The sequence below is a fragment of the Oryza brachyantha genome, chromosome 3, assembly GCF_000231095.2.
Source record: "Oryza brachyantha chromosome 3, ObraRS2, whole genome shotgun sequence".
In the NCBI taxonomy this organism is placed as follows: Eukaryota; Viridiplantae; Streptophyta; class Magnoliopsida; order Poales; family Poaceae; genus Oryza; species Oryza brachyantha.
Window position 1 is genome coordinate 3,971,482 of NC_023165.2, and position 109,595 is coordinate 4,081,076.

At 41.9% G+C, this 109,595-nt stretch overlaps 14 protein-coding genes and 1 non-coding gene across 16 annotated transcripts; 4 read left to right on the plus strand and 11 right to left on the minus strand.

Moving 5' to 3' along the window:
* Nucleotides 1–1,452: 1,452 nt before the first annotated feature.
* LOC102719279 lies at nt 1,453–5,148 on the minus strand. Its single transcript, XM_006649471.3, has 8 exons — nt 4,844–5,148; nt 4,609–4,749; nt 3,986–4,213; nt 3,015–3,222; nt 2,632–2,768; nt 2,346–2,426; nt 2,179–2,245; nt 1,453–2,103 (listed from the first exon to the last, which is right to left on the minus strand). The coding sequence occupies exons 1-8, from the start codon at nt 5,098–5,100 to the stop codon at nt 1,777–1,779; spliced, it is 1,446 nt and encodes a 481-aa protein (XP_006649534.3). The 5' UTR covers nt 5,101–5,148; the 3' UTR covers nt 1,453–1,776.
* A 1,696-nt stretch (nt 5,149–6,844) lies between these two features.
* On the minus strand, nt 6,845–15,204 carry LOC102719565 (calmodulin-binding transcription activator 1-like). The gene is made up of 13 exons (XM_006649472.3): nt 14,965–15,204; nt 14,192–14,311; nt 13,631–13,746; nt 13,411–13,499; nt 12,928–12,970; nt 12,022–12,172; nt 11,790–11,909; nt 11,357–11,688; nt 9,629–10,051; nt 8,826–9,508; nt 8,176–8,752; nt 7,433–7,771; nt 6,845–7,303 (listed from the first exon to the last, which is right to left on the minus strand). The coding sequence occupies exons 1-13, from the start codon at nt 15,002–15,004 to the stop codon at nt 7,193–7,195; spliced, it is 3,144 nt and encodes a 1,047-aa protein (XP_006649535.1). The 5' UTR covers nt 15,005–15,204; the 3' UTR covers nt 6,845–7,192.
* Nucleotides 15,205–19,523: 4,319 nt separating this feature from the next.
* On the minus strand, nt 19,524–23,432 carry LOC102719844 (probable mitochondrial adenine nucleotide transporter BTL3). The gene is made up of 4 exons (XM_006649473.2): nt 22,538–23,432; nt 21,013–21,316; nt 20,451–20,918; nt 19,524–20,047 (listed from the first exon to the last, which is right to left on the minus strand). Exons 1-4 carry the CDS (start codon nt 22,954–22,956, stop codon nt 19,979–19,981), a joined length of 1,260 nt encoding a protein of 419 aa, XP_006649536.2. The 5' UTR covers nt 22,957–23,432; the 3' UTR covers nt 19,524–19,978.
* A 4,009-nt stretch (nt 23,433–27,441) lies between these two features.
* Nucleotides 27,442–29,034, minus strand: LOC102720124. Its single transcript, XM_006649474.3, has 2 exons — nt 28,724–29,034; nt 27,442–28,585 (listed from the first exon to the last, which is right to left on the minus strand). The coding sequence occupies exons 1-2, from the start codon at nt 28,943–28,945 to the stop codon at nt 28,073–28,075; spliced, it is 735 nt and encodes a 244-aa protein (XP_006649537.1). The 5' UTR covers nt 28,946–29,034; the 3' UTR covers nt 27,442–28,072.
* Nucleotides 29,035–42,411: 13,377 nt separating this feature from the next.
* LOC102720410 (ras-related protein RABH1e-like) lies at nt 42,412–45,633 on the plus strand. Its single transcript, XM_006649475.3, has 6 exons — nt 42,412–42,754; nt 42,885–42,955; nt 43,360–43,448; nt 44,405–44,516; nt 44,996–45,086; nt 45,344–45,633. Exons 1-6 carry the CDS (start codon nt 42,638–42,640, stop codon nt 45,506–45,508), a joined length of 645 nt encoding a protein of 214 aa, XP_006649538.1. The 5' UTR covers nt 42,412–42,637; the 3' UTR covers nt 45,509–45,633.
* A 118-nt stretch (nt 45,634–45,751) lies between these two features.
* TRNAD-GUC lies at nt 45,752–45,823 on the minus strand. Its single transcript has one exon. It is a non-coding gene; the product is annotated as a tRNA-Asp (tRNA).
* Nucleotides 45,824–47,616: 1,793 nt separating this feature from the next.
* On the plus strand, nt 47,617–48,800 carry LOC121053959 (NDR1/HIN1-like protein 13). Its single transcript, XM_040522661.1, has one exon. It carries the CDS (start codon nt 47,737–47,739, stop codon nt 48,553–48,555), a length of 819 nt encoding a protein of 272 aa, XP_040378595.1. The 5' UTR covers nt 47,617–47,736; the 3' UTR covers nt 48,556–48,800.
* A 3,387-nt stretch (nt 48,801–52,187) lies between these two features.
* On the minus strand, nt 52,188–53,526 carry LOC102711243 (ethylene-responsive transcription factor RAP2-13-like). Its single transcript, XM_040522362.1, has one exon. The coding sequence runs from the start codon at nt 53,397–53,399 to the stop codon at nt 52,518–52,520; it is 882 nt and encodes a 293-aa protein (XP_040378296.1). The 5' UTR covers nt 53,400–53,526; the 3' UTR covers nt 52,188–52,517.
* Nucleotides 53,527–57,289: 3,763 nt separating this feature from the next.
* Nucleotides 57,290–60,414, minus strand: LOC102720686 (5'-3' exoribonuclease). The gene is made up of 5 exons (XM_006649476.3): nt 60,021–60,414; nt 59,034–59,158; nt 58,096–58,410; nt 57,829–57,998; nt 57,290–57,703 (listed from the first exon to the last, which is right to left on the minus strand). The coding sequence occupies exons 1-5, from the start codon at nt 60,312–60,314 to the stop codon at nt 57,318–57,320; spliced, it is 1,290 nt and encodes a 429-aa protein (XP_006649539.1). The 5' UTR covers nt 60,315–60,414; the 3' UTR covers nt 57,290–57,317.
* A 742-nt stretch (nt 60,415–61,156) lies between these two features.
* LOC102711520 (serine carboxypeptidase 1-like) lies at nt 61,157–63,626 on the plus strand. Its single transcript, XM_040522612.1, has 7 exons — nt 61,157–61,568; nt 61,710–61,817; nt 61,925–62,205; nt 62,295–62,546; nt 62,650–62,762; nt 62,842–62,940; nt 63,010–63,626. Exons 1-7 carry the CDS (start codon nt 61,304–61,306, stop codon nt 63,278–63,280), a joined length of 1,389 nt encoding a protein of 462 aa, XP_040378546.1. The 5' UTR covers nt 61,157–61,303; the 3' UTR covers nt 63,281–63,626.
* A 728-nt stretch (nt 63,627–64,354) lies between these two features.
* On the minus strand, nt 64,355–68,117 carry LOC102711793 (protein SOSEKI 2-like). 2 transcript variants are annotated; one of them, XM_040522448.1, is made up of 5 exons: nt 67,830–68,117; nt 67,628–67,697; nt 67,412–67,527; nt 66,233–66,863; nt 64,355–64,706 (listed from the first exon to the last, which is right to left on the minus strand). In XM_040522448.1, the coding sequence occupies exons 1-5, from the start codon at nt 68,053–68,055 to the stop codon at nt 64,589–64,591; spliced, it is 1,161 nt and encodes a 386-aa protein (XP_040378382.1). In that variant the 5' UTR covers nt 68,056–68,117; the 3' UTR covers nt 64,355–64,588. The 2 variants fall into 2 exon arrangements, with proteins under 2 accessions (XP_040378382.1, XP_040378381.1); XM_040522447.1 differs by having other exon boundaries at nt 64,355–64,709.
* Nucleotides 68,118–78,278: 10,161 nt separating this feature from the next.
* LOC102720961 (NADH dehydrogenase [ubiquinone] 1 alpha subcomplex subunit 13-B-like) lies at nt 78,279–80,813 on the minus strand. Its single transcript, XM_006649477.3, has 3 exons — nt 80,431–80,813; nt 78,861–78,932; nt 78,279–78,773 (listed from the first exon to the last, which is right to left on the minus strand). The coding sequence occupies exons 1-3, from the start codon at nt 80,643–80,645 to the stop codon at nt 78,632–78,634; spliced, it is 429 nt and encodes a 142-aa protein (XP_006649540.1). The 5' UTR covers nt 80,646–80,813; the 3' UTR covers nt 78,279–78,631.
* Nucleotides 80,814–89,765: 8,952 nt separating this feature from the next.
* Nucleotides 89,766–94,441, plus strand: LOC102712068 (probable protein phosphatase 2C BIPP2C1). The gene is made up of 9 exons (XM_015835407.2): nt 89,766–89,904; nt 90,027–90,856; nt 91,357–91,418; nt 91,625–91,694; nt 92,221–92,308; nt 93,353–93,522; nt 93,613–93,756; nt 93,848–93,976; nt 94,091–94,441. Exons 1-9 carry the CDS (start codon nt 89,781–89,783, stop codon nt 94,256–94,258), a joined length of 1,785 nt encoding a protein of 594 aa, XP_015690893.2. The 5' UTR covers nt 89,766–89,780; the 3' UTR covers nt 94,259–94,441.
* Nucleotides 94,442–94,720: 279 nt separating this feature from the next.
* LOC102712345 (non-specific lipid transfer protein GPI-anchored 11-like) lies at nt 94,721–96,514 on the minus strand. The gene is made up of 3 exons (XM_040521903.1): nt 95,753–96,514; nt 95,405–95,437; nt 94,721–95,263 (listed from the first exon to the last, which is right to left on the minus strand). The coding sequence occupies exons 1-3, from the start codon at nt 96,141–96,143 to the stop codon at nt 95,058–95,060; spliced, it is 630 nt and encodes a 209-aa protein (XP_040377837.1). The 5' UTR covers nt 96,144–96,514; the 3' UTR covers nt 94,721–95,057.
* Nucleotides 96,515–99,100: 2,586 nt separating this feature from the next.
* On the minus strand, nt 99,101–103,080 carry LOC102712622 (inositol-3-phosphate synthase 1). The gene is made up of 10 exons (XM_006651061.3): nt 102,604–103,080; nt 102,005–102,073; nt 101,754–101,889; nt 101,083–101,330; nt 100,561–100,787; nt 100,370–100,485; nt 100,085–100,261; nt 99,800–99,988; nt 99,632–99,694; nt 99,101–99,533 (listed from the first exon to the last, which is right to left on the minus strand). Exons 1-10 carry the CDS (start codon nt 102,789–102,791, stop codon nt 99,414–99,416), a joined length of 1,533 nt encoding a protein of 510 aa, XP_006651124.1. The 5' UTR covers nt 102,792–103,080; the 3' UTR covers nt 99,101–99,413.
* Nucleotides 103,081–109,595: the final 6,515 nt, after the last annotated feature.

The window sequence follows — 109,595 nt, forward strand, 5'->3', positions numbered from 1 at the left end:
ATTAATAAGTCATATTTGTGTTTATATGGAGAAAAGAGAAAGAAAATAAAAGAATAGTGATTTACAGACTGAGTTTAATATATAATATATGTTTGTATGTAACTATTATTATAATATTGTATAAATTGGTTTTATATTAGTTTTTAATAACGTGAATAGATTTTAGAGCTAGTATTGGTTAGTCTTCTCATTGACCTGGAAGACACGAGAAATGTACGGATTTACAAGTTACAACGTCGACAAGATGTTATCGAAGACTCGAAGTTACGCCAGGTTCGTTAGAAAGACAAACAGAGAAGCCGTAAAACGCCAAAAAAACTACTTCCTAAACTATCACAGGCTGATTACTCCCGGTATGATTTCAGCACCCCAGCAATAGTCCAAAACAGTAACACCACCTCGTCAATTCGTCATGGAACACCGACCTACTATCACGTTTCCCATCATGTTTATCTCAATTTGACGGTAGTGACTAGTCATCGAATATTAGCTTTCTAAACGGGTAATATTTGAAGTTCAAGAAAATGCTTATGAGGCTTATAATATTCGATGGTTATTTGGTTGGCAGCTTCTCCCTCTCCGTTTTGGATGCTCGTATTCATATATAAATCAATGTATATTGTTTATATATATGTTTAGATTTATTAGCATTTATATATTAATAAAAATTTCTATATTCTGAAACAGAGGTAATACAACTTATTACCATGTATCAAATTAAAGGGTTAATTAGATCCATGCCATTATAAATTTGTTAGTTTTGAAATATGTCATTACTATTCGACTAATTGTAAGGGTATCATTATAATTTTAGAACTATTCAAAATATGCCACTCAATATCCTTTCAGTGTTTTTTTTAAAAAATTAGACCATATTGCCCCTCTGCTGTTCACTGCGCCCTTTATGTCCAAAGGGCAATTTGGTCCAAAATGACATATCTGAAATAGTTCTGAAATTATAATGGCGTTCTTATAATTAGTCGAATAGTAATGACATAATTCCAACTAACAAATTTATAGTGGCACGAATCTAATTAACCCATTAATAAAAAATGTTACCGAGTCTAAAAAAGATCCTGTTACAGTTTTTCAGTCATTAACATGTTGAACCTAGTAATTTGTTAAAAGAGAATTTTGCTATGGTTGTAGCTACAACAAACTAATTGTTCTATTAAGTTGATCGATTTTACCTAAACAACCTAAATGAAGTTGTTTCGGATTATTTCAGCTCTAAAGAACTCACACTTATACATGATACACTGGAACTGATAAGCAAACCACCCCTTGATCAGGAACGGAATCAGCGACGGATGGGTGCTAGATATCATCAAGAACATATTGTCAGAGTAATACGGAGTTGGCGCCATCTCCTTATTTCTCTTTTGTTCTTTCTTGTCAGTATGTCTGGCAACATTATCACGGTCGAAATGATGTGACAACATGGAAGCTCTTCTTGAGGACATACGCACCACTCATCAGAACTGAGTCGATTAGGGCTCCAGGCCTCCAACAATTCAGGCAACATATGTGAGTAAGATAAAACATCAAGAATGTAAAATCAATAAGTTACAACACATAAGTCATATGCCCCAGGCTGTGGTCCAGATCAATCAATTGAATAAATCTATACTGCTGTACCCACTAAATTCCGCTGGTTGGAATGAGCTTCCTGTTCAAGGCTCATCCTTCTAATGCGCCTATCTATCTTCGACTAAGATCACATTTTTCACGAACAGTGAAACATCTAGAGAACTCTCTACAGGCCAAATATGGCACTCAACAAATTTTCTTGGTTCCATCACTGGATGGAAAATCTTTATTGCTTTCATCATCAGATGGAGGCGGCACACCAAATACCCAGTCAAGGACATTCAGGTACTTGGACCGAAAAACTTCTCTTTCTTGAGCATAGCAGTGCATGATGATTGAAGTGGCCATACTGAATACCACTACATCGGCTCGCTTTATCTGCAGAATCGGAGGGCAGAGTCCTGCATCGGTCATGCATGTGAAAAAACTCTCAATAGCTCTGGCGAGGCAGTACAGGGCTATCTCAATTCGCCTGCTTTTCTTCTCAATTAGCAGCGCCAGACCCGTGGGGAACTGTTGCAAGATAAAAGTTCAGTATTCCAAAGTTGATTAGTTAAATACGGAACTCATTCATCTGGATTTGCTTACCGTGCCAAGTACAACGAGTGGAGTATTGCAGCTCTGGAAGATTCTAAAAAGAAGGCATGTCCATGCCCTGAAACAGAGAAGGAAACACCAAACATTGTCATCCCAAGAGAAATTGGCTATCCGTCTAGATGTCTACAACGAAACGAATAAATAAAGCACAAACTCACCATGCCGAGGCACAGTACACTGAGAGGAACAGGCTTGATCTTGCTGTTCCTAGAAGACTTTTCCCTAGTATTGTGTAAGGCCTGCATGTTATGAGGAATGTCCCACATTTAGCAAAAACCGGACTAGGCAGCAGGACAGCTTGCATAAATAGTTTACACTGTCAGGGGAACTCCTTTTTCAACCTAAACAGGTCACAATTATCTGACACTATTGTCCTTGTTTGCACCACAATTACTGTTGAGATATCAAGCTTAATCAATGCAGTTTACTTGCAATATCGAATACCTTTTCATGAGATCCTGTCGATGAACTACAAGTGCAGGAACTAAATAGACTGGAACATAAACAGGTACTGCTCTTCCATATCCTTGAAACAAGAATTTAATAAAATGCACTGCACATGATTGATTTCCATGCACAATCTGTATTAAAGAGAAAATACATTAGATCATGGACATTTTTCAGGTTAACAGACTGAATGGATGCCAACACACACACTTGAAAAAGGAATTTAGCTAGGAATGGTTATCTTGGGGCAGAATGCTATGCATAAAATTGATCATATGGATTACATGCTTGAATATTGATACTTTTAAATATGATATGAACATGATTCAACCATAAGGAATGATATGACACCAACACATTTGATTATTTGTAGTACTTACCGAACAAGGGACCTTCATATTTGGATCTAACTTTAGGTCAACACCAACAGATTTGTAGTACTTCTCAATACCCGCTAGATTAGAGAAAGCAGTGTGATTGACTACGTCTTTCACACCTTGCAAAATACTAAGATCCTTCCCACCATGCTTATTTAGAAATGCTTTATACGTTGATGGCAAACTTTCTTGCCTTAAAATATAGGCAGATCTGCACAAGAAAATTTTTTAGACAAAAGTTACTTTCTCACACACTACCAAATATGTACCATAAAATGGTGAAAAGTGTACATACATGGTACTGACCAAAACCCATTCATGATGCATGTTATATTTGATGATGTAACAGATAAATTAAGAATGTCATAACAAGATAACAAGGGAAATACTATTGCATATCAAACAAGTCCTTATGCATTCTTACATTAGATAACAGTCTAAAGTAATGCATTCTTTGCATCCATATTACAAAAAGATAGACTAAAGAATTTTAGGTCATTCTAAAAAATAAACTGCATTCTGTTATCACCTATCGCATTCTGTACAGATGCTACAGTACTTTCAAGCTTTCTATGTGTTATAATATGAGTATATGACTACAGCCGTGTTTGGCAGCACCGCTTCCCTAACCTGTATTTCCTTGTTTTGTGTGTACGCACTTCCCGAACTACTAATCGTACATTCTTTGCAAAAAAAAATTCTATAGAAAAGTTGTCTTATAAGATCATATCAATCTATTTTTGAAGTAATTTATAGCTAATAATTAATTAACCATATACTAATTGCTACTACATTTTCTACGCTGGTTACTTAACCAACTAACAAACGCGGCCTACCACATCCAAGCAACTCTGTCCTACTCCTATGCGTATCTGTGAGTATATTGATAACAGGTGCTAAGCCCCAAACATATAAAAAACTACTACAGTACAGTCCACATCCTAAAAATTTATATCAATTATAAGAGAACTTACAAAATTTGTGCAGATGAAAGGCACATAAGGAAGATGTCACCATGTGACCAAGTCAAAGGCTTGCAAATATTTCCAAATCTCCTGCTCTTTATTCCACAACGAGATGCAAGTACAGCTGCACGCATGAGAATGTATATTGCCAAGCTAGTATGTTGCGTGCCCGGCCCTGTCAAGAGCATCGAAGGACCAGCAATTAACCCAGCTAATAATGATCTCCACCTAGATGTTCTGAAGTAGCAAGAGTATTCAGTTATACATTTTTCAATAAAATACATAATGCAAAAACAGGGATAATATAATGAAACAGCACGCATTCTGAGATGTAATGTTGAATTAAGAAAACAAATACAGAGTGCCAAAACAGGGATGCTGTTCAGTGGAATATGTGTTCAGCAAAGTCTGACAGAACACCAATCAACAGTGGAACATTCAACCAAAGCCAATGCCACCTTACAGTCAATTTGCTCAAATTATCAGAAAATTTGTACCCATCTAGTAGAATTTTAGATGCAATCATGCAAATTTAGCAGCACGGTTCACCACCGACATCACCAAAGCTCTCGAGTTTCCTAATAACAAACAAAAAGGTGAGGCGTGAGGGTTTCAGTTTCAAGCCAACTGACCTCTTACGGCCCCAGATGGCAGCGATGCACTCGTCGACGGAGACGTAGCTTCCGGCGAAGGTCCCGAGGAACAAGCCGTACCTCACCGTCTCCTTCAACGCCAGCACCACCGCCTCCTCGTTGGTCATGGCCCCCACCTTCCTGCACGCACCACGCCACGGGAAGCCTTAGAGTCGCGACACCACACCAAGCAGCCACTTCAGCTTTTGGACGGGCAAAGCCAGAGAGAGCCGACCTCGATCTGGGGGAGCGGCGGCTGCGGAGGCGGACGAGGACGGAGAAGAGCGCGAGGCCGCCCTTCAGGCCGGCGCCGATGGCGAAGCCCTTCGCCGCCGCCTCCACGCACCGCCGGAGCCACCGGAGCTCGCCCTCCACCGCCGCCGGCACGGCGGCGGGGAGGCAGTAGCCGGCGGACGGGGGATCCCCCAGCGAGTCCGCGGCGCACCCGCCGTTGGCGGCGCATTTGAGCTCCTCCGGCGAGGCGGGGGCCATGAGCTCGCCGGAGATTGGGATCCCCCCGCGGAGTTAAGAGGAAGACGCCTGGGCGCAAGCGCAACGTGTGTTAAAAGGGGTACAGAACTCGCCCGAAGCGTAGGCTAGTAGCAGCTGCCTGCGGTGACCCCACCAAACTGGACGTTTACCTCCCAGAGTACGCTCCAGCCATGAGTCCATACTCATAGACACATGGACTGCCGTTTTGTTCAGCGCCTCAAGTGTTTCAGACTGATCTGCCAAAACTCAAAAACTGAAGTATATTGGTAGGTCGGGTTCTTTTGCCGGGTTAGTAAACGACGCATAAAATGTTTAGCATATGATTAATTTAATTATTAGCTATAAAAAACAAATAAATTTATATGATTTTTAAGTAATTCTCTTATAAAATAAAAAATATATTGTTTAACCGTTCGGAAAATATGCTTGTGAAATATGAGGAATATAGGTTAGTTAACTAGGCAAAAGAACACAATGGTAGTCATATTTTATATACCTATTTTGTTTTCAAAATACAGCTATCTCTATTTACAAATCTAAACATAAATAAAAATCTAATAATAGAATTAACTAGGGAACTGTACGAGATAAACACTGAGGTATGATTTTACTGCTACACATCTACAAACTTGTTTCTTGGCATTATTCATATTCAGTGTTAAGCGTTAACCGCTTTTATTTTAGGCAGCGGCTTACGAACGTTACTAGGTAGAACACAGTACAGTATTATTTGATAATTAAAAAACTATCAATAGTTAAAGTTAAAATGCATAAGATAAGTATAAATGCGAACGAAAAGAATATCTGAGAGAAGCTAGAAGTTATAGCTGGACTATTAAGAGAGTCAATGCGCAAGATGATTGCTGAACTCAAAAGTAACCCATTTTTAGTTGAAACAATTGTGTATTTATTATAGCCACAGCGCCATGTGCCCCATGCTGTCATCACCGAAAGATTGGTAGACGCGACTAGCAGGCGACACGCCTCTCGCGAATCAGTGCCTAGTTATACGTCCAGTCCATTAAAAGGTATTATTATGTAATACTTTGTGATCTTATTTAGATTAATAAGTATATTAATAACTTTAGACAAATCGATACATGAATGAATCTAAATAAAATCAAAAGATCTTATAATATAAAATGGTAGGAATAATAGCAGTAGCAAGAAAATGAGCAGATGTACGCGTGCCGATTCTTTCCCTGTAATGATCTGGGGAAAGAAAACTGACAAAGGTGTAGAATTCGTGCCATTCATTTGGCATTTCTCTACAAATCTGTGAGCTGCGAGTGATCATGATCGCTTTCGTTTCGCTGTTGTTTTCTCTGTGAGCTGGGAGTGATCAGAGACGTGAAAAACTATCCAAAGGACAGTGCTCTGTTGTTTTACTGTGCCGTTTGGTCGTTTGGACAGTTTGTTAGCTCAACTGCTTATCTACCACCAAGGTTTGTCATCTGCTTTTAATGCTTTTAAACAAACATTAAAAAGCATTTAAAGAAGGCACATAGACACAAAATTGATTGAGCGGCAGGCCGGCAGTGGCAGTTGGTTTTGGCCTCTTCAGGCACAGGACAGCTTTGGAAAATGATAAGTATTATAAAGCTGTCTTTTTCATCCCTACAAATATACCATGAGGTTGAGTTGAGGTAGACTGTTTTCTATGCAAAATTTTTAGAATCTTCTAATATCTAAGCTATCAAGTGGTACTAAATTTTACATAAAAAACAATAATATTTTCTGATACTTTCGTCATCCTCCTCAAGGATGGTAAAACTGTTCTTTCCAGAAACACCGCACGGTCCACACGGCAGTCAAAACATAGACAGGATTATACATTTTCCCTCACAAAACTCTGCACATTCTATCCTTAGCTTATCCAACAAATTGAAGCTTTCCACGACCTACATCATTTAAATACATTTTACAGAAGAATTACTGTACAAATGGCTATAGCTAAATAGCAAAACGGACGAACCAAACTAAAAACATACAAGTACGAGATTCAGCAGTGCAACCAAGGGGTATCTATTTGGTAACGCTATATACAAACACGGGAAGGTCGTTTACAAGCGCGCACACCAGTTGTTAGAACCTAGAAATATCCAGGCGTTGGCATGTCGTCATCCAACAGTTCTTGGAATTCGCTCATCAACAGGCCTTCATCCATCTCTGTCGACTCCTCGAGCATCTTCTCTTGCAGAGCCTGTCATATTAGCAGTAAAGATTTGAGCAATGTTTCCATGAACTGCATGTCTAATTTTAGTTCAGTAGTCACTCTAATATTTCAACACGGTGGTGTGGAAGAACTCCAAAACTAAAAGCATGATAGTACCTGAGATTCCTGCATTTTAGTAACCACCGTCAAAATCCTCTGGTACTGATCCCTAGCCTCTGGGTATTGAACCATGGATTTCACTCTGGCAAGAGCTTTCTGCAGCCTTTCTTCAGTCTGCTTCCGTCCTTCTTGCAAGAAATCATAGTCATTCTCAGCAGGTTTGTTTTGGGTTGCGTCGACACTGCTGCTGCTAGTACTGTCTGCATTTTCTGTGGGTCGAAATCCACGTAGCCCAGCACCTCGTCGCCTCCAGCGCAATATAATCTTCTCCACTATCCCAACAGACCAAACTATTTTGCGATAATGCTTTCTCACTTGGTGACCTCGCACATGAGCCTAGCAAGCAGACAATAAAAACGACGAAGAAATCATCGACTATACTTATAGCACTATGGACAAAACATACTACAGGTGCAAATCATGTCAGTGCCTGTTAAACACCATCATGTGATTCATATCCTATACATTTAAAGATGCTTCTCAATTAAAAAAAAATCTCACCTCCTATTTAATAACTACATATATTTTTATTTTGGCGGGCCTTCAAGCCGTCCCCGCCAAAAAAGTACATATATTTTTCAATGGTTCATCAAATCTAAAATATTTTAGCACTGTACTGTTTGAAAATTCAGTAGCAGAAGATCTTTAAAACGTTGGCAATCTTGTCTAATGTATTAATCTGGAGCATTCAGAATACTAAAAATCATTTTGGTGTACCATTCATATAATAACATCCAAACCTGGATCTTGACAATTCGCTGTCTAATAAGCAGAAATTCTTTTCTTCCCTTCCATCCACGAAACTTGTTTTGTATTCGAGTCGCAGCCACATGCAGAGGATCAAGCTGTGCAGGTTTGGATGGTTTAGCAGACAAGAGTGACATGGCACGTTCATCTGATATTGCACCATTGTCATCCTCATACTGAACTGCTTGTTTTCTCTGGAAGGACTGCATCCTGAAAACTTGATATATCCTGGCCGCAGCTTGGGCGGCATTACGAAAGGCACCTAATGAATCTCCCATTGATCCAGTATGAAGGCCTTCAACTGCCAATGGTGAGGTGCTTCTATTGGCAACATTCACAATGGCAGGTAGACCAGATATTTCTACTGCACTGCTACGCATGGCTTCCTTTAGATTGAGAGTCTGCAGATGACTTGTTAAAGAAGACTCTGCCAGGAAACCAGAGATCCCCTTGTGTCCATTGGCTGATGCAAGATCAGCTGGTGTGCTTCCTGAAGGGAAATTGGGAGTTGGGTCTGTTACAGCTCCAGGAGCTGCACCTAATGCTATAAGCGCAACGACTGTCCGCTCTCTGCGACAACAGGTCAAACAAGGTTAATACATGTAAAGCTTATAATTTTTTTTAAAAAAAACTGAGCACTTACCTGCCACAAAAAGCAGCCCAATGGAGCGCAGTCCATCCATGAGCATCTCTAAAGTTTATATTCACGCCAGCAGTTATTGTTGGTCTTATTGCCCAATCATACCCTAGGGCAGCTGCCAAATGAAGCACACCCTGCCCCTCCTCATCTAACACACTGGGACCTTTGCTTCCATCCCCTACTTTATGGAGAAGCCAGATATGCAATTTTTCCTTAATACACTTTTGAAGGAACTGATCCTGCTTATCATCTATGGCAGGCTCATTATCATCAGCCAACTTTAGCAACTCAGACCAATCATCATTGTTCATCATCAATAAACTTATCTTCTTGCTCAAATCAACAATCTCCTTTGTGGGGTTAGACAGAGTTGACTGGATCTCATCTTGTTCCAAAGACAATAGTTTATCAAGACGCATCTGGAGATATGTTTTGTTTGTAGAACCATGTGGACTTGGAGCATCCATGTACTGAGGTCGGAATTCAAACTCCCGTACTTCACTGCAGGCCAACCTATTGGAGCAAGTCACATAGAAAGGGACCCTGCCAGGCTTGTGTGAGGGAGAATAACATCCGAGAGTATCATCTGCAATAATCTCAGCCGGGACTTCGTCTTCTCCAAACATACATGACCAGTTGAATCTCTTAACTTCATCAGAACTTAAGAATTTACCTTTAATAAATACCTACAGAATACAAGAAATTTGTAAACAACAGTATTCACTCTTATCTACCGGATAATCCTATCACACTACCAAGACTTTCAATCTCAAAGGTATCAATGGTGAGTTTTCAGAAAGACATACTCTAGTCTTTGAACCTGCATGTGTCCAGATTGGAGAAAATTCAACTATACTAAACAGCTGATCTTGTGCAAGCACTGGGGCGAGAGTAAACTGATCACTGCTTGATGCTTCAATGATATTGTCAGCTTCTTCACTGTTCCAGTACACTCCAGAACTAGAAGTAATTTGGGAATCATCTACTTCAGAAAGCTCTTTGCTCATCCATCTAGTGAAACTGTCATTTTTCTTAAAACCATCCTTTAGGATATCAGAAAGACCAGATGATTGAGTTTTCAAGAGAGGGTAATTAATGGCTTCCTTTAGGATATCAGAAAGACCAGATGAGTGAGTTTTCAAGAGAGGGTAACTAATGGCTTCCTCCAAAGATTTATCATTTTGTTGAAAGTTGTCCACTGCAGCAAATGAGACACTTGCATTCGGAATCTGAAATTCAGTAGTTTCTCAGTTATGTATCAAAACCAAATAGAATCCTGACAAAATACTCTATTATATACATAGTACAATACCAGTAAGATGAAACTCATGTAGGTGCAATTAAATACAGTATGAAAAACAATCAAGAATATCAAACTTGAAAGATGTCAGGTGCTACCAAGACACAAAAGAGTAGTATTAACCACAAAAACCAAAACCAGGCACTCTTCTCTAAAAATATATACATATACATGTGAATTGGAAGACCCTAAGTTATGTGGTTATGACCTGTATAAACTGTACAATACCATAAGTCCATTATAGACTTTAAACCTGACCAAAAAAATGTCATGGACCTGGGCTACAGATCTAAAATTTGCTAGCTGTACAGTTTCTATTTCACGTTATAATTTCGCAAATTTTGTCTATACTTCCATCCAATTTTACTGTGTAGAATACACCACTTTTGTCTTAAAACCAATTAACGTTCAATGTAGAAATTTCAAGGAACAACAGTAGTGTTTAGATGATGGATAGAAATCTGGCCTCTATATCCACATGTGGATACATACAGTGACACAGCCAAGGAACAACAGTAGTTGATCACAATAGTAAAAAATATATATGTTAGATTTTGATGTTACTTAAACTTCGGTGGTGATCATGGAGTACAGGATTATGGGTTATTCGATTGTGTTCACTTGTAAAGTACTCCCTCCACTTATTTTTGTTTGATGCCGTTCACTTTTAGGTCTATGTTTGATCATTCGTCTTATTCAAAAAATTTACATAATTATTAATTATTTTGTTGTGATTTGATTTATTACTAAAGACATTTTAAGCATGACTTATAATTTTGCATATCTGCAATAAATTTTTGAATAAGACGATTGGTCAAACATATATCTAAAAGTTAACTGCATCAGATAAAAAAAAAGGAGGGGGTACATTAATTATAATGCATCCAGTTAATAATAAATCGCATTTCACAAATTTCTGGACCAATAAAGGTTCTCAAAACATAACTTGGCATAACCAAATAAACATATTTCAATACGCTCCGGCCATGCATATTTTTAATAAGAAAATCATTAAACTTTGGACAGCTATCTTTTTTCCCTTTAATGGCTATGGGAGTTTACCTACCAAAATGACAACAAATTTAAAAGGTTTGCCGCATTTTTGCTCTTACTGCATGGCAGCTTCCTACCATTGTCAATACTTGTATCTGTAAATAACATCTACCAATATGGCCATCCCTTTTTACCATAAGAGCGCATTTGTATTTGCCATAAAGAAATGCATGAACAATACCTGCCATGGAGTTTCTCCATCAGTATCATCACCACCTACATCCTTGATACTCAATCCATTGCTATATACTTCATCAAATGTGAAAGATTCAATTCCTGAGCCTTCTGTAAAAGGAGATTGTTCAGGGGGAACAAGAGGTTGGTAGAGGGGCATTTGATGGGTCCCTATGTCAGGTTTCATTGCTTCAGTCCATAATGATAGATCAAATTGACTATTAGGGCCATTAAATGCAGTCCCCAGGTCTGATTCTTTAAGCACCACAGGTAAGGTATCTTGACCATGAGAATAAAATCCCGTATTAGGTGCTGTAGCCTGTAATCCTTGATAACTGCCTGAACTTTTTTTTTTTGAAAAAATTATATAAAAGGTTACAAATCCATTCAACTTAACCACTTAGGTTCATAACAAGAAAATTATTCTTAATGCCACTTGCCTAGAGATGATGCAGGAGCATAAGAGCTGAATATAGAATGATCAATCACAGATCCACCTCCATTTTCATGCTGCTGCGTCCGAGAGAAAGGGTGGTGTCTGGCTCCTCCCGAATAAATATCTGCTGCACCGAATTTTGCTTTAGATATGCTGTGCATAGTTGGAATATGTATCAGTGAAACTATTTTAATGGACTTTACGCATAACAGAAGGAGATGGCTAAACAGCTCTACCTGATTCTGTTTCATCATATTCAGAGGCTTGCCCACTAACTGAGCTTTCTCCTTCAGTAGTCTGTGAAGGCAATTGACTTAAAGGGCTATCCACATGAGATGTTTGCAGTATGTCATCATGTCCCGTACTACGCGAGCTTAATTTTCCAGCCTAATGATCATACCCACATATGTGCAGGAAATAAAACTTTAGCTTGTAGATGGAAGAAAATAAATGGGAAGACAACAAAGAAATTAGGTAACCAAGGTAGAAAAAGGCAAGCATGAACACCAAATTTACCACTAAATACAACACAAACGAAGGGTTTCCATAATAGTTCTCCAATTGTAAATAATACATTTTTAATATAGAGTATTTAATATGTTTATCATAAGATATATTATACATATGATGCCCTCCTGAGACTAGTTAAAAATATACAACTCGATAATGTTCTTTAAAAGTTGATGATTCCATTCTAACATTATTAGTTAATTTACTAAAAGACTTGTTTTTATTTCAAAAAACTGCCAGTTTTCAATATTCATCGCACTATTAATAATATCAGAAGCGATAATCAAGGACTAATAACTTAGCAAATCACAGTGCTAAAGCAATTCTGTAACTGCCATATATGTTGCTTAATTACTGGTTCAGTATAAAAAAACATCAAACACATTGATCCAGTGAAATGTGGATCACTTAAATATTTTTATAGCATCAAAAGTAAGCTATCCAAAAACTCATAAGTAATAACCATGATATCAAAAGAGGTAGTTGAGAAAATCAACAATGTCATTGAACAGTTTTTATGTGAAGCTTCCCACTCCTATGAGAAATATATATAGAATTACCAAAACTCACATCCAAATATAAGATAAACACGTAGCTAAATACATTTTGATCATAGCAGGGTTAGGAGCAACCTTGATTTCCAGATAATGTACAAGTACGATGTGCATGTAATCCCTGTAAAACCAAACAAAAAAGCATATGTTTATATGAACTAATTGTACTTTTACATCATCATGAATGCACATAGGCTGTGTATGAACACATGCTATGAGTTCTTAAGTTACTCCCTCTATTTCATATTATAAGACCTTTTTGAATTTTCAAAGTCAAACTTCAAGTTTGACCAAGTTTATAAGAAAATATAGCAACATCTACGACACCAAATTAGTTTCATTAAATCTCATATTGAATATATTTCAATAGTATATGTTGTTTGTGTTGAAAATGTTTTTACATTTTTCCTATAAATATAATCAAACTTAAAGAAGTTTAACTTTTATAAAAGTCAAAACATCTCACAATATGAAATAGAGGGAGTACTTGTTAGTGTGCCTATGAGCAGCAGATGCACATGGTGCAAAAGTAAAATGATTGATCAACAATATTTCACTTACTCCTCCAACATCCAATAACTCCTCCTTTGGAAATTTATATTCTCCTCCCCATGAGCGTAGTAGCAGTGAAGCACATCAATGCTTCCAGACTAAATTTATAAATGAAAAAGTCATTATCTTAATATACAAAGAGTACTGGACTACCAGTGTAGAAACCCTTTAAAACAAATCCTGCGAGATATTATCACAGAAGAAATTTGTAATGCTAGTTTTCAATTACCTTTAACCTTTCATGGGCTTCTTTGACTGTCTTTCCATCTCTTTTCTTCCTCCAATTATGACCATCCTTCCTGAAATATCTCAAGACCTTCCGATCAAACAAGAAAAGTGAACCACCTAAAGCCAAGCATACAAAATATTAGTAAAATACAAAAATAAAACTTAAAACTGATTACTTAAAGAAACTTTATCGAATCATTTGCATACTTTATTCAGGCAATCACAGATGTCGATAGTGGAGATAGTAGTAAATCAAATATGAAAACCAAAAAATCAAAACTGATCAAGAGGGGATTGATAAAAGGACAAGAGCATAGTGTAAATGAAAGATTAAAGAATGGTAAGTTCATAACACAAGAGGCCGCGAAAACACAATTACAAAGTAGTGTCAGGAGTAAAATTTAAAAAATAAATGCCTAGTGCAGCTCAAAACAACATAGTTAGGTCAGTCGTATATGTCAGCTCCAAAGCTAAACCAACTGCTAAAAAATAATAAACATGCGAGTTTCGTAAGAAAAACAATCAGAAGACAGAAGTGTTCAATATAAAGCGGAGATCATACTTGGAGGCCTATTTGGTGGTTCAGGAGCAATACGGAAATTCCTGTAATTCTTAAGTATTTCACAAATCTCAGTAGGACGCAACCATCGGTGTTGAGCCTCCTTCAGTATCTGCTCAATATCTGTTTACAAGTCAATGAAATGCAGAGTTAGACAATCCAATATACTACTATTTGTAAATGACAAAGGTGATTAAGAATTGTGCCTTTTCTAAAAATTATTATGCATCAAACCAACTTTTAGGTCCAAGTCCATATCCAGAACACAAATACTACAATCCTTTCGATCAGCCGCAACAGCTTCCGATAAATCTAAAACGCTCAGAGTCTCACAGGTCTACCGGAATTGCATGATTGCATCATCACCTCCGCTCCAGCGGCCAGCGATAATCCGTACAATTCCAACAGAGGACGACGAAAAATTGTGACGAACGCCCAGCTTCCACCAACCAACGCCGGTCCGTAGACTCCGAAATTCCAAATCCCGCGCGAAACGAACAGGGCAACAACGCCGACAGCTACCAGCAGCGCCGCCACTCCCAGTTCTACCAGCTTCCGCGCCACAAACTCCACCACCCCAAGCGCAACGGAGTAGGAAACAAACCAAAACAAAGACCGAGGCGTTGACCAAAACCAGCCACCCATCCCAGCTTCGCAAAATCCCAACCAAAACCGCAGCACGCACCGCATACCAGCACAAGCCAGGGAACAACAAACAACAACAACAACAAAAAATAATCAGAGCCCACAAGAGAGCCGCGGGCCGGTGCCCTCACCTAGCTGCGGCGCGATCGCGTAGCGCCGCCCCTCCGCCATCGCGACGAACCCGCTGCCGCCGTAGCTACCAGTACACCCCCCGCCTCCCGCCGGCCCGGCGGATTCACCGCTCCTCCTGGATCGCGAGCAGGCCGCTCCGGCCACTCCCACTCGGAGGAGCGCGGCACGAGAGACGGTAGGTGGTGGTGTTGCTTTGGCCGAGGGAATTGGCGAGGGAGAGGGAGAGGGAGAGGGAAACAACTGGACGCCGCACGCATCGGCGGGGGGGCAAAGCGGCTACTAGAAGGAAAGGGGGGAAAGACACAGAGAGATCGAGCCATCGAGGGGGGGCGAAATGGCCGTTTCGCCCCCCGCCGCAAGTATGGGACGATCTCGGCCGTCCGTGCTGGTTGGTGAATGCGGCCTCGGGACGTGGACGGTTGGTGAAGGCGCCAAATCTTTCAACGGCGGGCGAGCTCTGCCAATGAAGCTCCTGTCTCCGTATATTTCGAAACTTTGTTACAGGGTGTATTCCTCCCAAAATATTACTTTTTTTATGGATATCGTTAACTTTAGAATCACGTTTGATCATTCATCTTATTCAAAATTTATATCCAAATATATAAAATTATAATGCATAATTAAAGTTTTTATAATAATAAATCATATTATAATAAAATAATTAATAATTATATAATTTTTTTGAATAAAATAAATGGTCAAACATGGACCTAAAAGTCAACGATGTCATATAAAAAATATAAAGGGAGTACTATCTCTATTCTAAGATATAAATAATTTTATTTATTTAGCATAGATTAATAAGAAGTCAAAAAATTGTTTTAATCACTTTAATGGTTAATTTTGAAATTTTAAATTGATTAGATTCTCTTTATAAAATTAAATTGATCTGATTGGCTCTGGAATCATTGAGATGATGAAAAATGAATTAGTGCACGAATGTTTATAAAATTTAAATTAAACTATGTTTATATTTTGAGGTAGAGAAAGCACTACTTATTTTAATTTATCTCATAATATTACTACTTACCCCATGTCCCTCCGTGTCAAACATCCATGACTCTTCCAAGTTAATTTTCTTTACTCATTTTCTCCTCTCAACCATTCATAATTCCTTCATGATTCGATATTAATCTCTTAAAAACGCATAGGTATTTTGAGACGGGGTATTAATTGCTTTCACCTGATATACGAAACGTTCCTCAAAAATACTAAATTCTCATGAAATTTAAGTGCGCTCCAAACAACGCCTAACTGTGTTTCATAACAATTGGTTCCAAATTTAACCTGTGATTCAAACAGTCTCCTGGAAATCTGAAGCACCGGGGCAGCAAGCCGGTCTGCTGGCTCATTCTTCGAATTTATATTGCGACTACTTGCTCATTCAATGCAGAAAAAACACATGAGTGAGTTCATTAAAAAGAAGATTAGCAGGGCCCAAGAAGGCATAATTCTCCGGAATCTGGATGGTCCAGGTCGCACGACGGGAGCGCTTCGTGCGGGCGCATATATGTACGTTGGGCCATTTTCCTCGGTCCTTCGACGCTGTCGCCGTCCGTCGGGCGTCGCCCCCACCCCGTGGGCGCTCGCCGCACGCAGGCTGCCGGCCTCGCCGTCTTGCTTACGCTTCGTTCAGCGCATGGCCTCATCGGCTCATCGCTAATCTGAATATCTGACTGAGAGCAATTTTATCGTTATTAAGTAGATACTAAAAAGGTACCACCTACTACCTAAATACTCAATACTCAGAGTACTCAGAGGTACCAAAATTTTACGCTGAAATTTTGATATCTCATATTACTTTCTCAATAACTATAAAATTACTTATGTGACTATACTTAGGACTGCGTTGCAAATTACTATTTAGGTTTTCTTTGCATGTACGTTCTTTTAACCACTAAATGTTGATTTTTTTTAAAAAAAATTTGATCATCTCATATTTACCGTAACCTTTTAACTTCGTATTAGTTAATTTTATTTTTTATATTATAAAATATATTAGATATTTTTATCAATCATCTTTTTCTAATCAAATAAGGCAGGCCGGTCCAATGCTTCCAACTTTAACTTTCGTAGCCGCACCTGTGATTAGTCGCCACTCACCATCACCACCCATCGATCCATCCATCATCTTAGGGTCGGGCTAATATTCTATTCTCACCCACCAGCAAACCAATCCACTATCTCCTTAGTCACTTACCGTCCCATCTTTTAGATGTTTAGTGTATAAGCAAAACTGACTATTAATAATTAAAAAATCCTTACAAGTAAAATTAGTAAAATTTTATATAAGTATTCTCAGTAATATAAATATAAAGACTAAAAAATAAATATAATGGATAAATCCTAAAAATTAAATTATAGCTTATAAATATAAACATGGACAAAAACAAGAGACCTTGCTGGTAATATTTCTCACTTTTTTATGTATCTTTCAGACCGCGAAAGTTGGAGAGGGGAGAAAGCGGTTGCTTGCGGATGGACTTAACTGGATGGGAGATGTGATCATCTCGTCCCAAGGATCAGTAATCAATCTACTGGTCGATTCTGAGTAGGTGGTTCGGCACTTGGATGATTGCAATTTGCAGTCACTAATAAGCAGCATCCAGCGGTCCAGCCTACAGCCTAATCCCTCTCTCCCAAAACAAACCAATCATTCGGTTTCCGTGTCCAACGTTTAATCATTCGTCTTATTAGAAAAAAATAAAAAAAATTAAAAAAATAGTCACACTTAAAGTAATTTATCAACTAATAAAAATAAAAATGTTAATCGTAAACAAAATTTGAATAAGACGTAGACTAAACGGAGGGAGTACTCGGTATCTTATAAAGATTAGAGGGAGGGAGCGAGGGATATATGTTGGGAGTTAAACATCATGCGGCAGTAGCCTGAGTGCAGAGCCTGCGAGTGCGACGACCCTGTCTGCGCCAGATATCCTCGGCGTTCTCCAGCTTTTTCGCTTGCCTAGCTTACCTCGGCAGTCGGCCAGTGTTCACAATTTCACTAAAGATTTGATTTTTATAGCTATTTAATAGTTTAAAGGGTAAAATTAGCTATTAAAAACTTTAAAAAGTAATTAGAATTATAAAACAATATATAGATATATATATAGTCTAGCTACGGTGAGTTACAACTCACGGGCTCCTCTGTGAGTCGGTGTCAAAAACATATCAAATCACCTCTAAATTTTGATTTATATGGCTCACTAGATTCTTCATATCAAAATCTGGTATCACGCAAAAAAAATTCATTTTTAAAGTTTTTTAAGTATTTTTTAAGATTTTTAAAAGTGATACATAACCCATTGATTATTTTGTTAATATAGTACAGTCAATTTTTAAAATCTTAAAAAAATACTTAAAAAACTCCAAAAATAATAATTTTTTGCGTGCTACCAGATTTTGATATGAAGAATCTAGTGAGCCATATAAATCGAAATTTAGAGATGATTTAATATATTTTTAGATCCCAACTCACGGAGGAGCCCTGAGTTGCAACTCACCGTGTATATATATATATGCAAAAGTAACAATGTTCAAAAGTGGTTACGAAAAAAACTTAGAATAATGAGAAAGAAAAAACACAGCCATAGGATGTGCTTTTTATGAAAGATTATCAATATTTATAGCTATTTAATAGTATAAATGATAAAATTAACTACTATAAAGCTAAAAAAACTACTTTTATATAGAAATATTTTTTTAATATATATTGTTTAACAATTAGGAATGCGTACAATAAAAACTGAAGAAAAATCTTAGGATGATTTGGTACATAGTACAGTAATATGTAATGCCTCAATGGGCACTGCTTTAAGGAAGGAGGGTTTTCATTACCACAGTTTAGAATTTCTTTTAGTTAAAGTTTATTTATTTTCGTATATGTATCATTCTTAAGCTAAATTCAGACATATGCAACAGTTTAAACTAGTTCAAAGCATTAAAAAGTAAATTACACATCCTTATAATTCCTTCGAGCTTCGCCCATGACTGCCTCACCATCCATGGACGTTGGAACAGAGAACCGGGTGAAGTTGCTGCAACAAATTCGTACTGCGGCAGTCAGAAGCAGCTTTTCGAGTGCTCGCCGACAGTCTTGGCAAATGGCAAAACCATATTACTCTGTACTACAGTACATGGATTGGTTCTGGCCTTCGTTGGATAGAAGCGACCATGGACATGCCGACGCTGCCCAACCGTCTGATTTGTGAAGGCCCGTCCATATCGCGAAAACTGCAGGTTATACCCTACGTGCATTAATGCACTTGTGCACGGTTACAATCATAACCCTGTTTACAGTTGAACACCCGATGTGACTTCAGCAAGTACAGATTCCCAAAACTGCCAACCTCAATAATCATGTCTACTCAATGTAACACTACAGTACTCCCAAAACTCCATGTAATACAACAGTACTATCAGTGGGCAGGTCACCAGAGCAAAACAAATTTGATGGGCAAGTGATAGATTGGTGGTAGCAAAACAAAGACAGTGAACTTCTGCAACTCCAACATCTCATATCGAGAATATGATTGACCAAAGCAAATACCGAAATGTAGATGCAAATCAATCATTCCGGAGAGCAAAATCAAACCAATCAATGTGTGATTGCACAGGGGAATGCACATGCCACTCTTGAGGTTTTAGCAACTAGCGCACTTTCCTTTCCAGTCGATGCATCAATACATCAAACATGAGAAGTTGAAAATTTGTTAATTGAAATTTGAAGGGCAAGAAGCCCAGATGTTTTTTGCTACAACAGATCAATCTGCTGTGAATAGGTGATTGAATCAGATGTCGAACTAGACCTCATCGTGTGTAAGGTAATCCTGTGGTGTAAAGCTTCAAGCCAACAATGATTTGGCCAAGATAAAGCTACTCCCACGGCCTCTGAAGCTTCCGTAAAGAAATGCTACAGGAACAGATCAAAATGTGTTCTTTTTTTTCATTTGTCAAAGTAATGTGAACTGGGCCTCTTAAACTTGATGTGCATGCTCAAGAATTAATTTGCATTCATTCCACTTTCAGGACTATCTTCATTAATTCGTATACGAAATAACTGATAGATGCTGATGGCAGAACCTGCAGAGGAGAAAGAAGACCAGTTACACCAGATAACCTGAAACAGTATTCAAAATTTCCTGTGACAATTGATATATACACATAGCTACAAGTTACCAGAAAACCAGGCAAGCAAAGCAAAATAGGGCAAAGCTTTATCGCAGAGAAGATTGAATGGATTGGTTCTTGACCTAACCTCGTTGCATCCTTAATAGAAACCATATAACCATTTTAAGCTTTAGCAATATCATGTAAACATTATCAATATTCAACTAAGTAATTTGACTAATTTACTGATTCCATGAGAGAACTCCTTGCTTTTAAATGGACGACCATGAGAAAAAGCACAGATCCATCTGTTGTATACTTTGTACGTGCACATCAATCAAAGGATGATTCATACATCAGACGAGATAAAATGTACCTGTAGCAAGCTGGGGATCAGGCCAGCATAGAGTGCCGGTACTCCACCTTGATCAACAATTTTAAGGCATGTTGCAAAAGCATTCATCCTCGTTGCTTTGACTTGCATCTGCAGCTGTCTCCTAACTACTTCAAATGGGTATGTGGCTGCTTCAGCACAGCAACCAGCAATAGCACCATAGAGTAAGGTCCTAAGCGTGCCCAACTCAAGTTGATCTAATGCATTTGCCTCTTGACCTTGTTGTTTCATCGTTGATGCCCTCCTCTTCCCTTCGGGAGAATGCAGGTAGGCCATCTTCAATATGTCATATACTCCATAGAATACAGCGCCAGATGGCGCCATGCTGATAAGTGAAGGTACCAATCCCTTGTATAGAGAGAAGAACCCTTCAGTCTGGATCATATGGCGGGCAACACCAATAACTCCTCCTAAGGCTTCACCACCAGGAGCTACCATCCTTGTCCTAATCTGAAATCATCAGCTCAATAACTTGTTGGAGAAAATGATACCAAGGGAAATTAAACGATATTCAGAATCCAAAGGGAATTTAAAATAAACATACCGTATCCATTGGTATACACAATATCGTTGCTGTAACACCAGCAGCAGCACCGGCGATGAACCTTTCAAAGTTTGTTATTTCATCATTGCCAGACCATTTGAGCAACTGCTTTCTGTAACTGTCATACGCATAGAAGTTGACTGCCTTGAATGGAGCAGTACGGAGAATGTTGACAAAGTTCCCTTTCCAAAAGCCTTTCAACCCTTGTGTTGTTGCAATGGCATGGATAAGCTCAAATAGATTTCTTTGCTCAGCACGAACTATGTACTCCAACTTCAGTCTCTCAAGGGGAGCAACAACTGTTCTGCAAGATATAGAAAAAATTAGGAAATTAATGCCTAAATAGCAGTAATGGCAACATTCATCCACTTCACACGTTACTTATTGTAATTTCAGCTCCTGGTAGCAGGCTGATTTGGCTAGAAACTGGCCAGATTCTGGAAAAATTTACAGGCAGCATTTTCCAGATTTGACTTTTATTTGTACTATGTTGATTTTTATGTGCTTGAGTGTCATTTAGCATGTTAGTTTCACAAATCATAAGCTATCAAGAATCCACCGCAATTTAGTAAAAAAATTCTAAACATCGACCAGGAATGAAATAACTAAAACCATTTGCTAGTAGCGAGCCAGTTTCTTACGGAACTAGACAACTAGCAAGCTCTATAGAAGCCAGACAGGGTAAGAACCAAATCAAATACATTCATTTGATCATTTACAAAGGCTGTAGCAGTTAGATGCAGTCAAGTTAAATTTGAAAATTGGATAGAGTTGTACAAAATTATTGATCCTCAAGGAGTATAGTACTCTATTATTCATGAGGTGAAAGTGCCAATTATATTTCCTGGCTAGACAACCAACTGAACCATGTAACTTTAATCTTAACCAAAACGGTTTGGGCTTTCTTGTTTCTGTGTTGATCATATTTTGGTCAGTGTCATGCAAGGATCTAGCTTCCCTGTGATAAAAGAAGGAACAGGACCATAATCTAAAACAGGATGGAGATATAGTTGAATAAAACTTTTTTTAAAAACAATTAAGTTGAATTCCAGCTCAAGCTCACAGAGAAAACGAAGTTCTGTGTACAGTTTGCATAAATAACGTTCCCTTTTGATTCATAGGATTGGGAAATAATTTTCATATGATTCAAATTCATTTGGATTTTTTTTTCATACATGTGAGTTTGGTTCATGGGAAAAGAAAAGGAAACTGTCCATATGATTGTAATCCTATACTTCACTATCAAAGGGCTGATATTATCTTATTCTCTGCCTTTGATTCATGTAGGATCAGAGAAGCATACCACTTCAATTTTGTGTTTTCTCTATCGTGTAAAACAAGAGGGCCTATCTTGCCTAGAGTATTACTAGTATACAGAGGCATCATAAGTTGAGCACATTTTCACAGACTTCTGCTCTTTAACTGGGAAAGTGTTTACTACACTTCTGTAGTTCTGTACCCATCCAAACAATGCAATTCTAAATGCAAGCATGCAATGAAGTTTCATCGAATACAAAGGCAATACCTGGATACCATAGCAGCGACGGCTCCAGACCATAAATGTTTCGTCATGTTCATGGCGCCCGCAGCAGTACGAGCCTCCTTCACCTCCTCGACCACCTTCCCCTCCTCCTCGGTTTCCCTCCTCCCCGCAACCAGCCCCTCCGCCTCCTCCGCCCGGGCGCCCTTCTCCTCCCCGCTCGCGAGCAGCCCCACCGGGCCACCCACGAACCCCCTGCCCCCCTTCACCGACATCGTCAGCGACACGAACCCCGGCCGCCGCCGCACCCCGAACGACGCGGAGCAGCCGGGCATCGCCGCGAGGAGCGCGCCGTGGGCCGCCTCGCCGTCGAGGAACAGCCCCGCCGCCACACCCTCTCCCCCTCCGCCACCGCCGGCGCCGTCCCAGCCCGCGGGAGGCAGCCACATCTCCAGCCACGGCATGGCGGCCGACCCTCCGACGCCGCTGCCGCCCCCCCCCCCCCCCCCCCCCCACTCACCACCACCACTACAAGCAACAGCTGCCGCCGCTGCCCGCTCTAGGGTTCGCGTGGCGACGCATCGGTTTTATCGGCAGCACAGCGCACGAACTGGATCGAAACAGGACGCAACGGAACAAAACAATTTGTGCACGATTCGATTCACAGAACCGCACCGCGGCTAATTGGATGGATGGGCAAGCAGATGCAGATTTGCGACCGTATTCTCCTCCTCGTTCTTGCGATCCGCGGTGATTTTTGTTGGCGGCTACGCTTGCTTGGATCCTGCCGCCCCGGGGGCAGGAGATGCCAGCCAACGAGGCGAGACGGTTGCACGAGGTGGGAAATTTTTTTTCCCCAAAAAAATAAAATTCTATTTTTCTCCTCTACTTCCTCCCCATCGACTTCTCCTCCTCTCGTTCACTCGTTTGTTTGTTCTTTCAAGTGGAGGGGAGAGTTCCATAAAAAGAATAGTGGATGATGGTATTTTCCTAGGCACGATGGGGTATTCGTGTACGTATCAAATGGAGAGAAAATTCCAGCTCGAAACGGATAAAAAGATGCAAAATCGCAGTGGACTCCCAACCAGCAGCAGTGAAACTTCCCCAAAAAAATGTAAAACCAAAAATGAGTGAGATCTCTACGCATAGAATAACGTAACTGGAGTAGTTTCCTGAAGCGTGCCGGACACCGTGCTGCTATGGCGCTGGGTTTGCTAGGGGTCTTTTTTTCTTCTCTTATGCTTATAGATTAAATTTTAAAATTTTAACTTTAAATTTAAAGTTATTTTTAGAATTTATATCCTATTTTATTTTTTATTTAGATCGCCGTATATAAAAGGTTTATGTATAATTTTTTTAATTATATAGTTTGTACTTTTAAAAAAATATGGCTAAAGATGACTCAGCGAATTATTTGTGGCGCACGCAGTCGTCGCCCGTCAGTTGCCAAGCAACGGGAATTTTGGCGAGAATCCCCCTCTTCGCGAACTCGTGATATGTGCCTGTATATTTCAACTTTTCAAGTGTTGGAACAGAGAACCTGATGCGGTTTAATCGAACAAAAACCAGTATCCTTTCGATCCTTCAGGCTTCAGCATCTGCTGGTCGTCAAATTGTTGGAACAATTACCATTCCCAGCTACTGTCATGCATGCTGTCACTCCTACTGGCGGAAACCCAAGATATTTCTTCTGACCGACAATAGCTGAAACCTGAAAAGAGTGAGGCTGAAACAAAAGGCGATTGCAGATGTGCACATCGCCGCACAGCGCCGGAGCGTTGCCCGGCGGGGAGGCGGCCAGCAATTTAATTCACTCCGCTAAAATTAATTAAGCAATAATATCAGTCACAAATGCTTGCTAGCTGCTCAAGTTAAGTTTACAATAAATATTTTTATCTACCTCACCTAGAACTATATAGAATGCTGGAGTAGTACTGTAGTAGTTAAGTATCTGCTTGGACCCCCACCCTCCTTATTAATTTGTTCGCTTCTCTCAGAATTAAGGCCCTAACTAGACCTCTTCATCGTTCATAATTGCCACTCTGATCATCTGATCCTCTCTGCTCCACATTCCTCAGAGGTGGAACACCAGCCACCTGAACAAGTCGTGTTCAATCATTCTGAGTGTATCGTAAAAGTTCCCTTCACATACCCGAAGATGATGACGACATGTATGGTTATAAACTTATTACTACTTGATGCCCGTTCTACTTGAAACGTATATTGAAGATCTTAGTTAAGAATCCATTTCAATGTCGAGCAGGTATATCCAGCACTAGATTAACTATTCATTTTTTTCTTGGTCCCAAAAAGGTCCCTTTCTGGTGCAGTATAATGGTAGTATCATACTGTATAACTAATCTTTGATTAAAAAAGGTATTTTTACTTTTTTAATTAATTGATTAGTAACATTTTGTAATTTTGTTTTTTTTAATAAAGATCATAATAAAAAGGGCGATATTATCCCTTCAAATTTCTACTATATCTAATATTGTTGGTAGTATAATTTAATCATAATCGTTTAATAATTCAAAGAATCAGCAATTCAATAGGAATCCTCCTCTCGCCACTTCAAAGGGAAAGTCGTCTGATAAAAATACATTAATGGTGTCAATTTAATTCCAATATCAGTAAAAGGCGTTGGAGATAGACCCTACAAAATGCATTTCTAGTGTTTAATTTTTCTAAAAAGAGAGTTCATTTATAAAGTACTATACTTTTAACTCTAACAACCCTCATTCAAATTTCTCCGTCCATATCATAGAAAATGTACTCTGACACTCAACTATATCTCATTTAATAAATGGCATAAAGACAATCTCTTTCTTAGCAAATTTGTATTTTTGAGTGCTCAAAAATACATTTATATTTCTAGATTGCGGTTGTATTAATCATACACGATGCTAGTTGTTCGTGGACCAGACAGATCGGAAGCTGAATAAATCTTTACTATACCATATACTATGCTTAGTTATAAACATTATACTTGGCATTTAGGACAAGATTAAAAAAACAAAAGATATTATACATAGTTTTGCCTAGAAAATTACTATCATAATAAAATTGTTCTAATATGAAATTAATCATCAAAACTTCAAACTTTTAACCAAACTTTATTCTAGTCATCAAAATTCATAATTAAAGGGGATATCTGATAATACTAATAACAGCTGATGATCCCCCCCCCCCCAAAAAAAAAAAAAGCTCCGATTGGGTGTTAAAGTTTATTTGGCCTACTCAAGTCCACTTGTGGTCATTATTCATCCCGTGTTTGTATCCCCGGTAACCCGAATTTGTACTCCAACTGGGTTGTATGTTTCGTTGGTTAGGATATACTAAGATGTCTAATATCTACCTGTACCCAACATATTTGCACCCTCTGCATGCCCGGCCCAAGTACAAGAAGGAAAGAAACAGATTTTGATGTTACAAGTTTGTCTTAAAAATTATTCAAGGAATCGGAATCATGCTTATATATGTGCAGGTACCGATAATATTTAATTGGCTAGTGCAAAAGAAAAGGCCGTCGGATACCATATAGAATAAGATAATAAATCTATTAATTAATAAGAAATAAACATCTAAAAGTTTTGAGTTGAAGATCAGAGGAGTTTCTGACTAGGATGACTGGGGTTAATAAAAATGTTGTGAACTTGTGATGCAGTAATTAGTCATTGTTGTTGTTCTGAAATCTTAAGTATTCTCTCCGTTCCATACTATAAGACTTTCTGCTCATGCCTAGATTTATATATATATACTAATGATTCTAGATATATATACAGGGATAAATCTAGACAAACTCAAAAAAATTTATAATATGGAGTGGAGGGAGCAGTAGTCTTCCATAGTTGTGTATCCCCACCCTAGATAAAAATCAGTTTTCGCTTATTCTAGTAATGATAAGTTAAATGATATATTTGTAAACAAAAAATATTTTATCAACAAGAATTTTTATATGTGTGTTCTTAGTGGCCTAAAGGCCAAGGCTAAAAAATAAAATACAATAAAAAATTTCAAAATCAACTCTAAATTTAAAGTTAAAAATTCAAACTTTGGTATATAGGAATAAACATAAATGAAAGAGCATTTTTACTATCCTTGAGAAGGTACTAAGAGATATCATTTTTTCTATATAAATTTTGGTACCTCTTGTTACTTAGGTACTAGAAGGTACCAAAATTTACATAGAAATAAGAGGTACCATGAGGTACCTACTCAAGGATGAAAAAAAAAACTCTAAATGAAAAGATCAGGGTATAAACGTACAGGACACATGAAACTGATGAAGAGGGGAAGGACTGAATGTGATATAATGATTTATATCAGTAAAGCAAATAGATTATGTATCTATGTGTACACTATTTATGACAATTCCTGTATATATATATAGAGTAGAATATTGCGTGTATCCATCTTGTTTATCTCGTGAAACCGCTTGGATAGATGCAATTAATTAGATTCATTGTCATGACAATGCAGAGATGGCAACAACATATATATTGCACTTCAATATATGATAGGACAGTTCGTTGCATCCGCCATCTAGCTAGTAAATGAGGCGCATTAAAACTCGTAGAAACCCAATTTGATCCATTGCCAGATTAGCTCATAACTTTATATACGCATATCTTAACATGCATGCCACCTTTTGGCTTGATATTAGAAAAGTACATATACAGCTATATTTGTACTACTGCACCTCCGAAGAACTTTTTTTTTTTGACAGAAAAGAAGACCTGAAAAATCCCCTGCCCAGACCATACGACTGAAACTGCAGCTCATGTCGAACTGAAGCTGCGTGATCGATCGGTCGCGTAGAGACGTTTGTGGTCGGAGTATTTTTGCATACGCCTATTAATTATTCAACCGTTTTTTCTTATGTGACATTTAAGTTGTTTTTTTCAATTCGCTAATGGCGGATGTCCTACAGGAACATAACATTATCTTGGGGGTGTCCATCAATGCAGCTCCATCGCAGAAACAGCATGCACTACTACACAAAACATAAGCACGCAGGCACCAATAAATTTCTGCTCACCAACAGCCAACCAACTTTCTACAATGCACACACACGCACATATAGTGGCGATGAGCAAGCAACTCGATCGAAATTCGCAATACACATGCACGGGCAAGTGAGCCTGGTGAGCTAGTGACGCATACCCACAAAGTTCCAGGCTACATTTATATTTGCACTTATATCTACACATCATCATCATCATCATATATTCATACCTCACCATCGCCCATCGGTCACCAGCTAGCTAGCTAGGAGTATTGATCATCACTTGCTCCTCTGCGAACAACTTAATTTCCTTGTTTGATTAAGCCGCCTAATAATCATCTACTTACGTACGTACACTAACAGTGGCCTTAATTACCACTGCTTGGTTATTGCACTTGTACGACGACGCAGCTACGTAGTGACAATATTTGTGTGTATAGATAGCTACGGCGTACATGCGCTCTATAACGACAGCCGTTGCACTGGTCGATCGAGGAGCTTGAGACGACGAGCGATCGATTGATCATGATCATGTGTTGGGGCATTGGATCAGATCAGGTGCTTGTTGTTGATGGCTAGTCCTTGCAGCAGAGGAGCTGGAGACCGAGCTTGAGCGGCACCGGCTCCGGCGGCGGCGGCGGCGGCGGTGGCGAGCTCTGGTTCGCTGTCGTTGGGTGCACGAACTTGCAGTTTGGGCAGGCCGGCCACTCGCGGCACATCATCACCAGCATGTGGCACCGCGTGCACACGGCGGCGACCATCTCCCTTGACGCGCCACCGGCCGGCAGCTCGAGCGGCGCCGCTACCTTCTCCTCGTCCACTGCAGCTGCTAACTTCGTGGTCGTCTCGGCGACCGGCCGCCTCGGCTTCTTGATCTCCTGGACGGGCACCCGGCGCGGCTCGAACGTGAGGTTGAGCTCCAGGTCCAGTCCCGGCGGTGGCGCGCAATAATTCGCGGCCTGCTCCTCCTCCTCCGCGGGCGAGGCGCGGTGGTGGTGCAACTCCGGCGCCGGCGCCGGCTCCTCCGCCCTCGGGTCCCTGGACGTCCTCTTGTGCGTCCTCGTGTTGTAGTAGTGAATCTGCCCCGACTGCACGACACCGCAAAATCAGAGGGAGTTAAGCATGGCGCTCACGAGCCCGATCGACGATCGGCTAGCTAGCTAGCTAGCATAGCTTCGTCAAAGCGCCGCGCCGCGGCGCATGGGCATGCATGGCGTACTACGTACCTTGATGTCGAGGCAGCGTTGCCACTCGAGAGGCAGCGGCGCGGCGTCGAAGCTGAGCTCGATCCCGACCTCGCCACGCTCACCGTCTCCGTCGTCCCCGCCGTCCCGCTTCCGCTTCTTGCTGGTGGCGGTGGAGGCGACGGCGACGGCATCGACGAGCGGGAGGCACGGCGGCCGCGGCCGCCTGGCCTCCGGCAGCAGCGCCGACTGCAACGACACCATCGATCCGCGCGCTAGAAGAAGAAGCAGCAGCTACGCGAACACGTACTTGGCTCCGGTCGGGCCCGTGCGCGAGCGAGCTAGTAATAGAGTGTTCGTCGATCGAGCTCGATCCGGGGAGGTGGGGGCTTATATAGTGGCGGGACGGGGGGGAGGTGGTAGGCTCGTCGGAAATTTAAGAGCACGGAAGTGGTAGCCAAGATCTTAAAGTCGACACTGCGACGGGGCCCACGAGATGTTCACACACTTTACTACTGGTCAGATCAGCCTGGTCAGTCCGCAGCTTGCAGCAGCCTGCATCAGCATCGCATTCCATCGATCGACTCCGGTCGCGTTTGCGTTCGCGACGACGCACGTTATCCACCACCGGCTTTTAATTTAACCCGTCACGGTGCAATAGTTATTACTGGTCCGTCGATTTTTTTTTAATTTGACATAGAACTTTTAGATTGTTTAGTCACTAATATTGTTTAAAAATTATATATATTTGTTAATTACTTTATTATAATTTGATTTAATACCAAATAAATTTTAAGAAAAAAATATAATTTTGTATATTTGTATAGAATCATTGAATAAAATAGATGATAAAAAATAATCAAAAAGTTGTCAGCTAACAAAGTAGTACGAAGCAGCTAGTAAAAGCTAGTAAAAAAGTGATATAAATGGATCCTAAAAGTTGCCATGTCATATTTATTTGGTGTGAAGGAGAGAGAAAAAACAGGCTATATAGTTTGTACATAACAAGTTATCTCTATATTAATTAATGACATAAAAAGATTTTAGAGTTAAGCGGTTACCTTGCTCTAATTTAGCTAGCAGCGCCGGCCGCGGGTGGCCATTACTCCGGCCAATCACGACGTACGAGCGCATCCATGATCTATCGTCCATGGACCGGCGGGTACGCGAACGAACGACGATCGATCGATCGGTCGCTCTCGCGGCTCACATGCAAAGGTTAACGCGCGCGCTGCATGGGGGGCGCTAAGCCTTTTCCAGTTACCCATCGTTTTTAACTTCGCCATCACCGCCATTAATCCTGCCACAGCATTGAATTGGAATCCCCGTCGATCGATCGATGGCTCGCATGCATCGATCAATTCAGCTCATCTCCTCCTACCATCGCGCGAGCTAGCTAGCCGATCGAGCCCCAGCTAGCCGATCGAGCAGGGCTAGTGTGTCGTGTGTTAATCGTGATGCTTCAGCCGAAAGCTTGTATCATTAATTATTGATTACGGGGGCAGGGCGCCAACTGAAAAAAAACCCCTTCATTTAAAGGAGGCGACTCAACTTTCCGTTGGGGCTGTGGACACGACACGGCGACCGCATTCATTGCCATGAAATGGATAGAATCATGTAGCGACCGAGCGATCGATCGATCGAGCAGAGCAGTGCAGCGGCTCGGCCGGCCGGGAAGATGCCAGGATCATCCAGATAGCTAGCTTTGCATGCAATTGCTAGCTACCACCTGAGCGATCGATTAATTGCCTTCGTCTTCGTGCGTGCAGGAGTCGTAGTAGCTAGCCAGCTCTTCTCTACAATCCGCATGCGCCTGCCGGCCGGCCGGCCAGCCTCCATCGATATCTCATCTTGCTTTTTAATCAACCTTTGATCTTTTCCCTACTATGAAGCAATCCAAGGTGGTTGTGTAATTAGTGGCCGCAATATGATCAGTAGGAGTAGGAGAAGCTTTTTTTCTTTTTGAAAACTGGAGTCGGAGAAGCTAGAAACATACAAGCAGTAGATAATATCTACAAAGATGCAGTCGAAATACTTCAATTAATATACCAGACGCCGGGCGGTGAGGGCAGCAGCTAGGATGGATCGATACACGTACTGTAGTGATAGCCAGAAGGTATGATCGATGGAGGGCGTAATTCGATCGAAATAAGTTTATTATTACTGGCGCCTACTGCACAGATTGACCTAGTACTACAAGCCAGTTGGGCCGCTTTAAAAGCTGTATCTAATTCTGCTCCTGGGAGAGCAGCAGTAAATGTGCAAACCAGTAGTTGTGTTTCATCATAGCAGGGGGAGTGCCACTCGATCGATGAGCAGTACGCCCGGCAGCAACAGAATTCAATTGTTCTCCTGACAAGCCATCCCCACTCCTTCCTTCCATCTCGGCACTGCTTGAATGCGCGCATAACCTAATAATCATCATCATTTCGATCTATTACGGCCAGGCTCCAGGTAAACACTGTTTAGTCCCTGACCGTTACAGGAGGGACACGTGTCACATAACCGAGGGCAGCAGGAGCAGGGACACAGAGTACAAAGATCAGGTCTCGGATTATATCCTCTACTCAAAACATATAGGACCCGTCATGAGATTTGTTTTTGATTTTCTGGGTTATCTAAACCTGCAATAGTTAATTGAGGTATTAAGCTAAAATTTAACTTTATAAGTTAGGCAATAAAATTAGTATAAAAACATGCCGTGAAAAATATAAAATCTTTGGTAGGAAATGAAAGGGATCAAAATAGAGCTTTTTTCCCATCCTTGAGGAGGTACCAACAAGTACCACTGTTTTCTATATAAAATTTGATATCTTATGTTACCTAGGTATCAACAGATACCAAAATTTAATACTAAAATTTTGGTATCACACTCGGTATGGACGGTAAAATTACTCATCAAAATATACTCTCCATAGTACAATTATTGTTATAATTGTGGGGCCGAATTATTTTAAGGAAGACATTGCGTTTGGCAGGGCCGTTCCCAACCAAAACTCTACTGTTTTCTCTACGCACGTTTTTTAAATCATTAAATGATGTGTTTTTTAAAAAAAATATGAAAAATTTACTTTCAAAATATTATGGATCCATTTTAAAAGCTTTTCTATATGTAGTAATATTTAATTAATTATGTGTTAATTCACCCCTCCGTTTTAGAAATTTTTATTTTTAAAACATTTTTAATAAATAATTTTATTACTAAACCCCCGAAGAAAATATTTTCATTCCACGAACCTTTTGACCACGCCAACAACATTAACATGGAGAAACGGCTTGCCACGCCATGCCATGCCGATGAGGTGGCGTGGCAGCGTTGTTTTGCCACGCCACCAACACTGGCTTGACTAAAAGGTTCAGTTTTGGAAAATTTTTGCCCGATGGTTTAGTAATAAATTACTTGCTAAAAATATTTATTTTAATTTCTCCGTTTTATGTTTATTAAAAGGAGCCCCGGTCTACCGATCGCCTGATAGCAAGAGTCGGCGGGAGGCACGCCGGGCGGGTAGCCGGAGCCGGAGCCAGAGACGGAGGCGGATACAGTTGAGTCCGGATTGAATGCGGGAGCTGCTTCTCATAACTCCGACTTCCGAATTTGGGTCGCGAGGAGAGACTCCAATTTAAAGCGGCCCAACACCCGCTTTTAACCCCAAATTTAAAACAAGGACGCATTGCTCGGAATAAATTTCGGCCAACCCCCCTCGTTCCGGCTCTTTAAACACACCCCCCTCGCACGCAATTTACCACCCTGCCCCTCCCTGCATCTTGCTCATCCCATCCATGTATCTATCTATCTATCTATCTATCTATCTATCTATCTATCTATCTATCTATCTGCCCTGCCTCGCCCATGAAACTAGCTGCGTGGCCTTTATGACCTCTGTTGGATTGCTATGATGGCTGACCGGCCGGTGCAAATGCAATTGCTACTCTATCTTCCCCTCTCCCTCTCTCTCGTCTGGTTTCTAGTCATAGCAAAACTGATGGTATGCCTGTCGAGAAAACCATAATTATCATGATTATCTTTTAAAAAATGGCAAAACCACAAAAAAATGTGATAGTCATGCTCCACGGACGACGGTTTCGGAGACCTTTGTAATAACCATAAACTATGATCACACTAAGTTGTGTGTTGTACTAGTGCATGCTAGTGGCAAAAAAAGCTCTCTGAACAATCAAATTGCAAGCTATACTTTATAGAGTGCTTAGTGCAACATGTAGTTATGCGATTAGTTAGTCGCCGCCCTAGCCTGGTGCCTCTCTAGCACGGCTAAGAGTCTGCAGAGCTGGAGCGATCGCCACTTCGGCAGTATTCGACTTCAGCTTATGTTGGCAAAGGAGATAGTCTTTCGCTTCGATGTGGCACAGGAGAACCGCAGACTCTCCCCTCTAGAAGCCTGGCTCAGGAGAGATTTGAAGCTTAAATGCCTCGGGCTCGCGTCACTTGAGCGTACCTTGGCTCGCCAGCGCTCGCGTCTGATCTAGCTCAAGGAAGGGGATGCCAACACCGAGCTCTTCGACCAGCACGCCAGAGCTAGGAGGAGGAAGAACTTTATCTCGCGTCTTCGCAAAGGTGCTCATTGCGCCGCCTCTCACGAGGAGCTGCAGGAGCTAGCCTCTTCTCACTTCCACAGCATCTTGGGATTGAGTGTCAACCGCGAGCTAGCGCTAGACTTGCAGTTTCTTGGTCTGCGGTCTGTACCTTTGGACGGGCTGGATGACCCCTTCACGGAAGAGGAGGTGTGGTCGGTGGTCAAATCCTCGCCATCTGACAAAGCACCCGGCCCAGATGGTTTCACAAGCCGTTTCTACAAGGCGTGTTGGCCTGTGATCAAGGCAGAGATCATGGCAACGCTCAATTCTCTCGCCTTGGCCAATGGTCAAGGGTTTGACCGTCTCAATGGTGCTCTTATTGCCCTTCTGCCTAAAAAGGAGGAGGCAATCGATGTGGTAGACTTTCGGCCGATCAGCATCATTCACAACTTTGGAAAACTTTTCTCCAAGATCCTCGCCACCCGGTTGTCCCCTCACCTCGATGCCCTAGTCGAGGTGAACCAGAGCGCTTTCATCAAAGGCCGCTCTATCCACGACAAATTTCGCTACGTTCAGCTCGCGGCCAGAGCCCTCTACGCCAAGTGTACCCCCAGGCTTCTCCTTAAGGTGGACATTCCGAAGGCCTTTGACACGGTCAGCTGGCCCTTCCTTTTGGAGGTGCTCACCCACCTAGGGTTCAGCCAACGGTGGCGCGACTGGATCTCTGTCATCCTCGGCGCCTCCTCTTCCTGTGTTCTGATCAACGGGGTTCCCGGCCCTCGTTTTCCTCACCAGAGGGGCCTCCGCCAAGGGGACCCCCTCTCCCCCATGCTTTTTATCTTGGTCATGGAGGTGCTCAATGCGTTGCTCTGCAAAGCTGCGGAGACAGGCGGTCTTCTCCCGCTCAATGACCGGGCAATCCGGCATCGGGCCTCCCTCTATGCAGATGACCTAGTCTTGTTTCTTTCCCCCGTTCGTCAGGACCTTGAGTTCGTTCAAGGCATTCTCTCCGTCTTCGGTTCTGCTTTGGGCCTCCGCACCAACTTCTCCAAGTGCTCGATCACTCCGATCCGTTGCTCGGCCAGTGAGCTTGAGCTGACCCGCTCCTCCTTCCCCTGTAGGATCTCCGAGTTTCCCTGCACCTACCTTGGCATTCCTCTCTTAGTCCGCAAGTTACCGAGGTCAGCCCTACAGCCATTGGTCGACAAGGTTACTCGCCGCCTTTCACCCTGGAAAGGTCGGCTCCTCTCCCTTGCTGGACGGACCGTTCTTGTCCACTCAGTGCTCTCTTCTATCCCGATCCATATGGCCATGGCAGTCGGCTTGCCCAGCTGGGTGGTGAAAGCCATCGACAGAAAGCGGCGCACCTTTCTTTGGACGGGTTCGGACTCAGTCCATGGTGGCCAATGCAGAGTGTCGTGGTCGAACGTCTGTCGCCCTAAGGTGTTTGGGGGATTGGGCATTCATAACCTGCGTACGGCCGGCTTTGCTCTACGCCTGCACTGGCTCTGGTTGCAGCACTCAAGGCACCCCTATTGGGCGGGCCTCAAAGCCCCCCTGAACGTTCTGTCTCTGACATGTTCGCTGCTTCCACTTGTTTCTCGCTTGGCGATGGGGAGACTGCTCTTTTCTGGTTAGACCGGTGGATTGGTGGTCGTTCGGTCGTCGCTTTGGCCCCGCTTCTGCTTTCCCTAGTCCCCCATCGAATCCGGACCCAACGTTCAGTCGCCGCGGGCCTCGCGAACAACGCTTGGATCTCTGACCTCCGCGGGGCACTTACTGTTCCGGTCATCAGCCAATTTCTCCTTCGCTGGGATGCGGTACATTAGATCCGGCTTTCGTCGGGGTCTCAGGACCGCCTCTACTGGCGGTGGACCAGTGACCAACGCTATTCGGCGCGCTCGGCCTACCAGGCCTTCTTCTTCGGCCAGCAGCTCCTCCCTTGCGCTGATCTGCTCTGGCATGCTAAAGGCCCAGCAAAGTGCAAGTTCTTCCTTTGGTTCGCCTTTCAGCGCCGTTGTTGGACAGCAGACCTGCTCCTTAGGCGCGGCTTTGATTCCCACTCCGCCTGCCCCTTTTGTGCCCAGGATTCTGAGACAGCGAACCACATCCTTATCGACTGTGTGTTCGCTAGACAGATCTGGCTCTTGGTTCTAACAATCGCGGGATGGGCTTCCATCTCTCCATCTAGGGGTGCATATCTTCAGGACTGGTGGCCTTCATCGAGAGCCCTCCTTCCGAAGCATCTGAAGGCCAGTTTTGACTCCCTTGTCATTCTCATCTCCTGGCAGCTCTGGTTGGAACGCAATCGTCGGGTTTTCGATCACGAGCTTTCTTCCCTCCAGGATGTGCTCCAAGCCATCCGTTCAGAGGGCCTGCTGTGGTCCTCCGCTGGGGTAGCATACCTTGGCACATTGTTAGGAGATTAGCGTACCGTAACAAGTGTGTTTCACTCGCTTGGGCGTTCTTTTGGGAGATTAGCTTGTAGCGTCTAGGCTCTTTCTCCTGCATTGTTTTCCTTGGGGGTCCCTGCTAGATGCCAGTCTGGCCATATGCGTCGTGTATCAACACTCTTTATCTTCTAATTTATTGACGTGCAATTTTTTTATGCGTTGGAGAAAAAGTCGTAGTGATGAGATTTAATTAGCTGTACCGATCTTTTGCTTTTAACAGTACGTTTCAGGTTCACCTAATTGTCCTTGAAATAGCACGTAAAAGAGACCTGACCGTCTAGTTTCTGAATTTGTTTCAGTGGCGCTCTCTCGTCATTTGTAAATCGGAACATTGATGACTTATATTGACTAGCAAGCCAGTGTGAGGCGTTAGACATATACTTTCACTTTAGATTCAGCACTTGTTCTTGCTAAGATAGGCCATGCAGATGTTCCTTCTACGCTCCAGTCGTTGTCGCCCATCGAGTCGAGATAGATATAGATATCATCAATATTTTACATGGATCTGTATGAAGGCCGGCCGGTGAATTCCGTCCATTGCGACGCTGGAATCGAAGTGAATGCTGGTGTGCAATGATATGATCACTCTGGTGTTCCCCTTTTGAAGATCCCCAGGATGCTTGAACGAGTAGTGTAGTGTGTGCCTCACTCACTCCTGGACCTGCTACCCAGCTTGAGGTAAATTTGGGAGCTGGACATGTGTCAGAGCCTCAGAGGTGTAATTGCTGGCAGATGGAGACGATCAGAAATAAACAAAATCGGTTGGGCAGAAATGAGAAAAAAGGCCGGTTTCTATATATTACGGAGGTTGCCATGATCAGAAGCTGCCGTGCATACACCCCCATGCTGCCAAATTAAAGGTGCTGTACATCGGCAAGGTTTTTTTTTTACCATAGGGGTACGCTCGCATTAACTGTAGCTCATTTTATTCCTAAAAAATCATTTAATTTGCTTGCCAGGAAAAAAACATCCACTTGGGTATGCATGCTAAACATCAGTACACATTAACCTTGGAATGCTGTATTTATCTCTCTCACACACATACATGTACTCACCATGTATGGCAGTTGTAAGTCTGATTTTTATTCAATCATCACTGTATTTCATTTAATAATACTCCGTATTTGTTAAACAAATTTTAGACCATAAGTTTTACCTCCTCTATCCCAAGATAACTTTATTTTTCACTTATCCTATACATACCATTGCGAAAGCAAAAAAGTAAAATAATCTTTAGTTTTATCAAATATATTTTATGATTGATCTAATTATATCATATGGTTCGTTATATTTTTACTACCATATCACTCAGGGACAAAGCTAGAGCGAAATAGAAGGGGTACCACGTGTATCTGAATTTGAATCGGAGGAATGAATATATAGTGAAAATTCATAAACTTTAGTTAAAATTTTTTCCAAAGGGGTGTTCCTGAGAACCCCCTTCCATACAAGCAGCTTCGCCACTGATATCACTTGACAGTAGTATAAACATGGATGGGAATAATGATCCAAAAATATGGGAGGATGGGTAAAATTGTACATTTTCTTCCACTAAAAAATATATTGTCAAATATATACTATGAAGCGATATGATTAAATGAATGGATTTGATAAAATCCTAAATACAAACAATGCCCCTAATCACTGACTTATTAGTAAAGTACTAATATACCCTTATAAATCAACGGTCCATAACTATTCTACTGGTAGAATTCAGAGAGTAATATGATGTTTCTCAATAACTTATATCTGATAATAAGAAACAAGGTAGGAGAGGAGAGGGTGGACGGCACGTATATACTGGGACTGTACATATGCATACTAGAGCACCTTAGATTTATGTAGAAGAGAGTCATTTTAAGCCTCTTGCATCTTTGGGAGAAAGAAAGTCTTTTGGTCCTGGAAATGGAAGAGGGGAGAATCAAGAAACCGACCCGAGTCTATCGATCGCACAACATTTAAGTGCTGGAAGTATGTGTAGGTCTATGCATATGCTGCTCGATCGCTTGATGACTAACCCACCGGCTCCCAATAACTCCCCTTCAATTCTCGCTTCAATGCTCGATCCGCGCACGCAACGTCGGCGCCCCCCATTCAAGCTGCCTGCCGCACGCCGCTCATGGCGACGATCCGATCGATCGCGCGCCACCCGCCACTACCTGCAGCAGAAACTTCAGGTCTCCCTGAACCGTCCGATCGATGCCCGCGCGGCCGTCTCGGATCATCGTCGTGCAGCGCGCCCATGCATGCGTGCATGCATGTCCGTGCACGATCGATTGCACGTGCGCCCGGCCGGCAGCCAGATCTGATCGATCGAGCGAGCTGCTGCATGCTCTCCTGATGCATGGCTGCTGTTCACGCATCTGCCCAACTGGTTAGAGGGCGTTGATTGCACCCTCAGTTTCCTGTTGTTGATGCGCGCATCTTTAAAAAAATACATGTTTTTTAATCCGTATATTCTATTGCAACGATGGATAGAAATAATGGGTTTTTGTTTGTTTATTCTATTGCAATGACGCAGTAAAAGTTATTAGTTTTTTTTGGATCTAGAATACTTTCACTGCATGTAGTTTTTGGATATGACGCGCTAGCTTGCCAACGGATGTGTTGATCTGAAAAAAAAATTCAATCTTAACTGCTTCACGACCTAGCGACAAAAACAATAAACAAAGCTCTATGCACACGGCACACAGTGGAAATTACAACATAAGAAATAACTGCTACGGAAATATTTCCTCATCAAAAAAACTTTATTTTTAACTTAGTTTACATACATATCCAAAGCAAACTTAGGGGTTATTTAGTTTGCAAAAAAAAATTTGCAAAAACATCACATCAAAACTTTAAACACACATTTGAAGTATTAAACTTAGTCTAATTATAAAACAAATTTTAGATTCCGCCTGGAAACCGCGAGACGAATCTTTTGAGTCTAATTAATCTGTCATTAGCATATATTAGTTACTGTAGCACTTATGGCTAATGACGTCCTAATTAGACTCAAAAGATTCGTCTCACTATTTCCTCCATAACTGTGTAATTAGTTTTAATGTTTATATATATTTAATACTTTATTTAGATGTCCAAAGATTCAATGTGATGTTTTTGGGAAAAAAATTTGGGAACTAAACAGCCCCTTAACAAAGAGTAGAATGTTCTTTACCTTTTCAAATATCAATATATTTGTCTTTTACTTATTCAAATCTCAGTATATTTATTCCTTACTTTATCAAACTCTAATATAATAGCTGCTAAAAATAAAATATCCGTAGACATATGGGGAGGTAAAAATATAGTTTCTTTTGGGATGAAGGAAGTATGTCGCAGATGCAAGCACCACTACTCCTGCTAGTTTTTTTTTTTAACAACTCATGTTTTACTACTCCTGCTAGTTACTATTCTCAATCAATGATATTCCCCTCGTTCCAAAGTGTAAACATATTTAGAATTTAAATTTATACTATTATATAAGTATTTTTGTATTGATTCATATAATAATCATTCTAGTAATTGTAGAGCTAATGATATGTTTAGAAAAATATAATTAATTGAAAAGTGAGAAAATTGACCACTAAAATAAGTAACAAAGAATCTTTTAACATCTTTGTCTATGCTAAATAAACTAAAAATGTTTATATTTAGAACAAAGTAATTACTCGTTAGGTGTAAATCCACTGTGTACACTGGCATGCATGCCCGCACAAGCCAAAATGAAGTTCTGTTAGGCAGTCGATCTGCTAGGTAGCATTGCATGAATGTACCGAGCATGATGAACGTGCCGAACTTAACCGTCCATTAATTAGGGGTTGGACTGTGGATCAATGACCTGCCGACGCATGCACATAGTTGAGTAGATGGCATGCATGAAACTGAACACGCGCGACGACGACTGAATCTGAAATTCTGAATACAATGCACATATACAGGAGAAGCGATACCGACTTCTCCGATCAGTTCCTCTCCAAATACAATAATTCCTCACGTACAACACTATTTACTCGATCAATTACTACTGCTGCTAACTCGATAGTACGTATGTACGGCGACTGGTGATGTGCAGTGCAGGAGTAGGAGGGCCTCAATTATACTCGAGACAATAAATTCGGGGGGGAGTGGCTAGTTACTAGTCGCCATTGCTGCACACTGCACAGCACAGCGGTAGCTAGCTACGCTAGATAGCGCGCGGCGAAGGGTGCGTGGCCGGCCGGACGCCTGCCCGCGACCGGGCTAAAGTTGGGTGCCGTATTTAAGGCGGCGATAACTACGGCCGCCCCGTACGCATGCGTGCACCGCTGCGCCAGCCCGCCCGGCCGGCCTCATCGGCGGCGACGGCGTAGTGACCCCGCCACCGGCGCGCGCCCGCCCTCTCGTCGGCGAACGGCCGGACCACGCGCGGCGGTTGATGCGTGGCGTGCGACGTGCGTGCGTGCGGGCGGGCGGTCGCAGGGGCACCAGGGCGCGCACACTGTTGATACGGACGCGACTTGTCCCTGCGAAATCAATCAAGTGCATGCAGCAGCTAGCGGATACATGGATGGACGCATCGATCACCCTCCCTCTGGCTCGGCTATATATGTCGTACGTCCTGGCGTATCAACATGCGTGGGCGTGCATGTCATGTTGCCGAGTGCCACAGTATGTATATGTATATGTGTACTACCAATCTAACACTGGACGAGACTGCGGCTATACTACTCTACTATGTCCTATTACTGCACAACCATTCACTTCGGGGTGAACGTATTTAAAAACGAAAAATATTTTGTGAATAAGGATTTTATATACATAATTTTAATAATCTAAAAGCTAAAACTAAAAAATAAATTTCGATAAAAAACTTTAAAATCAACTAAAAATTTAAGACTAAAATTTAAATTTTACTTTATAAACATAAACATAAATGAAAAGATATGTTCGCTCGAGTTGTCTACCCTCTTGCTGATCGAGGGCATGGCGAATGGCGACTGCTGACAATATATGTCATTATGCCCCCATGTTTGTAAAACTTTTTTCCTAAAAACATCACATCGAATCTTTGAACATATAAATGGAGCATTAAATATAAATGAAATAAAAAGCTAATTACGCAGTCACATGAGAAATTGTGAGACGAATCTTTTAAGCCTAATTAGGCCATAAATAGCCATAAGTGCTACAGTAACCAACACGTGCTAATAACAGATTAATTAGGCTCAAAAAATTCGTCCTGCAGTTTCTTGGTGAAATCTGTAATTTGTTTTTGTATTTGTCAAACGTGTGACGTGACATCTCTTGTAAAATTTTTTGCAATCTAAACGCTGCCTTACACTAACGAACAGTTTGGTCACTGTTTATCAGGCCCGGCCAGTTAAATGAGACGCACATATATGCGCATCTACTTTGGCGTGCCAATTAATCCCTCCGTGTCCCGTTTGTCCGCTCTTATACTGCACAGTTTATTTACTGTCACGCGTGTACTGTCCAGTCGTAGTGTAACTCTAGCTTATCCTAAATCCTAATACAGTTTCCCTACCAAATCAGTTAGGCAGGCGCGCGCAAGCACCTTCTCCTCACGGGCCGTACACGCTCGCTGACCGTCTCGTACTTCGGCTCGGCCTGTTTGACATCCACGGGCATTCTGCACGGGCCCCACTTCCCGGCCCAGCTAGGACGGGCATGCGTTGGACGGGCCAGGCTAACAGCTTGGGCTCGCCCGGTGCGCCTGCACGAATCGTGGTCCGTATCGACAGAGCTTGGACCACTTGTTTGTGCCGTAGTGCGTTTTGAGTTTTTTTTTGACGGTCACTTGACGAAGAATACTCCCATGTCCACCGTTTCAGGTGGGAAACTATTGTAAACTCTAAAACGGATATCCTCTCATCTATTATATGTCATTTAAATAGCTACTTCCTCCATATTATTTTATATGATACCGTTAACTTTTGAATACATGCTTGACCATTCGTCTTATTTAAAATTTATATCTAAATATGTAAAACTATAAAGCATACTTAAGATTCCTATAACAATAAATTATATTATAACAAAATAATTAATAATTATATGATTTTTTAATAAAATAAAAGGTTAAACGTGGACTAAAAGTCAATGGCGTATTTAAAATTATAATTTTTATAAATATAAATTAATACTAAATATATAACTCAACAAAAATACAATCTAAAATATGACTTCTACCATTTATACTACCTTCGTTTCATATTATAAGACTTTTGATCCTTGTCTAAATTTATTTATCGATGAATGTATATAATTTATATATGTGTCTAGATTCATTATCATTTATATGAACGTAGACAATACTAGAAAATGGTAACAAATATGACCGTAAAAATTATAGAACTCATATTTAATCTATCTTTATATTTTTTAAAATTTTCTATTTAGAGTGAGAGAATGTCCGCTCCAGATTTTAGAATCCACTCTCGGTGGTGGGTCCTCCAGCCATCGGAAGAAGAGATCAAATTGGTCGAGTAGGCCACTGCGTTTGTATTGTAGTACACGCAACTCGTGCCTCAGGAACGGAGAAACCGTCGCCGTGTACGAATTTACGCCGGTTACAGCTCAAAACCATCTGTTTTTGAACGAAATCGCAGCGAATTCAAACATGAGATACAGCGTTCCAGTTTCGTATAGCTCATTCATGGAAAGAGTCAACGCCCGAACTGCCCAAGGTTGAACGTATTCCCACTCTTACCAACTGCGTTGTTGTTGTTGTTGTTTTTTTTTTTTTGCCCTTCGAAACGCAAAAGTCGCCTCTCTCCTCCGTTCAAAGCAACCCATCTCCTCTTCCTTTTCACCTTCCTTTTCTCTTTCTTTTCTTTCCATCAGCTGCACGCGTCCATCCGAGCTCCAAAAACGAGAAAGCTCAACTCGAATCGAAAGCCCAAATTGTCCCCGGACACGCAACACGCAGGAACCGATCAGGGCGGGGCGGGGTGTAGCTCGACAGGGCTCTCGGCGTGCTGCGATGGCGGTGGTGTCGGCGCTGGCCAAGTACAAGCTGGTGTTCCTCGGCGACCAGGCGGTGGGGAAGACGGCCATCATCACCCGCTTCATGTACGACAAGTTCGACGCCACCTACCAGGTTGGTGATGTCGCGCTCGCGCCCCCGGATCGATCTTACGCTCGGGCGAATTCCGGTTTTGTTGTTTTTGGGGCATGGGTTTGATGGTGTTCCCGCCGCTGCGGCCTTGTTGCGGCGGCGGCGTGCGCAGGCGACGATCGGGATCGATTTCCTCTCCAAGACGATGTACCTCGAGGATCGCACCGTCCGGCTGCAGCTTTGGTATCTAAAAAGCTTTCCTGTTTCTGTTTCCTATCAAGACAATAGTACAGTCTGCTTATCAAGCTTGTCCTGCTTACGAAAATTCAGTTACTGCAGCTTAGCTGCTGTTACTTATCCGATCACAGATTTTACTCTGCATAACATGCTTTATTACCCTATAACTGTAGTGTCTATCTAGTTTCAAAGCCTTGGTTTTTCACTCTCTTGTTCCACCCACACTTGCGTTTGTTTTTTTTTTTTGTTTTTGTTTTTTGGAGGTAAATTATAATTCTCAATAGAAAGGAGATCAAAGGCGCTGTCTTTTATCTTTCCTGATGAACTGAAATCACCTGCACAGCACAATTGAGTTCGTGAAAACTGGGAGGTTTGGACAGGGAGAGTTTTATGATGGTGACAATGTGCAGGGATACAGCTGGGCAGGAGAGGTTCCGGAGCTTGATCCCAAGCTACATCAGGGATTCTTCTGTGGCAGTGATCGTTTATGATGTGACTGGCAAGTTAACTTCCACTGCAAATCTCCATCAGTAAAGCAGTAGATGTTTTGGTTGCCTCTATATTTACATGGATATTAATGAATCTAAAAACATATATAAAATATAAATCTAGGTACAGTTAAAACATCTTGTAATATAAAAGGTGTAGTAGGGAGAGTTTTTTTTTTCTGCAGTACAAAGTAGAAAGAACGTGTGATCCTTTGCCATCCAAAGCTCTCGGAAACTTGAATGCTTTTGCTCTGACAATAGGTCTGCACCAATTCTGAACATGTAATCCAATCAGACACGCCGATTCTTCCTACCTAGTGTTTTTTATTAGGGCTTTTTTTTTTAATCAGAGGGGTATGTTTCAGTCCAACAAAAAGTAACAAAAAGTATCTCGAGTTATCGGTACCTTGCGGTACCAAATCATTTCTGATCGTTGAATCTATACTTAGCTAGATTTAATGGTGAGAAATAATTTGGTACCTCGAGGTACTGGGTACTTTTTGTTGGACCGGAGCAAAACTCTTTCTATCATTATTAAAAAGTATCTCAAGGTAGCAAGAATTTTAGTATAAATATTAGGTAAAAAGTGTGTACCCTGAGGTTTTTTCAAAAATGATGAAAAAACTCTTTTTATTAGCCATCGTTTTGCTTTGTATAAATATAAGCGAAACCACTTATTAACTATACATAAATAATTTATGTATAAAATTTTCATATACGTGTTCTCAGCAATCAAAAAGTAAATGCTAACTAATAAACTACGATGAATAGATTTCTTATCAACTTCAAATTTAAATTTTGACCTATAATCATACGCAGAAGTGAAAAATAGTGTGAAATTAGTGCGACACATAGTAACACAAACTTCATCGGATAGTTTAATAAAATCACTGAACTACTAGTATTTTTTTTTGAAAATTAAACTAGTAGTATTTGATATGCAATCTCATATCGTCCTTGTTTTCAGACAGGCAGTCTTTTTTTAGTACATCGAAATGGATTGAGGAGGTAAACACGCAACGAGGTGGTGATGTGCTCATCGTCCTTGTTGGAAATAAAACAGACCTTGTTGACAAGAGGTTAGTGTGAGCCAAAAAGTTCTGTAATCGTCATTTCACTAAGGCTACATAATGGTAACAACCACACCCGAAGTTAAACTGAGGTAGTGTTCGATTCTGCTTATATGCTCATCCATTAGCTGCACCAGAACAAAATTGGTCATTAGCATATAATTAATTAAATATTAACTATAATAAACTTGAAAATGCCTTTTCTAATAAACTTCTATACGCAGTTTTTTTAAAAAAAAATATTTAGCAGTTCAGAAAGCAATAGTTGCACTGTTCAAATGAATTTGCAAGGAAACACTCTGTCCTGAATTTGACAATTTCAATTCAATCTGGCATTAATCATGTCCAGACAAGTGGTTAAGGCTCTCATTCCTGGAAAACTAAGTGTATAATATACAACGGGTAATCTGCAATTCTCATATGGCAATATTTGTTTTAAGACAAATCATCAGCTTACCTACTATTTTTGCCCGTTGGATTGTCACCAGGCAAGTATCCACTGACGAAGGAGAGGCCAAAGCGCAGGAGCAGGGCGCTATGTTCTTGGAAACCAGCGCAAGAGCTGGATACAACATCAAGGTCCAGCCTTTAGCTTGTACAGAATTTTGTTTTACACTTTGAATTGCAAATTGATGATTGCTATTGAAATAGTTTTACTCCCATTCTTCTTTTTTACCTCGAGATACCGGTACCTCGAGGTATCAAATCGTTTCTCACCATTAGATCTAGTTAAGTAACATGTGCACCGTTGGATCCAACGATCAGAAATGAAATGATGTGGTGCACTGTTGAAAACTTCGTTCATAAAGATAACTACTAAAAACTTGAATCCACAGCCGCTGTTCCGCAAGATCGCTGCATCGCTGCCTGGAATGGACGCGCTCTCATCGGCACGGCAGGAAGACATGGTGGACATAAACCTACGACCTGCTGCCTCCGGGCAAATACCTTCAGGGGCAGAAGCACAAGCAGAGCAGAAAGCTGGCGGTTGTTCCTGCTGAGAGTTTTGTATTCAGAGAAATCCTGGTTGCGCTTCAGACTTCAAATTAGTACATATTCAGACTCAGTGAATTCTCATGTTGTTTGGATTGTCAGTATCGAGTCGCGTATAGTGATTTTGTGTAATAGTGTATAGAGTGATTTTGTGTACTAGTTTCAGCGGCATCTAGTTTTGAAACAGGCAAAAATTTGTCTGAAGTTTGTACGCTGTGGCCAAAGCACAAACAGGCAAAAAAAAAAAGCATCGCCGTTGCCGGGGATCGAACCCGGGTCACCCGCGTGACAGGCGGGAATACTCACCACTATACTACAACGACCTTGTTGTGATGAAGTAAAATGCTCTATACTAACCAGAACACACTGTTACAGCGTTATCGGCGTCCTGCGAAAACTATAAGACGATTATACAGCCTGGTTATAACTTGTAACCATAACCACCACCTGAACCTGAAGCTTGTATGACATATACAATATAGTTTAACTGCTAGTTCACATAAATAACAATATAACAGTCTAGGTACCACATATTTTACACATCTCATCTCATGGAGAGGACACTATGGATTCTTTTCTAAACACCTCGCCTTGGTTGGTTCCACCGATTTACAAATCCCATCCCGTTCTTACCTCCAGGAGAGGGCCTTAAAGATTCTCTTTTTTGGATTCCTGGATTGGCCCGAACAGCTTCCTCACAAGGGAGGATTGTGTATCAACAAGAGCGTCGCGTAGATGGCCCTGTCAAGAATAGAAAGATACGAAAATGTCGACACAATGCAATGTCAAAATTCATAATAACGGTAATGCTTACCCTCGTCTGCACAAGAGTCGTCAAAATTCATAATAACAGTTGCTCAAAATGGGACGCTGAGGTTAATTCCAGTATTGTGGGAAAACCTTCAAGCATTTCTCCATCACATTGATGCCCACCTTTTGCTCCGAAAGATAAACATAACTTTCTTTAAATCCAGATGCCAAACGTGCATTTGCAAAAGGGTTTTTTCAGATCCAGGACATATGGGATCACACAATTCATAGAATAAGAGAAAACATGAAAAATGTTTAGTTTTGTGGATTTACATGTCAGCAGAGATAAATAAATATATCAATAATTAATCTCAAAGCATAAACATAAACACAATCCTTTATGTAGAATCATTGACTAGTGAGTACAAGATCCAAGGTTAGAAAATAAACTTTGGTGAAAAAACTCCTAAAATCAACTTCAAATTTAAGATTGAAAATTTAAATTTTAGCTTATAAGCACAAGAGGAAGCAAAAAGATGTGGGTGAGGAGCTTTTGCATCATCATCATCATGCATATAACTATAAAAAGCCTTTTTACTAACTTGAGGCTAGTTTAAATATTGGTTACTACATTTCTAGCCTTAGGAAGCTATTTAACTATAAAATACAATTTTACTACAATAAAACTGTTAAGAAAAAAATCACACATAACGATACGGTGAAAAAACAAACAAAACATGCATACCCACGAATATCCCTATTAAATCAAAAATCATAGATTGGTTAAACCTTTCTAAAATTTGACACTGCCAAATACAATTTGGGAAGCTTTAATTTGGCACCAAACCAAACGTACATGGTACAATAGACCTGAGATTCTCTATCTTCAAAGTGATCGCACCTCTGTCGCTGACATGTAAGCCTAGGGTTGTCAGGCCCACGTATTAGTGGTATGGTCGCTTGACTTTAAAGATAGAGTAACCTGATAATCACTTAAAAACTGATTCCTATTAAAGCCTAGCATTACGCTCGACAAACCTGTAGGCAGGTTGGCTCGGCCCAACTTTACGAAACTGCACGAAGTTGGGCTAATGGCTAGATTTCCAGCCCACAAACTCGGCTCCTCCAAGCAGGCTAATGGCTAGATTTTCTTGGCTGGGCCAGGCCACCACGTACGCCGCCGGCCGGGCGCCGCGTCCGGCGACATGCAATGCAACCGCGCCGGGCATGGCAGAAAGCCGGCGCGACCACCATGGCCGGAGGCCTTGACCAGGTCGTGCCATCCTCCAACAATAGGAGCAGGTCGCTAAAACCGTGTGCCGTTGGCGCGCACGGGCTCCTAGCTAGCTGCTCCTCCCTCCTCTTTTCCCTCCAAATCGCCCGCGCGGCACCCGCCCCCGCCTGATGCGACGTCCTCCGCCAGTTCGTCCGCCTCCGCCTCTCCCTGCGCTGCGCCTCCTCCCCTCCCCGCGTCGTCGTCTCTCGCATGGCGGAGAGGGCCCTCATGCCCGTGCCCCCCGCCTCGCCAGAGCCTGCCGCCTCCTCCGGCGCCGTCTCCACCGCCTTCGGCTCCCCTCTCGACCCCGTCGTCGCCGCCGTGCCCTCGGCCGCCGCGCGCCTGCACCCGCGCGACACCTACGTCGTCCAGGTCCAGAAGGACCAGATATACCGCGTCCCGCCCCCCGAGAACGCCTACCTCGCCGAGCGGTACCGGACGGAGCGAGGAGGAGGCGGCAAGGGCTCCCCGTGCTCGTCGGGCGCCGTCCGCACGCTCGGCGCGGTCCTCGCCGCCGGGCTGCTGCTGGGCGCCGTCGCCGCGCTCTCCTCCGTCGTGCTGCGGCCCGACGCGCCGAGCTTCGTCGTCGACAAGCTCTCCGTCCATAACGCGTCGCGAACGGACTACGACTTCTTTCTCACGGCGATCAACCCCAACAAGGTGACCGCGCTGTGGTACGGCGGCGGCAGCGGCGGCGCCACGGCGAAGCTGCTGCACAAGGGCACGACCCTAGCGAAGGGCGACGTCGGGGAGCCCGAGGACGGCGGGGAGGACGCCACGGACTTCAACGTGCTGCTCCACGGGCTGCAGCACGACGGCCGCGCGCCCAAGGCGGTGGAGAAGGGGCTCCGAGGCTCCAAGGGCGCCGTCGAGCTCGAGCTGTCCGTCGAGATGGCCGTGCAGGTGCACGTCGGCGCGCTCGGCTTCGCGCGGAGGACGTTGGCCGTGTCGTGCCACGTCACCGCGGCCGGGCTGAGGAAAGACGTGCACATCTCGTCGCAAACGTGCAAGAGCAGCTTTGGAAACTGACGGCGTGTACAAACCAAGCTTGGATAGAGTCATACGAATTCGTGTAAAATTTGTCAGACTCTCGATGAGATTTGTGTGTAACTTGTTTACGAACAGAATTCTCGGACCCTGGACTTTGGGTGAATTGTGGACAATGTTCGCGTTGGACGTCTTCGTTGGGCACAGGCTACACTGTACCGATTTTGGTGCAGGGCTGGAATCTTCTTTGGGCTTCTCGAAAAGAAAGACTACATTTGGGATTTTGGGCTGAACTTCTTCGTTGATTCGTTACTGGGCCCTTGGGCCTGAAATGCAAGTATATTCAAGTCCAACACGAAGCAACAAAATACCCTGCAATAGATCGATCTGCTTTGTCAGGAACCATGCTAGAGCATCGGCATGGTGGCTGACAGTGACAGTAAATTTATGCGCTGCCGACATGGATGGCTCTCGGTCGACGTTGATATCCGTGTAAGCTCAACCCGAGAAATGCATTCAGCCAGGACCATGATTGATCGTTAAGATCAGCAGCATGGCACGCACATGGTAGCAGGTTCACTGTTCCAATCTGCAGGTGCAGAGTTTATCATATCTAGGGTTGATGCATCATCATGGGCACTGCTTCACTTTCAGGTTCCATGCCATTTCATCAGACACCTGTCTCACTCTGAATCTTGAAGCAAACCCGACTATTGAATTAACCTTTTCCCCTTCGAAATGTAGGAGGAGAGACGGTCAGGACAACTCTGAAACCCCGTATAAACTGTCTCTCTCTTTTTTTCTCTCTGACTTTCAGAGTTCGGCGAGTGGCAACCAAGGCTAGTCGATCAGATCAACATTCTTCGGCTGGCGTTCCTCTCAGTCTCAGCCACAAGCCTGAGATCAAAATCCGCGGTTTGCTGCGCCGATCTCTCGTTGGTGATCTGGTCAACGAGGCAAATCAAATCCAAACAGCTTATGGAGTCCTAGCTTAACATTATGATTAAAAAATTGAAAAGAATGGACATCTCCTTTTTTCTTTTTCTTATATGGAGAGCTCGTTCACTAGAGTCAACGGCTACCAAGATGAGGTACACTGTGCCAGTGTTGCAGTGTTATGTCATGATCAGATAATATGTAATTAGATACATCATCCCTAAGATTAGCCTTTTTCTTTGTCAAGTGTCTTGTGTTGTCATGGCCAACTCATAGTCTGATGGATCATCCATAGCAGCTACTTTTTCAAGATATCATTTATTTAAGCGTTGAACTAATCCTTGCATTAGCTCATAAACCTTTCTCTTTTTTTTTCTGATTCTGCCCTTTGAAATCACCCAACAAGTCAACCCTAAGCTGTGCAATGGACCATCAGAGGATTGACATGGCAGGTGGCAACATAGTGGACTTCTCTGTCTAATGTCATTGAGTGCCTCTGCTGCTCTGCTAATAACAGCGTGTTGACTTTGGGCCATGGAGATTATGGGGGTTGACCTGACAACGGCTGAGCATTATTGCATTAATGCTTCTCTGCAATCTCTGGCTAGCGCCATGAGAGGATATGCATAGAAAAAACATGAAAGGTTCATACCATGATGGACTAAAGCATGAAAATGACCACCAAAAGAAAGACCATACTGATCTGTAAAGTGACACATACCAGCCGGAAAATGTAAGTTGAGCATTATTAGTAGTTTACAATTAAGAAAATATATCTTCACTCGTCATGGCCTTGATGCTGATGTTCACACCTTCTCAGTAGGGCTAGGATTTATGGCTGTAAAACAACATTTTCTTTTGTAGCCAAGGTTGTGATGAATGAAAGCAAACACAAGGTTGTTATGTAGATGTTTTTTTTTCTTAATTAAACAATTCTTTTGGAAGAAATTAAACTATCCTTTTGATACTACAGATAAGACAAGGCTGCTGGTTAAACTCATGTGAAGTCCTCTAATGCATCAAAGAAAGAGTTAGCTGCCATCTTCACTAATGCGTTTATCAAGGTTCATGCATCCTCCAAAAGCGAACAATTGTTTTGCAGGAACGACAAGGTTAAGCTGAACTCTGAACAGTGTACAATGAACTAGAAGAGGAACTGTGTCCGTTGTGGTTATTGGCAGCTAATGACAACTTAGCTTCTCTCTCCTGTTAGGGAATTGGATTAGCATTATATTAAGCCAAAGTAAAGTAGCAATAACGTGGAGTCCTGACTTCCCCACATGACTCGCTAGTCCTAGACAATCATAAGCAAAACAGAGATCCAGATGCTTGCATTCCCCTGCAGCTACAAATAAATATTTAGCTAGCACTGTTCATCGTATAGGTAAGTGCACATGAACACGCCAGCATTTATATTAGTTTTTCAATTTTGAATTGAGATTTTATAGGTAGGGATTTCTTCTTTGTTTCATCGAACAAATGTAAAGAAGCCGCAACACTGAAACTAGTCTATGGACTGGGTTTTAGATAGCACCATAGGAATTTGACATGCCATTGTTTTGGCACCATGCACTGGTGCACATCTTCAAGAGTAAAGAGTTAAAGATAATTGCCAAGTGGTATCTATGAAAAATGGAGTTCAATGGCAATGGCAAAGACAAAATAAAGTGGCCGACTCTGGTGCATTATACTGGTAGTAGAATCTAATCTATACTGTTGATTTATTTTTATCGGATGATTGTGATTAATAAATTATACTACCAACAATATTAGATGTAGTAGAAATTTAAAGGGGTAATATCATCCTTTTTATTGTGATTTTTATTGAAAAAAATAAAATTATAAAATATTGCTAATCAAGTAATTAACAAAATATAAAAATACTATTTTTCTACTGGTAGTATAATACTAACAATAAAATATACTGAAGAGTTACCCTAAAATAAAAATGATTTTGTGATAGTGTCTCATAGAACTTAAGTTCGTCGATGTCAATTCCTAGAACCTATCAGCAGATTTGCAATGGGGGTGGTGAGGGCTCGAGCCGCCATTACCCTTATTAGGACCATGAGACCCTCCTAAAATTTTATGTCAGAAATCAATGAAAAGGGAGACTAAATCTCTATTTAATTTACTCATACGCCCATAATATTGTTTACGGGGATCCATCACTGTGTAGAACTGATCACTTGTTGAAGCCAAAACTTACAATTTATCATATTTCAACCACAGCGCCGCATCATCTCCAGAGATAAAAGCAAGTTTTGTTACAGAAAAGTTCAGTTGACATATTCACAGTTGAGTGCTGCGACTTAACTTTCACCCTCATTTTTTTACTTCTGTTTAAGTCAAAATTTAAATTTTCAAACTTAAATTTCTAATTGAGTTTGAGTTTTTTTATTGTAGTTTATTTTTTAGCCTTGTCTTTTAAATTGTTAAGAACATATATATATAAAGTTTTATTCATAAAGTATTTTTCGTTTGCAAACATACCGTTTTGTCTTTTCCCCAAATGATTACCCCTTTTGTCATACCGAGAAACAATATGGAATTGGTTTGTTATTAGCTTCAAGTATGCTCTTTTTCTGTGTTAATATAACAATTGTCCTGCATATTCTTGTAAGAATACTTCATTTAAAATCATTTCTTATAAACTAGTATATCGCATTGGATTTCTCCATCTCATCGTTTGAACGGTAACATGTCTACAGAATATGATCCATTTAGACTTTTGAATGTGCCAAAGAAATTCTTTATTGGATATATGAACTACAATGTAGAGTTCAAATATCTGGTACTATATACATGAAGTGTTTGCATGCAGAGTTTCATGCTGACAACTCGCACCTTGCAGAAACCAAAGCACTGACTGAGACCTCCTTCCTGGCATTGCCATTGTAAAAACCAAGCAGACCAGGGGATGATGCTACACAAGTACAGATCGATGGCATGATCAAACCCAAAACCTAAACCAGCAAGTAGCTATGGAGATCATCACTCTGAGCTCTGAAAATGTTCAGGACACCAAGAGCTGTATCAAGAACGAGAGGAGGCAGGCAGTCACTGCATCAGGAAAGGATGGCGTCCCAGTCGATCTCCAGCGAGGGGTACTTGCGCAGCAGGAAGCTCTCGGACTCGTCCCATGGCGCCTCCGAGAAGTCGAGGAGCTGCATCTCCGGGACGACGTCGGAGGAACCCGTCGAGGACACGTCGCCGTCGGCCGAGGAAGAGCTCTCGGAGCCGGAGCAGACAGGCTCGCTCTTGATGTCCGGGCTCTCCGAGGATAAGAAGGAGCTTGGTGTGGTGGCCGTCGTCGGCGTCGTCGTCGTCGTCGTCGCATTGCTCTGGCTCTGGGGTAGGTCCATCCCGTGGCAGATGGCGTGGAGCTTGGCGTCGACCGCCGCGTGGAGCGGCGGGCCGAGGTGCGCGCCGCCAAGCCGGAGCTCGGGGAAGTTGAGCCTCGCGGACTCGCCGCGGAGGCGGAACGCGGCGCTGTCGTAGGCCAGCGCGGCCTCCTCGGCGGTGTCGAAGGTGCCGAGCCAGAGGCGGGTGCGGTTGCGCGGCAGGCGGATCTCCGCCACCCACTTGCCCCAATGCCGCTGCCGAACGCCGCGGTACAGCTTGGCCGGAGGCCGCGTCGGGATCGCCGCCGCCGCGCCATGCCTCTTCATCGCCTGCGGCGCCGCGCCGAGGCAGCCCGCCGCGGCCGGCCGGCGCAGGCGTTGCAGCTGCGACTGGACGTGGAACTGGAAGACCTGCGCAGGAGTCAGGTAATTGGCGCCAGCAAGAAGCGAGCTCCCGCTCTGCTCCACGTTGTCGGAACAGGGGTAGGAGAAGGACACCATGGACGGAGGAAGCGCGCCCACTAGCTCCTTGCTATCCACCATGTCATACAGCGCAGCAGGAAGATTGCTGCCGCGACCACACCAATCCACTGTACTCGTCGCCATGGATGGATCAACAAACCCAAGAAACAAAGCACCGACGACTTGGAGCGACCAGTGAGCAGACTCCTAAGCTGAATCGAGTTGGCAAAGACGAGCTGAACTCAAGCCGTCGCTGAAGAGGCAAATGCTATCTTCGTCGCGATGAGCAAGAGCAGCCATGGCGGGGGCTCTTTTATAAGCGCGGGAGAAGTAGGAATTAGCCAATGGCATCACGCCAGGTGTCCACGGTGAGTTGTTACCGCCACCTGCCCATCCCGCTCCACACTAGGACAATGCGCTCCAGGCAGGTGCCGGTAAAACCGGTGGACACCTGGCGGACGCCGATTGGTGGATAAGTGGGTTTGACCTGGTAAGTCCCCCCTGATCTAGCTGTCACATGGTTGTCTAGTGGCGCGTGAACTACCCGGCAGCAGCAAGCGTGCCACTTGTGAGGTCGCGAGGAGTATTAGATCTCGTCGCCGTGATCGAGCTAAAACAATCTTAGGTTTTGCGAGGCAAGTATAGGCGAGGTTCATCTGGTCACGCAATATCTAAGCTACAATGCTTTCTGCTAATAATATTCTACTATTAGTATTATTATCACTAGAAAAATCTTGATTATTAATTTAGAGTTATTTAATGAATAAAAACATTCTTTAATAATAGTTATGGTAAATAGATCTGATCAATTAGATTAGAAAAAATATATAATCTAGATTAGTTTTACTGATAGTAAGCAGAGAGCATTATATAACCCTATGAAATCATGGATGTGTTACTAATGAATAGTTAGTACTCTGTGTGTATTAATGAATAGTTAGTACTCTACTAGTCTACTGACTACTGGCTAGATACGATGGCGATGTTAAAGGCAGTTTGATTTGATCTAACAAAGTCATTATTTATGAGTGATGATGGTACCACACAGAAGATTGCACGTCTTGTTTACTATTCATTCATGACCAGTTTGTTTTTCCTTTCGAGTGGAGATGGAAAAAAAAGAAAAGGGATTGCATGCAAACGATTCTCTTCTCTCTTCCAGAAACGAAACTGTACACTTGCCAACAGTTGGATAGTAACGGCCTGGCAATTAGCATGCAGCTAATTGTGACCATGCAAACAAAAGCGATCGGCAACAGTGGCTCACTGTTCGTAGTCTCTTCTGCTTGGGCAAGCAAACAGTTCAGTGCAATCTAATCCAACAAAAAGAAAATATTAAAGCAAGCAAACATCAGTGCAGTTGCGTCGCTGCAGAAAGTGGCTTTGCAAAATGGTCATGGAGCTCCTGTTTGGGGCAAGATGACAGCACGCGTGTTCTGGCCGCTGCGAGAATGGTCGATCGGCGACGAGGGATCGGAGAAGAAAGGGGCTAGAGCAATCAGGAGCCACAGAATGTCTGAATTTTGTGAAGGAGAATATCCACGTGTCAGGGTTGCATCGGCAGGTTTCTGGCCTGAAAGAACGAGTCGTTAGTGGATTTTCAGATCCACGATCCCGGAAATTGCCTAACCACGAGGCATGTCTTGGGAGTATTGTCATCGTCTTTAGCTTAACTAAGATTTTTTGTTCGTTGTAAGGCTGGATATAAGCTTGTTGAATCCTCGAGAATTCTGGAGAAAATGCACCGTTCAGAAATGGCTTCATAAATCCAAGCAAAGAGGACGAACCTTTTTAGATGTTTTTTTTCTGATCTTCTCGCGATGAAGAAATGAAACCCAAACACTTTGACCATGCTCGTAGCCAATAGGCATCATCTCAAACATTGAGGCTGAAGAGAAAAAAACGAGAAAAAGGGAGGCAGTCAGGAAGGCAATACTTATCACTTATCAGTCTAGCGCAGTTGGTCCATCAGCGAGTGATGATAATGTTCTAAACTGGAAACCAAAAGGTATTACACGAAGATGATAATGTTTTAATATAACTGGTGGCTGTTGTTTCACGATGAGAGTAAAGTGGACAAGAATTAGTGGTCATTACGCTACCCTGGGGGAAAAAAATAAGCCTTAATGATGCAGCATATACCAAATTGGCAGCAGGCTAATCATTTAGTGCAACACGTCGTTAGGTCTTAATGCCCCCATCAGGAAACATGTGACAAATTTGATGATGGAATGCGGTTCAGCAACAGTTCAACAACATAACAACAAGGGATATTTTTAAAAAAGAAAAAAAAGGGAACAAGCAAAGCCATGGCCACAGCCCGCACAGAAGCGCATATGAAGATTGGATTTGGTACTCTACAGTAGACGGATTATAGGAGGTTTTCAAGATATGGTATTTTTAGAACAGTTCTTTTTTTAGATAATGACCTACAACCTAGCTGTATGTTTACATTTAGGGGCACTTTTGTTCTTACCCGTGTTTCGATCTCTAATATTGATTTTACCTCTCTTTTTTAGGTTTTCATTTTTACCCCTATTTATTTGAGCTTAATCAAAACTTTCCCCCTCTTTTGGATAGAGTGTACTAACGGTGTTAAGTCAGCCATTAAATTACCATTTTACCCTTAGTCGGAAATTTCATTTTTATCATTGTATCTTTATCATTTGCGGTTTTGCCCTCCGTTCTGAATCACATTAATATATATTCATAAACAGAAGCACTATTAAAAATACAAGAATAAAAATAAAATTCCCGATTAAGGGTAAAATGGTAATTTAACGATAGACTTTAACACCATTAGTACCTCCATTTAAAAGAGGGCAGACTTTTGATTGATTTAAAAAACAGGGGTAAAAATAAAAACCTAAAAAAGAGAGGTAAAATCAATATTAGAGATCAAAACAAAGGCAAAAACGACAGAACAGGAGCCCTTGCTGATATAAACGAAATACGAAATGCTCACATCTATAGGTTGGACCATGACAATGGCACGAAGAAGCCAAGATCACGCTGTCCTTTTTTTAGACAATGGGAGATTATACCCGGTCTGTGCATCAATGAGATGCACACAGCCTAGAAGAAGAAACCAAAACACACACACATGGACGCAAAAATAAATAGATAGATGAATCCACTTCAAGAATAATTTTTTTTACTCTAAAAGTACCATGGATTGCATCATCTCACAGAAAACTATGGCATATTCCTTTGGATTGCATATCATTGTTGATAAAGAAAAACATGTTCCTGTTAAAAAACAATCAAAATAACTGCAATATCATGACTGACGTGAGCTTAACCAAAGGAATTGAATATTACATGAACCATACAATTTCTGGTCAATGGACATTAATCAGGTTGAATTGGGTATCGATTGGGGCTTTGCAAATTTGCCATTGTTTTTTTCTAAATTACAAGGATGTCACTAGAATAATAGTTCTGGTAGCATTTTTGCAATAACGTTTCAAATCAATGACAAATTTGCAATTATCCCTTAATTATATGTTAGCTTTATGTTATATTGGTCATAAGTTTAAGTTGGATGTTATGAACAGGTTTGTTCCAATGGATAGGGGTATGGCCCTCACTCTCAGCTAACACTTGCACTCACAAACCCAGCATGGACCATATATGGGCTCAATTCTTAGGCTGGGCCTCGCAACTGACAACTCACAAGATGTACATAAACAATCAGCATAGTTCTGATTATAATTTAAAAGGACATATACACAGGAGAGTAGATGTATGCTTGATTAATACACCCATGTACAAATGTTTATTATCTGTTAAAGAATCCAGTAGCATACTCGCATGTTCTAATTATGTGTGGCTCTTGACTATAGTGAAGTTAAATAACCACCAAGGAATATTCAATCTTGATTAAAAGCCAAATGACTTATCAATTCAATATCATCTCTACTGTCAGCAACACCATCACTAACAGATAAAATATGTATTAGGTCTATGGACTGTTAAGAACATAGCAAAATATAAATGTGAGTAAAACACATTCTAAATAAAGGGAACATGAATTGTTCAAGATGGTCATGCATTTTGAGGTTATCTTTTACATACCCAATGGGCAAGCTTCAGTCTTACCTCCTCAAGTTCAACTTCTTCCATGCCATCATTACTTAACCAAGAAGATAAGCACAGATTAACAATATCCATACCAGCATCCATTGATGAAAAACCATCAAAATGAATGAGTTCTCCAAACTTAACTATCTTTCCCAGATTAACCGCAGATGGTTCCTCTGCGAACTTCAGTAGAATGTCTTTCATAGCACTACACCAGATAGGCCGAGCCATCTTCAAGAAGGAACACAAAGTAGTAATAGCAAGCTTAACTGTTCCAATATCAGATTCATCCTTCCCACCTCTTCCATGAAAATCTGAACCTCCGATCTTCAGTAGGCCATACTTCTCAGCTAATTCACTAAATCCTGTGGAATTAAGTTCATGCATGTTGACAAAGATCCTGTAATTACATATTAACTAACAAATAGCAAACATATGCTGCTTACACAATAAGATTTCAAATCATTTATGCGTGGTACAAGAGACATACCATCAACTTTTCCATCACTTCTGTAGACCTCCATGGCATCAAGACCAGCACCTTTCAATGCCCTGATTACTGCATCTGGGTTCTTCAATGCCCATGGGTGAGCTAATGCAGATATTCCCCCTGTACAATTAATCAACTGCACCACAGTCTCAGCAAATGGTTCACTTCCTCTGCATGAAACATGGGACCCATTATTCAGCAAAGATTTTCCTCAGCATCACGTGTTCACCCGGATGAATTTTTAGTACATTAACAGTAGGCACTTACGTGGCATATGCAGGGCCATCATCACCAATGTACTTGTTGAATGCTTGCCTAACATTCTCTACATGACCCATTTCAACCATAGCCCTCGCTATATGCAATCTGCCAGGTGCCACTCCCTCACCAGCAATTTTAGTAACATGTTCCCACTTTATTGGCACATTTAGTCTATTTAGTTTCGCCAGCATATTCCTTGCACGCAAGTACCTCCCATCTCGAATATTTGATAGCATCCGTTCCAGATCATCAAACCTTGAAGGTCCACACATACCATAGTATGCTAGAATATGAACATGCTCACCAGCACCAGCAATTTCCCTTTAGACAACAAAGATCAGGGAAAGCTATTTGACATTATGACCAGACAAGGATAAAATGCAATACATGTAATGCTAGGTTAAAGTGACCATTGATAACAGAACAGGATATTTAGTTTGTACTTTGTAGTTAACCGTCATTTCTATAGGGTGAATAGATGAGAGCTAGTATTCTTAAGAGCATTTTTATAAGGTGGTTAAATTTGATCTTCAAACTTTGGTTATCTTTTGCTCTGTTAAGCTGACATTTAAACACTTACAGAACTCTCTTGGTCTTTAAAATCAAGATATCTAAATGATATGTCAAAAAGATACTATACTAGTTACCACAGTTTTCTGACAGAAAAGACACGACAATGAAGTCGTGTTCACTGCCACTATCAGTAGCGGTACAGGAATCTCTGAACAAAACAACTTCCCAGGTATTGTGGTTACTTAAATGTTGTTTAAAACAAAGTAGCATAACAGAATATTATAAGATGGAACAGGCATATAGGGCGGTAACACTTGTGAGCTATGAAGGCACGTAGCAACTATGATGATTATTTGTTAATATTCCATTGAATTACTAATTTTTATTCAAAAGATGATGGAAATATCTTTTGAGAAAAAACCATATCTTACCTTGGAGAATATAATGCACTGATTTCTACTCCGGGGATTATTCTCATGCCAAATTTTTGAGCCGCTGACATGGCTTCAGGTATACCAGCCATGGTATCATGATCTGTCAGGGCAAGGACTTTCACCTGTAATATCAGTATATACTAGTACAATTTAGTCGTTATTTCTAATCATTCGAAAATGTGGCATCTATGCCATAGGATGTAACATCAAAACAGGCACTTCAGATTTGGGGACAGTAATATATGAACCTGAGGCAGATACAACTAGGCCAAAGTGCAATGACACGATGCACGTCGTGGTGGAAAAATCTGGGTGTGTATGTTTCCAGACAAACCAGTTACAATAAGACCCACAAAAACACATATGCGTTTGGTACAGAGTTGGTGCCTATATGTGGAGAGTAATACCGGAGGAGTCTGAAAGTTTAAATAGCATATTCTAGGAGACACTAACCTAGCTGTACGGCTTGAATTCAATCGTTCAGCTACTGTTGATAGAACCCTCATGCCAGTTTTTTTTTTAAATAATAGGAAGCATGTGCTCTCGTAGCGATAACATCATGATTAAAAAAAAAAAGATGATGCACTGCCAAGCCAAACACAGTCTGAACTACCCAACGTAATAAGAAGATGGCTACTTCCATGATCATTGAAGGGGTGCAAATTCTTGAAGGGCATCAATTCCCACTGAGAGTCTGAGACACTCAGTACAGCATTTAACTAGTTAACAGGTTAAGAAAAAGCAGGTACGGCTCCATAATCAGAACCGCAGGCCATCCAATATAAACCTACCCAATAGACAGGATCATGAATCATGATGATGCATGGATTTGAAAACTAATAACACGACGAAGTAATTGTGACTTTGTGAGGAGCTAATTCACTGCAGAATAAAACCGCCAAGAAGAGCTATAGACCTCCCAAGCATTTCCTCAAACACCTACCGTGTACCAGGCAAAGAGTCCAGACTCCAGAGCGTGCTTACCCCGTTACGGTGGGCGCGCTCGACGAGCGCGGAGGGAGATAGGAACCCGTCGCTATGGTTGGAGTGGGAGTGAAGCTCGAACAGCACGCTACCTCCGCCTCCAGAGGCCATCTTCGAAGCCTGATGCGGCAGGAAGCCGTCCCCGGCGGCATCGGCGGCCGAGGGTTTCGTTGGCGGCGCGGAGGCAGCGGGGAGCACCCAGGCGCGGACATAGTCGAGGGCCAAGGCTTGGTCGGCGTTGCTCTTGGGCTTCTTCCTGCTCCTCCCCGGCTTCGCCTTCTTCCTGCTCCCCATGGCGTGTTTCTGTGAGAGAGATCGTCGTGCGCCTCGGCCTCCCTCGCCGGGTTTTTGCTCCCCATGGCTCGCCGCTCTGTCAGCTTCTGGTTGTCTGGCGAATGTGGGCTGGGCCTGATCTCATCGTACGTTGGCTTTTCCGTTCTCCTTTTGCATCTCAAATCAGATCCAAATTAAATTTTCACTTTTTTTTCGATAAATTTTTATTTTTCTAAAGTAAATTTCACTAAACCACAGTTATGTACTTGTGGTCAGAGTTTCTATATGTGTCAAATAGCCACATGAATTATGGACATATGGTTTCATAAAAGCATAATTTTGAATAAACATGAGTTATAAAATTGCATGCAAAATTATATCAATTTTATAAGTTATTTAACAAGTCTATATAAATTACAACTACCTAAAATTGGTTTATAATGTTGGTTTGTGATACCCTTGGACTATAATATTCAGGGTTATGCATCATGTGCCAAGACCCTTGTGGTTTTATGTGGTTTATACCATAATATTGTGTCTTCTTGTAAAATTACTCTTTTTAATACTGTAAAAGTAAAATTCAATGTTCACCCTCCATCCCCTCCTACCTACTAACCTGGTAACCAACACGCTCGCAGCCTGTCCGTCAGCTTCACATCCGTTGCTACACTGTCTCCAATTCACCATCTCATCTGGTCATAACAAAATACGGGCATGTACTAGTTTTCAACAAAACATTAAAATTTTAATTTGAAGCAATATGCTAAACTTTAACGGGCAGTAAATGCTTGAAATAGTCAATCTGCACACAAGGAAAGAACTATCTATTGTTGGCAAGCACGTCCTTAATTTCTGGGAGGGTGTTGAAAGAGAACCAAAAACGTACCATCCGGCTAAACTGAAGAACCAGAAAACAGGCACAGAAAAAAAAAGGATTCTTGATATAAACCCGCGGCTTGCCAATAATTTGTGCTTTCGTTAAAAATTTTTTGCTCTTTCTCTGTCCTTCAATGGCGATGATGAACTACATGGCGTTGTGGATCTCCGTCGCGATCGTCTTCTCCGTGCAATCATGTCGCTCTCTCGCCGCCGGCGAAGGCTCCAAGGAGGCGGACAAGATCTCCGCGCTGCCAGGGCAGCCGCCGGACTTGAAGCTGCAGCAATATTCTGGCTACATCAACGTCAATCAGACTAACGGGAAGTCGCTCTTCTACTACTTTGTGGAGGCCTCCGCCGATGCTGACCAAAAACCGCTTGTTTTGTGGCTCAATGGAGGTGATTTTCAGTATCCATTTTCATTCCCAACCAATATGATCCATGGTTTTTCTTTTTTTTTTTGTTATACACGTTGAATTCTTCGTCAGAACAGCGTACGCATGACATGACGCCACCATTAACGTAGTGCTGCATTTGCAGGGCCTGGCTGCTCGTCCCTGGGCATCGGAGCGTTCCAGGAGATCGGGCCCTTCCGCGTGGACACGGACGGCAAGACGCTCTGCCGGAACACGAACGCCTGGAACACCGGTCAGGAAACGTTTCTCTGTCACGCTTTTGGCACGTTGCCATCCGGTAACCAAAAAAAATCAAAATCAAAATCGTGCGTGACTGACGATCACGCATGCGATCGGCAGAGGCAAACGTGCTATTCCTGGAGAGCCCGGTCGGCGTGGGCTTCTCGTACGCGGCGGTGAAGCCGGAGGAGGTGTACAGCACCATGGGGGACAACATGACGGCGCACGACTCCTACGCCTTCCTGCTCCGGTGGCTCGACCGGTTCCCCGAGTACAAGACCCGCGACCTCTACATCTTCGGCGAGAGCTACGCCGGCCACTACGTCCCCGAGCTCGCCGTCACCATCCTCGCCAGCAACAAGCTCCCCGACGCCACCCACATCAAGCTCAAAGGAATCGCCGTGAGTAGCATGCAGATGCAGGATTCGCCAGCGCTGGTCATACATATGTTCAGATGTAATGTTTCTGAATTTTTGGTCATCATATTCAGATCGGGAACGGCATCCTGGAGCTCGCGGCCGAGCGAACGCAGCTGTACGAGTACCTGTGGCAGCACGCCTTCATATCGGATTCTGGGCACGCGCTCATCGCCCAGAGCTGCCAAAACTCCGACGACCCGTCGCCGGTCTGCGAGTCGGCGAGGAACACAGCCTACGGCCAGGTCGGCAGCATCGACATCTACAACATATACTCGCCCCCCTGCCACGACACGAAAGTCAAGCCCTCAGGCTCCAAGTGCACGGTACTCAAGCTAGCACTCCGTTTCAGTATTACTGCACGCTCAGAAACACACACATTTCAAGTGAAGATTAAACTGATACGTCATCTCAAATGCATGCTTGCAGGATCTAGCTGATCCGTGTGCCCAGTACTACGTCGAGGCGTACTTGAACCAGCCCCAAGTGCAGAAGGCGATCCATGCGAACACGGAGCTGGAATATCCGTGGACAAGATGCAGGTATCACTCTTTTATTTGGCGACAATAACACGCTCGCTTTCCTGTCTCCGACGTTGGATGGAAATGCCAAATGTAACAGGACTTACAACCTAAACCACTTTGGCGACTCGCCGAAGACGATGCTGCCACACATCAAGGCCCTGATCAGCAGCGGCGCCATCCGCATCTGGATATTCAGGTCGGTTGCTCTTTCATCCTCGCATCGTCGTACGTAGTCTCTCGGTGACTGACGTATCTGTGGGCGCAGCGGCGACCTGGACGCGATGGTGCCGGTGACGGCGACGAGGCAGTCCATGGAGAGGCTGCAGCTGCGCGTGGCGGCGGACTGGCGGCCGTGGTCGGCGGATGGCAAGTTCGTGGCCGGGTCCGTGATCACGTACGAGGGGCTGGTGTTCGCCACGGTGCGCGGGTCCGGCCACATGATCCCGATCGACCAGCCGGAGCGCGCGCTGGTGCTCCTGTCCTCCTTCCTCCGCGGCCAGCCGCTTCCGCGGGCGCCGTACTTCTCCGACGAGTAGCGCCGCCACCGCGGCACCGGGCACGGGCTCGCATGGCGAAAGGCCGGGAAGCGGGCTTGTGTTTGATCTCGCGTGGAGATGCTGAGAAAAAACGTGTCGTCCGTCGCCAGAATTGAATTCTTGACCGCGACTTGTTTGGCGGGATCGATCGCGGTGGTTATTGCTGATTGGCTTCTCTGTTTTGAGCCTTATTGTGATCGCAGCTTTTTGATAATCTTCGACCATTTTTCCGACAAACTTAATCCAATCCGCTTCGTTGGCTAGCATAGTAGTTATCCATGTATCACACCCTGAGTTCAATCTTAAGTTATCGAGTTATGCACGTAGCACACTCGTTCAATCTTAAGTTATCGTCTGTACGTTTGGAGGATGCAGAGACTAAGGTTGTGTTATTTGGTTGGTGAAGGATGAAAGATGAAATGTCATCTAATCCATTATTGTCATTTAATGGTATAAATAATAAAGTTAACTATTATAATGCTAAAAATCTTTCATATTATAGGTTTATTAGTTCTGAAAGCATGCCCATAGGCCATAGAAACCAAGAAAAAATCTTCACTGTTTCATAGTTGGTCGCTGCAAATGACCGCAACCCCAAGTCTTATCTCATTTCAGGGGGAAAAAATGAAATTTAATGGAGTATTTGATATTTGGATGTATCAAAAACCATTCAAATTTTTAAATGAAAATAAATTTGGAGCCACGTTCAAACATCGAAAAACCGCCAAAACCAATCTTTGCGAACCCGTGCCGGGTCTTGGCTCTTGCCCTGTGCCTCCTATCGTCCTTTCTCCCGGGCAGTTGGGCAGCAAAAACAACCCACATATACGTAGGCAGGAAAACCTGGCAGAAGTGGCGGAGAGCATGACCAGAGCAGTCAGAGGCGGCTCAGAGCTCATCAACTCAGCACGGATGGAGCAACGAATTTATGGAGCAGATGCGTGCGATGCATCGCGAGTCGCGACCTACCTTTGTCTTCCTTTACGCAGTGGACCCAACAACACCACACGACACACCGTCCCATACTCCCCATCTGTTGTACTACCAAGCACACATGGCATCAGCATTGCTGACTGACGTTCATATGTTCACCGAGAAAGGAAACCGAACTTGCAGAATGATCAAACATTCCAGATCTACCAGCGACATGTCACACAGTAGTCTCCTTTAATTCCTCTTAAATTAGAAAGAAAAAAAAGGCAGTAGTACGTACGTACTGGTACAAACTAGCTAGATTAATTAACGTCTAATCCTGCAAATCTGAATGATTAGAGATTTTAGAGTGCGCCTAGCTTAGTTAACTTGCTACTACTTCTGCTGTTTCTTCCTGCCCGGAATGCATCTCCCTCTGATCATCCCTTCCTCCCCTTCCATCTGCTCACCCGCCGTCGATGACCTCTCCTCGCCGACGCCATGCCTTGAGCTCCTGCTGTCAAAAAAGCATACGATGTGTAAAATTTGTAATGCAGACATTCGATTCTGTCCGTACATGCGCAGTGCTACTATGTACACCAACGTAGTACGTCCACACAGTAGAACCTAGTACAGAATCCACTCGAGTGATTTGAGCTTGAGCCATGAAATGAGTGGACGTGGAGTCCTGAACCAATGGCCCATGCACGCAGTCTACAGTGTGGTGGCAACACAAACACGTCGACGAAGCACAAAAGAACCTATGTCTTCATGCTAAAATGCACCGGCACACAGCATACAACCAAACAAGAATGATACTCCAAATTAAAAAGATGCTAATAAATTTAAATACGCATTATACATGTAATCTAATCTAGGCATAGAAAAATGTTAAATATATATGCAAAAACTTTATTGCGTGAGGATGAATAAAAATGAAACTATCATAATAAAAAATATTTTATTCCATTAACGAAGAAACAATAACTGAGTCTACATTTATACGTATCATTAAAAAATAGGTTTTTATTGCTAACGTGAATCAGATAAGAGTCGATAATAGCCTCTGCCTTTGAACATGCCGTAATCGCGGTGTGTATGAGATAAACCATAAATGTATTATTTCTCTATGTGTGGTTTTTAGCATGAGCTTTTTATCATACTTGAAAAAGTACATCAAGGGTGATCCTTTTTAATGTAGAGATTTACTCCGGTCCAATAAAAAGTACCTCGAGGTACCAAATCATTTCTCACCATTGGATCTAACTGAGTACACTATTGAATTTAGCTGAGTAGGATGTGCGCTGTTAGATCCAACGATCAGAAACGATTTGATACCGCGAGTTACTTTTTGTTAGACTGTAAAATTGCTCGTGTAAAAAGTATTGTACCTTAAGATACCAAAATTTTATACTAAAATTCAATTCTGGGTAACTTGAGATACTTTTCAAGATGATAAAAAAAGCACTTTTAAAATTATTGAGAATTAACTTGAGATTAAAAAAATCTATTAAATTTTGTTACTTTATGGTACTCAAGTTACTAAATTTTTGCCTTGAGATATTTTTTAATAATAATAAAACAGTTTTATATATAACTATTATATAAATTGACTTTATATTAACTATTAATAATATAAAAATATTTTAGAGCTCTGTATAGTCTAGACACTAGACATACCCTCCTACCCTCCTGAACGACATGCATGCATCCCAGTTGGTCTCTTCTACGGTTTTTTCCCGCTTTTTCTTCAACATAAAAAAGGACCTGCTCATTCGTTGACCACTATGTTGTGTCATGGCTAAACTCCAAGCTTTCCGTTTAGCCTAGACAAGCATTGCATGCTACGTCTACATGACCTAGGTCCAAAGAGACATCTTTGTAGACATTTTGACATGACGAATCGAGTCATGAGATTCCAGGAAACGCCATACGCATTCGACAATCGCAATGTCACTCACTCAGATGCAACGCAATCTAGGACAAGCTAGGCGATTACTCTTGCAAGATCTTACTACTTCCGGTAATGGTGGGGTTTACCTCTCCTCGTTGTACGAGTTGGAGCGTTTGAGCGAGCCGGACGGCAGCGGCGTGCCCCTGCCTCCGCTCTCCACGATGCTGCCGCTGAAGTACTCCTTCTCCTCCACCGCCAGGTGGCCGAACCGCCGGCTCAGCTCGCCGCCGCCGCCGTCGCCGTCCTCGTCGTCGTCTTCAGTGCCGGCGCGGGAGGCCGCCAGCCGGCTCACCAGACCGCAGCTCCGCCTCGGCTCCGTCCGGCACTTAGCCGAGCCGCCGCCGGTCGCCGACCCGCAGGCGATGAGCTGAAGGAGCATGGAGCCTGCTCTGTTCGACTCGGTCTCGTCACCGCGGCCCGGCTGCAGCTGCTGGGCGGCCGGAGGCTTGTCGGAGGAGGTCGACGACGGCGGCGAGGTCTCCTCCACGGGCAGCTCCACCGGGCGGCTCCGGTTGGTGCGCGCCGAGACGGGCTTGGCGGCGAGGCGAGCCGCAGCGTGAGCGCCAGCTCGCCGGTGGTACGTGTACGCTAGCTCGTCGTCCTCAGGATCCTCTCCGGCGTCGTCTCGGTAGCTGTCCATGTACTGCTTGTGGCTGGGCGGCAGTGCCAGCCGCTTCGCCGGAGACCTATCGGTTACACGAAGGTGTGTGAACCGATCTGCAGGTTTCAGAAAAAGAAAAAAGAGTGCATGTCATCAATTGAATAATGTTACTGTACAGAGCTGGTTTGTCAGATACAGGTAACCATTAGTAATTCAGATGATGGATGCTACAGTGTGAGAGACTTCTTCTACCGTCATGCATTAAAACCACAGAAAAAAAGTGATAGAGTCTTCACACGATGTGGGTGCAGCAAGGAAACGTGCAAGGTGTAAGAAAGCTGTGCTCGTGTTTTACTGTCAACACCCACCATGGCCCATTTTTTCGCATTTTCAAAACGAGTTGACATTGTGAACGAGATGGGAGAAAAAGAAGCCTTTTTCATTGACAAGATGGCCTCTTTCTCACGAGTACGAAAAAGGATGAAGAGATTATTGCTGTACATGCACCATGCTGTCCATGCAAAGTCATGGCAATTCCAGTAATAGTACGCTAGTACAATCAAATGGGGAGTTCGCCAATAATTTCACAGGAAGAAGACAGTGATAACAGGTAATAGCTGAGTGCGTACTGCGTAGAGTGATGATGGGCTGATGGTTTACATACCGGAAGAGCAGCCAGGGAAGATCTCAGAGCCCTTGAGGACGTACTCCACGCCGTCCGACGGATAGATCACATCGTTCTCCGACAAGTCGTTCCATACATAACCGTTCTTGTAGTTCCTTCATGTGTGCACACAAATGTGTAAAGCTCTAGTAGTAGTAGTGTGCAAAAGAGAGAGGAACAAACGAGCATGCGTGATTACAGTTTGCATGTAGTTACCTCTTGCAAGACCACGAGAAGAGAGCAGGCATGCCTTTCCCCCTGAGCAGCGTGAGCTTATCCATCACATCTTCAGAGTTCAGAGTTCAGACAACACACCACAAAGAAGAGAAGAAGAATCAGAATCAAGATCAGTGATCACCATGGAAGAGTTAACTAACGCACCATGCATGCAGATGCGAGATGATGCAAGCGTGCGTACCTTTGAGGCGAAGTGGCTGGTGAGGATGCTGGGCCAGCTCCATGAAGTGCGGGTGCTCGAGCTGGCCGTTCCTGCAGAGGTAGTAGATGATCTGCACCTTCCTCATGGGCCTGGCCGGCGCCGACCTCGCCGGCGGCGCGTACGCCGGCCGGCCCCTCTCCGGGCTCGCCTCCGCCCTGCCGGCCACCACCTTCCTCCCTTCCATCGCCGCTCCTGCCACCTCCATTTTCCCTCTCACTGACCACGCACGCAGTGGCTTATATCACTCCTGGGTCATCACCGGTAGCTAGCTCGTTGGCCCGGCCCCCACCAGGTTTTAGTAGGAGAGGAGATACGGTTGGAATTGGAATGGGAATGGAAACATGCAAGTACCATCCCTCTCCCTCTCTCTCCGAGGGAGTATTTACAGCACACACCCTCCTTCTTCTCTGCGCATTTATTAATATGGTGTTCAGATTGAGAAAATTATTTTTGGAAGAAATGTCACATTAAATGTTTGACTGGATGTTAAAAGGGGTTTTCGGACACGAATGAAAAAACGAATTTCATGCCTAGCCTAGAAACTGCGAGACGAATCTTTTGAGCCTAATTAATCTGTCATTAGCACATGTTGATTACTGTAGCACTTATGGCTAATCACGGGCTAATTAGGTTCAAAAGATTCGTCTCAAGATTTCTTTCATAACTATATAATTAGTTTTTTTGGTTTATCTATATTTAATATTTTATTTAAATTTGGAAACTAAACGAGCCCTAATTACTTCCCCGTGCCCCGTGTACTTGTGCTGTGGTCATGTGCAGTGCTGCTAGCATCCTAGCACGCCAGCACATGGTCGATCGAGAGGAGGAGAGCGCGCAGAGAAAAAAAAATATCAATCCCGTAGAAAAACGGGTGCAGAGAGGAGAGCAAGCAGAGCGAGACCGCGTCTGCGAGAGCCCGGGGGGGCGTCAGCGTCATCTCTTCGTCCACGCACGCACTGTTGCGCAGTTAGTGCGCGGGTGGCCGGCCGTCTCGGCGCCGCGTGACCGCGTGCGCCAGGGCGGGCTTCGTGACGCCCGGGGGGCGGGCGGCGCGCTGCGAACTGCTTCCATGTTGGTTGGCCGGGCCGGGGCGCCGTGTCGTGCTGTGTTGCGTAGGGTGGTGCGGGGCGGGGGAGAGTATAGTGCGGCTTGTGACGGGGTGGACCGGGATCGCAGCTTTTGGAAACTACAGTAGCCGGCGAGGGCGGGTCCTTGGATCTGATTTGATGGAATGGGAAACGGCATGTTTGGACGTAAGCTCGTGATTGTTGTGTTCGATTGCCCTACAGTTTTTAATAATCTTGGGCGATCCCATCATCTTCCTCAGATCTTCTCACCAATTGCATGCACACACGCGGGCATGCCTTGCCGAGACAATCGTCCGGCTTTTTAATTTTGTTTATGTTTATAAGACAAAATATAAATTTTAATATTAAATTTAAAGTTAATTTAAAATTTTTACATCGAATTGATCTTGTTCCTAAATTACTTTTTATTGGGTCCGTCTAGTGATCAAGTGTTTGAAAATTTTAATTTCATCGATCAAATTTGGTCGCTGCAGTGGGATGATAATTTGAAAGCATGCACCCAAGTTAAAAATCACATACACGCCCCCTAGCTTCCATACATTGCTTGTGTGTTTGACAGAAGAACAAAAATCAAATGTTTGATCAGTGACAAAAGTATTTTTTATTTACAAATATATCACCAAACGATCCCCTAATAATCAGGCGTTGTAGCAGGACCAGAGAAGAGGAGACTAGAATCCAAACCATGCATCATGGATTCATGATTGCCTTCCATGTCCTACTTCCTCCGTACCTAAAACACGGTAGTTCTATCTAAGTTAATGATTGATCAATCACGAAGGTATAAACAAAACTGTACTGTGTTCTTATTAATACGGAGAGAAAACGATGAGAAATTATTTTTTGGGGAGGAGAGAGTAATTAAATTAGCCACATTGACCTCCCTAGTTCAATTTAGGGACATTACCGGCAGTATTTTACTCTAACAGCAGTGCTCATATACCAGTGGGTTGAGTTTGGGCATTGACTAACCTGGTTTGTTGCACATAAAGAGATAAAATTAGTGCATGATTAGGGGACATGGCTTTTGGATATTTCATTCACGGCATGTTGGCAAGCGCATGTCCAGTTGTCCACCACTGGGAGGCACTGACAAGTAACTCAGAGAGCGAGCATCAGCTGTATCAATGGCCATCAAGGCCAAATAGTGCCCCTCAGCTCCATGCATGCACCACTGCAAACACAGCAACAAACGTATAACACCAGCAGAAATGTAGCTCACCACTGCACAAGCGTATTGAAATCTGCATAGGTAGGAGTACTCATGTCGTTTTTTTTCTATATAAAAAATATGGTACTAGTAGTTAGTAGGAGTACTATATGTATATAAAGGTTAATCTTCTATTGGTTCATATCCCATAACTTTATTTTTCGTTTTTCCACGTTGACCATTCGTCTTATTTGAAAAATTTATAAAAAACTTAATAAAATAGTCACGCATAAAATATTATTTATATTTTATCATCTAGGTAAGAATAAAAATATTAATCCCAAAAATTTTAAATAAGACGAATAGTCAAAACATTGAATAAAAAAACTAAAAAATAATCTTATTTCGGGACGGGTAGTATTTACTTATGCATACCAATGCATCCTTCACCCGTAAATGAACACAGCCTACGTACTCCATCTTTTCTTCACTAGACTAAGGGGCTGTTTAGTTCCCAAAAATTTTTATCTAAAAACATCACATCGAATCTTTAGATATCTAAATAGAGTATTAAACATAGATAAAATAAAAAACTAATTGCACAGTTATGTGAGAAATCGTGAGACGAATCTTTTGAGCCTAGTTAGTACGTGATTAGTCATAAGTGCTACAATATCTCACATACACTAATGACGGATTAATTAGGCTCAAAAGATTCGTCTCGCGGTTTACAGGCCAGACGTGAAATTTGTTTTTTTATTTGTGTCTAAAAACCCCTTCCGACATCTAGTCAAACGTCTAATATGACATCCAAAAATTTTTATTTCACCGACTAAACACCCGGTAATTGGAAATTTCGTGAGTAGAAGCAGTATCTACTTGTACAGTAACTGCCCCTGTACAGTCGTACTACCGTTATGGATGGGCAAGATTACTGTGCTCTCCCAGTGAGTAAAAATGAAACGAAACGATTCTGACATCCTTATGTTTGTACTATTAAATTCAAGAGAGATGATGTAGGCTGAAGAGCAATATGCCAATTCTTTGTGTTGCTATTCACGATAAATGCTCAGAAGATCTTGCTCGGTTTTTCTCGACTTTTACGTATATTTTTTAAATTACTAAGCGGTGCATCTTTTATTCTTTATGATATGTTTTTATATAAAAATTTATTGTCTCGTCTTTTTAAGTTTTATTGAATGGACAACAACATAAAACCCATCCCAAGAACCCCCTAACCAGTATGTATTATTTTAAAAGAATGTTGAGCTGGGTCCGGGCGTGTAAGGCCTCGTTTAGTTCCTATTTTTTTCCCAAAAACATCAAATCAAATTTTTGGACACCTAAATAAAGCATTAAATATAGATAAACCAAAAAACTAATTACATAGTTATGAAAGAAATCTTGAGACGAATCTTTTGAGCCTAATTAGTCCATGATTAGCCATAAGTGCTACAGTAACCAACATGTGCTAATGATGGATTAATTAGGCTCAAAAGATTCGTCTCGCGGTTTCTAGGCTAGCCGTGAAATTCGTTTTTTTCATTTGTGTCCGAAAACTCCTTCCGATATCCGGTCAAACATTTGACGTGACACTTCTCTCAAAAATTTCCTCAATCTAAACACCACCTAAGTTCAGCTGTTCGCACCCGTCAGACAAAGGAAAAATTTCACGTCTGTCATTATAATTTTGCTAAATTAAATATATGTCATCATGACCCACGTGTTATTGACTCATGTGTGTCTTACACGTGATACTAATAACATTTCTCTAACTTTATAAAATTATAATAACACTATTTAAATCTACCTTTTAAAAAAGTATGGATTAAAGTAGGTACGGCGAGAAGTCTCCATATCTCCTCGCTTTAACTTGGTAATAGATAATTTTATAATTTGTCTATTAAATAGCTATTAAAAATCAAATAATTTTATATTTCATCTTCAATTGAAAAATACAACCTAGATAACAGTTAGAGTGGCCGCTGTGGCACACGCCGTAGAAATGTAGTATGTTGGACATAGTGAGTTTGAACTTAGCGACTGCTATTTGACTATAGCGGGTCGCTACAGTGGTTCGTAATTCAATTTAGCCGCCGCTATAGCATGACCATAAGGCCAAATGAGGTTAATGCTTTAGATGGCGATAATTAGCGAATGCATATCTGATGAACAAAACACAATATTCATTGTTAAAGTTAAGTTGGAACGAGACATCACCTCTTTCAGTGCATCTAAATCTCTATTTATACTCTTAAATTATATGTTCTATTGATCTATGACTAATTTATTTCTCATATTCATAATATATATACTTAAATTCATGTGTGATTATTAATGTCGCTACTTGGATCTTAGCGTCCGCTATCCAAAATCTACTACCAGACACTAATCCGCTATTGATTCACTATTTGCTATTTATTATCGTCCTCATCTTTTTTACTTATGCTTACAAATGAAAATTTAAATTTTTAATCTAAATTTAAAGTTAATTTTATGGTTTTTGACCGTGTTTTATTTTCCTGCCACGGCTTTTACAGAACTAAGAATTTATGTATATAAAACTTTTATTCATAAATTATTTTTGACTTAAAAAATACCGCCACCCCTTAGCTTGATCGGCGTAAGTCAACGAGAAGCAAGATGAACTAGTCACAGCTACTTCTTTGGATGTTCATTCCTGTCACGGACTGCACAAGATGTAGCATTAGAACATGCAAGGGATTATGCCATATCGCCAATTTGCCATGAAGCATTTTCAGAAACAAGACGGAGGAAAGTAAATTGGATTGCAGCGTAGGGCAGGGCTGGAGCATGGGCTCTACGGTCTGAACCGTGCACCAGCGTGACGATTATAGGTGCATGTCTACTACTGTGGTGCTGTCCATGAAGAAGGCACTGCTAAGCTAGAGCGAGTGCCGGCATATTGCCTTTGCCCCTGTTCCATGATGCAGAGCATTTCCACTGAGTAAACAGTAGTAAATGTGTTCGTCGCCATCAATTTACATGGCCACACACAGCCAACCATGTAGCTGCCTGATTGCGACCAGGTCTGGCCCACATGTTGTTGCTCTCGAGCCTGAACTCGGCAGATCAATCAATGTATCATCCTTCTGTACATGTACTGGGAGTACTGTGGCTGCGATTTTTTGCTAGATTTTTTTCACTCGGATTTATGCGTATGTTTACCAAACTATTGGGAGTTTGCCTGCATGAGCTTAATCATTCCACTCCTATAAGGGGGTGTTTAAGATAGCTAAATTTTTTTAAAAAGACTATCTGTTTTTTATGATAGTTATTTAAAAATATAAATAATTGAATTAACTACTATAAAATAAAAATATTGCTTCATAAATGTCACTGGTAAACTTTTATATAGGAGATTTCTACACGAGATACACCGTTTACAAGATTGAAAAACACGACCGTGAGAATCCCAAATGCATGAGTCTGATGAGTGGATTCAAATGCAGTCTAAAACTCTAAATACACCTGGAAAACCGAAACCCGACCTTGTGTGTGCACTGTGTTGTTAGACTTGCTCACCACATTCTACCCATCATTCACACAATCGCATCCATGATCCATCAGGCACAGGTCTGTTTGTCCGGTGCAGGTTCCCTTACCGCGCCAAAACCGTGGTATCGTGCTCCCGCAGATCCCGCACGGTAACCGCAAAAACCATGATGAATTTAAATCCAAAAAGTTTGAATTTAAACTCGTGCGATTTTCGCGGCTTACCGCGCGATAAGTCACGAAAACCGCGGTAACTATTTGCTGGAACAACACATAATAATAGCGGTTACCGCGAGTTTTTATAGCTGAAACCGCGGTTACCACGAGTAGACCATGGATGTGATGTCAAATGCAAAAAAAACTTTAAAAAATCTAATGAAAAATAGAAAAATATTTTGTGACTATATTTATGGCAATAGGACATGTTATAGGGAAAAGAAGAAAATTTCACATGACATTTTTTAAATTCTTTGATATTACAACATACAAACATACACCGGCATATCATCCTTCACCAAATAATTCACTCCAATAACAAGTAACGATAACTTTATTTTGATTGCTGCGTCACAACTATACCTACTACTTATTATTACAAATAAAACTATTATGTATGTACTAAGATGCACGTATAAGTTTTCTCTATACATATTTTTCATATATCCATTGTTGTATATTTGTATTTCAACATTATGTACCCAAGTGTCTAGTGTAAATTAATAATGACTCAACACAATATATTCTTGACCATCTTCCTATGAAATATTACTTGCAATAGGCTATTTTTTAATTTTGTTTCCCGAAATACTCGTTCATGATTTTTAATTACACCGGGAATATATTTTTTTATTAATTTCTTTGACAAAACTACACTATATATCAACATATACAATATATATTTTTTCATTAAATTTTCTCAATTTTTTTAAATTCTCCTCAAATTTAAATTCAGTTACCGTGGCTTACCGAATCCGTGACTCGACGAAGGACGCGGTTATCACGGATAACCGCGGTAACGTGTAGTCATGGTAGTACATGTGGAGATCTTGGGTCGCCAAATCTCGAGATTCTACCAGCAAGAAGCAAGAGAAGTTGGCAAGGACGAAATGGTACGTAAAAGGCTGAATCCTGAAACAGCATTGCAGCATGGGGCTGTCGTTGGTTCGGAGCAGTGCCTCTCGGCCATCTTGGACGCATGTTTTTGGACCTTGCCGCCCAGCTGTAACACTATTAATGTGGAGTATTGCTACTAAGTCCTTGTTTAGTTCCCAATTTTTTTAAAAAACATCTTATCGAATTTTTAGACATCTAAATAAAGTATTAAATATAGATAAATAAAAAACTAATTGCACGGTTATGGAAAAAATCTTGAGACAAATCTTTTGAACCTAATTAGCCCATGATTAGCCATAAGTGCAACAGTAACCAACATATGTTAATGACGGATTAATTAGGCTCAAAAGATTTGTCTCACGGTTTCTAGGCTAGCTGTGAAATTCGTTTTTTTATTCGTGTCCGAAAACCCCTTCCGACATCCGGTCAAACATTTGATATGACACTTCTTCCAAAAGTTCTCTCCATCTAAACATCACCTAATGCAGTATAGAAGCAGAAGACCCAGCAAAAATTTTACAACAATTGTTACATCAGACGTTTGACCAGATGTCGGAAGGGGTTTTTGGACACAAATGAAAAAACAAATTACAAATTCCACCAAGAAACTACGAGACGAATCTTTTAAGCATAATTATGCCGTCATTAGCACATATTTGTACTGTAGCACTTATGGCTAATCATGGCTTAATTAGTCTAAAAAATTCGTCTCGCGATTTCTTCTATAACTGTGCAATTAGTTTTTTGGTTCATCTATATTTAATGTTTCATTTAAATGTCTTAAAAATTCGATGGGTTGTTTTTGGAGAAATTTTTTTTGAAAACTAAACAAGGCCAAAATGTGGGGCTGCTGGTAGCTTTTAATCTGAACAATAAGCTCAGTGACGTCTTTTCTGCTGCAGCCATTTCTCATGCCACAGCTACACGATACTGTACTCGACTGTGGAAGCGTTTCAGAAGCAGCAGGCCACACGGGCCAGAGGAAGAAGCCAGCCAGGCCCGGGCAGGATCGATCGATGGATGCATGGCAGAGGGCAGCAGAGATCCACACGAGAAGCCAGGACGTCTCGTCAGGTCAATAAATGTGCCGCAGTAAACGTGGGGTGTTTAGGTGATGTTTATATTCAGAAAATTTTTAGAAGAATAGCCACGTCAAATGTTTAACCGGATGTTAAAATGAGTTTTCGGACACGAATAAAAAAAACGAATTTCATGGCTAGGCTAGAAACTGCAAGACGAATCTTTTGAGCCTAATTAATCCATCATTAGCACATGTTCGTTACTGTAGCACTTATGGCTAATTATGGGTTAATTAGGTTCAAAAGATTCGTCTCAAGATTTATTCTATAACTGTGCAATTAGTTTTTTGTTCATCTATGTTTAATACTTTATTTAGATGTCCAAAAATTTGATGTGATATTTTTGGAAAAAAAATTGGGAACTGAACGAGGCCTCTGTTAATTTTTTTTTTACAAAAACATCACATCAAAACTTTAAACACACATTTGAAATATTAAACTTAAACCCTGTTTGGATACTATATGACTTTTTTTAAGTCACTACCACATCGAATGTTTAGACAATAATTAGAAGTATTAAATATAGACTATTAATAAAACACATCTCATACTCTAGACTACTTCACGAGACGAATCTATTAAACCTAATTAGTCCATGATTAGCGAATGTAATGCTTCAGTAAACATTTGCTAATCGTGGCTTAATTAGGTTTAAAAATTTGTCTAATGAAATAGTCTTTATTTATGCAATTAGTTTTGTTATCAGTCTATATTTAATACTCCTAATTAACGTCCAAACATTCGATGCGACAAGGGACTTTAAAAAAAAGTCTCTGAATCCAAACACCATCTTAGTCTAATTACAAAACAAATTTCAGATTTCGCCTGAAAACCACGAGACGGATCTTTTGAGTCTAATTAATCCGTCATTAGCACATGTTGTTTACTGTAGCACTTATGGCTAATCATGTCCTAATTAGACCCAAAAGATTCGTCTCACTATGTTCTCCATAACTGTGTAATTAGTTTTAATGTTTATATATATTTAATGTTTCATTGAGATATCAAAAATTCGATGTGATGTTTTTGAGAAAAAAAATTAGAAACTAAACGGGGCCTAAATTGAAAATTTTTGGTATCATATCAAACGTTTGATCTGGAGAGGGTTTTCGGATACAAACGAAAAAACGAATTTCATAGCTCACTTAGAAGCCGCGAGACGAATCTTTTGAGCCTAATTAATTAGTCATTAGCGCATGTGGATGACTGTAGCACCTATAACTAATTATGGACTAATTAGGCTCAAAAGATTCGTTTTACAATTTCTCACATAACTGTACAATTAGTTTTTTGTTTCATCTATGTTCAATGCTCTATTTAGATGTCCAAAGATTTAATGTGATGTTTTCGAGGAAAAAAATTATGAGAACTGAACAGGGCCTGTCTGTCTGTATTACAGGCAGCTCCTGTCAGTCCAGCACTCGGCTCATGGCCAGACCAGACGGCGCCTTCACTTCTTTTATCGCTTCCTTTCAGTTGCAAAATTGCCATCCATGGCGGCCAGCCAGGGCCAGGCCATGGACCTCACCTCAGGTAATCGACGGCTCCAACTCGGGTCATCGCCACGCCGGCCAACATGCATCTGCAAACTTGTCTTGGGATCCTCCTGTGCTAGCTGCTTGCTGCCTGTGACTTTTACAGTGGCATGCAGTAAATGTTGGGTGGGTGATCGGCTCGTCCCCCTACCACGCCACAGGTCACGGAGGCAACAGAAGCTGCGTGCTGTGCAGCTAGCCCGCCGTGCAAAAAGGTTAGGAATCGGCGTGGCCTTGCTGAGGAGCGCTGCGCGGCGGCGAGTCAACGCCTCCCTCGACTCAACGGCGCGCCAGAGTCCAGACGCCCAGACGCAGAGGGACAATGGGAGCCTAGGCAGGAACGCCATCTCTCTCATTTTCGGCTGTGATTCTGTCGACACGGCCTCCCCTGCGCGCCGCGGATGGGAGAGTTCGACAAGCAAACTTGACCGGAGGCGCGGGGGAGGTGATCTCGGTCGGTTATTCTTCGGCCCGCTGCGCGGCGGCTCTTCTTCCAATTCTACCGGGACATTCACGTAGGCTCCACACATCTTTTCCCTAACATGTATGTGCCGCAACTATAATTTAACTTTTCAAGTTTAATTTTAGGATGGTTGATGTATTTTTTTCTCACCGTAGTAAGTACTGGCGTTTAAACCGCTAAAAACTCAAATGTAAAACTTTCAACTATGATTACTTTTTTTTTGTTAATACCCGTTTCTGCGTATTTTCTTCAGAGGGCCATCCAATGAGGCCCAAGCAACGGTGCTGTCAGGCCGTATAAAGGAATTTCTCAAAGCAATCTCCGTGTTCCTACCCAGCCCGGTCCATAGGTTCTCTTTCCTTAATCGCTAGTAGTCATGAGAAAAAACCGAGAGAAACTTCCTGCCATCCAAGTCAAGAGGATCGTCCGATCGTGAAGCCCATCTCTACTGGAATAGATCCGTTGCACTGTCTAGTCATAAGGATCGTGAAGCCCATCCTGACCCGTTGCAATGGATGGGTATGTTACTACTGTAAAAAAACATGAATACAGTCGAAATGTTTTACACTGAGGTAGAAATATCAAGGTAAAACAGATGAAACGACAAATGTAGTTCCATCCACACAAGAGCACATAGTTCATGTAGAAACAAATGTCTGTTTGATATGCCCAATTATTAGCCAACTAGATTTCATCAACACGAGAAATGCACAGCGAGTGCTTTAAAAGTGAGTTGCTCGTAGCAAATTTTTGGAGTGTCATGGTTCAAAAGCCTTATTCATGCCCAGAAGACATGATGATATCTTTTGATAGACTGCGGCAACCTCTTGGCTCTTATCAATCCTCACGACGAAGCTCGCCGGTGGCAGGAGGCATCCATTTCCCAGAATTATACACACTTTGGCCTACCTTCCATCCGGGGACATCTTTCATAACTATTGCCTCTCTCTCAAGAGACTTCTTCCACTCTCTTACAAATCTAAGTATCATGGATCTTATGTGTTAGATGAAATTGTAGATGCCAAGGTAAAAAGTATACATTATGACATTAATTGTAGAGCTGTACCTGTCGTCTTCTTCAGCTTGGAGAATTGGCACTAAAGCGGTGCGAGCAGCAATTTTCTCTTCTTTGAGTGCGCTACAAAAAAGAAAAAAAGAAACATCACAGTCTATAAGACATGAAAATGACATGAACATGATCAACTGATTTCATCATCAACTAGGAGGCTGGGGGATGTAAACAGCACTGTTTGGCAATCTGCTCATCAGAGCTGTAAGCATAAAATCAGGTATGAAGCAAGACATGTGTTTTAATGCTAATATTCATTAAACAAAAACTGTTCATATTCAAGAGAGGATGATATCATGAAGTGCTGAACCATTAAGGATTACTTTAACAATTAATCTAAGCAGTCAAAAGTTATACTGTAACTTAATAAATATCTCAGGGACACTCAATTAGATAAAAACAAGAACAAAACTCAAATTATACCATTGCCACTGCAATCAAATTTGCATATAGCTAGGTCAGCGATGACAAAAAGTTATAGTTCATCCACACTGTCATATTTATTATTTTTTCCTGAAATTATATATTCTCTCTGTTCCACATTATAAGACTTTTTGGTCTTGTCTAAATTCATACGTGTGCTAATGAATCTAGACACATATACAAAACATATACATTGATATATGGACGAATCTAGGCAAACCCAAAAAGTCTTATAATATAGAACGGAGGGAGTACTTGATAGTGAAGTGCAGGCCATAAAAATCCTATAATCCATGCCAGAACTACTGACTTGGTTTCATAAAGTATAAGAACAGATAAAATTACCATAAATATGTGGAAGATCTCACATCAACAAAGGGGTTAAATTCACTTTCGCCTCTAGAATTGTAATACAGACATGAATAGTAGCAGCCAGATGTCTAAGATAGTCTAAGTACAAGACTATACCTATGCTAACTAAGGAAACTCATATTCTAAACAAACTGTTGTGCAGAGTTCACTAGATTCCTAATCTTGAATTACACATAGGACTCCAATTGGTCTCAAGTGGCTACTTGATTGTGGATTAATACAGACAGTTAAGGAAGGGCGGCAAGAATCAGGTTTACTTCAAATTAACTAATTAGATAGGGTTATGAATAGTATATAATTTTAACAGTTTTTTAAAGATAATGCAGCAATTTAATTCATTGGGCAGGGGCAAAGCTAGCATGTAAGATGACTCCCAATGACTTCTTGCTAATTCCACCACCAATACACATCAGAAATGGAAAATTGTTCTTCTAAACATTCCTTGGCACTGCTATATTTGAAGAGTAACCCCAATGACATCATTTTCTGCATCTGCCACTGATTCGGAGTGTGAGAGACCTATTGCAACTCTAGTTCGTACTAAATTCTTTGTATGTGGCATTTCCATCCGCATTGTACTTCGTGTAGAAGGATTTTCTCAGACCAAACAATTTATTCGAAGTAAGAGAAACAAACCAATGCATGGCAATAGATAACAGAAAACAGCTCCGGAACGCTTGGTTTTCGGCTGGTGTCCCATGACAATGGAGTTCGCGGCTGAATCGAGACGGTGAACTAATGCAGCTTATATAGATGTGCAAGGCGTACTTACCGGCGGACCTTGTTCCCCTGGCCGACCTGGTACATGCCCCAGGCGAAGGCGCCGAAGGCGGTGAGGAAGATGGCGACGGCGCTGGGTCCCTTGGTGGGGATCCGGCGCGCGTAGCGCACGGGCGCGAAGCCGCCCGGCGGCGGCCCGTCCTGCAGCACCGGCATGTCCTTGACGCTCGCCATCCCCGGCTTGTTCCGCACCCACGCCTCCGTCATCTCCGCACCGATCCGGAGGCCTCACCACCACCGGCGACGAGGGCCGACGACCCGCAGATCTAGAGCTCCGGCGAGAGATCGGGCGGGTCGGGAGCGCTGCTATCGCTAGGGTTAGCGGGCGGCGATGCGAGGAATTGAGGGGCAGCCAACCACGGGGAGTCGCATCGACACAGCTGAGAAGAGTGGGTCGCCATTTCGTTCCACCCCAGGGTGCATTTCGTAAATGTTCATACAGGCCGACCACTTTACAGGCCGGCGTGTTAATGGGCCTCCATAAATTACCGGCCCAACTATGACCTCACCTCTGCCAGTTTGCCTACAAGAGTAAGGCCGCCCTCTTCCCTATAAGTTAACTTATCTCTCTCGTTTTCCACGTGCACACTTCTCGAACTGTTAAATGATATATTTTTTATAATAAATTTTTATAGGAAAGTTATTTTAAAAAATCATATTAATATATTTTATATTTTTTAATAATTAATAATTAATTAATCATATACTAATCTATTGTTACGTTTTCTGTGCCTCCAAACGAACGCGGCCTAAGTTTGCTAGAGTTCCTCGACTTAACGCTGAGTCTGCATGAGATCCCTTGAGCCTAATATCAGAAATAGATACTTCTAAACTCACACAAACCATTAAATAAATGTCTCATGGCAGTATCGACTCTTTTTTTGCCAGTTTCACTGACGTGGCGGACGGTGGACTCTACATGTCAGTGCACCGTTGAGGCATTAATACACGGAGTTATTTCTCTTGTTAGGTTGTTGCGTGTTGATAAAGGGAGTCCATTGTCCGTTACGTCAGTGAACCAGATAAAAATAGAATTGATACTACCATGAGACCTTCTTTGAACGTTTTGTATTAATTTAATGGTATATATTTCTGGTTTTGGGATTAAGTGATTTCTTACAGACTCGACGTTAAACTGTGACCTCTAGTGAACTTATTCATCACCTAAAAACCTTTCGTGTGGTCTCGCATCCATCCTCATTTTTTCCATTCTGCTTTATAAGTCAAAATTTAAATTTTTAATCTTAAATTTATAGTTGATTTTAGTGTTTTCTCACCAAAATTTATTTTTCAGTCTTAACTTTTATATCATCATATAAAATTTTATTTATAAATTATTTTTCTTATGTAAATACTTCGTTCAAACAATCACCCCGACGAGCTCACGACAGCCTTGCGCTTTGGTCCATGGAAAAATCTGGAATTTTTTGGATAAATATTATTCTTTTTGTGAAAAATCATAAAAGGAGTCAGTCCGCGGGAAATCGCTAAACTAGTGGCCAGTCGAACACCGGTAGAACGACAGGGGACTAATCGAACATCCGAAGGGCGACAATCTACATGTCGAACGAATGACGTTCGACAAGCATGCTTGTCGTCGTACCGAAAATCGACAGGGCAGCGGAATTCTGTAATCCATTTTCCTGTGTGAAAAGCATTAATAAGAATGCATGTCTCAGAAGGCCCTGTCGACCTCTACAGGTCCCTTCCTAATTTTTTTGTTTGTATATTTATTCTTCCTTTTTAGTAATATGTAAAATAATATTCTAGTACTTATTTATTTGTTTGTATATTTGTTATTCATATTTTTAAAATATTAATGTAGATCTGTAGTATTATTTATTTGTTGCATATTTTAACAATATGTAAAATATTATTGTAGTATTAATTATTTGTTGGTGCAGTTGAATATTTGTAAAATATTATTGAGGATATTTAATTGTATTTATTTAATTATTTACAAAATTAATTTTGCGTTTCAAAAATTCACAAAACTAGCCTCCTCCCGTCCTCCCAGGGGCGGAATGATGATGTGGCTGACGGCGCTGCGGTAGGCGAAGTGGTCCATAAACGAGGAAGGGAAGCTGCGGGTGGACGAATATTATTCTTTTTATGGATAAATATACAGTTTTGTGATTTTAATAATATTTATCCAAAATAGCATAATATTCGCCCACCCGCAGCTTCCCTTCCTTGTTTGTGGACCACTTCGCCTACCACAGCGCCCTCCGCCACGTCATCATTCTGCCCTCTGGAGGACGGGAGGAGGCTAGTTTTGTGAATTTTTGAAAGACAAAATTAAATTTGTAAATAAATAAATAAATGCAATTAAATATCTTCAATAATATTTTTGAATATTCAACTATACCAACAAATAATTAATACTACAATAATATTTTACATATTATTAAAATATGCAATAAATAAATAATACTATAGATCTACATTAATATTCTACAAATATACAAACAAATAAATAAATACCACAATAATATTTTACATATTACTTAAAAAACAAGAATAAATATACAAACAAACAAAATTGGGAAGGGACCTGTAGAGTTCGATAGGGCCTTTGGAGACATGCATTCTTGTCAATGCTTTTCACAAATAAAAATGGATTACGCTGTCATGTCGATCTTGGGTACGACGACAAGCAGCCTGTCGAATGAAGGCCCTGTCGACAGGTACCGTTCACTCTTCGGACGTTTGATTAGTCCCCAGTCATTCTGTCGGTGTTTGACTGACCATTAGTTTAGCGATTTTCTACCGATAGACTCAATTTTACGATTTTTCATAAAAAAATAATATTTATCAAAAAAATTTAAAAATCTGGGCCTCGCCGTCGCGTCTCGCGTTGGCACGTTGATGTGCTTGCGCTTGCGCGTGACGGCGTGACTCGATGGCTTCCACGTCGCAGCTGTGTGAGATTTGAGGTTACAGGTTGGAAATCGTTGGCTAACCGAGTGGCCTGGCCACGTCGCGGTAACCCTCGGTCGACCAGGACGCCGCGCTTGTAAGATTTTCACAAGATACCGGACACGGACAGGAGAGGATGGGGGAGAGACGCCATTATTACTTGTCGAGGAGACGAGGAGGAGTAGCTAGCAGTTAGGTTGTCACCGGGTCACGCGACGATGCGCCTGGGTTAACCGCGCGACGCGACGAGGCCTGTCGGTGTGCGAGCTGCCTCTACGGAATTGCACGCGATCTCTGCGTTTTGCGGCGCGTGCACCTGCACCGGCAGAGGCACTGGCACCGCGGCAGCTTCAGCTTTGTGCCGCGGGCACATGTGCTGAGTTCTTTTCCAGTAAAATGATAGTGGGTGGTTTATTTTTCTTATAGTTACTAAATTGTATAAATGATGAAATTAGTTGTTATAAAGGTAAAAGAAATATTTTAGAAATATACGATGATAAACTTTTATATAAAAACATTATGAAAAAATATACCGTTTACTCGCTCAGGGAGCGTGCATGAAAAAAAACTAGAAAAAAACATCTAAGAGTAATCTGAATAACGAACAAAAAGTTACAAGTTATGCTATTTGATCCATTTTGAGAAGTAATTATGAAAATAAATCGGTTCCAAAACTTATATCAAAAGTAGATTTTTTTTTTCTCCGCGTCACCCCTGAAGGCAAGGATGTCCTTCGTCTTTGCTCATAACGAGGCTCGACCAAACCTTGCTGATTAAGTATGGCTCATCCAGGAGGTCTAATACCTTGGCACCAAATACCAATCTCCTTTAGCGTGCAGAGATGAAGGACCTCCGTGCTTTTAGGGTAGCACAGAGCAAAAACGGTGTATTTTTAAAATAAAATTTTAAATCACGTCATTTTCATAATTTGTTTCGCAAAAAAAGTTCAAATCCGGAGGTAGCATGACAATCGCAGAGAATTCGATTCAGATGAGGCATTGATGCTTCTGCTCCTAGATCTGCCCCAGATATTGGGCAGGAGGCATCTGCACACAAGAGAGACGCCGACATGTTTGATTCCGGTCTCGTGCCATGCATGGCAAAACCTCACGATGAGTACCGTGCTGGGCCATCGATTACATACTTGCACTCTTTTACTGCTTCCTTGGGTGGTTAGGAAAAGATAAGGGAAAGCCGAGACTCATGATCAAACATTGGAGTAAGGAATCGGATGCAAGAAAACAAAACGCTGTCATGATTATATTAGGACAGGCCAACTAGGATCTTCTGCCTTTGATCTCAAGCCAGTAACAGTTCAGTCTAGTATTATCCTGCTTCACTGTGGTGGCCGCCCGGTGGCATCACAAGAGACAGGATGTCGGAATTCATCGTCTCGTGCCGGCCACCGACATGTGAAGAAACCATCCATCCAAAAGTCGTGGTTAAGCTGGCACTGAATTATCTTTGCACGTCAATTTTCAGAGTAGTTTTAGACCTTTCCTTTCGCTGCCTTTGGTCAATGGAGGCACAGTCCCTATTCAGAAGCTTCTTGCCTATGTTGTTCTCCCAGCCTCCCAGGTGACCAGATTCAAATTCAATTCGTAGAAATACAGCACGAGACCAAACAATACTGCATTTTTGGATGGAAGTTTAGTCTGATCAACGTTTTCAGCTTTGCATTTTGCTTCTCCCTTCCAAACCGATCAACAGAAGCTCTACTCCGTTCTCCAGTAAACTGTATTTTATCAGACGTACAGGCGAACAAACTTTGAGATTAAACCAAATATTCCTGCAACTTGCAACCAAGATAAAAAGCAGCGGCCGTCACAAGTTCTTGTTCCTGCCACCAGAATTTTCACAGAACAAAGGCATCTTTCCCACGCCAAAGCAACGGGCGCGCCGCGCGCGTAGATAGTCAAGCCCAGATCCGAGCTAGTTAAGAAAGAAATATATAAAATTTCAGCTATACGTAAAGTCACCATTAAAAAAACTTTGAGCTCCAGGACAGTGTATACCAATCACATGGACATGTGATCGAACTGTACGTGGATCTTCCGAGAGACGAACGAGGAGTATTCTTTGCAGGTTTGCAACAAACAACGATCTCATTGGACACCAGTGGGCAGGGAATCTGTGAGTGGAGCAATGCAGGTTTTGTCACCTTTCAGTAGAAGAAGAAGAAGAAGAATCGCCAGTCGATCGTCAGTGGGAGGCAGTGGTCAGGATGGTTTGCGCACCTGGAGCCGCATGCTGCGGAATCAAAGCTGCCTGAAGACGGAATTAAGTCGGCAACATCATGGAACAGTGAAAGCAGGTCCGGCCATCCTATCCCTCATCTGCAATCTGTACCACACACAACTTGCAGCAGAATCTTTTACGTTATCCGTCCATTGCCACTCTCATCAAATCGATCATATCATCAAATCGATCGTAGCAACTAGATTGATGCAACGACGGCAACCTAATACTGGTACTATCCATCTGCATTGATCACACAACTCATACATGGCATGACGTTTAGCGCTGCAGATTCCATGGTTTGCATCACACGTTGTTTAGAAAAAGAACATCTTGTTGCATTTCGCGCAGCTGATTCTGAATTTTTTTTTTCTGACGATTGCTACGGTATGGCCAAGAAATGGAGCTGAGCAGGCTGTTCCAGAAGCTGCTTCTTGCTGGGAAGAAAACTTTCAGCTCGCCGCGTGCACGAACCGATCGACGCGAAAATGGAAAATCTTTCGTGTGGTTCTGATCCTCTCCTTGATTTTGACAGGAAGGTGAGGTTCGCGATGAGGCCTGTCATGCCTCTCGGAAACCAAATTCAGGATTGATAATTCTCTTTCAGAGACAAGCCTTTTCCTACTCTAGTCGCTAGCTTGTCTTTCTCAGCTTGCCCTAGCGAAATCTATATCCGACCTAACAGGTTGCAATATCCAATCCTGTGTTCATCCCTTCATCCAAAATTCTGTGTTGCTTAATCACTGTACTTGCCTTCTTCGAACGGTACCATCGAAGAAGATATTGCTATGATATTTCAGATTCAGCAAACCTACCTCATAGACTTATGGCCATTGGCCATGTTGAATCTTTCATTTCAATATCTACTAAGATACCGATTAATTAGATGAACAGAGAGCAGTAGGTGAGTGTGAGTAGCCAACAATAAGGTAAATTAGCTGAGCTGAAAGAATTGCGAATTCATCGTCGAAAAGGGAAGCAACCAGAGCTCATCAATGATTGCCTGGGACGTATCCATCAAGCAGAGAAGAGTGCAGATCAATCCCTCCCGGTATTTAATACCGCAGCAGATGATATGGTATCCTACCATACAGACCATACACACGGCGAATAAAATTTAAAAACACACTCATCATGATTTTTGCGTTAATCAATCCATCCATGGACTCGAAAATATGTTAATTTCCAATAATTAGGGGGGGCCTTATCCGGAGGAGAAACAGATAGGCCTCCCTGTCTCGCTAATCACGCAGCCGTGGCGATCGGATCCACTCGTCGGCGACCCACTTGCAGCCCGGTGGGTAGGTCGCGGGGTGCCCTCCGCGAGTTTACGCAACGCGGCCGTGCTCTGTCAGGTGGGCTAGGCGCATCCTCCCGTTAGCGAATTTTAATCGTTAATTTGAACTTATTTATTTATTAATTTTAAAACAGAACCCTTTCATTTTACTTTTGGGAATTGCTATATATACTTGGGACGATTGTTTGGCACAAAATAACATATTTACAAACAAAAAATAATTTATAAATAAAATTTATATATATATATTTTTAGTAATATAAAAGCCAAGTCTGGAAAATAAACTTCGGTAAAATTCCTTCTAAAATCAATTTCAAATTAAAATTTTAAAATTTAAATTTTAGATTATAAGTATAAACATGAGGTAACTATCAACCCTGTCTGTTTGTCTGTTTGTTCGTCGAGAAGGTCATATTGCAGCCCTCAAAGTTATATGGTCTCTCACGTGCTGGACCATCTTCCATAAAAATGGTAATACTCTTGACTCACTGGAATCCTATATTTGAATACGAGAGAGTTAATTTTAGACATGTATAAATATTAAAAAATAAATTTAGGAACCTATTGAAAATGTATATATTCTAGCATAATTTCCAAAGTTTACTTTTAGAGATTAATTTAGACATCTTTTGAAAATGTTGTATGTAGTGTGTTGTTTTGTCATTTTAGTTGTACGTCGATAAAACAAATACGTCAAACTACATATAACAACGTTCTCTAGCTTTAAATCTCATGCTATTCTAACAAGCGTCGCACAGCAACGCTGACATGTCCACTTCTCTTGGCATGGTGGTGTTAGGTTCTGTTATACTAGTTGCCTAGTTGGGGTGACTTGGACAATTTTTTTAAATATAGAAACATAGGGGTGGTTGTTTGTTTATTTTATGAAGAAAAAAAATCAAACAATATATTTACAAATAAATAATAATTCGTAATAAAATTTTTTTATATATGTCTTCTGAGTGATCTTCGATCTAGAAGCCAAGACTGAAAAATAAAATTTGATAAAGTACTCCCAAATCAACTTTAAATTTAAGCTTAAAATTTAAATTTTGGCCTATAAGGCATAAGCTTTAGTTTAGTTTTAAAATTGAAATTTTAAAAATTTTAAAATTATAAGGCATAAGCTATTTAGCTGGGATGGCGGTGACACGTTGGAGGCGAGGACGAAACGTGGAGGGTGTGGATTGACTGCTGATCGGTTACGGAAGCTGGTACTACGGGGGCACGGGCGAACCCATGTGGCGACCCTACCGGAGTATAGCCGGTTCTGATGTTAATCCACAAAATTATCCACAGAACCGAAACTAGCGAAGACTGATCAACGGCCCCTCTTATTATTTTGCAGTTTTCCCCACGGGAAGCTTGTGTATTGGAGTTAGGCGCCTGCCCCTGCCTCCCACGGTGTGCTCACGAGTAACGACGTCTTGTTTAAATCTGATTTTGGTTGTGTTTTAAAATTGGAACCTCAAAATGGATAGAAAAAACACCAGAAAGTGCACTTGGACATGTTAAATTCTTACAGCTAGTCAACATAAGTCTCTCAATGTTTTTTTTTCAAATAATATGTATTAGATAGTGTCCTTTTATTTGGACTGACTAAAAGTACAGACGGCTTAAAAAAATAAATTTATATATAAGCAATGGTGGTTAGGGAGATTATAACAAAAGAAAAATGAAATACCATCCTGTTAAATGTTCATTCCTGAAATATTTCTGATTTTGATTCCTATTACACATCCGTTGAAAGATGCCCTTAAAAATCAGCATGTTGTCCTAAGTAATACAATATACTTAAAAAAACCAATCTGTAATGTAGAGTGACAATAGCTACAAGTCATCTCACAGCAAAATTAATCCATTACATCGTTTCGAGTATTTTAAAACTCATGAACATTAGCATATGATAAAAAAACCAGCATGTAAAACCACTCACAACACCACAAAAATTGTTTTGTAAAATAACCATAAAAATCATGATAATTCTTACGGAGAAGTTTAAAAATGACCAAGAAGGATGCGTAGTTTTTTATTTTTTAAACATTTTTAACAAATAATTTTATTACTAAACCTCCAGGAAAAATATTTTCACCGCATGAATTTTTTGGTCACACCACTAACATTGACGTAGCGAAATGGCTTGCCACGCTATTGTCGGTGGCGTGGCAAGACTGCTACGCCGCCCAGGCTACGTGGCAACGTTGTTTTGCCATGCCACCAGCACTGGCATAGCAAAAATGTTCAGTTTTGAAAAAATTTTGCCTGGTGATTTAGTAAAATTACTTTGCTAAAAAATATTATTTAATAAATTTTTTTAAGGATACACTCGTTAGAACTCAAGTAATAAAAGGAAAACAACAAAAACAACCGAGAAGCACCCTGCGGTCAGTCCGGTCCGGTCTACACATGGAAACCCACCAACCAAGGGGGCAGCCCCAACGCGCCAAATACAAACTTCCGGGAGGCCCTTTGTCCTAAAGCGACGAGGATCAGAACGGCACGCACGAAAAAAAGGGAGAAAAAGGAAAATACTGCGTGGAAAACCCCACCACACCGCCAAGAGGCCCAAAGACGACGAGACGAGACGAGCTTCCCTAGAAAAACGACGCCGTCCGGCCGCCGAGCAGCGGAAGCCGCGGCGCAGCCAACACCTCAAAACCTCCGACGCAAGCCTCGTCTCGTCCCCCACCGATCCATCCCGCCACCCCCCATTAAGCTTTCCCTCCCTCCCTCCCCCTCCATCGTCCCCTCCCACCTCCATTCCCCTCGCCTCTGCGCGATCCCTAGCTCGCTCGCTTGTTGCTGTCTCATCGATTCATCGGCCCAAGCCTTCGATTTCCAGAGTCGAGTGCTAGCCCCCCCCCCCTTTTCGCGCCACGAAGCCAGCCATGGAGAAGGAGGCGCCCGTCGCCGCCGGCGGCGGCGGGGTCGTCTGGTCCCGGCAAGCTGAGGTCGCGCCGCCCCGCGCGACCGCTGCTTCCGGCGGCGCCACCGAGCTCTGCTCCCCTAAAGGTAATACCTCTTCCTTCCGATCGGCGGATTCATACTATTAGCGGTGGTTTTGCTTTCCTTCGTTTTTTTTTTTCGTATATATCGATTTGATTTCGGTCTGGTCTGGTTTGGTTTGGGTGCAGGGGATAATATCGATCAGGTGGCTGGAGGTTCGTGTTTTGAGGACACCGGCGCTGTTGCGGCAGAGACGCCGAGGATGAGTTTGTCTGGTTCCGAGCGCCCGGCGGTGAGTGGAGAGGCGCCGGAAGATGTCGGTGGCCTTGACGCGGATGATGCCGCTGTTTTGTGTTCTGAAGATGGCGCTGAGCTCAAATTGGCTGACCAGGGTGCCCTGGATGTGAGATTAGGGGCTCCGGCGGTCGGAGTCCATGAGCAGCAGTTGCATCTTGGTACTTCAGGTTCCGATGAAGCTGGTGCAATCAATGAGATTTCACCAGTTGAGGTGTCACCGTCAGTGCTCAGTTCAAATTTGGATACTTGTGGGGATATTGGTGGCTCCTCTCTCATGGAGCGGTCCCTGCTAGAGGCCCGCGGTACCCGAGGATGTGAACAAGATGTCATGCCCGGTGTTGCAGAGGCATCTAATTGGAATGTAAGTTCTGAGGTCGGTGTTGAGATGGAACGTGGCTTGGATGATCGAAATGGCCTTGCCGAAGGGGAATTGGTGTCGAGTGTTGATGGAGGGGGCGCCGAGAAGATCTCAAAGATGACTGGTGTCTTGTCTGAAGAAGGTGTGGACCGGACGGAAACAGCTCTCGAGCCGTGTGTGGCATCAGTTGGCTCTGTTATGCGGGTTAAGGAAGGTGTGGACAGGATGGAGACGAATTTGGATGACTCTGAGGCTTCAGACAGCTCAACCGCGCAGGATTCTGACACTGACGTGGAGACCGAGTCGAGCAGTTCAAGTATAGAAGAACAAGACACGGGATATGGAGTGCATAACCCACACAAGGTATTTCTTGTCTGCAAACTCATAACCTAGATAGTTGTGAACGTGGCTATGCTTAATATCGGTAAGTTGATGCTGTGGATTTGTAACATTGCCTTGCAGTTTGTAGTGTCTGATAATTAGACATCTCATCTTAGGTAGTCATTTTCTTCTTTCAGTGATATGTTTTTTTCAGCGCTCTGCGTTTTGTACACCTCATACTGGTCTCTTGTTAGTTCTTTGGTTATCCTTTCTTGATATGGTCATATATCTAAGTAAAGGCTATGCTTTTTCTGTAAGACTTGTTCGACTAACTCAAGACATACATATCTCAAGTGATATCAATGCATAATTTGGAGGCTACCCTGTTAGGAGAAATTTACAGCCGCAGTAACTTCATGGCACATATTAACTTTTGAAAAATAACTGTAATTTGTATATATACTAGCGTTTGCTGTCATATAAATATACTATGATAATGTTAATTTCTTCTGCTCAGATGTTTGTTCTTCCTCTTTTTGTAGGAACAATCAATCTGTGAAGTAGCCAGGGGAAACAAGAGTTTAGAGGTGAAGAGGTCTGACAGGTATTACTATCTCTACTGCTTTTAGCATTTTACAGTTTAAAGTATTGACTCATAGCTTGATCCGTTTTCATACATATAAACTTATTGAGAAGGTCTCTGGTGTAATTTGTTCTCTTTTAAAGTTGGTTTTCAATATCATTTTTCCTTTAACGTGCAGAGCTTCAAAAGATAGCATATTCATTTTTTTATGCTTAATTCATATGCAGGATGTCTTCAGTAGGCCTACCAACACTTATAGTGTCTTCAGGTGCAGCAATGTTACCTCACCCTTCTAAGGTAATATGGTTTCTCTGACCCTTTTATGTGAAATATGTTCATTATGTCCTTCGAATACAAAATGCACTTCAGAATGATGATACAACTATCTTCGTTGTCCACTTGAATGGATGTTTTTTTATATAGAGAGAGATGAAATAAGCTTACTTAATGCTGATAAAGTTCACTATTTCCAAATACTTTACAAGATAACGCACACATTAACATAACCTTATGGTGAAACTTGCACGGTTATAGCCTTCTACCGCTTGTTCAGTTCCCTTTATGGCTTTATGTGAAAGTACAAAGGTAATAATAACCCTATCCATACAGTTGTTGAAACTAATATGTTCATTAGCATTTAGCCCAAATATCCCATGTACTTTGACTGGTTGAACTATTTTCTGCACTTTCCAGCATCTGGTTTTATACCTGAAGTAGTTACCATCCATTTGTATTTGTTTTAGCATGATAAATTGCATTAGCATTGAGATAAAGTCGCATTTTCTTCGATTGTTTTGACAATGTCATCTGCATCATCTTCCAGGTGCTGACAGGTGGTGAAGATGCTTATTTTATAGCTTGTAATGGTTGGTTTGGTGTGGCAGATGGAGTTGGCCAATGGTCATTTGAAGGTAAACCAATCTTTCTTTTCTCAACTATTGTTTGTCGTGTAACCTCGTTGTTGCGGATGTGTTAAACTCCTGAGTTTTTTTTGGCAACTAATACTAAAGGCCGGGGGGGGGGGGGGGGGGGGGACCAGAATATTTGCCCAACAAATAAACTTTGAATTTTGGGTGATTTTATGGGTTAGGCTCATAGCTGTAAACGATGTGCCTATTTTCGATTACTACTGTAAGACTCCAAAAGTCACAAATAACTTATAGGAATTCCTGGTAAAATGGGAATTCAAGATCACATTCGATGGAGACAGACAGTGACTATCAACCTAAACAATGATGGTTGCATTCCTTTTTTTTTTTTCTGATGTTTAAGGCAACGACAAATGAGCAATGGGACTAATATAGTTTTCAACATCACACTCTATATCATACTTACTCATCATGTTTATGTTGTTTGCTTACCTGTGATTCTTAAATCGTCATTCTACTGATGGTAACATGTAACGTGTTGCTCGACATCTTAACATCTAAATCAAAACAAAATTTGAGGAGAATAGGTAATAGACATGATATAGCACTAAATCATGGTAAATATGCCATAGTCCAGTTATTTGTTCCAAATGTCACAAACCTTGCTCTCCAGCAGAAAGGAGAAGAGGAAAATTATGTGGAGACTGAGAAACTAAGGAGTCTAAGTAAGTGAGGCACTAGACTGAATTTCAGTCTGGTACTACTAGTATCGTTTTATACAGCAAAATATGATTTGCTACTATCTTTCAACTCACAAGAGTGTTTTACTGGAATTCAGTCACCTAGGATAAGCCCCTATGTCAAATGTTCTCTATTAAAGACACTCCAGTCTGTCAGCTAGCTTGTTATTGGGTATTGGAGGATTTGAAGAGAATTATGGACAATATATTTCTATCTCCATCTAATTTCACATTAACTGTTGATTTCATTTCTCACCATTCTTGCTATCCTTTTGAATATGACTACTTATATTTGCGACTTCTCTAGTACTCCACTTATATTTGTTTATTTGACTTCTGTCCTCAGGAATCAATGCAGGGCTATATGCCAGAGAACTAATGGATGGTTGTAAGAAAGTTGTTATGGAGAGTCAAGGTGCTCCAGGGATGAGACCTGAGGATGTTCTTGCTAAGGCTGCAGATGAAGCACGATCTCCTGGCTCTTCCACTGTTTTGGTTGCTCATTTTGATGGTCAGGTATGTCCGTAAGATGTCTTGGCCTGCCTATTTATTTTGACTTGCCTTATTGGTGAATGGTGATTAATTGTGAACTCGTTGGTATGACAGGTCCTTCATGCATGTAACATAGGAGATTCTGGATTCTTGGTGATAAGAAACGGAGAAATATATAAAAAATCAAAGCCAATGACTTATGGCTTCAATTTTCCCTTGCAAATTGAGAAGGGTGATGATCCTTTCAAACTTGTACAGGTGCCATAGAACTTACTCATCCTTGCTCCTGTTATTGATTTCCTCGTATAAAAGTTCATATGAACATAACTTATATTGATTTGTCTGTCAGAAATACACAATCGATCTACAAGAAGGAGATGCCATTGTAACAGCAACAGATGGCCTTTTTGACAATGTCTATGAGGAAGAAATAGCAGCCGTCATCTCCAAATCATTGGAAGCCAGCCTCAAGCCTGCGGTTAGATCCTAAATGAACTCTTTTCTTCTGGAAATAATAGAGAAGACTCACCCATCTCATATATAACTGTTGCCCAGAAGTGTCCTGACATGATCATTTTCCATAACGTAACAGGAGATTGCGGAGTTCCTGGTTGCTAGGGCAAAGGAAGTGGGCAGATCGGCAACCTGTAGAAGCCCCTTCTCTGACGCGGCTCTTGCAGTTGGGTATCTGGGTTACTCTGGGGGCAAGCTGGATGATGTAACAGTTGTTGTATCCGTTGTTCGGAAATCTGAAGTTTAACCTATTAAGCCTTTTTTGTGTGTGTGCTTAAGTGAATGCAGCTCCTATATTTTGCCAGAGCTGCTTTTGCTGGCGAATGTCCATGAGCAAGCTACATGCTTCAAGAGCCCACAGCCTCTCGTGTACATACGATAAGTTGATGTAAATTCCTCATAGGCCATGGCCGCTGTAGCTAGCAAGTTGTGGTATGCTACTGTTGAAGGTGCCGAGTTTGTGGGACTACGGTTCAGGTCAGGGGTGACGGCATATTTGCAAACGAAAAATAATTTGTGAATAAAAATTTTTATATAAAAATTCTGTTTTAAAAAAATCAAAGCAAAAAAATCAACTTTGATGTACTTTTTTAAAAATTAACTCGGTTAAGCTTAAACATTTAGATTTTGTTGTATAAGCATATGCAGAAGTAAAAGATGGTGCTAGTTTTGTTTGTTTGGGACTACCTTACATGGAGGGAGGGAGATGGCAGTCATGGCACGGACTTGGGTAAGGTCCAGATAAATCTTGGTCTCGGAAATAAAGCAAGCCGATACGGCCCAACCTGTCGATGGGCTCAGTAAAGTTTCTAGTTAAAAGCTTATCGATCGGTGCACCACTGCAACTCAAAAGATGATTTGTGCATACTAGCGAAATTTTTTCATGAACGTAAACAATGACTGTTTTTAAGTGTGTAGTAAAAAGGAAGGGAAATCTCTCACAAGATACGTCTCGGTACATCAGCACACGCAACACGAAGTCAACAGCCGCAAGCCTGCAACGACGGACTCGCGCGTACGTACTACGTGCAGGCCTAACTAGCTAGCTAGGCACGGTGAGCAAGCAGAGTCGCGGCGGCGGCGATCACTGCGGCGGAGAGCAAGGCGAGCCCTGCTGACCCCTTGGACCCGACAGCAGCAGCCGACGTCGACGGGGCCGGAGCTCGCACGGCGGCGGAGTCGTCGCTTCCTGTCGCAGCAGGTGATGCCGAAGGCGTCGACGGCGACAAACCCCCGAAGAACGGAGCGGGAGCTGCAACGGAAGTACTCCCAGTTAATTAACAAACGAATGGGACGCCTTCTTCTTTTTACGACATGCAAATCATGACCAATTTTATGCAGAAATCTAAACCAATATCGATGTGGGAAACTGGGAATCGGGCAATTAACGTACCTGGAGCACCACCAGTCACGCCTGGAACAGAAACTGCGACAGCCCACGAACGACATCGTCAGAATCCCACACGCATTTGCAGAAGAAACAGCGAAGTAAGCGTGATTGTTTGGGTCTTTTATAAAAAAAATGTCAAATGACTATTTGCAGATGAAAAGACTTTTATATATTTATTCTTAGTTATATAAAAGTGAATGTTGGAAAATAAACTTCACGAGAAAATCTTAAAATCAACCCTAAATTTAAGAGTAAAAATTCTGTCATACATGCATAAACAAAAGTGAAATGATGAGAATGAATTTTCTAAGAACAGATTAAAAAACATCACACAGTGAGCAGAAAACTTACGGTGGCACTTGCTGAACGGCGGCGTCTTGACCTTGCACGCGGCGGGCAGCTGCAGCGCCTTGGTCATGTTGAGCGTGACGCCGAAGTTCTGGCTGCCCTGGAACGCCTGGCAGAGGCAGGCCACCTCCTTCTTCACCACGTCCTTCAGCCCCGAGCAGCACGTCGGGTCGGGCCTCACCACCGTGCTCCCCTCCTGCACGTAGCTCAGGCACCCGGCCAGGCTCAGCAGCGCGTCCGTGCAGTCCGCCGCCGGCGCCGGCGCCCCCGCGTCGGCGCTGCCGCCGTCTACGGCGGCCGCCGAGAGAAGCAGCAGCAGCGACGACCATGCCGCCATGGCCGCCACGCTCCTAGTCCTACCAGCTCCTGCCATTCTTGATGCCGGCCGGTGCATGCAAGTGCTAACTCGTAACTATAACCTGTGCTTGCTAAGCGAGAACTCTTGTAGAGGTTGGATGGGTTTATGAGGCGATCGATGAACTGGGCACCACCGGAAAACTGCACTCTCGCTAGTGGGAGTCTGGGGCTGCGTTACACGGTGGCCTCACCGACAAAACCGCACACATCCGAGCTAGCGAAGTCTAAGAAAATGGCGAGCTGCCACTATGCGAAGCTAGTGGAGGATCGCACGCGCGCGCGGCATGGGACAATTGATTGAAAAAAATTTGAGAAAGGAAATCGTGGCACATCTCGTAGCCGCTAGCTAGTGGCGGCGATCGGTGGTTGCACCGGCGATGAGCCGGTGAAGGCGAGTGTATATTAGTATAAACAAGCGAAGTGGCGGCGTGCGGTTGCAGCAGCAGTGCGCCTGGAATGATGAGGCCGGCGAGGAGCTTGTGGGAGTGGGAATGTGGGGGTGAGTCTACCGATCGAGCTTTCCAAAAAAAAGGGGATCGGCTACTGATTGACTCGCCTGGTCCTCTCCTTTCCCATTGCTGTGTTTTCTAATCGGTTTATTCCGCTGCAGAAAACGGGTCTTGTTAATTGTGAAAGTACGCTGACCATGTAAACGAGTAGTTTAATGGATCCAACCTTCTTATAAAATTTAAGGGTTGGATTTAAAATAGGTTGAAAATAAAATTATATAGAGTTTGAGCTAAAAATTTTAAGAATTATATAGGGTTAGAAAAGAATCCAGGGTCTTGGTCCATTAACACCCCTAAGTACTATTAGTATAATGCGTCGTGACTGGACAGTCGTTTGCACAGATATTGTTGAGGCACTTCTCATTTTTTTTCCTTATGGTCATGTTTATAAGCTAAAACTTAAATTTGATATTGATTTAAAGATTTTTTAATATAGTTTATTTTTCAACTTTCATTCTTAATTCTTAGATAAGTAGCATCTTAGATAAAGTATCCCTGGTGAAACTTAAAAAAATCTTAGATAAGTAAGAATGCTTATATAAAATTTTACTCATAGTTATATTTTAATAATTAGGCCTTGTTTAGTTGCCAAAATTTTTTAGCAAAAGGGTCACGTCAAATGTTTGATCAGGGAAGAGATTTTCGGACACGAATAAAAAAACGAATTTCAAATTCCACCTGAAAACCGCGAGACAAATCTTTTGAGTCTAATTAAACCATCATTAGCACATGTTGGTTACTGTAGCACTATGTAGCACTTATAGCTAATCATGTACTAATTAGGCTCAAAAGATTCGTCTCACGTTTTCCTCCATAAATATGTAATTAGTTTTAATGTTTATGTATATTTAATGTTTCATTGAAGTGTCAAATATTCGATGTGATGTTTTTGGAAAAAATTTAAGAAAAGGCCTTCATAAGTTGTTTCACCTATATTTATTTTGAAAAAAAAAACAATGACAGCAATGATGTCGTGGAGGGCTGTTGTTTCTTTATTATTATTTTTTGCATGGGAGAAAAGGAAAGCGCGCATGATGGCACGAGCAGTGGAATCCAGAGACATTTCCTGGCCATGGCCGGGACCCAAAGGCGGTGCACGCCAGATGCGGCTGGGTGGAGTGGCTGCTTACGCTGCCTCGTCGAATTGCCTGCGTCACTTTCAGACATTCACCAACAAATCACGCAGTAAGCGTTGCTCACTTGCTCTTGCTGGATGCACTTTCCATGTTCTTGGTGAGACTATTTCCCACATTGAGCAAAAGATTAATCCATATTATCTACTACTACTAGAGAGAAGAGCAGTCATACATAACTGCCAAAAAACAAAATACTAAATCGGGTCGGCAAACTGAAAGGACCGGGAAGCAGCCGAGCACACCGATAAGCAAATCCAGAATTCAGCATCAGGCTTCACCACGAAGAGGAGAAGAGCATGCCAAAGGGAAACCTAAGCAGGCCGACCCCGGTCTACTACGAGATTGTTCGCGTGATCGGATTGGGTCACGTGCAGTGCCAACACGGACGGCACGTTAAGCTACTGCAGATGTTATGATGATTGGTCGATCGTGAGCTACGGTGACAAAACTACTGTATAGTACTCCCTTGGGATGGTAAAGGTAAAATAAGCTCAGTGAATATTACAAATTTGCCCCCGATCATTCCAGCATCAACGTTATTTCATCTGTGAAATGGCAGACCCGAGAGAGAGGGGGACAGATAGGCCCACACACACAGCAGCTTGGGTCTACACGCAGCAGAGTTTCTCACACACGTTGGTTTGCTCGGTACTTGGAAATCACAGGTCATCCTTTCTAGGACAAGGGAGGAGACGGAGAACGTCAAATACATTGGGACAGAGGGGTATTGTACATGCTACAGTAAAATAATGAATTTTAGCCATTGAGTTTGAATCCAACGGTATAAGTTTCAGTCACACTACCTACTGCAGTTGATCCTGATCCTGCGTGATCCCACTGCACGCTAACGCGTTGTTATCTGTGCTCTTGTTTTTTTTCCACTTAGCTCTCAGGTGATCTTTTCTTTTTACCACATAACGTTAATTCCACATTTTGGATAGATTTCTGACCTCGTGCTAGCTGGGCTTTCCATTTTAAGCCCAAATATATGCAGAGAGAGTGTTTTGCTAAAACGCGTCAGGACTCATAGGCTGCTTCGTGAGCCTTTGCGCGCGGCCTGTGCGCATCTTACATTTTGTTAAGAAGTTCGCAACTATAGCCTCATCTTTCTTATAAGCTAAAATTTAAAATTTAAATTTAAATTTTATAATTTTTTATCGTGGCTTATTTCACATATTTTACTTTTAATTTTTGATTTATTATAATAATATATAAAAATTTTACCTACAAATTATTTTTTGCCTTATTCATCTAAAAAAACGAAACGACGGAAGCCTATATGCCATACCGCGTCAGGCACTAAACACTCGGTACATTCTGCATTTAGTTGCCTACATGGTTTGCTTAACTGGTTAGGGAAGGCGAGAAAATAAAACGCTTAGTACAAAGCCACCGATGAACTGCAATATCCGAAACTGAGAAGGGAACTAGCTAAAAACATCATCCATAATGGCATCCGGTGCCATACAAAGGCTGCTAATTGCATAGCCCGATAGAGTCTCACACAAGCACAAAAAGGTTAAGAATGGGAAAGAACGAAAAAAAAACACAGGAGATCGAGCTAAACAATTACGTTGAGCTAGTCAGTCATGTCTTTCTTCATCCCTTCCATTCGCCTCTCTCTTGTCACTTGCTACTGCTGCCCAGCCTCGGCAGACTTCCTCACTTGTACTCCAGGATCATGTTGTTCTCAGGGGCTAGCCCAACGCAGGCCCTCATGATGTTCTCGAGCATAGCTCTCTGCTTGGCCAGGGCGTTCACCACAGGTGTGCCAGGAGGAACCTGTTTTGAGGAGACGAATTTTGCGTTTACAGTTAGTTAATCAGCTGATGGATCATGAAAGAACACTTAATAGGGAAGTGCCAGGTGCATGCACTCACAAGGGGTGCCTTTGTGAGGTAGCTCAGGATGGTAGCCACTGGATGGAAGGAATGGAACTTCTCCTGCGCAGGATGACAAGTGAAACAGCAGCATCTTTAGTTTTGCTGGCCAACAGGGTGGCAGCTGTAGCACAGAGCCATTTGATTTCAGTTCAGCAAAACTCTTACCTCTCCCTCGGCTTTCAGCTGAATCCTGGTGCTGAGCTCGGCCAGGAGCACCAGGTCAAGAATGATTGGCGCGGCAAGGAGAGAGTCCTCACAAGTGTTGTGCAGCACGATGGTGTTCTTGCCGCCCATGAAGATCTCTGAGGTGTACTCGTCCATGGCCCTCTTGCTGTCTCCAACGTACGGCACATACTGCAGAAGAACCATGGTGAAGTCAAGGTTTAATGCAAAACAAAGTTTTTCACAAATGGCATATACTGCAGAAGAATCCATGGACAAGCTGCAAACCTTGATCACGACAACATGGTCAGGATGCTCGCCAGGCTCGTAGAGGATAGCATTGCTTGAGACCATGTCATCGACCACATTGCTCTTGGAGATCTCCTTGGATCGGAATGTTTGAGGTGCAGATAGGTTCATGCCATCATTATTCCCCAAGTGATTGTAGCTGACAATTGAAGTGGGCTACAAAAACAAAAGCAAGTTATCGTCAGGTTGTCAAGAAAATTTCCAAAAGGGTGTCGACATCTCAAAGCAAAAGACTAGACAAAGGATTTGATTTATAGCTGGTACCTTTATTCCAGCACCAACAAGGAAATCAACTAGGACAGACTTCATCTTTGTCTGTCCACTCTTGAAATCATCACCACCAATCAGGCAGTTGTTCTTAATAGCAAGATCGATTAACCCTGTACACAGTAAACTAATAAGCCATGAACCTGAGAAAACACACCGTATACTAATTCGCACAGAGAATTATATACCAGGCACAAAGGTGTTCTGAGGGCTCCCGTTAATGAACGGTACACCCTCCATGACGCAGGCAATGGCATACAGTGTTGACGGTGATATCTCCGCCTCGTTCTTGTCCACAGACGCCAGGAGGTTCTCCATTGTGTCATTGAGCCCAACACAGACATTGCTGTACCTTTCAGTGTTTGCAGTCCACAACACCACCACTTTGTCCACTTTGTTCTTTTCCTTGAACTCCCTGTTTCATTAATCATTTTTTATCATGTCTAATGTTTACAGCATTGATATTTCACACAAGCTTGGTGTGTTGTACTGTCGTTTCAACCATTGTAAATTCGTAATGTAGATCCTAAAATGAATCTTACGGAGTTACGGTTTTCAGTAGTATAAACTCTTTGAAGTTATTTTGATGAAAGTGCTAGCATCTACTTAGTGCTTTGACACCGTAATCTAAATACTCGGCCCTGGTGTTCATGTTTCCCATGTATTTCGTTATGAAGTAAAATGGTGCAATTTTATGCATGTCAGCATACCTGATATCCTTGATGACCTGCTCCATCTGCTCCTTCTTGGTGCCTTTGATAACATTGTTTGCGCGGGATCCCTGGTTGGCAGCGATGAAATCGGGGTCATAGATGCCAGGGAGAGGCACCATGGATTCCATGTAAGGTCTGAGCTGCTTCTGCAGATCAATGTCAAGCACCCTGCCCCTGGTCATAGCATCAGCCAGGTTCATGTTGCTAATGTCCCAGCCCCCGAACACAAGGTCATCTGGGTTCACCTGAAATTTATTTTCAGAACCACCAGAAAATAACGAAGGTCAGGTTCTGCAAAGTGCAAACCAACTAATGGATGTATTTTACAGATCAATCATTGTCCAAAGATGCTGGAATCTTGTGGCTGTCCGGTTGTTTCAAAACCTTTTGACTTGCATCATCACAACATGACACAGGTGGCACATAATGGTCACTTTTTGACAGGACTTATCTTTTTGACACCCTTTTGTGACAGGACTTATCCTTTTTCCTTTTAGGACATGACCACAAGTCAAAGTTTCTTCTTTTCATTTAGAACCTGGCCTTTAAAACAAGGCAAGGCCAATGTACGCCGTATCAGTATCACATTAACAACGTATTAATACAGAACATATCCATTTTTTTGTGATTAGCATGTTAAATAAGACAGGACATGAGGACCAGATTACCATGGGCAGGAGGCTCTTGAAGGGTGCGTAGATCTCCTCCCCGTTGTAGCTCCCAACCCTGATGGTGGACGCCTGGGTGAGAGAGCCATAGTAGTTGGCCTGCTGCACCTTGTCCTTGGTCGCCCATGAGATCCCCCTGAGTAAAAACCCACACCACCATCAGTTCAGTTCAGAAAAACAAAAACAGATGAAAATACTAGCTAGTAGCAGTAACAAGAAACTAAAATGGAGAAAAAACAAGATCCACTCACTCCCTGTTGGCGATGACCCCAGCCGTCAGCGTCGAGCCGTTGTTGCCGCCCCACCCCACGAGCATCACCCTGCAACACGACCAGCAAACAGAGTAAGATAAACGATCGTCGGGGCCCGGGTGGCTGGCACGACACTTGCACCGTCTGCACGTAGCCAACATGCAAAGAAAAACACAAACAAACAAATGGATGGAACTGATAAAATTTGGAGTTCTTGCCAGTGGTATACTAGGTAGGGTAGGCCCCTGCTGGATCTCGCAGATGCGAAATTTTACTGAAAACCTTGCACATGCAGCGCAGGTGCAGCCATGGATAAAGCCATAAAACTAAGAGAAATACTCAAGAGACAGGTTTCCACGGTGACCGAGCAGCAAGGCAACAAAATTTGGGGCGTCGCAGTCCCCTCTTGGCCTCTTGCCATCCCATCACGCAGACCGCGCGCGCTTGTGGATCGGCGCTAGGAAAACAGGGAGACCAAGAGGGAGACGAAAACGAAAACGGAAGCTGGAGAGAGAGAGAGAGAGAGAGAGAGAGAGAGAGGGAAAAAATGATCGGGGAGGTAGATCGGCCTCGCCGGCGAGGAGATCGGCAAAGTATACCCGAGCTTGGGGACGGTGGTGCTGGTCCTGAAGTGGTACTGGACGGACTTGGGGCGGACGACCCAGCGGGAGGCGCCGTCGTGGCTCTCGTGCACCAGCTCCGTCGTGTCGTACCGGTACTCCGACTCGATCTCCGCCGCGCCGTACCGCACGTGCGGGCTCTCCACGCGGAAGCTCTCGATGAACATCTCGCCCGCTTCGCCGGTGGCTTCGAGAGCTACAGATGCGGCGGCGGCGGCGCTAGCTTGTGGGTGTGGCTGGCTCGATCTGTGTGCACGAAGCGAGCGAGAGGGGGGCTGTGGAACCGGAGGCTGCGAGGGCGGGGGATTTATAGCGGGTCGCGTTGGCCACGTGGCCGGGCAGATAGGCCCCACCGCAAGAGGGAGGTCCCCACCGGGAGGGGTCGGGGGCAGAGACCAGGACGGGGCTGCGAGGGCTGCGACGAGAGGAGGAGAAGACGATTCCGGCCGCAGGTGGGAAAGAAAGCGGCGGGGCGGCGGCGGCGGCGCCCGGTGAGAACTGACAAGCCGAGTGCCAGAGGCCGCGAGAGTGTGGGGGGGATCGGTAAAATCAATTTTCTCGGGGGGAGAAAATCGCAAGCTGGCATTTGAGCACTCTATCCATATCATATACCGTTAACTTTTTAAATATATATATTTACGATTTATATCTAAATATATGGATTATAAGACATATATAAAGTTTTTATAATAAAAAAGTATATTTAAAAATAAAAAATAATTATATATTTTTAAAATAAGACGAATATTTAAATACGTTTATAAAATGTGTCCTATAAAATATTATGGATAGAGTATTAAACAGTACGAGTACCTTTTTGCAAGTTCGTCCTCCAGTCCTCCGGGTATGGAGTTATTACAAACTTATGCTCCGTTTACTCGTATGCATCGAAAAAACATGGTGAAATACTGAAATGAAATTATTTTTCATTTCTTTTTTTTCTTTCAAGGTTGATTGCATTTGATTGCTCGATACTGCTAGTAATATATCGCGTCGGAGTTTTTAAAACGGAAGAAAAAACATGTCATCTTCTGCTATAGGTATAAAGGAAAAACGATATAAATAATTACTGACCGTATCGGTAAAATTAATATCTTTTCAATCATTTCTTTTTAAAATTTAGTTTTTTAATCGTCAAGGCTAACTAATTAATCTCACAAATATGAAAAGCTCAGCAGAAGCAGTAGGGAGAGCCTCGCAAAGGAAAAACACTCATGGTGAGAGAGTATCGGGATCGAAACAAGGTACTAATTTTTGTCCCAAAAAAAAAACAATTGCATATGGAATACCATCACTAAAGTAATTAATGGTTTATTTAATAAATATAAGAACATCAGTCAAATAGATAAATACGAACTTTTGGATAACGATAATGCAAATTGGAAAGTGGAATGGATTGGGATAACTGAGATGTTAATAACCTTCTAACTTAGAAAATGAAAAGCAGAATGAAAAATAGCTAGTACACCGTTTTGCAGGAGGCACTATTCGTTTTCGGTTGAAAAAGGTAAACTCTGGTTGAACAACTGTGGAGGGAGTACGCCACTAAATATTAATTTTTCACTTAATACATATAAGAGTGACAGCTAGACAGAATAATGTGAATTTTTTGGATGACGATAATCCAAATGGTAATGAGAAATGTACCGGTGGGACCCACGACAGAGGTCAATTTTTATCAAAGGGGGTGATTAGAGGCACTACTATTAGTTACCATTCGTTTTCTGATGTAAGGTGACCTTCGGATTACCTACTAGCTAGGGATCATTTCTACTCTATGGCATATCAAGTTGTTGGTACGGAATTGTTTTAGACGGAGAAACGATTATGAAAAATTAAACAATAATATTTCTATTCTATGTTATAGCTATATCTACATTTGAATTTAAATGCTATATACAATGATAACATGTGACGGCGGTAGTATATTTTGATAGCATCTATTAACCCAACTATATAGTTTATATATGCATATAACTTTATGAATCTATACTCCTATAAAAAGAAATAGTGGTCACCTACCATCGCTACAGTTTTATAATTTAACTTTCAAATTTCTAAATATTAAAAACCAGTTAAATATAAATTAATATCTATATCATTTATATTTTAAAGTATATTTATTGTACCGATGAGTATTATTAGTAACATCTTGGTAATAGTTGTTATCGATATGGTATTAATTGATATTAACTTAGTATTATTTGATACCTTGTAGGAATTATTTCGTTTCGGAAGATGATATTGTACAATATTCATGCATGTGGGTTGAATTTAACCTTATATATTTGTTGAATAAACATATGATACACTAATGAATTTCAGTATTTTTTTAAAAGTAACCATATATAGATTGAGGAAGAAACGACATTTTATATATAACCTTTTGGCTTCACCTATATATAGCCACTAGCTGTCTCAGCTTCCTCGTACTTACTATAGATGATTCTTATATGTCAAAATTTAAAATTTCAATCTTAAATTTTAAATTGATTTAGGAGTATTTTTATCATATTTTATTTTTTCAGCCTTGTCTTTTAATCGCCATGAACATTTATATAAAAATTTTATTCATAAATTATTTTTTGTTTATAAATATGTTGCTTGGACTTTTACTTGAAAAAGCTAAAAGATAAACCCATAATGTCTATGTTCTAAAATATAAATATTTCTAAATAATTGTATATAAATTAATGAGATATCAAAATATTCTTTTTAGGTCACTTTATTAATCATTTTTAAATGATTAGATTTCCTTTATAACCATCTGACCGGCGGCACGGTAATAATCAAAATGATTTAAATCATTGAAAACAGTCCAAAAATAAATAATGCTTATATTATGATACACAACTTAACTTCTAGAAATTTTTAAATTTTAACGGAGCGAATTGTGTTACAAAACTTATTTTCATATTTCTTACTTGACTTTTATGCGCAGGTTTCTTAACCTGCTAAATGATATATTTTTATAAAATATTACTATATAAAAGTAGATTTTAAACAATAATATATTGTTGTTTATATAATTAAATAACTATTTAAAAAATTTAGATAATCTTTTATTTCCATGACACGAGTACGTGGTGATATAGTACTGCTACAACGTGAAAAGGCAACGTCGACGTTCGTATACTTGCACATCTTCCTACCTCGTCCCCGAAAAAACAGCATACTCCGGATTTCTCCAAAGTCCAAAGCAAGAAAAAACCATAGAAAAATACGAGGTGCAAAGCGCAAAACGGCCACCCCTTATGAGCTGTGCGGCTGAGAATGGCCAAGTGGCGCTTTTGGCTGCGTGGAGCCCGCTGGCGCCGTCACGTGGACGGGCCGGGCCCACGCCGCCTCGAGCGTGGAGGAACCTCCCGGAAAACCAAAGGGGCTCCCACGTCTACTCCCCCCCCCCTCCCATTCCCTGGACGCGGTCCACGCGCCGCTGGCACACGCGCGGGGCGGGGGTGGTTCATGGTTGGCAGCCACAAGGCGGTGAACAAGAACGCTTTTTCTTTCACGTGTAGATTTTTCTTATTTTTATATGTTTGTCCATTCTAAATTACATTCAAGAAGATATATTTCTTATTTTATCATGAATTCTAAACCTTATATATAAATTTATACATTATATATATAAACTTTATATGCAAAATATTATATGTGCAAACTTTATACGTGGAATTAAGTATAAACTTCATATATGAAATATATATATATCTTTAAACATTAACTTTATACATTAAAAACATTCCATTTATTTACATATTCTATACACTTAAAAAGTCAGGATCCATCATCCATGTAACGGGTTAAAAAATATAAAAGGAATGTTACGCACGTACAAACAGAAAAAAACGAAAAAGAGGGTGAACCATTTGCGAGATGGGTGGGGTCATGGGTGGCTGGTCCATGGGCAACGCCTACCATGTGATGGGTGGGTGGTGACCGCCGGGTTGCGTGACGCCGAGGGGAGCCGCGTGGCTGGCGAGCGGGCCACACCGGCGAACACAAATAGTAGTGTGTTTGTCCTTGTGTGCGAAAAAATGGCCGCCCGTGTCCTTGCATCTAAAATGGACCTGTCCTTGCATGTAATAGTTCTGTCCTTGCATGTAACACTTATTATTTTTCTCTCTCTCTTTTTTTCTTATGTGGCGTACAGCTGCTTAGGCCTTTGGCTCACGAAGTCAGGTTACTACGTGAAGGGCCAGGCCAGCCAAAGATGTTTCTGCAAACTACGGTGATGGTGTTTAGATCGTGAAAAATCACGTTAAATGTTTGACCGGATATTGAAAGTGGTTTTCGGACGCGAATGAAAAAACGAATTTCACGGCTAGCCTAGAAACCGCGAGACGAATTTTTTGAGCCTAATTAACCCGTCATTAGCACATGTTGGTTACTGTAGCACTTATGGCCAATCATGGGCTAATTAGGCTCAAAAGATTCGTCTCAAGATTTCTTCCATAACTGTACAATTAGTTTTTTGGTTTATCTATGTTTAATGTTTTATTTAGGTGTCCAAAAATTCGATGGGATGTTTTTGGAAAAAAAAATTAGAACTAAACAAGGCCTACGGTTCAATCTATCAATGTGAGAGGATCTTTTGACCCGCCTTTTCGGCTTTTTTCCAGTTTTTCAACCCCTCTTCACGCTCTAACAAAATTTGAATTTCCACATTAAATTTAAAGTAAATTTTAAAGTTTTTTTAATTATTTTAATTTTGCAATCTTGACTTTTAAATCGCTAGTAACACATATAAAATTTTTATTAATAAATTATTTTTTATTTATAAATATGTTGTTTGGCTTTTCTTTTTATACGAACATTGATAGCCGATAGTCGATCGGCTAGTAAATATTTTTCATTGGCCACGTCAACATCATATCAGTTGGGTTTTCGGTAACCTATCGGCTCTACAGTCGATCGATTCTTTCTATTTATCATCTTGTCAGTTGTAGGATCAATTTGACTGGTACGTCTGCTTATATAGCCTTTCACATGTATTCAGCACACCAGATCGAACATATTTAGCATCAACAGTAGACAATCCAGGTCAAGCTGGGAGAGATCGGGAAAAAAAATCCGGCAAGAGATTACCGACATCGACCTGAAAAATTCCCACACATTCACGGTGATCTCGCGAGGCAGCGCTGCTCCAGTAAATCTCATCTACTAACCGGTGCCTCCGGTCAAGCTCGTCGCTTTTGAGGGTTAACCCTCAACATGATCTGGTGTCTACTAGCTCAGTACTTACTTACCCTAGCTGGCTAGTTAGCCGGCCGTCTTTCTTTCGTCTTCACGCATAATTGGTTTGCTGTAGTCACGCTCAGGCTAGGGTGGTAAGGATGGTGCCTGATCAGTGACCGAAAAGCTACTTAATTTGGATCGATCGGCCGGCCGCGTTCTGGCGAGTTCTTGGGTGTAGCTTTTGAAGAAACATACGTTAATTCTTGGATGTAATAAGTAGCTTTTGAAGAAACATATATTCTTGGATGTAGCTAGCTTGTTCGGTGACCTCTGGCGTTTGGTAGAGGTTGAATTTTGGTTTTTATTGGAGTATTGTCCATTCGTTGTCTCTTCATAAAACGTGTCAATTAATTCACATTTGGTAACTTGATTATGTTCCGTGACCTTTAGGGATATAAACCAGAGTTGCCACTCGTTACATACTTCCTCCGTTTTTTTTTAACTTTTGACGTCATTTTGTTTTACGCATACGTTTTACTACTATTTTTCTTATTCAATATTTTGTTTAAGTATGTAAAAATATAATTCATGCTTAAAGTTTACTGAATGATAAAACAAATATAAAAAAAGTAAATAATAATAAAAATTAAATAATAATTATGTAACTTTTTTAAATTAGATAGACAGCTAAAAGTCATCAGCGTTAAAAATAAAAGTTGGGGGAAGTACTTGCATGAAACACCACAGTTTTCTACCCCCTCTGGTTTTTTTAATGCTGTTGAATTCTGGAATTACGTCTGGCCATTCCTGTTATTTAAAGCTTTATGCAAATATACAAAATTTTAAATCATCTTTAAATTAATTTTTTTAAAAAACAAATCACAATAAATAATGATTATGTAATATTTTTAATTAAATAAATGATGAAATGTACATCAAAATTCAATGGCCTCAATAGAATATCGGTGATACTATCTCGATTTTGCCAACGCCCGTTCATGAGTTTTCGCCGGGCAGTGCGTTCCTGAGTTCTTCTAATCTAAAGGGAAACGTAGAGAAATTATTCAATTTACTTTTCTACAATTGTTTAATTATTCAATTTCCGTTCCTGAGATTTTTTTAAGTTCTCTTACGGGATGAAATAAGTTGTAGGCAAAATTTGTTATAGGGCATCGAAAAAACACGTAATTAGCCGGTGGATACCATAATATCACAAATTTGCTGCAGGGCACCATAAAAGTGTGGTAATTAGCTATAGGACACTTTGGCCAATTTTTTATTATTTTCAGAGTCAAAAATTCTAAAAATGACGAGATTGTCCTCGGCGGCTAACCCTGTTATGTTAGACTGGGTCCAGTTGAACCAGACCCAGTTGGTCTCGGCGTCACACCACACCTGAACCCTAGCCTACAGGGCGAGTGAGCAGGCGGCAACAGTGGCGACCCAGCGGCGATAAGGACGCATAACGGATTGGCCACCAAGGGCAATCTCATCATTTTTAGAATTTTTGACTCCAAAAATAATAAAAAATTAGCCAGAGTGCCCTATAGCTAATTACTACACTTTTATGGTGCCCTGCAGTAAATTCATGATCATCCGGTGTCCACCGACTAATTACGTGTTTTTTTATGCCCCGTAGCAAATTTTGCCTAATTTGTATTCAGTCTCCATTTTCAGTCTACTTCTTCAGACGGCCGAGCCTGCTCTGTTGCTTGTCCCTGGGCCCTAGTGGAGGTGAGCAAAGCATGCGTATCAGCCGCCTCGGTCTGGCCTATTGGGCCTCTTACCATGCT

Coding starts and splice junctions, on each gene's coding strand:
- LOC102719279 (XM_006649471.3), bottom strand. CDS start 5,100: ATGGCCCCCGCCTCGCCGGAGGAGCTCAAATGCGCCGCCAACGGCGGG. Junction 4,750..4,843: donor CGCCGCTCCCCCAGATCGAG/GTCGGCTCTCTC, acceptor TGGTGCGTGCAG/GAAGGTGGGGGCCATGACCA. Junction 2,427..2,631: donor CGACAGGATCTCATGAAAAG/GTATTCGATATT, acceptor CATAACATGCAG/GCCTTACACAATACTAGGGA.
- LOC102719565 (XM_006649472.3), bottom strand. CDS start 15,004: ATGGCGGAGGGGCGGCGCTACGCGATCGCGCCGCAGCTAG. Junction 14,312..14,964: donor CGCGATCGCGCCGCAGCTAG/GTGAGGGCACCG, acceptor ACTTGTAAACAG/ATATTGAGCAGATACTGAAG. Junction 13,747..14,191: donor ACCACCAAATAGGCCTCCAA/GTATGATCTCCG, acceptor GCTTGGCTTTAG/GTGGTTCACTTTTCTTGTTT.
- LOC102719844 (XM_006649473.2), bottom strand. CDS start 22,956: ATGCCGTGGCTGGAGATGTGGCTGCCTCCCGCGGGCTGGGACGGCGCC. Junction 21,317..22,537: donor GTCGCTGCTATGGTATCCAG/GTATTGCCTTTG, acceptor TATATCTTGCAG/AACAGTTGTTGCTCCCCTTG. Junction 20,048..20,450: donor TGATCCCCAGCTTGCTACAG/GTACATTTTATC, acceptor TCTCCTCTGCAG/GTTCTGCCATCAGCATCTAT.
- LOC102720124 (XM_006649474.3), bottom strand. CDS start 28,945: ATGGTGTCGTTGCAGTCGGCGCTGCTGCCGGAGGCCAGGCGGCCGCGG. Junction 28,586..28,723: donor AACGCTGCCTCGACATCAAG/GTACGTAGTACG, acceptor GGTGTCGTGCAG/TCGGGGCAGATTCACTACTA.
- LOC102720410 (XM_006649475.3), top strand. CDS start 42,638: ATGGCGGTGGTGTCGGCGCTGGCCAAGTACAAGCTGGTGTTCCTCGGC. Junction 42,956..43,359: donor ACCGTCCGGCTGCAGCTTTG/GTATCTAAAAAG, acceptor GACAATGTGCAG/GGATACAGCTGGGCAGGAGA. Junction 43,449..44,404: donor GATCGTTTATGATGTGACTG/GCAAGTTAACTT, acceptor CCTTGTTTTCAG/ACAGGCAGTCTTTTTTTAGT.
- LOC121053959 (XM_040522661.1), top strand. CDS start 47,737: ATGGCGGAGAGGGCCCTCATGCCCGTGCCCCCCGCCTCGCCAGAGCCT.
- LOC102711243 (XM_040522362.1), bottom strand. CDS start 53,399: ATGGCGACGAGTACAGTGGATTGGTGTGGTCGCGGCAGCAATCTTCCT.
- LOC102720686 (XM_006649476.3), bottom strand. CDS start 60,314: ATGGGGAGCAGGAAGAAGGCGAAGCCGGGGAGGAGCAGGAAGAAGCCC. Junction 59,159..60,020: donor AGCGCGCCCACCGTAACGGG/GTAAGCACGCTC, acceptor CTGATATTACAG/GTGAAAGTCCTTGCCCTGAC. Junction 58,411..59,033: donor AGTGCATTATATTCTCCAAG/GTAAGATATGGT, acceptor TGTTGTCTAAAG/GGAAATTGCTGGTGCTGGTG.
- LOC102711520 (XM_040522612.1), top strand. CDS start 61,304: ATGGCGATGATGAACTACATGGCGTTGTGGATCTCCGTCGCGATCGTC. Junction 61,818..61,924: donor CACGAACGCCTGGAACACCG/GTCAGGAAACGT, acceptor TGCGATCGGCAG/AGGCAAACGTGCTATTCCTG. Junction 62,763..62,841: donor TATCCGTGGACAAGATGCAG/GTATCACTCTTT, acceptor CAAATGTAACAG/GACTTACAACCTAAACCACT.
- LOC102711793 (XM_040522447.1), bottom strand. CDS start 68,055: ATGGAGGTGGCAGGAGCGGCGATGGAAGGGAGGAAGGTGGTGGCCGGC. Junction 66,864..67,411: donor CTTCCCTGGCTGCTCTTCCG/GTATGTAAACCA, acceptor TGAAACCTGCAG/ATCGGTTCACACACCTTCGT. Junction 64,710..66,232: donor AACTCGTACAACGAGGAGAG/GTAAACCCCACC, acceptor CTTTTTTGACAG/CAGGAGCTCAAGGCATGGCG.
- LOC102720961 (XM_006649477.3), bottom strand. CDS start 80,645: ATGACGGAGGCGTGGGTGCGGAACAAGCCGGGGATGGCGAGCGTCAAG. Junction 78,933..80,430: donor CAGGGGAACAAGGTCCGCCG/GTAAGTACGCCT, acceptor TCTTTTTTGTAG/CGCACTCAAAGAAGAGAAAA. Junction 78,774..78,860: donor CAAGCTGAAGAAGACGACAG/GTACAGCTCTAC, acceptor CATGATACTTAG/ATTTGTAAGAGAGTGGAAGA.
- LOC102712068 (XM_015835407.2), top strand. CDS start 89,781: ATGGAGAAGGAGGCGCCCGTCGCCGCCGGCGGCGGCGGGGTCGTCTGG. Junction 91,695..92,220: donor TGTTACCTCACCCTTCTAAG/GTAATATGGTTT, acceptor ATCATCTTCCAG/GTGCTGACAGGTGGTGAAGA. Junction 93,523..93,612: donor TTGCTCATTTTGATGGTCAG/GTATGTCCGTAA, acceptor TTGGTATGACAG/GTCCTTCATGCATGTAACAT.
- LOC102712345 (XM_040521903.1), bottom strand. CDS start 96,143: ATGCACCGGCCGGCATCAAGAATGGCAGGAGCTGGTAGGACTAGGAGC. Junction 95,438..95,752: donor GCCGTTCAGCAAGTGCCACC/GTAAGTTTTCTG, acceptor GGGCTGTCGCAG/TTTCTGTTCCAGGCGTGACT. Junction 95,264..95,404: donor CGTGACTGGTGGTGCTCCAG/GTACGTTAATTG, acceptor CTTCCGTTGCAG/CTCCCGCTCCGTTCTTCGGG.
- LOC102712622 (XM_006651061.3), bottom strand. CDS start 102,791: ATGTTCATCGAGAGCTTCCGCGTGGAGAGCCCGCACGTGCGGTACGGC. Junction 100,788..101,082: donor CAGGTCATCAAGGATATCAG/GTATGCTGACAT, acceptor TTAATGAAACAG/GGAGTTCAAGGAAAAGAACA. Junction 100,486..100,560: donor TCAGAACACCTTTGTGCCTG/GTATATAATTCT, acceptor TACTGTGTACAG/GGTTAATCGATCTTGCTATT.